The 144179-nt window shown below is 40.9% G+C and overlaps 4 protein-coding genes across 12 annotated transcripts; all 4 read left to right on the forward strand.

The window, feature by feature from the left end:
• Positions 1–811: 811 nt before the first annotated feature.
• Positions 812–29395, forward strand: scn1b.L (sodium channel, voltage gated, type I beta subunit L homeolog). Of its 2 annotated transcripts, none has more exons than XM_018226609.2 (7): positions 812–1052; positions 10733–11124; positions 22647–22813; positions 24234–24471; positions 25094–25235; positions 25689–25788; positions 27327–29395. In XM_018226609.2, the coding sequence occupies exons 2-6, from the start codon at positions 11085–11087 to the stop codon at positions 25753–25755; spliced, it is 654 nt and encodes a 217-aa protein (XP_018082098.1). In that variant the 5' UTR covers positions 812–1052; positions 10733–11084; the 3' UTR covers positions 25756–25788; positions 27327–29395. The 2 variants fall into 2 exon arrangements, with proteins under 2 accessions (XP_018082098.1, XP_018082097.1); XM_018226608.2 differs by having other exon boundaries at positions 812–1029.
• Positions 29396–37052: 7657 nt separating this feature from the next.
• Positions 37053–61886, forward strand: slc35a3.2.L (nucleotide-sugar transporter (2A681)). Of its 8 annotated transcripts, none has more exons than XM_018224653.2 (9): positions 37094–37193; positions 37615–37730; positions 49777–49981; positions 50860–51014; positions 53578–53700; positions 57093–57264; positions 58024–58142; positions 61055–61188; positions 61268–61886. In XM_018224653.2, the coding sequence occupies exons 3-9, from the start codon at positions 49795–49797 to the stop codon at positions 61356–61358; spliced, it is 981 nt and encodes a 326-aa protein (XP_018080142.1). In that variant the 5' UTR covers positions 37094–37193; positions 37615–37730; positions 49777–49794; the 3' UTR covers positions 61359–61886.
• A 19616-nt stretch (positions 61887–81502) lies between these two features.
• Positions 81503–86206, forward strand: LOC108696903 (urokinase plasminogen activator surface receptor). Its single transcript, XM_018226612.2, has 5 exons — positions 81503–81683; positions 81766–81882; positions 83620–83763; positions 84702–84851; positions 85511–86206. The coding sequence occupies exons 1-5, from the start codon at positions 81632–81634 to the stop codon at positions 85621–85623; spliced, it is 576 nt and encodes a 191-aa protein (XP_018082101.1). The 5' UTR covers positions 81503–81631; the 3' UTR covers positions 85624–86206.
• A 9567-nt stretch (positions 86207–95773) lies between these two features.
• Positions 95774–101516, forward strand: LOC108696904 (urokinase plasminogen activator surface receptor). The gene is made up of 5 exons (XM_018226613.2): positions 95774–96360; positions 96769–96885; positions 98984–99127; positions 100386–100535; positions 100851–101516. The coding sequence occupies exons 1-5, from the start codon at positions 96309–96311 to the stop codon at positions 100961–100963; spliced, it is 576 nt and encodes a 191-aa protein (XP_018082102.1). The 5' UTR covers positions 95774–96308; the 3' UTR covers positions 100964–101516.
• Positions 101517–144179: the final 42663 nt, after the last annotated feature.

The raw sequence follows: 144179 nt of genomic DNA on the forward strand, positions 1-144179 counted from the left end.
GGGGTGTCACCCTGCTATAGTTCCAGGGGTACCCAGGGTACAAATAAGCACTCACCCCAAATCTCCCTCTAACTGACCTTCAGACTGGGCCCCCTTAGCTCATAACAAGGTTACAGATATATAGAAACATTGGGGTGTCACCCTGCTATAGTTCTAGGGGTACCCAGGGTACAAATAATCACTCACCCCAAATCTCCCCCCTAACTGACCTTCAGACTGGGCCCCCTTAGCTCATAACAAGGTTACAGATATATAGAAACATTGGGGTGTCACCCTGCTATAGTTCCAGGGGTACCCAGGGTACAAATAAACACTCACCCCAAATCTCCCCCTAAATGACCTTCAGACTGGGCCCCCTTAGCTCATAACAAGGTTACAGATATATAGAAACATTGGGGTAACAGTCACCCTGCTATAGTTCCAGGGGTACCCAGGGTACAAATAAGCACTCACCCCATATCTCCCCCTAACTGACCTTCAGACTGGGCCCCCTTAGCTCATAACAAGGTTACAGATATATAGAAACATTGGACTAGGGGATTGGTCAGTAAAGGTGGAGAAGGTAAGAAGCCCCTCAGTGAGTGTGAGTGTGAGTGAGGTTTATAGCTAGAGCAGCAGCGGATGCCGCCGGTGAGTCTGTCAGACTGGAATGAGGTTCCCGGTTGCTCCGCTGATTGTTACATCCCCTCCCCCCGCTGTGACTAATGAGGCTCCTGCTTCTCCTCCTCCTCATCCTCCTCATCATCATCAGTCCGACCCCTCCTCCCGCTCAGTCAGTGAGAAATAGAAATAAGCGGAGGGAGCGGACTGGGGGGGTCGGGGGATGACGCCGGAGATAGAGAAGAAATAAGGGACAGAGAAAGTGACGGGGGAGGAGGAGGGAAGAGAAAGGGATCGGACTGAACTGGGAGGGAGGAAAGAAAAGGCTGAGAGAGTAAAGAGAACACGACTGATGCGACACAATCGCCCGGAATATACAGAGACCCCCGGAGTCACCGACACCAGGGACAGAGACCTGCAGACACTCAGGTGAGACCCCAGAGCAACATCAGGTGAGACCCCAGTACAGACTGATGGACATTGTTTCCTCTGCAGCATCATCTCATCATGAGGAGGAGGAGGATGAGGCTGAAGCTGCTGATGTTGTTGTTGCTGCAGAGACACAGGAGGGAGAAGGGAAAGAGGAGAAGGTGTTGGGGGCAGAGAGACAGGTCATATTTACTAATATTCAACTACAACTCCCAGCATCCCCTATTATGTGGCCATTGAACTGCAACTGAATTCCAGCATCTCTGGTGCACTTTGCACTACAACTCCCTGCAGCACCTCCATCACCCCAGACTGTGCAGGACTACAGCTCCCAGCATGCTCTAGCCCCCGGCTTATTGTTGCCCAGGAACCTTCAGGGCCCGCTGTACCTTGAGCAGTGGGGAAAGCACTTGTCTTGGCTTTTGATTCCTGCGCTGCTGGAGGATGCTGGGAATTGTAGTCCGACAATACCTGGGGTTCAGCTGAAGCTCCCCCAGGAGATGGTGTGGAACAGGCGAAGGGTGTGACAGCCCAAGGTCACACTATTGGTTTTTCCCACTCTCAGGGGAATGAACCCCATGGGGAGATAAAGTACAACCTATTCAGTAGGGTCGTACAACAAGGAGCAATGGGACTGACTCCCAAGAGCTTACAATCTAGTCATGGGCAGGAGGCTGTTAGAGAAGGTTTAGTGATTAGTGTCACTAAATGAGAGTGAAGGGGCCCCATTAGGGCCCCACTGTGTTTCTTGCTGCTCTCAGCACTCGCTCTGCAGGAAGGAGTCACATCACTGCAGTATTTGCTCCGACATCAGCTGGGCGACTCCACTCTGCACTGCAACATCTCTACAGCGCCGGCGGCTGCCCCAATAATAATAATAATAACAATAATAATAATAAATAGAGGACAGATATATCATTGCTGGAGCAGGTCTCCAAAGCCCACACATAATTCATTGCACAATAAGGTTTCAGCTGGAAATCTGTAGCAGGTGCTGCTGGGAATTGTAGTACAGTGCAAATGATGGAATCTGCAGTTCGACTACATTTCCCAGCATTCCCTGAGAGCTACATGTGTTTTGGAATGATAACCATCATTAGGGCTGCATGTTGGAACTTCCTCATTATGGTATTAATGCATATTCTCAGTCTGTGATACATTATATACTATACCCTGTGTGATACATTATATACTATACCCTGTGATAAATTATATACTATACCCTGTGATACATTATATAATATACCCTGTGATACATTATATAATATACCCTGTGATATATTATATACTATACCCTATGATACGTTATATACTATACCCTGTGATATATTATATATTATACCCTCTGATACATTATATACTATACCCTATGATACATTATATACTGTAACCTGTGATACATTATATACTATACCCTGTGATATATTATATACTATACCCTGTGATACATTATATACTATACCCTGTGATATATTATATACTATACCCTATGATACATTATATACTATACCCTGTGATATATTATATATTATACCCTCTGATACATTATATACTATACCCTATGATACATTATATACTGTACCCTGTGATACATTATATACCATACCCTGTGATATATTATATACTATACCCTGTGATACATTATATACTATACCCTCTGTTACATTATATACTATACCCTGTGATACATTTTATACTATACCCTCTGATACATTATATACTATACCCTATGATATATTATATACTGTACCCTGTGATACATTATATACTATACCCTGTGATATATTATATACTATACCCTGTGATACATTATATACTATACCCTGTGATATATTATATACTATACCCTATGATATATTATATACTATACCCTGTGATATATTATATATTATACCCTCTGATACATTATATACTATACCCTATGATGCATTATATACTGTACCCTGTGATACATTATATACTATACCCTGTGATATATTATATACTATACCCTGTGATACATTATATACTATACCCTGTGATACATTATATACTATACCCTGTGATACATTATATACTATACCCTGTGATACATGACACTATACCCTATGATACATTATATACCATACCCTCTGATACATTATATACTATACCCTATGATACATTATATACTGTACCCTGTGATACATTATATACTGTATGATACATTATATACTATACCCTGTGATACATGATATACTATACCCTGTGAGACATTATATACTATACCCTGTGATACATTATATACTATACCCTGTAAAACATTATATACTATACCCTGTGAGACATTATATACTATACCCTATGATACATTATATACTATACCCTGTGATACATTATATACTACTAGACATTAAGCCTGTTAAATTAACGGGAGCTAGAACATATGTAGAAAATTCGCCAGAGACGGTCCGTGGGGCACATGCGCAGTAGCACAATCCCACGGACACAGGGACTGGACGCAGAGACACTTCAACTTTATTATATAGGATACCCTGTGATACATTATATACTATACCCTAGGATACATTATATACTATACCCTGTGATACATTATATACTATACCCTGTGATACATTATATACTATACCCTAGGATACATTATATAATATACCCTGTGATACATTATATACTATACCCTGTGATACATTATATAATATACCCTGTGATGCATTATATACTATACCCTGTGATATGTTATATACCATACCCTCTGATACATTATATACTATACCCTGTGATACATTATATAATATACCCTGTGATATATTATATATTATACCCTCTGATACATTATATACTATACCCTGCGATACATTATATAATATACCCTGTGATATATTGTATATTATACCCTCTGATACATTATATACTATACCCATGATACATTATATACTGTACCCTGTGATACATTATATACTATACCCTGTGATATATTATATACTATACCCTGTGATACATTATATACTATACCCTGTGATATATTATATATTATACCCTCTGATACATTATATACTATACCCTGCGATACATTATATAATATACCCTGTGATATATTATATATTATACCCTCTGATACATTATATACTATACCCATGATACATTATATACTGTACCCTTTGATACATTATATACTATACCCTGTGATATGTTATATACCATACCCTCTGATACATTATATACTATACCATGTAATACATTATAATACACAAAAGCCATGAATATCCTGTAAATTATATCCTTATAAATGGTGAGTTCTGATGTCATCAGTTATAAACGGTGAGTTCTGATGTCATTTCTGTCACATGACTCACTGAAACTTGTGTATTATAATAAATAAAGTACCCCCAGTTGCAAAATATGAGGATATTAGAAGTTACCTCGGAGTTCCATGACCTGTATAAAAACACTCGGTCTTCAGCTTCGTACTTTTATATGGTCATGAAACTCCTCGGTAACTTATAATATCCTTATATTTTACAATAGGGGGTACTTTATTCACTATATATATACTATACCCTGTGATACATTATATACTATACCCTGTGTGATACATTATATACTATACCCTGTGAGACATTATATACTATACCCTGTGATACATTATATACTATACCCTGTGATACATTATATACTATACCCTATGATACATTATATACTATACCCTGTGATACATTATATACTATACCCTGTGATACATTATATACTATACCCTGTGATACATTATATACTATACCCTGTGATACATTATATACTATACCCTGTGATACATTATATACTATACCCTGTGTGATACATTATATACTATACCCTGTGTGATACATTATATACTATACCCTGTGATACATTATATACTATACCCTGTGATACATTATATACTATACCCTGTGATACATTATATACTATACCCTGTGTGATACATTATATACTATACCCTGTGATACATTATATACTATACCCTGTGTGATACATTATATACTATACCCTGTGTGATACATTATATACTATACCCTGCTTATATTTATTTGCCATTGTCATAGTGTTTCCCATCCAGAGTTCTGATTTCCACTGTTCCCTCTTGATGCTCCACTCTCCTGATGTGCCCACCTGTAACATCTCATGTACTATAAGGGATAATGTACCCCCTACTGTAAATGATAAGGATATTAGAAGTCACTGAGGGGTTGTTCTGTGACCATATAAAGGCACAAGGCTGCAGGCTGAGTTATACAGGGAACTCTGAGTATCACTCATGTATTATAAGGGATAATGTACCCCCTACTGTAAATGATAAGGATAATAGAAGTCACTGAGGGGTTGTTCTGTGACCATATAAAGGCACAAGGCTGCAGGCTGAGTTATACAGGGAACTCTGAGTATCACTCATGTATTATAAGGGATAATGTACCCCCTACTGTAAATGATAAGGATATAAGAAGTCACTGAGGGGTTGTTCTGTGACCATATAAAGACACAAGGCTGCAGGCTGAGTTATACAGGGAACTCTGAGTATCACTCATGTATTATAAGGGATAATGTACCCCCTACTGTAAATGATAAGGATATAAGAAGTCACTGAGGGGTTGTTCTGTGACCATATAAAGACACAAGGCTGCAGGCTGAGTGTACATCTAATACACTCATATTTTGCTGAGAGCTTTTATTTAATGGATATTGAGAATACAGAGAAGACACTGATGCAGCAGATTCTGCATTACAGACACTGCAGCAAATGCTCCTTACAAATGAGGCATAAACACAGTAGATATATATATATATATATAATACACAAAAGCCATGAATATCCTGTAAATTATATCCTTATAAACGGTGAGTAGTGATGTCATCAGTTATAAACGGTGAGTAGTGATGTCATTTCTGTCACATGACTCACTAAAATTTGTGTATTATAATAAATAAAGTACCCCCAGTTGTAAAATATAAGGATATTAGAAGTTACCTCGGAGTTCCATGACCTGTATAAAAACACTCGGCCTTCGGCCTCGTACTTTTATATGGTCATGAAACTCCTCGGTAACTTATAATATCCTTATATTTTACAAGAGGGGGTACTTTATTCACTATATAATAATGAACCCCCTAGTGTAAAATATAGGATATTATAAATCATGACCATATGAAAGTAGAAGACATTTTTTTGGTATGTTAAAGGGGCAGTGTCCCTCTATTTACTATAACAAATATGATTTTGGGGAGATGCTTTTCCGGGCCCCTTATTTATTCCATTCAAACAAATCTACGTTGTTGGCACTTGGTACCATTCTGGCCCACAACAAAGATTCGACAGCACTGGCAGTGAACGTGTTAATGTGCAGAAATATTCTGTCGTTTCTGTTGAAGCAGAAATAACAAAAAGCCAAGACAGGTGCCCGGGGGTCTCTGCCAGTGTCACAGGGGCCAAACTATTTTCGGCTGCGGTCACTTTATAACAAAGTGTCGCCCACAAGTGTCAGCTCATTCATTTTCATTCACTGACAGAGCTCGGTGCCATGTGGGGGCTATTTATAAAGCTGCCGGGTTCATTTTATCCCAGATTCACATATTGGGGTCACTCACTGCTCACTATACCTGTTACTCACAGTTTAGCAGCCTCCCCAATTAATTACTGGCCCCTATTGGGGCCCCTTCAGGGAAAGGAACAAATCCATCACCTTCCTGCAGAACTGTGGGTTTATATCACAGAAACCATCAGATTGTCTCTAAAAATGTATTAATTAATACTCTGATTCATTATGGAGAAGATGATTAACGACTCTGTCATAATTACTCTCACTGCCCCCAGAGAGACAGACAGAGACAATCAGAGATGGGAAAGGAGAGCGTCACACAGGGAGAGAAAGGGTAACTAAAGAACTGTCTAATGGAACGACACGAGAGAACAGACCCATCAGCAGCACCCGGGGGATTAGACTGAAACCACATCATCCAGCACAACTGTGGACTATGCTACTATAGGCACCTACTCTCTCCCTACTATACCTGCTATCCCACAGTCACACTCCCTTCCCAGAGACTATTATCCCACTGTTACTATAGACACCATCTCTCCCTACTATACCTGCTATCCACAGTCACACTCCTTCCCAGAACTATTATCCACTGTTACTATAGGCACCATCTCTCCCTACTATACCTGCTATCCCACAGTCACACTCCCTTCCCAGAGACTATTATCCACTGTTACTATAGGCACCATCTCTCCCTACTATACCTGTTATCCCACAGTCACACTCCCTTCCCAGAGACTATTATCCCACTGTTACTATAGGCACCATCTCTCCCTACTATATCTGCTATCCCACAGTCACACTCCCTTCCCAGAGACTATTATCCACTGTTACTATAGGCACCATCTCTCCCTACTATACCTGCTATCCCACAGTCACACTCCCTTCCCAGAGACTAATTATCCACTGTTACTATAGGCACCATCTCTCCTACTATACCTGCTATCCACAGTTACACTCCCTTCCAGAGACTATTATCCACTGTTACTATAGACACCATCTCTCCCTAATATACCTGCTATCTACAGTCACACTCCCTTCCCAGAGACTATTATCCACTGTTACTATAGGCCCATCTCTTCCCTACATATACCTGCATATCCACAGCACCACCCCTTCCCATGAGACTATTATTCCACTAGTTACTAATAGGCACTCATCTCTCCCTACTATACCTGTTATCCCCAAGTAACACCCATTCCCAGAGACTATATATCCCACTATTACTATACGCACCAATACCTCTCGCTACTATATCTGCTATCCACAGTCACACTCCCTTCAGAGACTAATGTATCCACTGTTTACTATAGGCACCACTCTCCCTACTTATACCTGCTATCCTCACAGTCACACTCCCCTTCCAGAGACTACTTCACTTATCCCCACTGTTACTATAGACACCATCTTCTCCCTACATATACACCTGCCGTATTCCCACAGTCACACTCCCTCTCCAAGACGACTATTAATCCACTGTCTACTAAGACACCATTCTCTCCCTAAGTATCCTGTTATTCCTACATTCACACTCCCTTCCAGAGACTCATTATCCACTCGTTACTATAGGCACCATCTCTCTCTACTATACCTCAATATCCCACAGTCACACTCCTTCCCAAGACTATACCACTGTTTCTCCTCTCGCCCCGCCTCCTCTCCCTCCTCTCCCTGCTCTCACCCCGCTCCCCCTCTTCCCTTCCCCGCGCCTCTTCTCCCTGTTCTCCTCGTCCCTCTCTCCCTCCCTTCTCTTGCTCTCCCTCCCGTGCCCCTCACCTCCCGCGCCTCCTTCTCCCTGTTCTCTCGCCCCCTCTCTCCTCTCTCCGCCTTGCTCTCTACGTCCCCTTCCTTTCCCCGCGCCCTGCTTCGTCCCCTGTTCCTCTCGGGCCCCCTCTCTCCCTCCTCTACTGCTCTGCTCCCCCGTTCGCTCGCCTTCCCCGCGCCTCTTCTCCCCTGTTTCTCTCGGCCTCTCTCCTCCTCTCCCTGCTCTCCCCCCGTCCCCTTCCACCTCCCCGCGCCTCTTCTCTCCCTGTTCCTCTCGCCCTCTCTCCTCCTCTCACCTGCTCTCCCCCCGTCCCCTCCCTTCCACGGCCCTCTTCCCCCTGTTCTCTAGGCCCCTCTCCTCCCTCCTCTCCTGCTATCCCCAGTCACACTCCATTCCCAGAGACTGATTATCCCACTGTACGATAGACAATCTCTCCCTACGTTATACCTTGCCTATCCCACCAGTCACAACTCCCGTCCCCAGAGACTATGGATCCCCATGTTACTATAGACACCATCCTCTCCCTAGTATACCTTGCTATCGCCACAGTTCCACACTCCCTTCCCAGAGACTATTATCCACTGTTACTATAGGCACCATCTCTCCCTACTATACCTGCTATCCCACAGTCACACTCCCTTTTAACTGTATCAGTGATATCCTCTATAGTAAATATCATTAGCCTTTCTACAATATGATATGCCCCCCGTGCAAACTCTAATTACTGGGGTATCATTACAGTGAAATGTATATTAAAGCTGAGCCTATGGGGGGTTATTCAATAGAACAGTAAGTATTTTGCAGTCTCGTTAGGAAATAAGAGGCAGGCGGATCAGCAAAGGCCCATTGAGAGTCGCCTGCTGATTCGTTAAAAGGTTCAGGTGAGTGATAATAAAGGGTTAGAGTGCTGGGGGTGCAACAACGTGTTAGAGAAGGGTTTTCCAATCCGCCACTTCAGGGACCCCCGACGGAAGCGAATGAAAGGATTTCCTTGTATGAATGCAGGTGAAAGTCATTAGCGCTGATGATTGTGACATAACAACTTACTGATTCATTGACTTACTCGTGTGGGGAGACCCTGGGAATTACTATATTAGGCAGGGGGTTCACTTGGGTTATGGAATACTGCATTTAACAGGAGTAGGGAAACTGAATCAAACGACAATTCCCCATGAGAAATCCAAACTTTTTGGGAAAATACTTCACCAACAGGGAATAGAGGAGTGCAATGAATAGGCCTATATTAAACATACTTTTCTCATATTGTTTTAAATAAGAAATATCTATGGTTTTGGTTGTTTCAATTCGCTTCCTGAAAATACTTCCTGGTTCTGCCGAGTCACTGTTTGAGAATTAGTAAAACAAATCTCCTCTCCATGGATAAGCCCCATATATATATATATATATATATATATATATATATATATATATATATATATATATATTTATCCATTGCCTTGGAGTGCGGATACTCATCAAAGAAGTATATATATACATATATATATATATCAAGCTGTTCCTTATCTGAAAGCCTAATAGGCGGCTGCTGCTTATGGAAGGGAGGGGTTTGTTTATATAAAGCTCCTTATTAGGAAAAGGCAGATTACATTGTCAACGTGAGTCCCATTTATTGTGCTTCTCCTTTAAGGACTTGGGCATGGGTGAAGATCTGCGGGTCTGGCCATGGGTCTCAATATAAGCAAATTGAACCCCTTTAAGCCCCTGTTTTTTCCACCTCCCCGGGTTCTGATGATGTCACTTCTGGTTTCATGACAGTCAGTGGGTCGTGAGGTTGCGCATACGGCAGTTGCAGGTGCAATTGGGTAGAGGGTCCATGCAGGTAAAAATGTGGATTGTGGGACTAGGTTGTGGGTTGCAGGTTCGGGTTTCAGAATTTGGACCTACTCCACTCCCAGTTTAACTGTTATAATTAGGGATGCACCAAATACAGGATTCTGCCTTTTTCAGCAGGATTCGGATTATACATATGGAAATTAGGGGCGGGGAGGGAAATCACGTGACTTTTTGTCACAAAACAAGCTTGTTAAAAATGTTTTCCCCTTCCTACCCCTAATTTGAATATGCAAATTAGGATTCGGATTCAGATTGGTATTCAGCCGAATCTTTCACGAAGGGTTCGGCCGAATCCAAAATAATGCATTCGGTGCATCCCTAGTTATAATGGTGGTTGGACTGGAAATGAGCACATAAAAAAGAAAATTGCAACGGTTTGGGGCGACTCTATTGGTGGAAAGAGGACTAGTGTTGCTCTGCAGCCACAAATGTGAGGGACGGTCTATCATTCCCAGTGTGTCCTTTAGTGACATTCATGGGACCTGCCCCCCCCCCATACATCAAAATGACGTCTTTATGTTGTGTGTTTCCCTTGCAGAACCTTGCGGCCCCCGTCTCCTGAGGCACCTGAGGATCAGCAGGGAGATTGTATAACAACTTCTAGGCGGTGGCAGAGAGGAGAAGAAGGAGAAAAGGAGAAGAAGAAGAAGAAGAAGAAGGAGAAGAAGTCGCACCAGGGAAATAGAGAAGAAGATAAATAAGAAGAAGGAAGGAACGTTCTCCTGCTCTAGATCTTCAGCAAAAAGGACATATAATAAGGGGTCGATAGACAATGTAGCACAGCAAGAAAGGTGCAAAAGAATAAAGGGAAAGTATCTCCAGAACCTCGCGCCCCATTGGCCCCGCAGAGACCCCCCGATTGTGTTCCTATACAAAGGGCAAGAGAAGACATGGACTTCTGGGTGCTGATGTTATTATGTCTCACAGCAGGTAAGTCTCCGGCGATACCCCGTTATATTCTACCTGTATTGCTTTATCTCTCATAATTCAGTTGTATTTCATGGCTCAGTCTGAATGTCATTGCATACAGCATTGCAATGGAAGGTTTGAAGGGGAAGTAAGGCCAAACAGAGAATTCCGATACCCACATAAAGGTCTAGTAAAGGTACCTGTTATCCAGAATGCTCCGGATTTGGGGTTTTCCAGAAAACGGGTCTTTCAGTCATTTGGTTCTTCATACCTTAAGTCTACTAGAAAATCACGTAAAACGTAAAGAGATACTGGGGCTCATTTATTAACACTGGGCAATTATGCCCATGGGCAGTTACCTATAGCAACCAATCAGTGATTAGCTTTTTGAAGCCAGCTACAAGCAGGACAGTGAATGCATGGTTGCCATGGGTTACTGCCCATGGGCAAATTTGCCCAGTTTTGATAAATGACCCCCACTGTCATGGGAAAAAATGTTGTTTTTTTTTTAATAGTGCTGCTACCGCAGAATTCTGCACTGAAATCCATTTAATTTTGAAATCTGACATGGAGCTAGACATATTGCTAATTTCCCAGCTGCCCCCAGTCATGTGACTTGTGCTCTGATAAACTTCAGTCACTCTTTACTGCTGTACTGCAAGTTGGAGTGATATCGCCCCCTTCCTACAGGTATGGAACCTGTCAGGGGCATAACTACAGAGGAAGCAGACCCTATGGCTGCAGGGGGCCCCATGAGCCCCTAATTGTGGATAGGGGATCTTTCTGTAATTAAGATCTGCAATACCTTAAGTTTACTAGAAAATCATATAAACATTAAATAAACCAAATAGGCTTCCAATAAGGATTAATTATATTTTAGTTGGGATCAAGTACAAGGTACAGGTATGGGAACCCGTTATACAGAAAGTGCCAAATTACAGAAAGGCTGTCTCCCATACGTTCTCTGGAAAACCCCAGGTCCTGCGCATTCTGGATAACAGGTTCCATATCTGTAGTGTTTTATTATTATTATTATTATTATCACAGAGAAAAAAGAAAATAATTTTTAAAAAATTTGGATTACTTGGATAAAACAGAGTCTATGGGAGACGACCTTCTGGTAATTCGGAACTTTCTGGATAATGGGTTTCCGAATAACAGATTTCATACTTGTATTTTTAAGTAGGGTCGAAAATAATTCCTTTATTGCAGGTAGTTTGATCTTATCAGGCGTTGTGTGCATCTGCAACGTACTGGGGGGAGGGGGAATACTGAATGATCCATTATATCTGCTTGAAGAATTTACTGTCCACTTTACTGACTCGCAATCAATGCGCTGGTGTGTATGATTTTATAGCGTGTGCACTGCAATCATGGCTGCTGCATGGAGCCACCTGGGTCTTTTTTTGACCTGGACAGATCGGTTTATTTAAAGGAAAACTATACCCCCAAAACGAACACTTAAGCAACAGTTTATTATTAAATTAAGTGACATGTTAAAGAATCTTACCAAACTGGTATATATAGTTAAGTAAAAACTGCCCTTTTACATCTCTTTTCTTGAACCACCATTTCATGATGGTCTGTGTGCTGCCTCAGAGATCACCTGACCAGAAATACTGCAGCTCTAACTGTAACAGGAAGAGATCACCTGACCAGAAATACTGCAGCTCTAACTGTAACAGGAAGAGATCATCTGACCAGAAATACTGCAGCTCTAACTGTAACAGGAAGAGATCAGCTGACCAGAAATACTGCAGCTCTAACTGTAACAGGTAGAGATCAGCTGACCAGAAATACTGCAGCTCTAACTGTAACAGGAAGAGATCAGCTGACCAGAAATACTGCAGCTCTAACTGTAACAGGAAGAGATCACCTGACCAGAAATACTGCAGCTCTAACTGTAACAGGAAGAAATCATCTGACCAGAAATACTGCAGCTCTAACTGTAACAGGAAGAAATCATCTGACCAGAAATACTGCAGCTCTAACTGTAACAGGAAGAGATCATCTGACCAGAAATACTGCAGCTCTAACTGTAACAGGAAGAGATCACCTGACCAGAAATACTGCAGCTCTAACTGTAACACGAAGAGATCACCTGACCAGAAATACTGCAGCTCTAACTGTAACAGGCAGAGATCACTTGACCAGAAATACTGCAGCTCTAACTGTAACAGGAAGAGATCACCTTACCAGAAATACTGCAGCTCTAACTGTAACAGGAAGAGATCACCTGACCAGAAATACTGCAGCTCTAACTGTAACAGGAAGAGATCACCTGACCAGAAATAATGCAGCTCTAACTGTAACAGGAAGAGATCACTTGACCAGAAATACTGCAGCTCTAACTGTAACAGGAAGATATCACCTGACCAGAAATAATGCAGCTCTAACTGTAACAGGAAGAGATCACTTGACCAGAAATACTGCAGCTCTAACTGTAACAGGAAGAGATCACCTGACCAGAAATAATGCAGCTCTAACTGTAACAGGAAGAGATCACTTGACCAGAAATACTGCAGCTCTAACTGTAACAGGAAGATATCACCTGACCAGAAATACTGCAGCTCTAACTGTAACTGGAAGAAGTGTTGGAGCAAAAGACACAACTCTGTCTGGTAATTGGCTCATGTGACCTAACAATTATGGTTTGTTGGTATGTTTGTGTGCACTGTGAATTGTACGATCTCAGGGGGAGGCCCTTATTTTTTAAAATGGCAATTTTCTATTTATGATTACCCAATGGCACATACTACTAGAAAAGTATATTATTATGAAAATGGTTTATTTACATGAAGCAGGATTTTACATAAGAGCTGTTTTATGCAATATCTTTTTTATAGACACCTACATTGTTTGAGGGGTATAGTTTTCCTTTAAGGGCTGTCCGGGTCAAAACTGCCTGCCCAGTTTTCCAAATTAGGAAAATCGGACAGGATTCCCTGTGATTGATGTGGTGATCGGCCAATCGGCGAGTCATATTTTTTGTGATTTTTTTTTTTTGCTAGTAATTATCAGAAAAACTTGAATTCTTTCTTTTAATAAATTACATGGCATTTGTGGTTTTAGAGTTTAATTGTGGTTTCAAAAAACTCTTAATACCACTAAAATTCGATCTTTAATAAATTTAATAAATGGGACTCTATAACTTTGCTCCATATGGCACAGGACTCGTGACCCAACCAATGTTCCTTATGACCCCCGCACCAACTGCCCACCAGTCGACCCTCGGATGCTGAAGAAAGGTGGCAGTTAACTATTGCAGGGTGAAATGATCAAGTATTAGAGCCCTAAGGGATCTCTGGAATTATTGACTGAAAAGGAATCTCTGGGATTAAGTGCTAGCCCTTGGCTATTCAATATTTCATAAGTTAACAAAACATGCAAAAAAGTGCATTATAACACCTCTGGGGATTCACTGAGATATTGCTGGCATAGGCAAAGAACACAACTATATATTTCCTCATCCCAGGCACTTTCTACATAGAGCAACATCTTCCCTGGAGTGTGTGGCCATCACTCGGGTCCTATTGGTAACGAGTTCTTGATTGAAAGGCAACAATGCAGTAACAAGAGCATTCTCTGGCTCCTCTCTTCATATAAATAAAGCAAACCAGAGCTTGTTCTTTTTGAGGAATCCCGTTTATACTGTAAATCTTTCTCTGGAGACATCACCATGGCCATGTTCTAGTGATGACGTGGCCAACAGAAACATAGAGGCTTCTCAGAGGAAAGAAATCTTGTCTTTGTTCACAGAAATGTCCAACAAATGTAAAAGATCTCCACGTCTTCGTTTGGCCACCTTTCTGAAGTCCAATTCATGTAGAGCAGCAGGAACTAAATGCACCATGCATTGGGCAACATCAGAAGAAGACTATGAAGATTTTCATTCATCCAGGTCATGGTATATCTAATATAAGTAATTAAAAAATAAATCACAGTAACTACACAGAATCAACACCTCTGTGGATTTCAGATGTCACCTTCCTGAAGAGTTACAATGTGCCATTGTGATTGGATTAGTGGAAGAATCTATATGCCGAGAACTTCCCACACCAGTCAGTTGGACTGAAGAAGCTGCTCGGATGAGTAGTGAGACGTCTTCAATAATTACTCAGCAAGTCCAGTTGTTTTTTTAATTACTTATATTAAATATCAGAAGACATTTTCTAATGCCTGGTCTATGAATCAGTCCGTGGTACCATAACATTTCTCAGGGATTATCCACTCAACATTCACAAATAATCATCTCGGACGTCCAAGTTCCTCCTGAAGTGACGTCAAGAGCAACGGTTACAGTGGCCACCGACCGACTTGAAAGACTGGCTCACGGGCCAGCTGGATGGATGTTTGTGGTTTGATGGATGGATGTTTGTGCTTTGATTCATGGATGTGTGTGGTTTTACCTCCATGGGGTCTACTGTGGAACCTTTGACCTCCAGGGGTCTAATTGAGGAGCAGCTGTGGATGCTTTCACTTCCCTATCTACTGAGAAGCTGAAACCTTCACTTTGTATTGACTAATTGCAGTCCTATATGATCATTGTGGCCTGTCAACTGTGTCCCATCCCCCCCATGTGCCGTAGACGGACAGTTGGAAAGTACAGTCAAAATTGGCTTGCCCAAACCTTTAGATCTAGTGCCTCCAGGCAAAAATGTTTAGGTGCCTCCATCTAAAGCTATGAGTCCACTCTTGTACATAGCACTGACAATGTGTCTCAGTACTACAAGGCAGTAAATAAAAGAAGGGTCCCTTCTGCCTGTCCCCAAAACCAAACATTAATAGTAGATCCCGCAGTCCCACCATCGGCTGACAGTGCTGGGATGTATATAGGCTGCCAGTCTGATGTTCCTGTTGTTACACATCCCACCCAAAGAACCGAAAATCGTAATCATCAGCTGGAAATACTCGTTACTGGATCCCTGTGCTTCACGTTACCAACACGACTATTTCTGGAAGACACATTTAGCTTCATCCCCTTACAAGAACACACATTCCTGTCTGCCATAATGCATCCACTCCTGGTTTACTACTTTATATTTATTTATTACTGCTTTATACTTATATATTACTGATATATATATATATATATATCCATTATCTGGAAACCTGTTATACAGAAAACTCCAAATTACGGATAGACGGATCTCCCATAGACTCCATTTTATCCAAATAATCCAAATTTTTAAAAACGATTTTCTTTTTTTTGTAATAATAAAACAGTAGCTTGTACTGGATTCGGCCGAACTCCCGAATCCTTCGCGAAAAAAATTCAGCAGAATACCCAACCGAATCCTAATTTGCATATACAAATTAAAGGGATACTGTCATGGGACAAAAAACATTTTTCAGAATGAATCAGTTACTAGTGCTACTCCAGCAGAATTCTGCACTGAAATCCATTTCTCAAAAGAGCAAACAGATTTTTTTATATTCAATTTTGAAATCTGACATGGGGCTAGACATATTGTTAATTTCCCAGCTGCCCCTGGTCATGTTACTTGCGCTCAGATAAACTTCAGTCACTCTTTACTGCTGTACTGCAAGTTGGAGTGATATCAGCCCCTCCCTTCCCCCCCAGCAGCCAAACAAAAGAACAATGGGAAGGTGAAATAGGGTGGATTCAACCAGACTGTTCAATAACTGTGCTTCCATCCAATGAAGCCAAGAGCACATAGGATAAGTCGTGATGAAGTCAAACGCAGTGGGTTGCTGCAAAATAAGTGCTTTTATTGAACACTACATGTTTCGAGCTGCAATAAAAGCACTTATTTTGCAGCAACCCACTGCGTTTGACTTCATCACTACTTATCCTATGAACAATGGGAAGGTAACAGATAACAGCTCCCTGTCATGCGATTTCCTTCCCCGCCTCTAATTTGCATATGCAAATTAGGATTTGGTTTGGTCGGGCAGGAGGTTTCCGATGAACCCGAATCCTGGCCGAATCCTGAACCAAATCCTGGATTCAGTGCCAGTAGCGTTCTTTGAGGGGGCGGGCCCTGGTGCGTGACGCGCATTTGGCCGCATTTTCAGCGGCGAACGGACTGCCGGGGGGCCCTGGCCCGCTTGCACCCCCTGCTCCCCCGTCAGTTCCGCCACTGTTCAGTGCATCCCTAATATATATATTATATATACACACAAGATAATCACATTACTGGTGCTAACTGAGGGGTGTGTACGCTTCCAGTTAACTTCCTTGTTTATTTAGTGTTTATATGATTTTCTAGGTATGAAGATCCAAATTACGGAAATATCCCTTATTTGGAAAACCCCAGCTCCGGAGTATTCTGGATAACAGGTCCCATACCTGTCAAATGTAATCTGTGTTCTTGGAACCTTTAAATTGTTGTACAGGTATGGGATCCGTTATCTGGAGACCCGTTATCCAGAAAGATCCAAATTACAGAAAGGCTATCTGCTATAGACTTTATTTTATCCAAATTTATTAAAATGATTTCCTTTTTCTGTGTAATAATAAAACAGTAACTTGTACTTGATCCCAACTAAGATATAATTAATCCTTTTTGGAAGCAGAACCAGCCTATTGAGTTTACTCAATGTTTATATGATTTTCTAGTACAGGTATGGGATCCGTTATCTGGAAACCCGTTATCCAGAAAGATCCAAATTACAGAAAGGCTGTCTGCTATAGACTCCATTTTATCCAAATTTATTAAAAGGATTTCCTTTTTTCTGTATAATAATAAAACAGTCGCTTGTACTTGATCCCAACTAAGATATAATTAATCCTTATTGGAAGCAGAACCAGCCTATTGGGTTTATTTCATGTTTATATGATTTTCTAGTAGACTTAAGGTATGAAGATCAAAATTACGGACATATCCCTTATTTGGAAAACCCCAGCTCCGGAGTATTCTGGATAACAGGTCCGATACCTGTCATTAAGAATCTATTTCGTGTTCTTGGAACCTTCAAATTGTTGTACAGGTATGGGACCTGTTATATGGAAACCCGTTATCCAGAAAGATCCAAATTACTATATCTGCTATAGCCTTTATTTTATCCAAATTTATTAAAATTTATTAAAATGATTTCCTTTTTCTCTGTAATAATAAAACAGTAACTTGTACTTGATCCCAACTAAGATATAATTAATCCTTATTGGAGGCAAAACCAGCCTATCGAGTTTATTTAGCAGACAGAGGGAGACCCCCAGACGCAAGGGGAGAATTCTAAGGGGGTGGACATCTACAAATGCTGTGGACATATTCCTAAATAGAACCATACTAACCCCTACATATTCGTCTAAGAAAAACAATATGGCAACTCCCAAACTTATCTATTAAAGCTCTATACAATTTGAGTATATATACAGGTCATGGAACTCCGTGGTGACTTCTAATATTTTATATCCTCATATTTTCCAACAAGGGGTACTTTATTTATTATAATACACAAGTTTTATTGAGTCATGTGACAAAAATGACATCACTACTCACCGCTTATAACCGATGACATCACTACTCACCGTTTATAAGGATATCATTTACAACATGTTCATGGCTTTTGTGTATTATATATATATATATATATATATATATATATATATATATATATATATATATATATATATCTATATATATATACACACACATGTTGTGAATGGCAAGTTAGACATGAATATTTATTCCGTGGGTGGGGCATTAATGACGTTTCTCGGTATTGCTAACATTGCCCTGACCTTGCAGAGAGCTCGTAGCTTCATGTCTCTCCTTCATAAAAATTCCAGGCCCTTTTGTATCGCTTGTCTCTCCAACACTGGATCCAACACGCTTCCCAGAACATGTTCTTCACAGATGTGATTCGTGGAAGCTTCTGAGCGTTCACCTTGAGTTCTACTGCCTCGAAGGGAAACTGAAACTGTCAGCAATTTTATTTGCTATAAATAATGGTACAATCTGATATATTGTTCGGTGCAAGGTTGACGTGGGACTGCTACTTAAAGGGGACCTAAACCCGCAATGGAAATGAATGAAAATGTGCTCATTGAGTGCAGTTTAGTTTTTAGTATTTCCTGAGATATTAACAGTTTTTAAAGGAGAACTAAAGCCTAACTAAAGAAGTAGCTAGAAATGTTGTACATTATGTTTTGTGCTTCTGTACCAGCCCAAGGCAACCACAGCCCTTTAGCAGTAAAGATCTGTGTCTCCAAAGATGCCCCAGTAGCTCCCCATCTTCTTTTCTGCTGATTCACTGCACATGCTCTGTGCTGCTGTCACTTACTGAGCTTAGGGAGCCACTCACAATATTCAGTACACATAGAATAGAAATGTCACAATATAAGGCTGATTAGTAATTAATACACATAATTACTACATGGCAGCACAGAAACCAGTGTAATTAGCATCAGAATTGAATAATCAGCAAACCTGTAGCATCCGCTTATATTACAGCCAGGGAAGCTCATCTTCTGCTGGATAATTAGTGACGAGCCCTAAGCTTAGCTTCTCAACAGCCAATCAGAGCCCACTGAGCATGTGAGTGTCACAGACACTTTCCAAGATGGTGACCCCCTGTGACAAGTTTGAAGTCCTGGATCATTGCTGCTATTGACAAGCTCAAACTTTAGCCTCGTGCAATAAGTTCACTATATAGAATATTAAATTTTCAGCCACATTCATTTTTAGGGTTCGGTTCTCATTTGAAGGCTTTTGACCCAATAGCCCTGATTTTTGCTGGTGGTAACCTGGCTGTTCATCTCCAAGGCTCACCTGTAGATTATAAAACTGATGACAGTAAAAGTTACGGTTAACACGTGGAAGGTACGGTGCAGTCACCCTTAGTTTTGCACTTTGCACCCTGCTCTCCATGTTAAATAATTGCTGCGGGTCTTGTTTTTGGGTTTAGGTCCCTTTAAATTTTGTCTTTTCTTATCCAGAAGACCATAATAACCAGCCGTTGGCACAATTGCTCCTTGCACGCTTGTCTTATACTATTGTTAGGGCTGTGGAAGCCTACTAGAATATGTGTGGTTTCTTTTGGTCATTCCCAAAAGTGGTCTAATTGTGACTTGTATACAATCCCATGGCAAACCAAAATGACTTTTATGATGGCCTTGGGATGCTAAACCCGGCCACATATGCAAGAGTTTGTTTTCTGCATATGGCGGTGAGCCAGTGATCCCAGTACATGAGGGCAGTGACCCAGTGACGCTCAATAGGCTTGTGAAGTCCTTGTCTTGACCTTGTCTCACATGCTCTCAGTCCTGACCCCGTTATCATACACATGCTCTTATCTATCACTGCTGACCACCCCAACCCCTGCTGGTGTCTCTCATCTTGCCCTACACTGCTGTGTTTGACTTTGGCTTTTATCTGGACCCTGACATTTACCCTAGAAGGAAGCACAATTTTAAGCTTGTAGGGCAGGTGTTCATTCCCAGTAGAGATCTGGTCAGCATTGTGTATAGCCTTTAGGAAACTGCCTCTAAAAAGCAGCAATGTCCCCTGATGGTACATGCACTTGCCCCAAAGGCAACAGCCTGAGCAATCTGAGCCACATCAAAAATCTGGTGCACAATGCATACCACAGTTTAGAGTCTTGCATCGGGTCGGGTACCCACGGAATACCCACAAAGAGGTTGGATTTCAGACATAAATTCCCCGATTCCTTGGCCGTGCGGGCAGTCCGCCGGTAATCTGGATGGGTACCCAACAAAGGTGCGGGCTTGATCCCTTCCACCCACCCACCCTTGTTTTTGTTTGGGAAATCACTTCTGGGCAAATGTGACATCACTTCCGGTTTCACATGTCCCCCGGGACGGAAGGTTAGCTGCCCGAATGTGGGTCGGGTAGCGGGAACACGTGGGTCAAAGTGCAGGTTGTGGGTACCGGTTTAAAAAAATGGACCCGTGCAGGACCCGTACCACAGTGCTGACGGGTGCAAGTCAATCCTGTACTTAACACTAAGCAGGCACCTAATCAACTATTTTTGGATTTGGCTGAATCTTGAACCCTTCATGAAAATGTTGTCTGAATTTCCGAATTCAATCCGAAGGGTGAAAGAGAACAGCCGTGGTTAAACATTTTTTGGCTTCTATGTTTGTGTGATGAAAAGTCGTGTTAATTTATGGATTTGGATTCTGTTTGTTTGGGCACTTGGATCCAGATGAATCTGAATCCTGCTGAAAAAGGCCAAATCCTAAACTAAATCCCAGATTCGGAGCATCCTTACTTAACATTTGCCTTAGGTGCATGAGTTATTGGAGCACAAAGAGCTGTTACCTGGGGCACAATCCCAGGGGCAAGGGGGCAGTTTGGAACCGCTGTGCTTTAGGGGACATTGTGGAATTAGTGCTAGTGATGGGCGAATTTATTCGCCAGCACGAATTCGCAGCGAATTTCTGTGTTTGTCTGCGAAAATTCATAGGCGTCACAGGAATTGACAGCGGGTTTAATTGTCGTCAGCGTCTAAATCACCGTTTTGCTAATTTTACACCCCAGTTTCACGGGAAATTTGTGAAGTTCGTGGCGGAACGAGACAAATTCGCCCATCACTAATTAGTGCCCAATTTTTGCACATTTGTTATTGTTTCTTTTACTTTATCCAGCAATAAATATATGGGTATAATGTATGTAAATGTTTATGAACAAAAGGAGGTACAAGAGATGATTAGGAGATGAGTTTCCTATTGATATGTGTATGTAGAGGGATGTTCCGCACACACTGTCTATTTAAGTGCAAATAAATGCAATTCTCAGTCCTTCTGGGCCGGAGATATTTCCTCCCCTAATGTATAGCTGCGTCATTAATGCAAGACATATATATGATCATTTCCTAGTGCTAAATGCAGCAGCCTCTCTACTGAAGGGAACGGGTAAGAGCAATGAGATGGGATCTGGGCTAAGTGCTTATTTACTCCCCTTACTATCCAATGCTGTGGGCTGGAGACAGCATTGATTCTGCATTGTTACCCAGCAACAGTGTCTCGGAGAAGGATCACAATCTGCTGACGCAGCACCTTAGGCCTCAGTAAGTGCAGCCCATAGAAAAGGCTTTTAGAGTCCGGTTTGCAGCAACATAATTTCCGATTTGATGGTGGTCGGCTGCCTGGTAGATCTAAGAACAGCACTCAATAGTAAAATCCAGGTCCCACTGAGATACACTCAGTTACATTGAGTAGGAGAAACGACAGCCTGCCATAAAGCAGTTCCATCCTAAAGTGCTGGCTCTTTCTGAAATCACATGACCAGGCAAAATGACCTGAGATGCACCTACACACCAATATTACAACTAAAAAATACACTTGTTGGTTCAGGAATGACATTTTATATTGTAGAGTGAATTATTTGCAGTGTAAACAGTGTAATTCAGAAATAAAAACTACATCATAAAAATCATCTTTTAACTTAACGGCTTCTATTAGTAACCCATGGTAACCAATTAGCAGTTAGCTTTCAGCAGTCTGATGCAGATAGAAGGATAAAATAAAGCATCCGATGGTTACTAGATGATTGTATCATAGTATCAATTTTGTTTGGTGTATTTCGGCTCTAACAAACCTCCTTTCCCGCCAGTGTCGTCCTGCTGGGCTGGGTGCGTAGAGGTGGAGTCAGAGACGGAAGCTGTGGTGGGACATGAGTTTAAGATCCGGTGCATCTCATGTAAGAAACGAGGAGAGACCAAAGCCATCACCTTCGTGGAGTGGTTCTTCAGAGCCAAAGATGAAGATGCATTCAGAGTGGTGAGTGTTTTTTTGTTTCTTTATTACGCCTCCCCCCCACCAGGAAATGTCGGAAAGGCTCATTTTAATCAGGAGGGACGAGGGTTAGATAATCTGGTAGATGAAGTCTATTAATGGGAATAAACAGAAACAGAATGGCCAGTTCTGTACTGAATGGCCCACAGAGCAGAAGAATGGATTCATGCTATTGGTCTGGGGACTGAATTTCTCCCTGTGTGAGATCCAGAGCTACTGTCATCATGCACAGTCTCCATCTTTTTCTTCTTACTGTCACCATCTTCTTTTTCTTACTGTCTCCATCTTGTCCTACTGTCTTCATCTTGTCCTACTGTCTCCATCTTGTCTTACTGTCTTCATCTTGTCCTACTGTCTCCATCTTGTCCTACTGTCTCCATCTTGTCCTACTGTCTCCATCTTGTCTTACTGTCTTCATCTTGTCCTTCTGTCTCCATCTTGCCTTACTGTCTCCATCTTGTCCTACTGTCTTCATCTTGTCCTACTGTCTCCATCTTGTCCTACCAATGTCGGACTGGCCCACCGGGATACCAGGAAAACTCCCGGTGGGCCCAGGTGTCAGTGGGCCTCTTGCTTCTAACCATTTGGCCTATTTCACGGTCATTCCCTATTTCTTTATGGGAACAAAGAGGCATAATAATGAAAGAGTAGAGTAGAGAATGTAGAGAAAAGAAGAATAAATAAGTTGAGTGAGGAGAGGAGGTATAGCAGTTTGGAAAGTGGGCCCTCAGCCTACGGTCTTCTGGTGGACCCATGGCATCACAGTCCGACACTATGTCCTACTGTCTACATGTTCTACTGTCTCCATGTTACCCTACTGTCACTAACAAAAATGGAATTATTATTATAAAAAATTCCAATACCACCTGTATAATTATTTCCATGATGGTGACAGCACTTGGGTTGAAACCTGCACTGGCTCAGGAATATTATTGGTACATCAGACTGCCCCCAAGCGGTGTTTGTACTGAACTACACATGTTTGCATTTACACTTGTTAAGAGAATAGTTCCCATTGATTTTGAGCAGATTTAATTTCAGGGGCAAAATTTCACCATTGCAGTTAGCAGTTACAACCAATAAGCAATTAGTGTTGATTTAACGGCTTTGAGTTTAAATTATGTAAGAAAAGGTCTCATTGATTGCTCTGGGTAACTAATATATCGGAAAGCTTCTCTACCTTCTCCCCACTGTGCCCCATCACTCTGTTGAGTGGTGTGTGGGCTCCAGAGTTGAACTTGAAGATAATAGGGGGCCTTTGGGTATGGAAATACAAGTCATGCTAATTGCTGTTTGGTTGCTATGGGTTACTAGATCTGGAGCAAAGATTGGGCCTTTTCTGGCTCTTCTATGCTGCCAATCTCATGTACGTTTGCCTAAAACCCTTCATTTTCTTGTGTTGCAGATCTATTACTACCAGAAAGACGCCCCGGATATCAAAGACGAACGCTATGGCAACCGCATCTTATGGAGCGGGAGCAACCACACGGAAGACCTACAGGACGTGTCCATACAGATCACAAACGTCACAATGGAAGACGCAGGAGAATACATGTGCAAGGTCAACCGAACCCTCGAATTTGAGAACCACTATTACAACGTCAATGTCAGCAAGTTCATCCAGGTCACGGTGGTGCCCAACGGTGAGTAGGAAATGGTTAAAGTGAACCTTATAAATAAGTTAATGTAAAATTGAGCACTTTTGCAATGTACATTCATTATTTATTTACTTTTGATTCCATGATATTAAGGGATACATGTACTGTTATTATGAACATTTTTTGTTATAACAGCGCCACCTGCTGGTCATTTTATGTCCAGTCTGATCACCAAATAGTCTAAGAAGTTGTCAGGAGAAAGAAAAAGGCTGCTCTGATGTTCTTCTGCTTAGGAAAGATTTGAGAAAGGTTTTTGAGAATTTTATTCCTAAGCAGAAGAACATCAGCCTCTTTCTTATTCCTGACAACTTCCTTGACTACTTGCTGGTCAAACTGGTGAGAAACTGACCAGCAGGTGGCGCTGTTATAACAAAATTCATTCATATTAACAGTACATGTATCCTTTAATATCTTGGAATTAAAACTAAATAAATAATGAATGTACATTGTAAAAGTGCTTAGAATAGCCCCCTCGTCAATTTTACATTCATTTATTTTTAAGGTTTATTTATCCTTTAAGGAGCCAAAGAGACATGCTGATCCTGTAACATAGAGATGAGTTGCACTAGCGGACAAATAACTGGACTTTATGTTTCTCCTTCTACAGCCAATCGGGACATCGCTTCCATAGTGTCCGAGATTATGATGTACGTCCTCAATGTGGTCTTAACAATATGGCTGGTGGCAGAGATGATGTACTGTTATAAGAAGATAGCAGCAGCAGGGGAAGAGACGGTGCCGGAGAATGCGTGAGTAGGAAAAGCATGGGGTTTGGGCACAATTCAGCAGGAACAGTCCCTAAATTTGCTCATAGTCTGTACAGAGAGATCCCATAAAACTATGGCAGCATAGGTATTCCCTGTACTAAGCACAATTCAGCAGGAACAGTCCCTAAGTTTGCTCATAGTCTGCACAGTGCAATATGTTGGCGCTATATAAATACATGTTAATAATAATAAAGAGAGATCCCATAAAACTATGGCAGCAAAGGTATTTCCCTGTACTAAGCACAATTCAGCAGGAACAGCCCCTAAGTTTGCTCATAGTCTGTACAGAAAGATCCCATAAAACTATGGCAGCATAAGTATTCCCTGTACTAAGCACAATTCAGCAGGAACAGCCCCTAAGTTTGCTCATAGTCTTTTTACCTTGGTCAGGGAGGCTCACAGTGATTTGCTTGTACCATGTTGTTGTTCCCACAGATCGGACTATTTAGCAATAACCGCTGAAAATAAAGACAACTGCTTGGGCGTGCAGACTCAGGAATAGCCCAAGCTTTGGCTTGTGACTCAGGATAGCCAGGTAAGTGCACTTATTCTTGGAAACTTTATATCGTAAGACAAAAGGAAATAGTGATAAGTGGCAATTTGCTCCTGACAGTTGGTTACAGTCCTGACCTCTCACACTTGGTTCTGTGCTACCCGTTCCAGCAACAGCTCTTAAAGGGCATATTTCCAATAGTTTCAGCCTATGCATTTGGGCTCCTAAGCCAGGGCTGCCCATTTCTAGTCTTTTATGAATCTACAGGCTGATCACAGACTAGCCTCACTTCCAATATCCAGCCTCTAAACCAGGGCTCCCCAATTTTTGTTTACCTGTGAGCCACATTCAAATGTAAAAAGAGTTGGGGAGCAACATAGACATGAAGAAAATCCCTGGGGATATCAAATAAGGGCTGTGATTGGCTGTTGGTAACCCTATATGGACTGGTAGCCTACAGGAGACTCTGTTTGGCAGTAGATATGGTTTTTTTGCAACTAAAACTTGCCTTCAAGCCTGAAATTCAAAAATAAGCTCCTGCTTTGAGGCCACTGGGAGCAACATCCAAGGGGCTGGTGGGCAACATGTTGCTCGTGGGCTACTGGTTGGGGATCACTGTTCTAAACCAACCACAACCCAAACTTCACTGACACTGGCCGCTTATCCTTTCTAACCCAAGGCTCACTCCCCTCCAAGATCTTATACGCTGTGGACTACAAACTCCCTGAGTAATAAGTTAGAGAGTACGACTCATCCCATTCTTTACACACACCACCCAAACACTAGTGAGGCCATTTTAGCTCTCTAATGATTCTATCCCAGCAAAAAACACTCCCCCACTTGTATAACTCCACCCCATCAAGTCCTTCTTGCTCCGCATTTCTATTGTTTACCCCAATGTACCTGCTTGAACTTCCTTACATACACCAGAGGTGGGGTCACCTAACACTACTGAGGTCATCCTAGCGCTCTAATGATTCTATCCCAGCAAAAAACACTCCCCCAATTGGATAACTCCACCCCATCAAGTCCTTCTTGCTCTGCATTTCTATTGTTTACCCCAATGTACCTGCTTGAACTTCGTTATATATACACCAGAGGTGGGGTCACCTAACACTAGTAATGTCATCCTAGCTCTCTAATGATTCAATCCCAGCAAAAACACTCCCCCTATTGGATGCTTTCACCCCATCAAGTCGTTCTAGTTTTGCATTTCTATTGTTTACGTACACCATAGGTGGGGTCACCTAACTAGGGATGCACTGAATCCAGGTTTCGGTTTGACTTTTCATCACAAAACAAGGAAGTAAAAAAATTTTTAGCCGCACATTCTCATTTTCTCTCGCCCTCACTGATTTGCATATGCAATTTAGGGTTCGGATCGGTATTTGGACAAATCTTTCACAAAGGATTCGGCAGAATCCAAAATAGTGGATTCGGTGCATCCCTACACCTAACACTAGTGAGGTCATCACTTCCCCAATTGGATGGCTCCACCCCATCAACTCATTCTCGCTCATCATTTCTATTGTTTACCCCAATGCACCTGCTTGAACTTTGTGTCCCTATTCTCTCTCCAGCTGGGTGAGCGAGTGAAGCGAGTGGAACCTGGCGAGGTCGGCCGAAAAAACTGTAACGGGTCAAAACCTCAAAGATGAGCCGAACCCCTTCCCCTTTCACTCCCAATCCAGGTGCATGTTATTGCTTTCAACATCACTCACCGATTTGTTCACCAAAGCCTCGCCTTGGGGATACTTTATGCTGAGCCTTCTGAACCCCCTTCTTTTCAACATTCCGGCAAGGAAGGGGTTAATGAGGCTTCCAGGCCAAATCAGAACAGGATGTGGCCGCCCATTAGGTTTTCTTTTGCTTTCTACAGTTGCAGTTTTTGTTTGCTGGTTCAGCAAGAATTTGCCCCATTCGTTTCTTCTGGAAGGTCGGGGATGGTGACTCTTTGTGGAACATGGATCCTCCCCCTGGAGGCTTTTTCTTTCTTCCATGAAAACATACGTCAATGTTATTTACTGCACTGCCCAACAACATGTTTCAGACTTGCCTGGCACCAAAGGAGTTAATTCCCCTGCCTGTAGCCACCACCGCAGGGACAGATCTTCTCTGGAACTGGGCTACCGTTGCCTGATAGGATTTGCTTCTCTTTTAATAACCTCCCTCCTGCCCTTTATGGGGGAAGCTCTGGAGGGGGGGAAAAGGGGTTCAACGAGGACATTTTTTTTAAAAAGCATGTTATTTATTTTTTAATACAGAATAATTAAAAAAAAAAGAGGTAATTTAGATTATAATATGTATGATTGAATGAGGAAGATTTGAACCGGCCGTCCCTCTCTAGAAGGCTCTTCATGCCGGCCAGAGGAATGAGACAAGCAAAAGACAATGGGTCTGGCGTTCAAAGGGTTAATCATGACAAGCAGTTCCGCTGTGTAATTAGCCTCGTTAAAGATCGATCCATTGAACTGTATGACAGAATACTACACAAGATTGCTGGGGGGAAGGACTTTTCAGGCGCACTTATCACTTCCTGTTCAGCATGCTGTATTATATTGTGTAAACTATAGAGGAAACTGATGGGTGGCCGGAAAAATTCCTTCCCCCGGTCTCCTGACAATAATTCTGCTCTTTATACAGTCGATCGATCTATGAGTATAAATATTCTGTGCAATTGGGGCTTCCTGGCGGAGATGCAGTCAAGTGTTGTCAGTTTGTAACCAGAGGTGATTCAGTTTAGAATTATTCTATTGATATAATGGATTGGCACAAATATATATATATATGTAAATCCCATTCTAGAAACAGAGTAGTAACGCAGGTCATGTGAAAAATCAATCGTAATACCAAAAAAAAACACGCTTTATTAGCGCAAAGGAAAAATATAAATAAATAAATATAAGCAAGATTCCTTAGATTTGCAATCTATGTTTTTTTCTGGTTTTCAAGACATTAGCACTTTGTACACTGCTCATATAATGAATCTGAAACAACAGTGCAACCTGCTGTTTATTTTGAAAGAAAATGAAGTTAGTGAGAAGTAGGGATGTACCAAATCCACTATTTGGGATTCGGCCAAACCCCAGAATCCTTCATGAAAGATTCAGCCGAATACCGAACCGAGTCCTAATTTGCATATGTAAATTAGGAACGGGAAGGGTAAAAGCGTCCGAAAGCCGGATTTGGTGCATCCCCAGTCTTTACCGCTTCTCAATGACTTAATTTTCCACCAAATGCGTTCAAAATAGGCAGCAGGCTGTTTCAAAAGAAAAGCAATTTTACCTTAATTTTAGTTTGAGGGTTTCCTTTTCAGTAATAGTCAGAAAAACAATGGTCTTCTAGAAAACCAGGGCCCAATCCTGATGAAGGTCGTAGCCTTATTTATATGAAGAATACTGTATCCCCATAAAATATAAGGATATTATTATTATTAATGAGGCGTTCAGTCGTGCTTTCATATGGTCATGGAACCCCTCCGAGGTTTCAGGGTGACCTCATATTTCACAAGAGTTTACATTACTTATATACAATGTATAATATATACGTTCCATTGAGTCATGTGACGTATGACACAGATTATAACTGATGACATCACTAAGCACTGTAAAGCAAAAATTTTTAAGGATATTCATGGCTTCTTGTGTTTGAGATATATATATATATATATATATATATATATATATACAGTATATATATATATATATACATACATACACAGGGCTTGAATATAGTATCCACACCTGCTCATTTATGTATCACTGTGTTATATGAAAGAATGCCTTAAGGTTCGTTAGGCTTAATTTACCTTAAAACACATATGGATCTCTTCTTAATTCATTTTGTTCTGTTAGGTTGGCAGTAGTTGATATATACTGTACATATATAACATTCATGGGATAATGCAGCCCCTATTGTAATTTAGTTTCAGACTGTGAGAATTAACCTATTTTTCTTTATAAATTACAGTAAGGTAGCCATTATCCCACCAATAGCCTCAGGCATTCTTCATAGACTGCATAATAAGAGCAACGTCTATTTTTGGCCACCGAAACAGCTGTTTTGTGTGGTTCTTCGGCCAGTCAGCAAAAAAGTGAGTGAGAAGAGGAAAGTCTTATGATGTCGCTCTTCTCTGAAAATGAAGTTAGTGAGCAGAGAAAAGGCATCTGAAGTTTCGTCGGTCTAAGCACAGCAACGTCACAAGACTTTTCCTCTTCTCACTAACTTAATTTTCTGACTGTGTAAATTGCAAAAGTGCTCCTTTAATTTGCTGCTTCTGAGCGTCTCATTTACTCATGCTACGGACTCAAGGGCGGAGTAGTTGCCCCTTAAGGCTCCATCACTTGTGTTTGTGGCATGAGTAAATTATGTGGGTAAATTGTATTTTATTTGTATGCATGTCTATGCAATATTTGTGTGTATGAACCCAGAGTATATAACATATAGCAACAACCAGTGTTATTAAAGGGGAATTTCACCCATTTTTTTTCATGTAATGAAAGAAAATGTCATTCTAAGTAACTTTCCAATGGCAGCTCTGTATTCCTGAGGGGCGGGCAGAGGGAGGAACATAGGTGTCCCACCTTCCAACCCTGATGTCATTCAGACTAGTGATGTGTGGGCCGGCCCGAAACCCGCGAGTTTACCACCGGGTTGGGTGGGTTTCACAAAAAATATTCAGGTTCAGAGTTGGACTGGAGCCTTGGGGCTCCAACAGGGATGCATAATGTAGGGCCCTCCTGGCAGTCCCCGGGGGGAACCTCCCAACCTCTAGACCCCTGGTGTGTGCAACATGCTGGTCATCCGGGGGGCAGGTCTGGGCCGGCGGGGGCCCATGAGTGCTGGGGCCAATAGTTTTTTCCCGGTGTCCGGCCGGCCCAGTCTGACCTGTTCAGATTGAGCGCTCCCTTCCGCTCTCCCCACCCACAACCTCACAATGACAGCTTCCGGCCCCTGAATTTATAAGCTCGCACCTGCCCCGCCCTTTTCGTGATGTCACCACAAGGGGGACATGGGTCTTTAAATAGAGGGGCAGGTTAGGGTCCCTAACTTGTAGGGTCAGACGCGGGTTGGGGTCGACCTCCCACTGCTCTTCGCGGTTGGCGGGCAGGCCTGCTTCAAATGCCGACTTCCGGCTTTATAGCCGCGCACCTGCTCTCCCCGCCCTTTTTGTGACATCATCGGCGGGTCTATAAAAGAAACCCGGAAGTGTGGGCTGAAGGCCGGCGGGATAGGGTCGGTAAAACCCCGACCCGCACATCACTACCGTCCTCAGTTTACAGGGCTTTAAGTGCAGCGGTGGTCAAACCGACACGGATTGCCAGCTTCTTGTATCGCTTCACATTTTCTGACTACTGATACATGTAGTGCAGCCAGAACCCAAAAGGCTTCATGACTTTTTACCCCCGACTCTATTGCACCCGCCAGTCTGGTTGTAGAGCAGGTTGTAGTACCCACACTGGCCAGCAGGAGGCCTACTAGAGAAGGCGCCATGCTTGAATAAACTTCCTCCGTAGCATATCATTTAGTAGGGCTACTGAGTAGCCGAAATTAAGTACGATGCATGCTGGAATCTACTGTAACAGCTATGGCTGCAGCTTTTACTGTCTAATATTGTGCCTGCCTCTTAACCCTTCCTGAACCAGCGGGCGCTTGTGCAGATTTCATGCTGGGAATGAAGGCGTTAAATATGTCTGTCCGTCTGTTCTCACCCCCCTCCCTTTCAAAACACTTCCTGATAATCTACCCTGTAAAAATGCAATTTTTAAACCTTTCCTGTCTGCTGTGCATTGTATTTTTTTCCCTTTTATATAAGCCAATTTTTTGTTTTTCGGAGGGGACTGTGTGGTTTTATTTTTTTTTTTTTTGGGACAAAATGATTTTGTTTGAATGAAAGACAATAAAAATGTCACACCACTGAAACCTGTCTGATTTTCCCTTTATTTTAACATCTATTTGATTAATAATGGATTCCGGCGGTTATGAGAATGCGCTTCTTCATCACTGGGGAGATCATGGGTATTGCATGGAAAAACTAGGGAAGAATAAATCCTGAGTCAGTTTGGGACTAGGCCAAAGCCAGGGCTGTTACTATAGAGGAAGGAGAACTTGGAGGACATTTACTACAACCCTGGACAGACATGCAAGAGCATTAAAGGAGAAGTCCACCTTTCAGTTAACATTTAGTATGTTATTGAATGGCTACATCTAAGCAACTTTTTAATTGGCCTTCATTCTTCCTTTCTTATAGTTACTATAATTATTTGCCTTTGTCTTCTGACTCTTTCCAGCTTTCGTATAGAGGGTCACTGACCCCATCTAAAAAACAAATGCTCTGTAAGGCAACACATTTATTGCTACTTTTTATTCCTCATCTTTTTATTCAGGCCTCTCCTAGTCATATTCCAGTCTTTTATTCAAATCAATGCATGGTTCCTAGGGGAATTTGGACCCTAGCAACCAGGCAGAAATTGCAAACTGGAGAGCTGCTGAATAAAAAGCTAAATAACTCAAAAACCACAAATAATAAAAAATAAAAACCAATTGCAAATTGTCTCAGAATATCACTCTCTACGTCATACTAACAGTTAATTTAAAGGTGAACAACCCCTTTAAAGGAGAACTAAAGCCTAACTAAAGAAGTAGGTAGAAATGTTGTACATGATGTTTTGTGCTACTGTACCAGCCCAAGGCAACCACAGCCCTTTAGCAGTAAAGATCTGTGTCTCCAAAGATGCCCCAGTAGCTCCCCATCTTCTTTTCTGCTGCTTCACTGCACATGCTCTGTGCTGCTGTCACTTACTGAGCTTAGGGAGCCACTCACAATATACAGTACACATAGAATAGAAATGTCACAATATAAGGCTGATTAGTAATTAATACAGATAATTACTACATGGCAGCACAGAAACCAGTGCAATTAGCATCAGAATTGAATAATCAGCAAACCTGTAGCATCAGCTTATATTACAGCCAGGGAAGCTCATTTTCTGCTGGATAATTAGTGACGAGCCCTAAGCTTAGCTTCTCAACAGCCAATCAGAGCCCACTGAGCATGTGAGTGTCACAGACACTTTCCCAGATGGTGACCCTCGATCATTGCTGCTATTGAGAAGCTGAAGCTTTACACTAGTGCAATAAGTTCAGTATATAAAAAAATTGCATTTTTAGCTACATTCATTTTTAGGGTTTAGTTCTCCTTTAAAAGGCATAAATGGCGGAATGGTGCACTCTGCCCCAGATAAAAATCTAGAATGAGACTCAAGGTGGCCATACATGGAGAGATCCGCTCGTTTGGTGATGTCGCCAAACAAGCGGATCTCCCTCCTATATGCCCACCTCAATATCGGGCTGATCCGATTGTGGGCCCTAGGGTCGTAACGGGCGGTCGGATCGCGGGACCGCATCAACGATTAGATGCGGCTGCGATCCGACGGGATTTTTTGTCCCATCCAATCGAGATCTGGCCGACTTTCGGCCAGATCTCGATCGGTGAAGCCCATCGGGGGGGCCCATACACGGGCCAATAAGCTGCCGACACGGTCTGTCGGCAGCTTTTATCGGCCCGTGTATGGCCACCTTTAGTGAAAATGTGAATTTGACCCCAGGGCAGAATCAGTCAATGATTGGTTGGTTTCTGATTATTGATCCTAATAAGTTAGGGGGAGTTCTGACTGATTAGATGGGATAGAGGGCTGATTGGTGAGATGACAGCTGGAAGAAAGCAATGAGATGAAAGTTACATTTGTGTTTGAGGATAAAGGTTTTGATCACCATCAGCCAACAGAAAGGCCACAGCTAACAGTTGGGCCAGTTTCAGAGACAATAGGGGGTGCTGTTTCCCTTTCCAGTTCAGAGTATTTCCCTGGTACTTCTGTACTTAGCCAGGGTTGTTGTCATGTGCATAGTGTCTTTGGACCCCACTTACTGGAATGAGTGGTTGGTACCACAAAGGTCTGAGGTGGAGGTAGGCTCAGTAGGAGTAGAAAGTGTGAGGAAAGATCTATAGTAGCTCACTCATGGATTCAGAAACAGGATCAGAGTAGTTAGTAGAGCAGACAGAGGCTCCAATGAGGCCAAAAGGATTAGTCCCCTGCGGTGTCACCCATCAGTATAGGGACTCAAGTCAGGAAAAGGAAATTCCTGGAGTAAAGGTGGCCATACACGGGAAGATTAAAGCTGCCGATATCAGTCCTTTAGACCGATTCGGCAGCTTATCTGTCCATGTGTGGGGGCTCCCGACAGGTCGTCTCGATCAATATCAGGTCAAAAATCGGGCAGATATCCATCGGTCAAGTTTGAGTATTTTAATGATCCAGGACTGCCATCGGCTAGTTGATGCGGTCCTGCGACCAATCGGCGCCCATTCGTAGCATTGTGATCCGAACGTTCAGATTCACCCGATATCGCCCAGCCGTTAGTGGGCATAACGGGTTAAGAACCGCTCGTTTGGCAACCATATCTTATAATGTACGGCCACCTTAAGGGACCACTGTAAATATCCCTTAGTGCTGGGGACAAATTCACCCATAAGTACTACCCCTCACTATGCCTTTGTAACATCATGAAGTGGATGAAAGTGTGTGAAGTATCTGTGCAGTACAAACCAAGAGACTGTATGGGGGACTGGTTTGAGGACATCTGAGAGTCCTGTGTAATGCGTGCTCTGCTCAGAGTTGCAACTGGCTAAATTCAAGTGTGAATGTATGTCATATGTGTGTGTACGTCCATTATATATTGTGTCCCTTTTTGATGAAATTGAGAGATGTGTGCCTGTGTTTTTGACTGTGGTTTTGAAACTTAAACTTGGCACCCCTGGTGGTCAGCAGGTTGGGTTGCGGATAAGGCAGTTGCAGGTCTGGGATCAAAGTGGGTAAATAAACTGGTTGTGGTTCGGGTCTTAGAAATTGGTTCCGCGCATGACTCTAGCACAAGCATGAAAAAAGTCCCAGGAGATGCCAAATAAGGGCTGTGATTGGTTATTAGTAGACTCTCTTGTGGATCTCCAGACTACAAGAGACTCTGTTTGGCACTACACCTTGTTTTTATACCAAACCCTGAAAATCAATAATAATCACCTGCTCTGAGGCCACTGGGAGCAACATCCAATGAGTTGGAACTTGGGGCACAGCATGTTCCTCAGGAGCCACTGGTTGGGGATCACTGTTCTATATGAAACACCCTGCTGCCTTCCCCTTTGCTCCCCCTTCCATGTCCTTCTCCATCTCTTGGCAGGATATTTCTCTTCGTAAACCTTCCCTGAGGGTGCCCTTCTCTCGCTCTCGTCAGCCCCAGGGGCCAAGTCTAATTTTCAAAAACAGCCAACAGTAGCCCAAAAATAACACAATACGTGCAGTGAAAAAAAAAAATCTAAAAAATAAATGAATTTGTGAAAATATGCCTTTTTACATTTTTTCATGGTTTCACATATTTTCCCATGAAGAAAAATTGGACAGATTTGCCTGTCACCAGGGGCGTATCTACAAAGGGGGCCCTGGAGGTATAGGGGTCCCATAAGTCCCTATTACATATACTATTTCAATAAATATTGGTAAAACAGCTCAACCTCTAGACATTTTGATGACCAGCAGATCTTTGCCCCCAAAATTGTCTGAAATCGAGGAAAGTCACTGGAAAATGTGAGAATGGGAAAGTCGACTGGGCTACAGAGCCCAACATCTGGTAACTCGCCACTTCTACACAAGTCAGTCCCATTGCATGCTGGGGATTGTAGTTTTATGTTAAAGTTGGCAAATTGCTAAACAAAACGACATTACCCAATAGGGTTGCCACCTGTCCGGTTTTGAACCGGACAGCCCGGTATTTTGAAGGGCTGCCCGGTTCAATGCTTCCTGCCCGGTTTTCCAAATAAGGAAAACCGGGCGGGATTAGCTTGATTGACGCCGCGATCGGCCAATCGGCGATCGCGACGTCATAGCTCCGCCCCGTGACGTCACGGGAACGCCCACTGACGTCACGGGAACGCCACTGACGTCACGGGAACGCCCACTGACGTCACGGGAACGCCCACTGACGTCACGGGACCACCCCCTGTCCGGCTGGAGCCACAGGGAAAGGTGGCAACCCTATTACCCAACATGCATTGGGAAACGCCAACTTGGCACATAATGGCAAGAAAAAACTTTGGCTGGTTTCCACAGTACAAACCAGCCAAAGGCCCAAAAAAGAAACCCAAATCCGGACCTTGGCTAGTTTGTACTTTCAAAACCCGCCTGGGCTTTAATTTAGTAGCCCAAATTGCCTGGAAAACCTCCAACCTGGCAACCCTGGTCTGTCCCTTCCCACCTGCAACTAGTGCATACCTCCCAACTGTCCCTTTTTCGGAGGGACAGTCCCTCTTTTGACAGCTCAACCCGCAGTCCCTCATTTGCACTGGAAAGTCCCTCTTTTCTCTGCACTGAACAGCCAGAAAAAGAAACAAAGTTTCTCACTTAAAGGAAAACTATACCCCCAAAATGAACACTTAAGCAACAGATAGTTTATATCAAATTGAATGACATATTAAAGAATCTTACCAAACTGGAATATATATTTACATAAATATTGCCCTTTTACATCTCTTGCCTTGAACCACCATTTCGTGACTCTATCTGCGCTGCCTCAGAGATCACCTGACCAGAAATACTACAACACTAACTGTAACAGGAAGAAGTGAGGAAGCAAAAGGCAGAACTCTGTGTGTTAATTGGCTCATGTGACCGAACATGTGGTTTGTTTGTGTGCACAGTGAATCGTACGATCTCAGGAGGCGGCCCTTATTTTTTAAAATGGCAATTTTCTATTTATGATTACCCAATGGCACATACTACTAAAAAAGTATATTATTATGATAATGGTTCATTTACATGAAGCAGGGTTTTACACATGAGCTGTTTTACTCAGTATCTTTTAATAGAGACCTACATTGTTTGGGGGGTATAGTTTTCCTTTAATTGGCTTTTAGCAGAGAGCCCAGAACAGCTAACAGGTGCAAATAAGTTAACAATTTTGAGACACAAAAACACAGTTTAGATAAGGAGAAATATTTTCAAACTTTCATAACCTGCCAAATTTTGTAAAACAAACATGGTAATTAGGGGGTGTGGCCACAGAAAGGGGTGTGGTCAAAAAATTGCTGCGCTACATGCGGAAAAAAAAATTTTGTCCCTCTTTTTACTTCCAAAATGTTGGGAGGTATGTAATGTATTTCTATTCTCCCTTTCTCTTTTATTCACATTCCCTGTTGTGTTTCCAAACTCTTCAGTTAATCCTCCAATTTCTACTTTGCTTCAGGCTCTCTGCCTGTTCCCGCCCTGACTCAGCGCCACATGAAAACTGCCCCGCTACTCTTTTAGTCTCGCGAGATGAGACGTGACAACACGCCCAGTCTGTCTAAGCGCAGTGACAAGTTACGCAGCCGCCGGGGGCGTGGCGAGCAGAGACGGAAGGTAACGTACAGGTAGAGCCGCGCGAGTAGCTGTCATCGTATAAACCGGGAGGGGTGTTTGCTGTCACTTTACTTCCCTCTATATAAACAGACTGGTGCCAGGGAGCAGCAATACCCCTCTGTTTACTTGGTACTTACCCCCCCTACCTGCCTCCCACTTTCACTACATAGTCAGTGTGAGTTTTAGTGACAAATTTCTCACAGTTTGAGGAAAAGACAATGGGTAAAATTGAGGAAAACGAATCTTTAGTGTTTCTGTTTATTTGAAGCATAACTGGCCCTGGGGATTTCACCCTCAGTCTGACACAGGAAGGGTTCATCAATTCTGCCGACCAATCAGCTGTTAGCAGAGGTGGAATTGTTTATAATGGAGCTGCCATGCTGCTAGTGACCCACATTGTATTGTTCATGTTGTTCTGCAGTTTCTGTATGAGCCCTGAGGGTGAGGGTCCCTCATTGTGGAACATTAAAGGGGGGCAATGCTCATCCTAAAGAAGACTGGACTGGGGTCGCTGCTGATCTGCTCTTTCTGATCCCAGTGAGTCTCTGTGTTTTTGTTTTCATTACGTCTCGTACCAGTCAGTGAGGAGTGACGTGCCCTGTGACAATGTTTTGTTCTTGTTATTCTTTATAAGGACCCACAACATCCCAGTGTGATGTAAGATCATTCCCATCTGTGTGTAACTGTGCTGCATCCTGGCCCGTAAACATGAAGGCTGATCCCAACGTTATGTAAAGATTAGGGAGCACCAACCTTGAATCCCACAGGAGGGGGCGCAGGGTCAAGTATATATTAAACATGTTACAACAGAGCCGTATCTTTATGTAACCAATAGAACCCACGAAAATTGCCCTTTGTCGAATCGCCTTCCTGCTACTAACCCATATTTGAATCCATATACTGGACATTGTTTTATTGCTTTATTAAAAGTTACGTTTTATTTATCATTCCACTTGAGATTTTGGATGTAATGGATGGGAGGGTGCAGTCAAGTCAAGTCATATGGGTCAATTCTTCCTTTAGGCAAGATCAATATATAGGAAGGCCGGTATGTTTTTCCGGAAAAGGTAGCAACCCTAGTAACAGAGGCACGGGCACAGACTGGGATTCTAAATAGGCCCTGGCATTTCAGCTACTAAACTGCCTCACAGCTGCCCCTCTAGCATTTGCCAGAACCCACAGATTGCCAGTCTGGGCATACATGGGCACATTGGCCGTGGGGGGAAACTGGGGGCAATCATGTACAGACCAAGTAGAGTTTGGAGGGGGGGGTATATATACAAATGATGGGGTTTAGATAGGGTTGCCACCTGGCTGGTATTTTATTGGCCTGGCTGGTAAAAATGAAGGCTGATCCCATAGTTATTATTAAGGAATAACGATAAATATATAGGAAGGCCAGTGATCCCAATGTTATTAATAGGGAATAAAGATAAATATATAGGAAGGTCAGTGATCCCAATGTTATTAATAGGGAATAAAGATAAATATATAGGAAGGTCAGTGATCCCAATGTTATTAATAGGGAATAAAGATAAATATATAGGAAGGTCAGTGATCCCAATGTTATTAATAGGGAATAAAGATAAATATATAGGAAGGTCAGTGATCCCAATGTTATTAATAGGGAATAAAGATAAATATATAGGAAGGTCAGTGATCCCAATGTTATTAATAGGGAATAAAGATAAATATATAGGAAGGTCAGTGATCCCAATGTTATTAATAGGGAATAAAGATAAATATATAGGAAGACCAGTGATCCCAATGTTATTAATAGGGAATAAAGATAAATATATAGGAAGGTCAGTGATCCCAATGTTATTAATAGGGAATAAAGATAAATATATAGGGAGGTCAGTGATCCCAATATTATTAATAGGAAATAAAGATAAATATATAGGAAGACCAGTGATCCCAATGTTATTAATAGGGAATAAAGATAAATATATAGGAAGGCCAGTGATCCCAATGTTATTAATAGGGAATAAAGATAAATATATAGGAAGGTCAGTGATCCCAATGTTATTAATAGGGGATAAAGATAAATATATAGGAAGGTCAGTGATCCCAATGTTATTAATAGGGAATAAAGATAAATATATAGGAAGGTCAGTGATCCCAATGTTATTAATAGGGGATAAAGATAAATATATAGGAAGGTCAGTGATCCCATGTTATTAATAGGGAATAAAGATAAATATATAGGAAGGTCAGTGATCCCAATGTTATTAATAGGGAATAAATGATAATATATAGGAAGGTCAGTGATCCCAATGTTATTAATAGGGAATAAAAGATACAATATATAGGAAAGGTCAGTGCATCCAATGTTATAATAGGGAATAAAAGATAAATATATTAGGAAAGGTTCAGTGATCCCAATTGTTATTAATAAGGGAATTAAAGATTAAATATATAGGAAGGGTCAGTGATCCCAATGTTATTAATAGGGAATAAAGATAAATATATAGGAAGGACCAGTGATCCCAATGTTATTAATAGGAAATAAAGATACCAATTATATAGGAAGGCAGTTGATCCCAATGTTATTAATAGGGAATAAGATAAATATATAGGAAGGTCAGTGATCCCAATGTTATTAATAGGGAATAAAGATAAATATATAGGAAGGTCAGTGATCCCAATGTTATTAATAGGGAAAAAGATAAATATATAGGAAGGCCGGTATTTTTTTCCAGAAAAGGTGGCAACCCTAGGTGAAGACCAGGCCCAGACTGACAATCTGTGGGTTCAGGCAAATGCCATTGGGGCTGCTGTAAGTTGCCATAGACAGTCTTTATGTAGTAGCTAAAATGCCAGGGCCTATCTACATTCTCAGATCAGAGCTGGTGTATTCTAAGCAGTGGGAGTGGTTTTTGTGGACTGAGTGCAGGGATGCAAATCTCGCATTTGTTTGCTGAAATCTGCCCAGTCTGTTTGCACTTGAGCCAACGAAAGGCTTCCGGACGTGAGCAGACTAGAAGATTCAGCTACGAGCAAGTGCTACTAGGCAACATCTAGAGGTTGGGGACAGAAATCAGCCCGCCGATCAGCCTTTTAAGGCCCCATACACGGACCAATAAAAGCTGCCGACAGACCGAGTCTGCAGTTTTGGGGCCCCGATCAATATCTGACCGAAAGTCGGTCAGATCTCAATCGGGCAGGTTAAAAAATCCCGTCAGATCACGGCTGCATCTGTCAGTTGATGCGATCTGGCAAACAGCCCGCCTATAAAGACTGCATTTTGATCTGATCGTTGGGCCCTAGGGCCCACAATTGGATTAGCCTAATATCAGCCACCTCAATGTGGACATACCGGGGAGAGATCCACTCATTTGGCGACAGCTTTAGGTCATGGCCAGATGACGGCAGATCTCTGCCTGAACCCGGAAGCGTTGTTTTCACTTGGGTGCAGGCAGACGCAGCGGATTTCAGCGCAGGAACACAACATTTTGCATTTCTCCGAAATCCGCCCACAGTTCAAAAGGCTAGGGGCACAGCAGGGCAGAAGATTCTGGCCCAAGCCTCAGGGTGCTAGCAGAAATACGATTAATTTTGGCACAAATACTACTTGTCCTGAATCTGTTTGCACATATCCCTGTTTAGCACCATAACACTGATGTCTAGGACATGCCAAAAGTTTACACTCTTTAGGGCTAGTCCACACGAGGAGATTCAGGGAGATTTTGCCGCCTGGCGACTAATCGCCTCGTCTTTTGCGCGACTATCTCCCCGAACTGCCTCAGCGTTTTTCCCCATAGGCTGCAATGCAAAGTCGCATGCGCTAATGCACATGCGGCGATGCGTTTTCAATAGTTGGCCAAAGTTGCCTCAGTGAGGCAACTTTGGGCGACTATAGAAAACGCATCACCGCGTTGTAGCCTATGGGGAAAAATGCCAAGGCAGTTCGGGGAGATAGTCGCGCAAAAGACGAGGCGATTAGTCGCCAGGCGACTAATCTCCCCGAATCTCCTCGTGTGGCCTTACCCTTATTGTTACTTTTACAAGTTGGGGAGGGGCAACATCAAAAACTCCCTGATTTTAACCCCCCTCACCTGGTCACCAGCAGTAACAAGTCTGTCACCCATTATGTGTAACTCCTGAATCCCTAAATCCATTCAATCCCTCATTCTATTGAAAGGCATAGAATCCAAAGCAGGGAGAGTGGGTGGGCTGGGTTGGATCAGGATGTTTCCGGGTCCCTTGGAGTATGGACATCTTTACACCATTCTGACGCAGCTGCTTTGGTTGTGGTTACCCTGAAGGCCCAATTTAGGGATAATGTGAACCAGAACGGCACATCACCTACATAGGGCACTTCCAACACAGGGCTTCAGTGACAGGAACCTTAAATAGCCTACAAGTCACAGCCTGTAACTCTTTCTTTTACTTTACCATGATCCAATAGATTTCTGTCTCCTCTACATACATGTTGTATATGTGTGTTCTTAACGTAAATGGGTTGTTCACCTTTAAATTAACTGTTAGTATGATGTAGAGTGGCATTCTGAGACAATTTGCAATTGGTTTTCATTTTTTATTATTTGTGGTTTTTGAGTTATTTCGCTTTTTATTCAGCAGCTCTCCACTTTGCACTTTCAGCCATCTGGTTGCTAGGGTCTAAATTACCCTAGCAACCTTGCAGTGATTTGAATAAGCGACTGGAATATGAATAGTAGAGGGGCCGAATAAAGATGTGTAATAAAATAACAATACATTTGTAGCCTTACAGAGCCTTTGTTTTTAGATGGGGTCAGTGACCCCCATTTGAAAGGTGAAAAGGGTCAGAAGAAAAAGGCAAATAATTAAAAAAAACTATAAAAAATAAATAATGAAGACCTACTGAAAAGTTGCCTAGACTTTAATATACTAAAAGTTAATTTAAAGGTGAACCACCCCTTTTAAGCAGCCTGGAGGAGATTTGGCACAGCCCATCCCTGGTTTCTCTGGGTTAGAAAACAAATGAACATATCGATATCTCACCTTCTATAAACACTAGTGTGTGTTTTGGCTCAGTACTTCAAGGGATTCTAACATGATTTTTATACTTTACTTTTTATTCCTGAACCAACAAGTGTATTTTTTTAGGGATGCATAGAATTCACTATTTTTGATTTGTGCAAACCCCTGAATACTTCGTGAAAGATTTGGCCGAATACCGAAACCCTAATTTGCATATGCAAATGAGGGTGGGGAGGGGAACATTTTTTTAACTCGTTTTGTGACAAAAAGTCACGTGATTTTGAGGATTCGGTTCGGCCAGGCACAATGATTCAATCGAATCTGGACCCTGCTTAAAAAGGACGAATATTGAACTGGATTCGGTGCATCCCTAATTTTTTTAGCTGTAATACTGCAGTGGAGGCGCCATCTTTGTGCATTGTGCCTTATTCTGAGCTCTGAGAAGGAGCCAGTGCTGCACAGTAGAACTGCTCTGAGGCAGCTATTGATTCTCCCCTTCTCATTGTACTTTAATGCGACCCAAGTCATGTTATAGCAAAGCAGGGTTTCTCCTGTTTGGGTGCTATTCTCCACTAGGTGGGGAGCACTTTTATCTATACAAAGATTTCTGACTTAATTTTGATGTCTGCAATGCTCAAATCTTCTCCAGCCATCAGGGAACCTGTTTTATAGAAGGGTGTAAAGAGGTCTGGGGTGTCATAAATCATTAACCCCAAATACAACAAGAGGCAAAGTCCCCACTGCGTCTCATTGCATTTTGGGTGCCATTACTTCTCTCACCTGCTGGGCACGTTAGAGGTCCTGCTGTGGGCACGTTAGAGGATCTGCTGTGGGCACGTTAAAGATTTCTGCTGTGGGCACACTAGAGGTTGTGCTGTGGGCACATTAAAGGCTGTGCTGTGGGGACGTTAGAGGCCGTGCTGTGGGCACGTTAGAGGCCGTGCTGTGGGCACGTTAGAGGCTGTGCTGTGGGCACGTTAGAGGCCGTGCTGTGGGCACGTTAGAGGCCGTGCTGTGGGCACGTTAGAGGCTGTGCTGTGGGCACGTTAGAGGTCCTGCTGTGGGCACGTTAGAGGTCCTGCTGTGGGCACGTTAAAGGTTCTGCTGTGGGCACGTTAAAGGTTCTGCTGTGGGCATGTTAAAGGCTGTGCTGTAGGCACGTTAAAGGCTGCGCTGTGGGCATGTTAAAGGCTGCGCTGTGGGCACATTAGAGGCTGTGCTGTGGGCACATTAAAGGCTATGCTGTGGGCACATTATAGGCTGTGCTGTGGGCACGTTAAAGGCTTTGCAGTGGGCACGTTAGAGGCCGTGTTGTGGACACGTTAGAGGCCGTGCTGTGGACACGTTAGAGGCCGTGCTGTGGACACGTTAGAGGCCGTGCTGTGGACACGTTAGAGGCCGTGCTGTGGACACGTTAGAGGCCGTGCTGTGGGCATGGTAGAGTCCACGTGAACCTCCTGTAAATGAGAATTTCCTAGACAATGTTCCTTTGTGCCGCAGATTGAGTGCACATTATTAGCACATTCATACCACAAGCATGTGCCCTTTTACGACTACGGAACAGAAATACTCGTGTTACCTGGGAGTGTATGCAGATTAGAATATCCGGAACAAGATCAGATCTGTGAATATCCTGCATGTAAAGGTACTCGCTCACCTCATCAGGCTCTGGGCCCTTCCCTGCTGCTGTCGGTGCTCACAATGACTCACTGTTTGCACTGGCCCCTCCCCTAATTGCACACTCACACACTCACACACGGGCAACTGCAACTACATCCTGGTACTGCGTGGCCTCCCTTGCACCGATCTCTATCTCTCCAGAAGAGTCCACGCTGAGCTGGGGGAGATCTGAATGAGCTGCTTGTCGGCTGAAGACGATTATACTATATATTTATACTAAATAGCCCTCGCTACCTTTCTCCTGATACAGCTGCAATTTCTGACTACATTTAACTGGGAAATAAGGAGCGCAAGTGAATCCACAGACTCCAAGACTGTACAAGCCACACACACCGAGCCTGTATGTATAAAGCCAGGTATAATGATAAATAGTATAATGATAAATAAGAGCAGCGAGAAAGACTTGAATTCAGCTGAAGCTGCCCATACACTGCCCAACCTACTCGTTTGCTGAGGTTACTGATTGAGCAGATGTGGGCCCAATTAGGTAACCTGCAGGCAGATCCTAATTGGACTGATCTGATCATTTAAACATACATTATAATATAATACCGTAATAATAGTTTTTTTGCCCTGGGAGCAACGACAATTAAATCACACACTGGAGCTTATGGGGCCGAGGACTGTATCAATGCACTCCTTGTCTCAAGAGGATTTCTAAACCTATTACTATCTGTCAGATTTTGGGCAGGCCTGTCAGTGGGTCCCATACATGGGCCAATAAGCTGCCGACTTGGTCTGGAGGGACCAAGTTGGCACCTTAAAGGGGTGTTTCACCTTTAACTTTCAGTATGTTATAGAATGACTAATTTTAAGCAGTTGTTTTTCTTTTTTATAGTTTAGAATTATTCGCCTTTTCCTTCAGACTCTTTCCAGCTTTCATACGGGGGTCACCGGCCCTATCTAAGAAACCAGCGCTCTGTAAGTCTACCAATGTGTTGTTACTTTTTATCACTCATCTTTCTAGTCAAGCCCTGTTCTAGTCATACTCCAGTCTCTCATTCAAATGTATGCATGGTTGCTAGGGTGATTTGGACCCTAGCAACCAGACTGCTTAAATTGCAACCTGGAGAGCTGCTGAATAAAAAGCTAAATAACTAAAAAAAAAAACACAAAATGAACACTGATTGCAAATTGCATTAGAATATCACTCTCTACTTCATACATGAGTCATTTAGCTTTTTGTTCAGCAGCTCTCCAGTTTGCAATTTCATCAGTCTTGTTGCTAGGGCCTAAATTACCCTAGCAACTATGCATTGATTTGAGTAAGAGACTGGAATATGAAAGGCCCGAAAAGAGAGATGAGGAATAAAAAGTGGCAATAACAATACACTTGTAGCCTTACAGAGCATTTGTTTTTTTAAAGGGGACCTGTCACCCAGGCACAAAAATCTGTATAATAAGTCCTTTTCAAATGAAACATGAAATCCAATTTCTATTTTTTATTAAATCATTCATATCTGTTGTAAGCTCATTTAAACATCTCAGCTGTCAATCAAATATTGTCTGCCCCTCCTCTATGCCTTAGGCAATTACTTTCACTTTCCATTCAGCACTTCCTACATGTCACTGCTCAAGATTCTGAGATGATACAAGGCTTGTCTTAATAACAGTGTCCACAAAATGGCTCCTGCCTGCTTGTTATAATTATGAATTCCCAGACTGAAGGAAACAAGATTAAAATAATTTATACAGTGTAAGTGAAGTTCATTTTGCTTGACTAATGTGATAAAATAGGATTTGGAATCATTTTTTTGGGTGATGGGTCCCCTTTAAAATGGGGTCAGTGACCCCCATTTGAAAGCTGGAAACAGTCAGAAGAAGAAGGCAAATCATTCAAAAACTATAAAACATAAATGATAAAGACTTAAGGGCATATTTATCAGGGGTCGAATTTTGAATTGAAAAAAACTTCGAAATTCAAATTCAAAAACAAAGAAGTTTTTTTTTTTTTTGGTCGAATAGGTCAGTTTTCAATCAAATAGGTCCATATTCGGCTGAATTCGAATCATACGAATCGAAGAAATATCGCATTCAATCGAATTCGATTCAAAGTTTTTCCCAAAAAAACGTTGATTTTTTCAAAGTCCACCGATTGACTCTAAACAAGTTCTAGGAGGTCCCCCATAGGCTAAAACAGCAATTGGCAGGTTTTAGATGGCGAATGGCCGGTCTAATTTTTAAAGAGACAGTACATGATAAATTTCAATATTCGAATTTTTTTCAAATACAAATCGAATTTGGACTATTCCCTAGTCGAAGTACACAAAAAATAGCTTGATAAATCTGCCCCTTATTGAAAAGTGGTTTATAAATAGCCATTCTATAACATACTAAAAGTTAACTTAACGTTAAACCAGCGCTTTTATCACCATGTTAAAGGAGAATTAAAAGTATCAACCCTTCACAGTCCATAGACCCGTTTTATATTGGCCAAATGTGTAATAGAACTTAGTAATAGCAGATGTAACCAGTACCTCTTTCTGGCCGCTCCCAATTTTTGCTCCTGATGACATCACATCCCCATTGCAGTCAATTGTCAATGTGCAAATGCTTTATTTAAGCTCCTTGACCCCCAATGATCTCCCGATGATCCCCCGATGATCTCTTGCTGGGAGTAGAGTGCATTAGTAGTCAGCTATGGAAAAGCTTTCTGAATGGGCAGATTATTTCAGTAGGCGGAACATTTGGGTCAGCGATGATGTCATTTGCATCATGGTTGTGTTAGTAGAAGGAGCAGACTACTCAAACAGGTGCAGGGGGTGAAACAACAGCAGTAGGTGCCTTAGCCCAGGGCCGGGGTGGAGTTTGGTCTCAAGGAGGAAATAACAGCGTCCAAAACCTACTCCAAGGCATTATCTGTTTGGGCAGTGATGAAAGCACCCAGCGACGCCGTTAGTTATACTGAATTAACACAGACCTTTGTTCTAGGCTGTTTTTCATCAGTACATTTCCAGTCATTTAAAGGACAAGGAAAGTTCAACTAAAGAAGTAGGTAGAAATGTTGTACATGATGTTTTGTGCTTCTGTACCAGCCCAAGGCAACCACAGCCCTTTAGCAGTAAAGATCTGTGTCACCAAAGATGCCCCAGTAGCTCCCCATCTTCTTTTCTGCTGATTCACTGCACATGCTCTGTGCTGCTGTCACTTACTGAGCTTAGGGAGCCACTCACAATATACAGTACACATAGAATAGAAATGTCACAATATAAGGCTGATTAGTAATTAATACACATAATTACTACATGGCAGCACAGAAACCAGTGCAATTAGCATCAGAATTGAATAATCAGCAAACCTGTAGCATCCGCTTATATTACAGCCAGGGAAGCTCATTTTCTGCTGGATAATTAGTGACGAGCCCTAAGCTTAGCTTCTCAACAGCCAATCAGAGCCCACTGAGCATGTGAGTGTCACAGACACTTTCCAAGATGGTGACCCCCTGTGACAAGTTTGAAGTCCTGGATCATTGCTGCTATTGACAAGCTGAGACTTTAGCCTCGTGCAATAAGTTCACTATATAAAATATGCCATTTTTAGCCACATTCTTTTTTAGGGTTTAGTTCTCCTTTTAAAGGGGCTGTTTATTAGTATGATGTAGAGAGGGGTATTCTTAGACAATTTGCAATTGGTTTTAATTTTTTATTATTTGTGGTTTTTGAGTTATTTAGCTTTTTATTCAGCAGCTTTGCTATTTAAGCAATCTGGTAACTAGGGTCCAAATTCCCCTAGCAACCATGCATTGATTTGAATAAGAGACTGGAATATGAATAGGAGAGGCCTGGATAGAAAGATGAATAATTAAAAAAAAGTAGCAATAACAAAACAATTGTAGCTTTACAGAGCAGTTGTTTGTAGTTGGGGTCAGTGACCCCCATTTGAAATCAGAAGAAAAAGGCAAACAGTTAAAAAAAAAACTATAAAAAATAAATGATGAAAACCAACTTAGAATTAGCCATTCTATATAACATACTAAAAGTTATCTGAAAGGTGAACAACCCCTTTAAGCCTCCAGCTACTGTCATTTGCTAAATGGCACCCAGATAGGTTCCAATCTAGTTTCCTGGTATGAGGAAATGTAGTGTAATAAAGGAGACTGGGTGCAGGCGAGGTGAATGACTTCTCAACTGGCATTGCATAACAAGGTCTCAGAGTGCATAGTCTCTGACCAGCAATGAAGCCCCGCCCCCCCAGTATTTCCTCTGTACCCACAGAGCGTCTCTGCATTCACTTCCCATAGTCTCTATATCTTCTGCTGCGCAGCCAGGTGTCCTGGGATTTGGATTCCGCTGATTGTTCAGAAGAGGGTAGAGCTGAGCACTAGTAGTCCAAATGACTATCTAACTGCAGCCCTATAGAAAGTAGTTTGGAACTGTTAAAGGAGAACTAAACCATAAAAATGAATGTGGCTAAAAATGCCATATTTTATATAGTGAACTTATTGCACGAGGCTAAAGTTTCAGCTTGTCAATAGCAGCAATGATCCAGGACTTCAAACTTGTCACAGGGGGTCACCATCTTGGAAAGTGTCTGTGACACTCACATGCTCAGTGGGCTCTGATTGGCTGTTGAGAAGCTAAGCTTAGGGCTCGTCACTAATTATCCAGCAGAAAATGAGCTTCCCTGGCTGTAATATAAGCTGATGCTACAGGTTTGCTGATTATTAAATTCTGATGCTAATTGCACTGGTTTCTGTGCTGCCATGTAGTCAGGGGCGATCCGCCAATGAGGCGAGCTGAGGCGCTCGCCTCAGGCGGCATCGCCAGCTAGGTTTCCAGGGGCGGCAAAAAGCCGCTCCTGGTGCCTTTAAGAGCCGAATTTCCGGTTTTTGAACCGGAAATTCGGCTTTACTAGGGCGAGAGAGCGCAATTGCGCTCTCCGCACTAGCATTGCTGCCTCCCCCCCGGAAATCGAATCGGGCTGGGGGGGCGGCATTCCTGGAGCCGCCTCGGGCGGCAATGCATACAGAAACGGCGCTGCATGTAGTAATTATGTGTATTAATTACTAATCAGCCTTATATTGTGACATTTCTATTCTATGTGTACTGTATATTGTGAGTGGCTCCCTAAGCTCAGTAAGTGACAGCAGCACAGAGCATGTGCAGTGAATCAGCAGAAAAGAAGATGGGGAGCTAATGGGGCATCTTTGGAGACACAGATCTTTACTGCTAAAGGGCTGTGGTTGCCTTGGGCTGGTACAGAAGCACAAAACATCATGTACAACATTTCTACCTACTTCTTTTGTTAAGCTTTAGTTCTCCTTTAATGTGTCTGATCATTATATTTAGGGTGGTAATGAAAATAGGATGGGGTGGGATTGGGTCCCAGGGGTGCAAGTTCTTGGGGTCGGGTTACAAGGATGTGCTCAGCTTTCCCATGTGATAAAAGTTATATGTACGGTGACTCTGGCCTGTTCTATTGTATCTAGGGTTGCCGCCTTTTGTGGAAAAAAATACCGGCCTTCCTATCTATTTATTTTTTTCCCTATTGATAACATTGGGATCAACCATCATTTTTACTCAGGTGATGAGTATGGGACCTGTTATCCAGAATGCTCAGGGCCTGGGGTTTTCTGTATATGGGATCATACCAGAATTTGGATCTCCATACCCTAAAAATGAAAATGGTGTAAAGATTAAATAAACCCAATAGTCTGGTTTTGCTTCCAATAAGGATTAATTATATCTTAGTTGGGATCAAGGACAAGCCACTGTTTTATTATTACACAGAAAGGAAATCATTTGGAAAAAAAATTGAATTAATTGATTAAAATGGAGTCTATGGGAGACGGCCTTTCTGTAATTCAGAGCTGTCTGGATAATGGATCCCATAACTTAATTCTGATGTGCCTGCTTCATTTGAGACAGAATTGCTCCTTTGGTGGGTCCAGACTGGTCTATTGAGTCTTGGTTTTTTTTGTTGTTTTTTTTGCTTCCAGAATCTGCCAGCTCCTGCCATGGCATCCCACCTGAAGTACATATCGTTGGGGGTGCTGGTATTCCAGACCACCACGTTGGTGCTAACAATGCGCTACTCCCGCACACTGAAGGAAGAGGGGCCGCGGTACCTGTCCTCCACAGCTGTAGTGGCCGCAGAGGTGCTGAAGATCGTGGCCTGTGTTCTGCTGGTCTATAAAGACAATAGTAAGTCAATATGGTCTACAGCTTAAAGGAGAAGGAAAAGCTACCAAAGCAGTTTATTGTCAATAGATTAGCCACAATAGTGCAAGCTATAAGACTATATTTATTCTGCAGAATGCTTTACCATACCTGAATAAACAGCTCTAGAAACTCTCTGTTTGTTTAGGATAGAAGCTGCCATATTAGCTTGGTGTGACATCACTTCCTGCCTGAGTCTTTCCCTGCTCACTCATAACCCTGGGTTCAGATTATAGCAGGGAGGGGAGGAGGGAGGGGGTGAAAGGGAATTGAGAGGGGGAAAAGGGAGGAGAGAGAGGGAGAGAGGTACAAACTGAGCATGCTCAAGCCCTAGCCCTGGAGGTTTATGCTGAAAACAGGAAGTCTGATACAGAAGCCCATGAGTACACAATAGAAGGAAAGAAATGTGCTGTTTCTTTTGACAGAGGACTCAGCAGCATTACTTTGAGGGTTTACTGGTGTATTTATATAGACCTTTCTGATAAAGCTTACTTAATTTTGGCCTTTCCTTCTCCTTTAAAGGGGAAGTTCACCATTAACTGCACCATGTTATCCAGCGAGCTATTCTTAGCACCTTTTTAGCTGCTCTTTTTTTTTCAATTAAGTTTGGAATTATTTGACAACTAGGGGCAACTCTAAGGATCTGTTCTCCTCTAAATGTAGCAATCGCCCTGTGTAACTTGTGATCTCTATGGCCAAGCCGTTTCCCTTTCTGTTTTCCCTCCCTGTGAGACTGTGAATGGCTTGATACCTACAGGCTACATTGGTGCTTCAGCGTCAGTTTTATTCTGATCGTCGTCGATCATGAAAGTGTCTCCCTTCTTTCTATTGGCTCTTCACGTTGCCTCTACATTGCCTTTTAGGTTTCAGCGTTAGATCTCTGAGGAGAGTGCTGCACGACGAGATCATCAACAAGCCCATGGAGACCCTGAAGCTGGCCATACCTTCCGGCATTTACACCCTGCAGAATAACCTCCTCTATGTAGCACTGTCCAACCTTGATGCAGCCACTTATCAGGTACTGGGAAGCTTGCAGATGTGAATAGGCCTTGTTTTTTTTTTTTTTTACTATATCCTGTTGCTAGGGTCGAAACCTGCCGGGCAACTACTCCAGTATATGTGTTGTTTTTCCAGTTAGGGGATAAAGAAAGATTATAGGATGAGGGGGAATACAGGAGACTCCCTAATGCTTTACTAAACACCTTTATAAAGTCTCCTGCAAGCCCCTCAGCACAAATACACAGTCTGAAGTGGAGTCTGTCGCTTTCTTTTAAATCCGCAGCCTTCTGTACAGACGATAGGGGCATCATTCTTCATTTTTGACTTTGGGCTATTTAAAGGAGAAGGAAAGGCTAAAATTAAGTAAGCTTTATAAGAAAGGTCTATATAAATACACCTGTAAACCCTCAAAGTAAAGTCCTCTGTCAAAAGAAACACCACATTTCTTTCCTTCTATTGTGTACTCATGGGCTTCTGTATCAGACTTCCTGTTTTCAGCTTAAACCTCCAGGGCTAAGGCTTGAGCATGCTCAGTTTGCTCCTCTCTCCCTCTCCCCCTCCCTGCTGTAATCTGAGCCCAGAGCTATGAGCGAGCAGGGAGAGACTCGGGTAGGAAGTGGTGTCACACCAAGCTAATATGGCAGCTGCTATACTAAACAGAGAGTTTCTAGAGCTTTTTACTCAGGTATGGTAAAGCATTCTGCAGAATAAATATAGTCTTATAGCTTGTACTATTGTGGCTAATCTATTGGCAATAAACTTTCCTTCTCCTTTAAGCCTTAAACTGTTTAAATGGTGTCTGTAACAGTCTTACCAGTTATTCTTGTTTAACATTGGACACATTGCAATCATGGCTACGTCTGAATCAAGTTATTCATTCTGCCAGCCGGTAGCCTTTGCTAAAGGGGCAGTATACCCCCTTTTATTTTATTTTTTTTAAGGGCTAGTTCAACTTTTAACTTTTAGTTAGTAAGTTTTTAATTGTTTTTTTTTAATTATTTACAGCCTCCAGATGACCCAGCAGTGAAAACACTATTGCTGTGTGAGGCTAAATTGTAATTACTTTTTTTTTTCATTTTACTTCCATTTCTATTCTGGCCTCTACTATTGATCTTCCAGTCTCTTATTCATACTACTGTCTGGTTGCTAGGGTAACTTGGACTCCAATGAGCTGCTAAAATCCAAACGGTAGAGCTACTACTGAACAAAATGCTATATGTTAAAAAAGAAAACGCCAAAAGTAACAAATGAGGACGAATTGCAGATTGTCTCGATAATATGGCTTTCTACATCATACTGCAAGTTAATGTAAAGGTGGACTAAGCCTTTAACATTAGTTTAAAAGAACCGTTTGATGGAGAGTTAGGGCTACTACTTTATTTAGTTTGAGCTCCATCTCCTTACAGTGATGTTTTGAGAGTGGGCCGGTGCAGAGTAACTTAATTTGAGTTCATAGTCCAACCTCGGCAGACTGATTTTTGTAGATTTAGTTTAAAGGTAAGTTTTTGCGTTATTGACTATACTGGTTATGCAGAAAAGCCAAAACCCCTGGAAATATTTCTCCTACCAATATAAATACTGCCTCATTTATGTGAGGAAAAATCTGCAAATTAGTAAGTCAACCCCAGAAAACCATATATTTTCTGAAAGTACACATTCTGATGAATCTAGGGATGCACCGAATCAACACTTTTTTATTCGGCCGAACCCCCGAATCCTTTGCGAAAGATTTGGCCGAATACCGAATCCTAATTTGCATATGCAAATTCAGTTCGGCCTGGCAGAAGGATTCGGCCGAATCCTGCTGAAAAATGTCAAATCCTGGCCGAATCCCGAACTGAATCCTGGATTCGGCGCATCCCTAGATGAATCCAAAATGCGTAAATACGTCTTTCTACTGCAAACTACCAAACTGCAAGGCCATGATAAACATAGCATTTTTTTATGAAATTTCTGAAAATCATCACAAAGCTTGCACTTAACCCCATTATAGAGCCCCGACTTTGTAAGGTACAAAAAAAAAAAACATCCTAAATAAGCATGCCAGGGGTCTACTGAACAATTTGATGTCCAATTTGCACAGATTTACCAAACTATGTGGCACACACAGACCCCCAAATGGATATATAGCAGACACAATTCCCATGAGCAAAAACAAGTAACAAAGAAGGTGGAATGCAACAAAAACACTAAAATCCAATAAAACTACTTAATCCAATGCTTTGCTTTCCTTGTCTAGTGTAATCAGCAGTGATTTTTACAGACAGAAACAAGTGAAACTGAAAATGCAATAAAATGGCTAAAAATCACCAATATTGTAATATAATCACCGCAATAACATACCAAAGGTATTGTGCAGTGTGGTTAACGAATACGATATTCGCAATGGCAATAAAACATTATTTTTCAGGCAAAAAAAAGCCAGAAAATTGTGAAAGTGTGTGTTGAAATGCGCATGCACTTGGTACAATACAAAAATACTTGGTACAAATATATCTGAGTGCTGTGAATCGGGCCCCTAGGCTGCAGCAATTCACTTTCGTGTTGTGTATTAACGTGTACTGAATTCTTGCGTTTTTCAGGTGACCTACCAGCTCAAAATCCTCACCACAGCCTTGTTCTCGGTGTCCATGCTTCAGAGGAAACTGACAAAGCACCAGTGGATTTCATTGCTTATCCTGATGGCTGGAGTAGCATTAGTTCAGGTAAATCCCAGGTATACAACAGCACTTTATTTTCATTACACGGATAGCATGTGTCCCATAAGTGCAGTCTGACCACCTACAGTATTCCTTTGTGAAGTTGGATGGACATTAAAGGAGAACTAAACCCTAAAAATAAATGTGGCTAAAAATGCCATATTTTATATAGTGAACTTATTGCACGAGGCTAAAGTTTCATCTTGTCAATAGCAGCAATGATCCAGGACTTCAAACTTGTCACAGGGGGTCACCATCTTGGAAAGTGTCTGTGACACTCACATGCTCAGTGGGCTCTGATTGGCTGTTGAGAAGCTAAGCTTAGGGCTCGTCACTAATTATCCAGCAGAAAATGAGCTTCCCTGGCTGTAATATAAGCTGATGCTACAGGTTTGCTGATTATTAAATTCTGATGCTAATTGCACTGTTTTCTGTGCTGCCATGTAGTAATTATCTGTATTAATTACTAATCAGCCTTATATTGTGACATTTCTATTCTATGTGTACTGTATATTGTGAGTGGGTCCCTAAGCTCAGTAAGTGACAGCAGCACAGAGCATGTGCAGTGAGTCAGCATACTGGGAGATTTTCCCAGTAACAATGACATCTGCAAACAGGACATGTATGCTGTAAAGTTTATGCAATGCAGAATGCAGGTCTACACAGGTCCAGCAATGCTATCTCTTCATTGGCTGTTAGACTGGAGGGTGTGTTTAGTAATCTGAGATGAGAAGAACTAAGCATGTTCATTAGCCAACAGCCAAAGCAAATTCCTGAGGGAGGGGGTTAGAGGAGGAGAAGGATTTCTAAGTGATTAAAGGAGAATTCAACCCGTAATAAAGCTGAGCTGAGCCACTTCGTTTAAGGGCAATGAAAGGTACGATCACTAGGGGTGCCAAGTTTTAGGAGACACCCAGACATAAAGTTAAAGGGGAACTATCGTGAAAATGTAATATAAGCTTCATCATACTGATATAAGAAATTAAATATTCTGCATTGTTTCTAAAATAATCAAGTTTATCTTCACTATCCCCCTCTCAGCATCTGTTTCTCTTCATTCTCTCTTCATGCAGCAGTTGGGTGTCAGATATTCATTGACAGTTAGATCCAAAATATCTTATAGGGGGGCTTTCTTTCCTAGCAGATGTATTAGAGCTAGGGATGCACCAAATACAGGATTCTGCCCTTTTCAGCAGGATTTGGGTTCAGCATATGCAAATTAGGGGCAGGGAGGGAAATTGCGTAACACAAACCAAGGAAGTAAAAAATGTTTCCCCCTTCTCACCCCTAATTTGCATATGCAAATTAGGATTCGGTTCGGTATTCGTCAGAATCTTTTGTGAAGGATTCGGGGGTTCAGGCGAATCCAAAATAGTGGATTCGGTTCATCCCTAATTAGAGCTCACTCAAATATAATCAATACAAACATAATCTAACAAAATTACTGCCTTTTGCACAAATTCTGCATGTAGAGAGACATGATGTCTGGTGATTTAAGAGTGAGCTCTAACACATCTTCTAGGGAGGCAAAAGGAGCCCCCCTATAAGATATATTGGATCTAACTGTTAATGATTATCTGACACCCAACTGTATAATGGAGGAACTCCATGAGCGATTTCAGGGTGATCCAACGCACTGCCCAAAAACACAGGCGTCAAGTCGGATGCGACAGAAAAAAGGTAAGCAACAGGAACATCAGATGGTGTTGCAGCGTTCTTCCGACGCGACATGACTGTCCGATGCAGACGCTGCGACTTCACCTGACATTTCCATCTCTTACCTTATTTCTGTCGCATCCGACTTGACGCCTGCGTTTTTGTGCAGCGCGTCGGATCGCGCCGAAATTGCTCGTGGAGTTCCTCCCTTATACATCATGTCTCTCTACATGCAGCAGTTGGGTGTCAGATAAACAGTTAGATCCAATATATCTTATAGGAGGGCTCCTTTCCTAGCAGATGAATTAGAGCTCACTCAAATAACTGATTCCAGTACAAACAAAATCTAACAAAATAACTGCATTTTGCACAAATTCTGCATGTAGAGAGACATGATGTCTGGTGATTTAATAGAGTGAGCTCTAATACACCTTCTAGGCAAAAGGAGCCCCCCTATAAGATATATTGGATCTAACTGTCAATGAATATCTGACACCCAACTGCTGCATGAAGACAGAATGAAGAGCAACAGATGCTGAGAGAGGAATAGTGAAGAGGAACTTAATTATTTCAGAAACAGTACAGAATATTTAATTGATTGTATTTAGAAAGTTTCTTATTTTAGTATGCTGAAGCTTATATTACATTGTCATGATAGTTACCCTTTAAAAAAAATGTACTGGCCTGAGTATTTTTCCTGTGAATACTGCACTGCCATATTATTCCAGTGTCCCAGTTACTGGTCCTTTAAGAATCTGTAAGGATGGGTATTTGTTATGGAAATCCAGTACAGATATGGGATTTGTTATCCAAAATGCTTAGGACCTGGGGTTTTCCAGATAACTGATCTTCCATAATCTGGATCTCCATATCTTAAGTCTACTTAAAAAAATTTCACCTCCAATAAGGATTATTGGAGGTGAATTTTATTAGCTGAGATCAAGTACAAGGTACAGACAGGCATGGGATCCGTTATCTGGAAACCCACTCCAAACCCACTCCAAATTACAGAAAAGCCATTTCCCATAGACTCCATTTTATCCAAATAATCCAAATGTATTTATTGGAAGCAAAACCAACTTATTGGGTTTATTTCATATTTATATGATTTTCTTGTAGACTTAAAGAGGTTGTTCACCTTTAAATTAACTGTTAGTATAATGTAGAGAATGATATTCTGAGACAATTTGCAATTGGTTTTCATTTTTTATTATTTGTGGTTTTTGACTTATTTAGCTTTTTATTCAGCAGCTCTCCCGTTTGCAGTGTCAGCCATCTGGTTGTTAGGGTCCAAATTCCCCTAGCAACCATGCATTGATTTTGAAGAGAATATGGAATATGAATAAGGGAGGGTCAAACAGAAAGATGAGTAATAGAAATTAACAATAACAATAAATGCGTGGCTTTACAGAGGATTTGTTTTTAGATGGGGTCAGTGACCTCCTTTTGAAAACTAGTAAGAGTCAGGAGAAGAAGGCAAATAATTCATTCACTATAAAAAATAATTAAGACCAATTGAAAAGTTGCTTAGAATTGGCCATTCTATAGCATACCAAAAGTTAACATGAAGGTGAACTACCCCTTTAAGGTATGAAGATCCAAATCACAGAATGATCCATTATCCGGAAAACCCCAGGTCCTGAGGATTCTGGATAACAGGCCCCACACCTGTACTGTTTTATTACTACAGAGAAAAAGGAAATCATTTTTTAAAATTTATTATCATTTATGTTCTTTTCTAGTGGCCTGACGATTCTTCAAATGCCCCAGACAAAGAGGTTTCCATGGGCTCCGGGTTCGTTGGCCTCATGGCCGTCTTTACCGCTTGCTTTTCCAGTGGCTTTGCAGGAGTCTATTTCGAAAAGATTCTCAAAGAAACAAAGCAGTCCGTGTGGATACGGAATATACAGCTTGGTAAGTTGTTAAAGGCTAAGTAAACCTTTAAAATAAGTGAATATACAATTGACTATTGTGTTAGTCTAAGCACTTTTGCAATGTACATTCATTATTGATTTATTTTTAATTTCAGGATATTAAGGGATACATGTACTGTTAATATGAATGAATTTTGTTACAACAGCGCCACCTGCTGGTCATTTTCCCACCAGTCTGACCAGCAAGTAGTCAAGGAAGTTGTCAGGAGAAAGAAAGAGGCTGATGTTCTTCTGCTTAGGAAAGATGTGAGAAAGGTTTCTAATTTTATTCCTAAGCAGAAGAACATCAGCCTCTTTCTTTCTCCTGACAACTTCCTTGACTACTTGCTGGTCAGACTGGTGGGAAAATGACCAGCAGGTGGCACTGTTGTAACAAAATTCATTCATAGTAACAGTACATGTATCCCTTAATATCTTGGAATTAAAAATAAATTAAATAATGAATGTAAATCACAAAAGTGCTTAGAATAAGACCCCTCATCAATTTTACATTCACTTATTTTAAAGGTTTACTTATCCTTTAAAGGGGAAATTATCCCTCTAAACATGGCCGGTCTCTATAAAGAATATAATCGTATAATTTTAAAACACTGTTCCATGTAAACAAAGCCTTTCCACGAGACAAGGAGTTAATTTCAATTTTTATGGTCATTATTGATTGGTCGCTATGTTATGGGACCAGTGCAGATTTGGAATTGTGTATTCGGAGTGTTCTGATGTTCCTGTCTTTTATACACAGGCTTCTTTGGATGGATATTTGGCCTAATAGGAGTCTTTATTTATGACGGAGAGCGCGTCTCTCAGGGGGGATTCTTTCAAGGATACAATAATCTGACGTGGGCTGTCGTGGCTCTGCAGGTAAACTTTATTTTCCAGCGGTTTTAGGGGGTTATTTACTAAAACTTACTAAAAAAAAAAAATAACCTCTAATTTTTCAAGATTTATTATATCCCAATGCTGCAAAAAGGCCCAAATCTTAAAAACCCCCGTCATCTCAAACCTGTCGAGGTCATGTATAAGTTAATGGGAGATATTCCCTATTCCAGTTTGAAGATTTCGTGGTCTGCGCTGGGTTTAGTGCAAGCAATTTCGGGAAAAAATTCAGAAAAGAAATAGTACGATTTGGGTTTTTGCTCGATTTTATTGAGTTTTTGTCTCAATTCCTTATTTTAATGATGAATAAGGCAAAATCTGGGATGAAAATTTGGTTGAGCTTTTTTTTAATTAAAATAATGAGATGAAATCGGATTTTTAGTAAATAAACCCCTTAGTGTATACTAAAAGCTGCAAGACTGTCCCCATAGTAAAACATTGGTAGCTGCTCGCATTGCAGAACATGCCCATCCAATAGGGAGCTCTGAGTAGAGTCCTGGGTGGAACCAATTTCTAAGACCCAAACCCATAACCCGAATTTTTACCCATTTTGATCCGCTACCCGACCCATACCCGCAACTGCCTTATTCCGCAAACCGACCCGAAACACGCCGACCTCCATCAAACAGGAAGTGATGGTGCTGCTAACCAGAAGTTGCGTCATCAAAAGTGGGTTGGGACAGAAACAACTTTTATAAAACGTTAAAAAGAGTAAAATATAGACAATATTCCATAAAATAAGAAATTTAGATGAGACCCGCAGACCCGCGGTTATACCCGCACCTGAAAATCCTGCCTGCAGGCCTCTAGCTCTGAGTGCAGTCGCAACTCAATATTTCATGCAACTTTCAAGGTAGATAATTAGATTTCCTGTATAAAAAGCCCTCCCTTCATCCTTTGTTGTGACTGTTTCGTTAGCAGGAATCCATTATGCTGGGGCTTTATCTGTGTGCTGGGAATCTGGTTATATGAGGGGAGAGACTGAAGGGTCTAGTGGGGAACCAGAAATTCACATTTAAAGGCAGTTATCTACAAGTACAAACTGTCAATTGCGTAATGAAAAGGGATGCACCCAATCCACTATTTGGGATTCGGCCGAATCCTTGATGAAAGATTCGCCAGAATACCGAATCCTAATTTGCATATGCAAATAAGGGTCAGGAAAGGAAAAAGTGGAAAAAATTCTTCTTTTGTGATGAAAAGTCACGTGATTTCCCTACCCGCCCCTAATTTACAAATGCAAATTAAGATTCGGTTCGGCCAGGCACAAGGATTCGCCGAATCTGAATCCTGCTGAAAAAGGTCAAATCCCCGAACCGAATCCTGGATTCTGTGCATCCCTAATAATGAAAGAAAATTAAATTCTAAGCTGCTTTACAATATACAGGTATGGGATCCGTTATCTGGAAACATGTTATCCAGAAAGCTCCGAATTACGGAAATGCCATCTCCTTTTTCTTCCTTTTTAATTCTTTTTTTCTTCCTTTTTAATAATAAAACAGTCGCTTGTACTTGATCCCAACTAAGATATAATTAATCCTTATTGGAGGCAAAACCAGTTATTGAGTTTATTTGATTTTGACATGATTTTCTAGTAGACTTTAAACCCCTGGTCCTGAGTATTGATGGGCGAATAAATTTTGCCATGAATTTGCGGCTAATTTCCACGCTTTGCTGCCGGCAAAGAAATTCGCGAAAATTTGCCGGTGTCAATTTCTGATTTTCACGATTTTTCCGTGAAAATGTTAGAATTCCACAATTTTTTGTGAAAACGTTTGAATTTCACGTTTTTTTAGTGAAACCGTTCAAATTTCACGATTTGTTCGTGAAAACATTCGAATCTCAAGATTTTTGTGAAAATGTTTGAATTTCATGATTTTTTAGTGGAAACGTTCTCATTTCACAAATTTTGTGTGAACTTTCCGATTTCACGTTTTTTCACGAATTTTGCGTGAAATTTTTTACCGAAGCAAAACAGGAGAAATTCACCCATCACTAGTCCTGAGCATTCTGGATAACAGGTCCTATACTTGTAAAACACAGTGGGGGTCATCTATAAACACTGAGCAAATTTGCCCATGGGCAGTAACCCATGGCAACCAATCAGATCACTGCATACATTGTTTTACTTGCAGCTGGCTTTAAAAAGCTAATCACTGATTGGTTGCTATAGGCAAATTTGCTGATATGTTGATAAATGAGCCCCAGTGAAAGTATGAGACTGTTTTATGTCTCTGCTGCCACCTGGTGGGTATCTGTGAGTTTGCAGTTTTATAACTTTATATGAGAACAGAAGTGCTGTGATTGGGTAAAAGTCTATTTGTAGCAGGTGTCATGGCGGGTCCTGTGCTTAAAATGATTGCACAAATATACTGAATTGATCATTTATTTTTTATTTAAAAGCATTTTGTTAGATGTAGACAGTGATCTGCCATCAGCAATCAATACTTTCTCTTTGATTTTGGAGAACGTTTTAACCCATGAATGTCTGTATGAGAGGAGAACTGGCTGAGGATTTTGCATTACCAGTTGTAGCTGGTTCATTTGTCCTTCTGTCCTTTCCCTGCTCATTCCAGGCAACATTCCATCAGTATTCAGCCAAGACTTCATTACCCACAATCCTTTGCGTGTTCTCTACTAAGAGGCCAGAGTTTGCTAGGCATTGTGGGAACTAGAGGAGAGCTGATAACTCTTTCTGTTGTCTGGAATAGCAAAGGACAGACACAGGAATAAAATGGTGTAACTGGAACCTCTGTATAGTGCAGGGGAAATATTACCAGGCTCTGGCAGCACCCCTGCTAATGTGCAGCATAATGTTAGAGATTCTAGGCACATAACCAAGTTATTTATTAATTAACCACTAGGCTGAATTTGTCTTTGTTTTTGTATCTCGGCAGGCTCTGGGCGGTTTGGTGATTGCGGCGGTTATAAAATACGCTGACAACATCCTAAAAGGCTTTGCAACATCCCTGTCCATCATTCTATCCACACTCATCTCCTACTTCTGGCTGCAGGATTTTGTCCCCACCAGGTACCCTTCCATTCTGCACCTCAGTGTAACACGGTGGGTAAAGGCAACGCTTCTAATAAAGTTCTTTTCTTTTCCATAGTGTATTTTTTGTCGGGGCATTGCTAGTGATTGCCGCTACATTTCTGTATGGCTACATCCCGAAACTGTCGGCAAACCCTATTAAAGCCTGAGGACTGGCGGATAGAATGATGGTTTTACTGTAATAGCTGCTGTTTGTCCAGACTCGATGCCCCTGAGCGAGAGGGGGACACTCGGCTAACTCTGCTGCTCATTGGCTAACGGCCGAAGGACATGAAGCTGCTGATGTCTAACAAGATGGACCCTGTTTTCATTTAAAGTAAAAAAAAAAAAAAAAAAAGATATATTTTTTGTTAATACTTGAAGAGAAACGCGTCGGCTTTTAGCGACAGCCGCACAACTTCTCTTATCAGGTCATTTTCTGGGGCTGTTTAATATTTAATCTTAAAACAAAATTTTTTTTTTTGTGTCGGTGACGGGTCTGGGACGCCCAACTGCTTCGGGGTTCCGGGAATATGCGTAAAGCGCGGCCGAAAATGAAAACACAAGGACTTTTTTTTGTTGTTTTGCACAAATTGAGGAAATCTACGGGATGCGTTTTGTGTACGAGCGGTGAAGCATCTCGCTGTGAGATTCTCCTACGGACCAAGACTGGGAAATTAAACGACTTTTTAACAGTGTCGAGTCTCGGGGAGTAATTGAAGTGTTGGGAAATGGTTCAGTGCTGAGTAGATCCCTATAAAGTGTGAATATAGAAAGCAGGATTCTCTGTATACAGTAGGGATGCACCGAATCCACTATTTTGGATTCCGCTGAACCACCGAATCCTTTGTGAAAGATTCGGCGAATACCGAACCAAATACTAGGGATGCACTGTATCCAGGATTGGGTTTGGGATTCGGCTTTTTTCAGCAGGATTCGGATTCGGCCAAATCCTTCTAACCGGCCGAACCAAATTTGCATATGCAAATTAGGGGTGGGAAGGGGAACATTTTTTTACTTCCTTGTTTTGGGACAAAAAGTCACGCGATTTCCCTCCCCACCCCTAATTTGCATATGCAAATTTGGTTCGGCCGGTTAGAAGGATTTGGCCGAATCCGAATCCTGCTGAAAAAAGCCGAATCCCAAACCCAATCCTGGATTCGGTGCATCCCTAGTATACAGGAACTGATAATTCCACAGGCAGCCATGTTGTTTCCTATTATAAAGGAAAGGAAAGCAGGACTGTGCTTTCTGGTTTCCATTCCCTTAAATTCTTTCATGGATGGAAGCAAGGGATTAAGATGCCTGATTAAATAGGTATAAAATCCGTCATCCGGGAATCTGTTATCCAGAAAGCTCCAAATTACAGAAAGGCCGTCTCCTGTAGACTCCATTTAATCCAAATAATCCACATTTTTCAAAACGATTTCCCTTTTTTCTATAATAATAAAACAGCAGCTTGAACTTGTTCCTAACTAAGAAATAATTAATCCTTATTGGAAGCAAAACCAGCCTATTGGGTTTATTTCATGTCTACATGGTTTTCTAGTAGACTTAAAGGGAAAGTAACGTGTAAAATAGAATAAGACTAGAAATGCTGTATTTTGTATACTAAACATAAACTTACAGCACCACAAGCCTAATCAAACAAATGATTTATGCTTTCAAAGTTGGCCACAGGGGGTCACCATCTTGTAACTTTGTTATACATCTTTGCAAGACCAAGACTGTGCACATGCTCAGTGTGATCTGGGCTGCTTAGGGATTGTCGTAAATTATCAAAACAGCACAAGTCAAATAATATCTGCCAGAAGCCGATACAGCAAGACTGATTAATAATCAGAATATACAGACTGCACTGGGTCCTGTGTTGTCATGTAATCTAATGTGGATTTTATAGTTTTTGTATTGTTTAATACAAACTTTCTCCAACTCTGCAGAACCAGTGGCTGCAGCAAAATAATCCTCCAAATAGAATCCCAGTTTATCTGTTTAAATCTGGCTCCATGATTTTTGTCCCTGCAGCTGGAGTTGGAAACAGTAAAGGGGATGTAAAGGCAAAAATAAAATCCAATACAAATCTCTACACAGTCGCCGACTGCTCTACAGGGAAACAAACAAAGCTGCTTGAGTGCTGGATGGCTGGAAAGTAAGGCGTGGGCTCCCCCTGCTGTACATAAGTATGATTGTTTCCCTGCAGAGCAGTTAGGGACCGTCTGACAATTCCTATCCACAGCAGTAAATGAAGGGAGAATTTCACTGCATACAGTGAGGTTTCTTATAAAAACGGTACACATTTTTTAATTAAAGTATATTGGGGACAGGTTTCTTTTTCATTAAAGAAAGTAAAAATGGGATTTTATTTTTTGCCTTTACGTGCCCTTTAAGGTATGTAGATCCAAATTACAGTAGGATCCGTTATCCTGGAAAACCCTAGATCCCGAGCATTTTGGAGAACGGGTCCCATACCTAGATCTTACAAAATGGTAAATACACGGGCTAAGACTTGGCACCATGGGGTCACAGGCTGGAGGTGATAGTAGGGAGAGTGGGAAGGGGGCAGATAAGTTTTTGTAGCTCAAAAAGAAAGTGGAAACATTGACAGCAATATTATCAGGTCCTGCTGTGGGGTTTTTTTACCTCTAAATTAAGTATGATGTTGATATTCTGAGTCAATTTGTAATTGTTTTTTATTATGTGTGGTTATTTAGCTTTTTTTTTCAGCATCTCTCCAGTTTGCAAATTCAGCAATCTGGTTGCTAGGATCCAAATTACCCTAGCAACCATGCATTGATTTGAATAAGAGAGTGGAATATGAATAGGAGAGGTTTGCATAGAAAGATGAGTAATAAATAATAGCAATAACAATACATTTGTAGCCTTACAGAGCATGTGCATCCTAGATTGGGTCGTCGACCCCCATTTGAAAGCTGGAACGAGTCAGGAAAAAGGCAAATAATTCAAAAGCTAAAGGCAATTGAAAAGTTGCCTAGAATTATCCATTCTATAACATACTAAAAGTTAACCATCCCTTTAGATCTCTCCTCTGAAAAGCAAATGACGTGTTCCTAGTGATAATGATGGGAAAGCAATTACAATGTGATTCACTGTCAGGCTCTAATATCCCATTGATACTTGATACTGATCTATAGATGATTAGACAACTGAGTATTGCAGAGAGCAGATTATCCATTAGTGGATAAATAGCTTTGCATAGGGGGGTCTCCCAACACGAGCAGAGAATAAACACATTGTATTGACAAGCCTGTGCCTGTGGGTCAATGTGGGGCCCTGGGATCCTTTAAATCCATTAGGGATGCACCCAATCCAGGATTCGGCCTTTTTCAGCAGGATTTGGCCGAATCCTTGTGCCTGGCCAATCCTAATTTGTAAATTAGTAGGAAGGGAAATCACGTGACTTGTCGTTAAACAAAACAAGGAAGTGTTGTATCCGTATAATGTTATGAGAAATGGTAAATGATGCAACCAAGGTTCCCAGGGATGAAACGATTTATTCAGATTATCCAGCCCAGAGACAACAATTTATATAGAGATCTTCCAAAATGTGCCCACAGGTCATACTTCCTTCTCTCTCTCCCTCTTCTTCCCTTCCTCTTCTCCTCTGCTTCCTAAACTCTCAGCCAAACACCAACTCCATTGTTATACTGTTTCTAGGCCATTGACCCAAATAGGGAATGGTTCTGATTGGCTGATGACACGTTAAACAGGAAAACCAGCTAATTTCTTTAGATGTCCCTTTTACCAAAAACAACTGTACAAACAATTCCTCTTTGAAATGTAAAAGACTCTCTCCAGATGGTCTCTTGGAATGTGTCCCACCTATTTCTTATCTTATTTTTGCATTTTATTACAAGACAGGATGGGCTCCTTTGAAGGAGTCATAAAAACTCAGGATACCTTCTACCTAAGGATTAATTACAATCGGTCTATATATATTACTACAGGAAGTACATTTTTTTTTCCATTCCTGCCCCTAATTTGGATTTGGTTCGGTATTCAGACAAATCTTTCACAAAGGATTTGGGGATTCGGTGCATCCCTTAGGGTAAGGGCAAACGCAAAGATTCGGGGAGATTTAGTCACCCGGCGAGAGATCGCCTCTTCTTCTTCTAATCTCCCCGAACTGCCTCCCACCGGCTATTTACATTCTAGCAGGCGGAGCGCTTCATTTTCTGAAGTCACCCGAAGTTTCCTCATGAGGCAAAAAACAAAGACCGGCCTTTTGCTCTTTACGGCAAAGAAACACAGATTCGGGGAGATTAGTCACCCAGAAACAAGTCTCCTCTTCTTTGAGGCAAATATTCTCTCCAAACTGCCTCCGGACGGCTAGAATGTAAATATCTGGCGGGATGGCACTTGGAGCGCTTCATTTTCCAAAGTCGCCCGAAGTGTCCTCGTGAGGCAAAAACCAAAACGCACCAATTGCCAGAATGTAAATCGTCGGCTGGAGGCAGTTCGGAGAGATTATTCGCTCCGAAGAAGAGGAGACTTGTTTCTGGGTGACTAATCTTCCCGAGTTGGAGTGTTTGTCTCTGCCCTAAAGAGCAAAAGGCCGGTCTTTGTTTTTTGCCTCATGAGGAAACTTCGGGCGACTTCAGAAAACGAAGCGCTCCAAGTGCCATCCCACTGGCTATTTACTTTCCAGCCGGCGGGAGGCAATTCAGAGAGATTTTTTGTCTCAAAGAAGAGGAAATTTGTTTCTGGGCGACTAATCTCCCCGAATCTGAATGAGTGTCTCTGTCTGAAAGAGCAAAAGGTGGTCTTCATTTTTTTTTTTTGGAATCGAAACTATTTGGTTGCTAGGGGTTCTATACCTTAGAAACAGGGTGAAATTGGAAACTAAAACAGACAATGAATAGTAGAACCTGGAAAGATTAATCTTTGCTGCATTGAATACACTATTTTAGGCTATGGGCGAATCCTGAATCCTTTGTGAAAGATTCAGGCGAATAACGAACCGGATCCGAACCCTAATTTGCATATGTAAATTATGGAAACTAGGAGGGAAGAGCATTAAAAAAAAAAAAGTTAATTTTTTACTACTAAGAAAAAAATCACGTAATATTTTGGATTCGGTTCGGCCAGGCACTTGGATTCAGCCAAATCCAACTGAAAAAGGACGAATCCCGAACAATTTTACTATGCTTAGACTATGTTCTTCTCTAATACATAGTGGGGCTCATTTATAAACATTGGGCAAATTTGCACCTGGGAAATAACTTATAGCAACCAATCAGAATTAGATTATTTTCAACCAGCTGCAAGGAGAACAATGAAAGCAAACATCTGATTGGTTGCCATAACTGCACAGGTGGAAATTTAGTTATAAATGAGCCCAACTAATTGTAAAGCTGAACTTCCCCTTTACTGTAAATCATTTCATTATGTCAGATTTTAGGTTTGGGTTTACAGCCCGAGCTACTGTGGATTTATTTGTTACACTGAGGGTTAATCAATCCCTTAAAGGTACAGGCTGCAGGCTGGACGCCTCCAATCTTATCGCTACAAATACAACATTCATTGGCAGGGTTGATACTTGCTAAAATCAGCAATCAAACCAATCCATTTATCAACGGTTCTTTGCTGCCCTCTTGTGGTGACTGTGAGTAAGGCAAGAGGAAACAAAGGTCTTTGTTGCCTGAAGAGTTGCTTTTTCTTTAAATAAACATTATGCCCGTGTCTGTGAGTAGAAACACAAAATAAATGTGTCCAACACAGCTCAGCATTCTCCCAAATATAATGTTTCATTCCCTTTAGATAATAGAAACTTCTTTTCCCTCCCCAAAAACATGTAAATGTGTACAGTGACTGTACACAAAATTGTATCCGGCTGTGAAATTGGTTCCTAGTTATCCATTGGGATGTTAATTAACCCATTTGCTTAAGTTTGCTTAAGAGTAAACTATTATCTTTTTATAAATAGGGAAATATACGTTCTGTGGGTGTTGGTCTGTTTTGGGGTGTCTTACATTAGTCTAACCTTGGGTGTAAGTTGGGTGAGTGACAGTATTTGTAGCCACACCTCCACATTCAGTCACATGTGTCCGAGGTGGTGTGCTCACGACCCTATTGATATAATATTCCAGTATCTTATCCCTTACTACCCCTTCTATAAGCTTTCCTGCCACTGATGTCAGACTTACAGGCCTATAGTTTTCAGGCAGAGTGGGATGGATTATTACATAAAGGCACCACATCAGGAATTTGCCAGTCCCTTAGCACTGTGCCAGACATTAGTGGAGTTACTAGTAGAGTTAGAATTGGGCCTACTTAAAAGGAAACCTTCGTTAGTTGGTTCCTCGAATGAAAAATTACTGCTCTCATCAACCAACCTTCTGCCCTAGTTGTCACACCACTGTGTTTTTCTTCTGATTTGGTAGTCTGCATTCTGGGCAATATTGAGATGAACCGCTTATTTGACCTCAGGGTCAAATATTCCATTGTAATAGTGACCCATTGGGTTGCCCCTATACACAGGCCAATACATTATCCACTCAAGTTTATCTCCCATCCTTTTTAAAATGATGTCGCATTACACTAAAACATTGTGTTTCTTCTAATACAGCAAATAAAGGAAACGTTAGATGGTGAGTCCCAACAGGACCATTGTGGATTCTGTGCCACCCTCGGCCCCTACAGGCTGTGTGGAAGAACGTCCTGCAGTTTATGGAGGAGGGTTGGTTCTTGGGTAACTGTCCTGTTGCTGAAAATTATTTCCTTGCAGAACTCACTCAGAGAAGCTGAGAACTCCCTCACCATTTGTCTCTGTACGATCTCTAAGCTCAGGGCATAACATGGTCGTGTAGAGAATATGAAGATAGTGGCGTATGTTATAATGTGGCAGATGTTGAGTCCCTGAACAGATGCCAAGGTCATGGCTCACACTTCCACCTATAACAGCCGCCTTTCTCTTGCCTGAACATGTTTCCACAATCCTTTTCTGCCTGCCTTTGAACTATTGCCTGGAAATTGACTACGATTACTTATGATCCCTTTTGGTTACCATGAACTTGGACTTTATTCAGAAGCTTCATCCTTGGTCTGGAGCCAACATGCATGCCCCTGATAAACTAACCACACCCAGGAACTATCTGACAATAGACCTACGTTGGGCACAGGAAAACGGATGAGGTGCCTTTATATATTGGAATTTCACGGCAAGGGCAATGATGTCTGCATCGGCTCGTCGAGTATAAATGGACGTACACAAGCTAGGAAGCAGTGTGCAGAGAAGAAGGCAGTTCTCCACCACCTTCGAGCTATTATAACACACAGAGGTCTTTTCTGGAGAGGACAGGAACAAGGGATTAAATGAAGTATCAAGAAGGATAAATAGAGGGGGGGAGGCAGGAGCGGACGGGCTTTGGGTCAGGTTGGGTGCAGGTCAAAAAAACTTGACCTGCACATCACTAATGTACATTCTTTTATTTGGTAGTGCCACACTTAGAAGGAATTATCAAAGTTCAAGTTCATGAAAAAACCAAAAGCAAACAACTTTTTGTCCTGGAACGCTAGCTTCTCTAAGAAGAAACTTGAACCAAAGAGTCGAGGTTGCGACTTTATTATTGGTAAGAGAAAAAGCCGCACGCTGGTGAGAATCACATGATTCCATTTATTGTCAATGGGGCTGAAACATTAGGAAAATAACCAAATATACAGTCATTTCTTGAGACAATTCCCATTGATTTCTATAGAAACTTACTGGCTTTTACCTGTCTTTTTTTTTCCAGGAGAGTTTCTTTACCTTTAAAGGGCATGTAAAGGCAAAAAAATAAAATCCCATTTTTACTATCTCCAATATACTTTAATTAAAAAATGTGTACAATTTTTTTACAAGAAACCTGACTGTATGCAGTGAAATTCTCCCATCATTTACTGCTCTGGATAGGAATTGTCAGACGGTCCCTAACTGCTGAGCAGGGAAACAATCATACTTATGAACAGCAGGGGGAGCCCCCGCCTTACTTCCCAGCCATGCAGAACTCAAGCAGATTTGTTTGTTTCCCTGTAGAGCAGTAGGCGACTGTGTGGAGATTTGTATTGGATTTTATTTTTGCCTTTACATCCCCTTTACTGTTTCCAACTCCAGCTGCAGGGACAAAGATCATGGAGCCAGATTTAAACAGATAAACTGGGATTCTATTTGGAGAATTATTTTGCTGCAGCCACTGGTTCTGCAGAGTTGGAGAAAGATTGTATTAAACAATACAAAAACTATAAAATCCACATTAGATTACATGACAACATAGGACCCAGTGCAGTCTGTATATTCTGATTATTAATCAGTCATGCTGTATCGGCTTCTGGCAGATATTATTTCACTTGTGCTGTTTTGATAATTTATGACGATCCCTAAGCAGCCCAGACCACACTGAGCATGTGCACAGTCTTGGTCTTGCAAAGATGTTTAACAACGTTACAAGATGGTGACCCCCTGTGGCCAACTTTGAAAGCATAAATCATTTGTTTGATTAGGCTTGTGGTGCAGTAAGTTCATGTTTATATTTAGTATACAAAATACAACATTTCTAGCCTTACTCTATTTTAGACTTTACTTCCCCTTTAATACAAGTGTTCAGAAAATACTCGTTTTCGCATTCAAGTTTCTTATGTATTTTTTTCTTGAATTAAGGAAAAAACAAACTTGATTTTCCCAGAGTCTCAATCTCGTAATACAGGGGAACCGCATTACACACCGTTGTATCTGGAGTGACATCATCAAGCCCTGACCAACCATGATTGACTTTAGATAACATAACAGTCTATCCCCCATATGTAAACAAAAAAAAAAACCCTGACGGGGTTATGTAATAAAAAACTACACTTAGGCTTATTTATAAACACATGGCAACTTTGCACTTGAGCAGTTGCATAGCAGCAATAAGTTCTTTTCAGCCAGTCCATTTGCAGGTGAAACAATGAAAACATCTGATTGGTTGACATAGGTTACAGCCCAGGAGCAAATTTGCCCATTGTTATAAGTTACCCCCACTAAGTTTGCCCAGGATCAGTAACCCATAGCAACCAATCAGCAGGAAGCATTTACTGGTCAACTATTTAAAAGCAAACATCTTATTAATTGCTATGGGTTACTGCTCCTGGGCAAAATCTCTTTTATTACATTATATAAGGGTAACTTTGCCCAGGTGCATTAGCCCATAGAAACCAGTTTTAACTGCTACCTGCTGATTGGTTGCTACAGGCGATTACCCTAATAGCAAAGTTTGCCCTTTTTACAGACACAATTTAGAGGGGTATTAAGGTGCTGTGGGTTACAGTTTGTTACACTGTTATATAAGTGCCAGTTCAGGTGTTATCCAGGTGCTCCCAGAGGGAGTCTTTGAGTTTTGTTTTAAAAACATTGAAGGAGGATTCTCTCCTGAGAGATTCAGGAATGGCATTCCAAATATAAGGAGTCGCAAGAGAGAAGGGTTTGATACGGGAAACAGCAGTAGTAGTGGGGGGTACAACCAAGTGGTTGTCTGAGAGGAGCGGAGGTTTCGGGCAGGTACATATAGAGAGACAAGAGATGAGATGTAGTTTAGGTGCAGAGGAATGAAGGGCTTTGAAGGTTATGAGGAGGAGTTTATAAGATATTCTTTGTTTTATAGGAAGCCATGATAAGACTTCAGCAGCAGAGGGGCCTGTACCTTTTGGATGAGAGGAGGATAATTCTGGCAGCAGTGTTTAATACAGACTGTAGAGGGGAGAGATGGGAGTTAGGGAGGACAGTTAGTAGAAGGTTACAGTAATCTAGTCGGGATAGGATGAGAGCATGCATGAGTGTCTTGGATGTATCAGGTGAAAGGAAGGGACAGATTTTGGCAATATTGTGTAAGAAAAAGTGACAGGTTTTGACAGTGGTGTTAATATGATCAGAGAAGGAGAGAGAGGAGTCAAAGATTACCCCCAGACAGCGAACTGAGGTTGAGTTTGAGGTGGCGCTGGTTCATCCAATTTGAGATAGCCTGGAGGCAGTTAGAGATCTGAGCCTCTGTTTCAGCTGTTAATGAAGGGTTGGATAAATATATTTGGGTATCATCAGCATACAGATGATAATTAAAGCCAAATGAATGAATGAGATCTCCCAAAGACAGAGTGTACAGGGAGAACAACAGCAGACCAAGTACAGAGCCTTGCGGCACCCCCACATTAGGCGGAACTGGAGATGAGGTTTTGTTAGCATAGGAGACAGTGAATGATCGGTTAGAGAGGTAAGAAGAGAGCCAAGATGCAGCCTGGTTACGGATGCCAAGCGAATAGAGAATCTGCATCAGGAGAGAGTGATCAACTGTATCAAATGCAGATGATAGGAGGAGAAGTGACAACCTGAAGATCATTTGTAACTCTGCACAAAGCAGTCTCAGTAGAGTGACCAGGCTGGAAACCAGATTGCAGAGGGTCCAACAGATCATGGGTGTGTAGAAAGTTAGTAATACGGGAACACAATACGCTCTAGGAGTTGTACATCAACCAATCACAAAGCAAAAAGCCAATAGGAAAAAATAGTGAAAACCACCAATCGCATAATATGCATAATATTATTATGTAATAATCTCATCTAATAGGAGGAATAGAGAAACCCTGGAGAGAGAATATCCAAACAAAATATTTTAATACATATAGAGAGAGTTGAGAAGCATCATTCGTAGTGTTTGGCTTCAATTGTTTCAATTTTGGATATAATATTATAGAAAATGTTCTGGAATCTTCTCTTTTAGTAACCTGCTATATTAGCCTACTTGTTGTTGACTATAAGGAATAGAGGAGATTAACAAGATCATTTAGTCAATATATTGATTTATTGTGTAAATGTTCCATGCAGGAGAAGCAGTTCCCCATATTGACATACTGACAGGTGACACATCTAGGAGCTCCACATGTATATTTAAGTTTATGGCCCACCCCAATTCATTTTTGCTGGAAGATGGAGGGTTCTCAGTGGCTCTCATTGTGTCAAACAAAATATATTTTAATGTTCAGCTCACAATATAATAATAAATCATGTTTTAACGTTGTCCAAAATGCCCTCTCCTTTGCACCCATTTTGGAGCACCTACACTTGTGGGTGAATTTGTTAATGATTTTATTTACAAAAATAATATAATAATATATGATTTTATAATATATTGCAGTACTGATATTATTATATATGATATATGTGTGTATATATATATATATATATATATATATATATATATATATATATATATATATATATATATATATATATATATATAGACAAATACAAGATTCCTCTGCACTCAACCCATTATCAATATATTTAAGACAGAGACATTTTGTGCATACTGCTACTGAAAAATGCCTTACCCTTTAAACAAAACAGGGATTGTTTGTCCATATATTACAATATATTTAAGCTGAACAACCACATCAAAGTCATCCCATATCTGGCCAGTCCTACACTTAATTTTCATCTGATTCATTAAGAATTCTATGGTTTCATTATACATTTTATAAAAGGGACGAATACGTTTTACCTGCAACTTACTTGCTGCTTTCAAAGTAAAACTCCCAAACTTGGCTGCCCTTTTATTAGACACCAGTGGGATCACCTGACTATAGTTGGAGGGGGTGGGAGCTACAACACCACCCCCTCCAACTATAGTCTGGTGATCCCACTGGTGCCAAGTTTGGGAGTTTTACTTTGAAAGCAGCAAGTAAGTTGCAGGTAAAACGTATTCGTCCCTTTTATAAAATGTATAATTAAACCATAGAATTCTGGACAGATATGGGATGACTTTGACGTAGTTGTTCAGCTTAAATATATTGCAATATATGGACAAACAATCCCTGTTTTGTTTAAAGGGTAAGGCATTTTTCAGTAGCAGTAGCACAAAATGTCTCTGTCTTAAATATATTGATAATGGGTTGAGTGCAGAGGAATCTTGTATTTGTCTATATGGATTTTGTGGTCACAGCCTCATTGCACCCCCGCCTAATGATTTTAAAAACTAGTGGTGAGCACAACCTTCCCTTGTTTGTTATATATATATATATATATATATATATATATATATATATATATATATTTTTAGAACTAGGTCTAATAATAAGAAAAACCTTCATTAGTTGTTTCTTCAAGCAAAAATCACTGCCAATAGCCTGCCGACCAATCTGCTTCCCTGGTGGTAACCCACATGCTGGGTAAAATCAGGCTAATCTGATCATTTCACCTCAGGGCCAACAGTCCTATCATAATGGTGACCTAGTGCGACTGGTTAGACCAACATTTGGCCAGATATTGGCTGGACAAGCTGTTGGATTGCCACAATATACAGACCATTAAATTACCCAAGCTTCCTCTGACAATTCATTTTCATTTCTATTTCCTTTAAAATAATCTAACATGACGCTTAAATCTTTTGCAACACTTGCTTAAAGGGAACATTCTTAGATTAGAAATCAGCATGTTGGGACTAATAGGCAGTAGAAGTCTACAGGGAAATTGATTTTTGCAGTTGGTCTTTGTTTTTATTGCGTGCATGTGTGTGTTTTGTCATTCTATATTATTGTGTTATCATGAATATTTATGAGTCCCTGCACAGGAGCTTGGCTATTTATATGTCAATATGTAAGTCAAACAACAGCCAGGGTGCTAGGTGGCTCATGGATAGCAGCTGAAAGACAAAAGTATAGATAAAGATATGAACAAACTCTAGTGATTACAATTATATAAAGATTACTTCAGATGGTACGAGTGAGTCCGAACAGGACTGGATTTGTGTTCCTCTGTTCTGTGCCACCCTCACCCCCTAGAAGCTTAATGTGAGAGAATTCCAATTTCCCAGAAGCTCCGAATTAAGGAAAGGCCACCTCCCATAGACTTCATTGTATTCAATTTTTTAAAAATTAATTACTTTTAAACTGCAATAATAAAACAGTAACTTGTACTTGATCCCAACTAAGATAAATTAATCCTTATTGGAAGCAAAAACCAATCTATTGTGGTTATCTAGGGGGTTATTTATAAAAACACATTTTTCTGGTCGGACTTATAAAGGGGAAAACTCGAATTTTTCGTGGAAAAAAAACCTATTTTTTTTTTTTAGATTTATTATACACCGATGCTGCTAAAAGTCTGAATCTGAAAAATCCGCCATCTCAAGCCTCAAGGTCATGTAGCAGTCAATGGACTGTGGTCTGTGCTGGTTTTCGTCTGACAATCTGAAAAAAGTTGCACAATTTGAGCATCAAATTGAGAGAGAGTTGCACAAATCTAGCATCAAATTGGAAAAGTTACACAAATCAATTTTACGTACGATCCTTTATTTCTAAAAGACCAGGTCCCGTATGTTCTGGATAACAGGTCCCATACCTGTGCTCTATTATACACAAGGTGTATTTTATAAAGTAGAAGAAGACCCAAAACCATTGCTCTAAGTTTAGGTGATAACACAGTCGTTCAGAGAATATGAAGATGGCACCATATGTTGTAATGAGGCAGATGTTTAGTCCCTTCTATTTATATAAAAGGTGAGGTTCTGAACTCTTGCTGTGATTATCATCTATGTTTGCCAATACAGAGATCACCTTAACACTACTTGTCTCACTTGTTCCATATCAAAGGTTTTATTCCATAGATTATATAGTGAGACTTACACTCAATATATTGATTAAACTTTCCTCGCAGTGTTGAAGGACAAGGGAGTTCCCCTGAGTTGAGATACCGACAGGTGACACAGCTGGAAATTCTGCATTTATTCTTGTCTTTATGACCCGACCAAGAAGGTTTATTGACAAAGCTTCCACTGATCAAGCTGGGACTCTTGCTTCATTTTCTGGTCTTCTGGGTCACAAGCCAAACACAAATCAGGGTCAATAGACCTCAATATTGCTACATTTTACTTAATAATCTTTGATGAGCTGTAATTGGTTATACAGGGGAACCCCTGATCTGATTTTTATCAGGACATAAGTATATGGAGTGCTAATAATCTGTGTACCCCTTAAAAGGACTGTGAAATCAAGAAAACTGATGTGTGATGAATGATCACTGTAGTTTTTAGTTATTCATTAATAGTACAAACGTCAAAAGTGCTGGGCCAAATAGTGACCAGGTCTTCTTCACATCGACTGCAGAACTGCATGTGAAAAGAATTCTTTGTTTCTCTCACCCCATATGGAAGTTGCCAAAAAAAAAAAGAATAAACTTGCCCCCATATCCGTGCCACGTTTCTTTAAGATTTTTTTCAGGATGGCATGGAACAAACAAGGTTCATCATTTGTAAACCAGGAGTAAGGAGTTTTCCATTCCAAATCAGATTAATAAGGTGACCATTATCGTTCACTGAATTGCTTCACTAATTCTTGCAAATGGAAGTCTTCTAGATCTGAAAGAGTTTCCCCCAATACTTGGCACTCTAGGGACAACCGGAGTGTGACCATTGGGTGGTTTCTTCTTGTTTATCTCCTAGTCTTCTTGATTGGGAGGTCTCCTGAGTAAATCCCTTTCTCCCTCTTTGAAGGGTTTATCCTTCTCCTGAATACTTCATTTATTCCCTTGTTCCTGTCCTCTCCAGTAGAGACCTCTATGTCTCATATGTCTCTGAGTTGATCTAAAGCAGGGATCCCCAACCTTTTGAACCCATGAGCAACATTCAGATGTTAAAGGAGTTGGGGAGCAACACAAGCATGATGTTCTTGGGGTGCCAAATAAGGGCTGTGATTGGCCATTTAATATCCCCTATGTGGATTATCAACCTACATCGAGGCTCTGTTTGGCAGTACACCTGTTTTTTATACAACCAAAACTTGCCTCCAAGCCTGGAATTCAAAAATAAGCACCTGCTTTGAGGCCACTGAGAGCAACATCCAAGGGGTTGGAGAGCAACCTGTTGCTCACGAGCTACTGGTTGGGGACCACTGATCTAAAGAGAGAAGAAGACAAGCTGGCGGCAGTTCCCATATCTAAATATCAAGATCGAGTTCTGGGGTGTATTTTTATTATACTGACCATCATGAATCAGGACCAGTTGTAGTAGTGTAAGGAACTTACCCTGGTGGTCTAGCGGCAGCGGGGTCCTCGGCGTGGACGCCCGTCACGTTGCTCGCTGCTCCATGCCGGTTCCTCTAGGGCGCGCGCGCCGTGCGCGTTATTTAAAGGCGCAGTCGCGCTGGCGTCATCATCAATTGGCGCGAAAATTCTAAGGTATATAAAGCCCATTTAGATTACAGGACCTTGCCCATTGTTAGGTTCAATTAGTTTGTTCCTGGGTGTTTGTTCTGTGAGATTCCTGTTTGATCTACTGTGTTTGACCCTTGCCTGCCAGCTTACTACTCTGATCTCTCCAATCCTGACCTTGCCTGCTTTCCGACTATTCTACGATCTCTAATCCTGATTCTGGCCTGTCTGACTATTCTAACTGCTTGTGCTGGCCCGGCCTGCCTGTTCCTGGTGGCTTCCTATCTTCCAGCATCCTTGTAAAACAGTCGTGCCCCATTGCCTGCCAGAACTTATGCCTTGCACCTCTCGTTAAGTCCAGGTAGCATCTGAGTAGCCGAGGGCTCCTCCCGAGGCCAAAGGTGGTCACTTAACTGGTGAAGTACGAGCTGAGATACACAGAAAATCAGGTCTGCACACTCAAAAAAACATTTTTGACTCAGGTGGTAAAATTTGAAATATGCTTTACTAGTAAAAGAACAACATAGCAGCAGCTTAAGTTTCACAGAAAACAAAAAACATTACACATGATAATGATATACATACCACCCTCAAGTACAGAAAAAGGCAGACAAGAAATTACAAGTAGCGGATACACCTGCCAAGATGAGAATAACCCCAACGTTTCGGCAAAATAGCCTTTGTCAAGGGGATTCTGAAGTACGAGCTGAGACCAGGGTGCTTGGCATCTGTTCTGGTGTAGGGTGCCGACCGTGACAAGTAGTGGTCCTCTGTCATGATCACTACTTCCTTGCCTACCACTATTGAGGGGCAAACCTTTGTGGTTCAAAAATGTTAATATACGGTATATTGGTATTGATAATGATTAGAACTGCTGTCTCTCTCACTCACCCAACTCATCCATTACCCAGGTGCCTCAGCTTCTGATTACAGATTCAACCACATCATTGCAGCACTGGACCCTTCCATTCTCAAAAGAAATAAGGACATGCCCCTCATACACCATCAACTTTAGATAAATGGGTGATCTGCTAAAGGTACATTTATAGACACTAGCAGGTTACCCATATAATGGTGCATAAGGGTGGAATTTTGGCAGGGGCACCCATTAATTAATATTATAAATGGCACCCTTTAAAAGTCCATTGTGCAGCAACAGTCGCACCCATTCGCTTATAGAGGAGAAAATAGTGAAATCCACCAACCACAGGACTTAATATTATTATGTAAGAAACTCATCTAATAGGGGTATAGAGAAACCCTGGAGAGGGAATATCCCCAAAAAATATTATAACATATACAGAGCGCAGGGTAACGGAAAAAACAGACAAGGAATTCTGCATGAGTTGAGGAACATTATTCTAAGGGGCAGATTCACTAAAGGGCGAAGTGGCCGCCGCTAGCGACAATTTGCCAGAAATCTCACCCGCAGGGACATCGCCATTTCACTAACAGGCTTAGAGGACAATTCGCTAGTGAATGAGACCGTCACTAGAGTTCATTCGCATCCTATCGCCAGCCAATTTTTAGCTCTGGCGAATGGTTGTTACTCCGCAAATTCACTAAGATGCAAATTTTACAGAATGTTACCTCTTTAGCCAGAGTTTAATTCGCAGCCTCAAACCAGGTGAACTGATATGATATGATATGTCCAGGACATTAGAGGATCTTTTGTCTTTATTTTGCTTCCTTGGACATGTGTAATAATAAGTGGCCACTTCAAGCATTTGCACCAACATCTCTAATAAAGACGTATATATGACCTATATGTACCCGCCCTATTCAAATTGACCTAAGCGTAAGAGTAGTAACAAAGTTTCTCTAGGCAGAAATGAACGCTAGGCAAACTGCGCTATGAAATGCTCGCACTGACCATGTAACGCAGTCAAATTCGCCAGTGTTCGGCTGCAACTTTGCATTTTAGTAAATTAGAGTAATGGTAATGAATTTGCACCTGACGAAGTAGCGCGAAGTGTTACGAAGCCGCCACTGACGAAAATTTGTCCTTTAGTGAATTTGCCCCTTAGTATTTGGCTTCATACGTTTCAATATTGGACATAATATTCTAGAAAATGTTCCGGAATCCTCTCCTTTAGTAACCTGCTCAATCGCCCCATGTCTTGTTGACTATAAGGAATAGAGGAGATTAACAAGATCATTTAGTCGATATATTGATTTATTGTGTAAATGTTCCATGGAGGAGAAGGTGTTCCCCGTGTTGATGTACTGACAGGTGACACATCTAGGAGCCCCACATGTATATTTACCTTTATGGCCCAACCAAATACATTTATCAGAAATACTGATTAATCACTGATCGTGCCGGGAGATGAAGGCTTCTCATTGGATCTCACTGTGGCAAACAAAAGGTATTTTATCCTAATGTACAAGTAATGGGTATTGATACAAACAGGGGCACATTGATTTTATTTCTGAGAGTCAAAGTCCCTATTTCTCTGGCCCGGCCAAAACCCTTTACTAAAGCCCTATCTATTAGAGTCCTGTGCTGAACCAATTTTTGATACCCGGATCCGACCCAAACCCACAGCCCGCGACCCCGACTGCAACCTGCATATTTACCCGCTTGGATCCCTGACGCGCAACTGCCTTATCTGCAAACCCTTTCCGCAACCCGCCAACTACCGCTAAACAAGAAGTGATGTTGTTGCAAATCATCAGAAGTGGGCAAGGACAGAAAAAACTTTTTTAAAAATGTTATGAGTAAAATATACATAATATAACATAATTTTTTTTTTAGACCTACAACCTGACCCGAAACTCACAGACCTGCAACCCGCAGACCTGCATCTATACCTGCACCAGAACCTGCACCCCACAGGGCACCCACTTTTTTTCCCAACCTGATCTGCTGCAGGACTGCTCCAAGTCCAGGCCCCAAACTTTGCCTCCCCTTAGAGGGGTCCTACCTTTCCCCACTTAATGGCAGCCCTGTGTCTCAGCAAAGAAATGGAGAACTACTCACACGAAAGGGACCCACGTCCCGAACTGTTCCCACGTGGCCGGGTGCTCTGTCTGCAGCGTCCCAGCTGCAGAGAATAAAGGACCAATAAAAGACGGCACTCCGGTTAAAAGTTGTACATGGCCTACGTGCAGGATTCTGCAATAAACCTGCCTTTTAACCGGAGTGCCGTCCTTTATTGTTTCTGTAAAGAAATGGAGAACTGTGCGCCGAACACAGATGAGTTAAACATACAGATAGTGATACAGATACAAGGGATCATTTATATGACAACTAGACAAAAAGGCAAAGAGTGAATATTAACTCAAGTACCTTTAATAAATGCAGTTTAATACTCAACTGATCGCAGGAAATCTGCGCTTCAGGACAAAAATGACCCCCTGTAATGTCATATGGAGGGATGTAAGGAAAAATCGTAAGTGATGTTTAAAATGGCGTTTTTGCGAGTGTTTAGTGCTGCTTGCAATGTAAAATCATTTGCTGGTGAATATTATATATATACAGTATAAGCAAAGGCTAATGTTAAAAACTGATCTGGAGATTCATTAAATACTTTGTCGCAAAATACGCTTTGCGATTGCAAAATTTTATTACATACACTGCGAGCGTTCACAAAAGCCATTTTGTCTCAAACTTTGCGAGAAAGTCGTTGAGCTCTGCAAAAAGTACACAAACTTGGTCGCTAATGTTCCCAATGGATTTTGTAAATGTTTTTGGCACTTATGAAACTGATTACATTCCCCCAATTATCTCTAGTCCAGCGTATTATTAGCCACAGAAACCCTTCAGTCAGGGCATGTTTAGCTTCACAAAGCTTTCATTGCTGGGACATGGGCTACTGTATGAAAATGGATTTCATCTTTAAATGCAAATAATTATTATTCCTTCAAAAACAAAATTTGCCGAAGGCAGTGAGTGAGGGGCACCCCAGCATGGGGCACGGGAGTGTGTCTGATGGTCAGCACACGTCTGTATAATTATGATACTGATTCTTCTATATAGACCGGCCTCCAATATGTGGCTTTCCCTACACTGCATTTGTTTTGCTCTAAAACCTGCTGAAGTGTTTTGCCCCTTACCATTGTCTTATTCCTGTCTCCATGACCATTTGGTCTTCATGATGAAGATGATTAATTGCTGCCTGCCCTGACCTTTTGGGTGGAAAGAAACGATTGCTGACTGCCCTGACACTTTGTCTTGCCTACCTTGCTCCATTGGGTGGAAACAGAATATTGCTGCCTGCCCTGACCCTTTGGGTGGAGACATAAGATTGCTGCTTGCCGTAATCCCTTGGGTGGAGATAAATTATTGTTGCCTGCCCTGACCCTTGGGGTGTAGACAGATTATTGCTGCCTTCCATGACTCTTGGGTGGAAACAGATGAATGCTGCCTGTCCTGACCCTTTGGGTGGCGACATAAGATTGATACCTGTCCTGATCCTTTGGGTGGATAAAGATGATTGCTGCCATCCCTGACCCTTTGGGTGGAGACATAACACTGCTGCCTGCCCTGATCCTTTGGGTGGATACAGATGATTGCTGCCATCCCTGACCCTTTGGGTGGAGACATAACACTGCTGCCTGCCCTGATTCTTTGAGTGGAGACAGATGATTGCTGCCATCCCTGACCCTTTGAGGGTAAACAGATAATTGCTTCCATCCCTGACCCTTTGGGCAGAGACAGATGATTGTTGCCTGCTCTGACCCTTGGGGTAGAAACAGATAATTGCTGTCTGCCCTGCCTGAGCCTTTGGGTGGAGACATAATTGCTGCCTGCCCTGACCCTTTGGGTCGAGACAGATGATTGAAAGTTAGTCTCTATGCAGGGTCTTACCAAGCCAGTGAGTTACACAGAATTCCACTGGATCTTATGAAAGCCGTAATAATTTTTAGGTATAAATACAACTGAACATCTATCATGACAGCTCACAAATACAACCAGGGAAAGAATGTTTTGTGTTTTATTACTGTACCACCCTTTGATGAAAATTGAATGGACACTGCATGTCATATGTCTAAATTCATTACCATTTAGCATATTTTGAAATATACTGAATTAGCCAGTGAAATAAAGATGGAAAAAATGGTAGTTACTCATTAATGGCACCAGAATGCGTGGGATATTGATTTATTTACATTGATTTATTATCAGTGTAGGTGAGGTAAAGGCCAAACTTAGATATAATTGATTTCTCATGGTCACGCCCCCATCCCACTAGCAATAAATAGGAAAGTGTCGCCCTGTCAGATACAACTTCAATATCAGTCTCTGCGGCTCCTGTGCAACTACAACTCACAATGAGATCTGCTGTGGGATTCCTGTGCCTGCTCTCAGCTCTTGTATCCACAGGTAAGTGTCCTCCTCATATTATTATATTATAACCTGAGCTGACCCTAATCTCTGATAACTATTGTACTTTGTTCTTTTACAGGTTATTCTCTGTCCTGTATAGAATGTTCTGCTTACAATTCAGCCTCTTGCTCAGGTCCTAGTGTCCCATGTGCATCCGGTCTTTGTGCTTCTTCATTCATCCAAGAATCCAGTCCAGGTATTTTCTATAATTCAACTTTTCTACATTCTGGGCTAGATATATAGATTAATGGTGATTATTATTATTATTATTATTATTATTATAATTTCCCACTGCAAAGTATAAGGAAAATAGAAGTCACTGAGGGGTTGTTCTGTGACCATATAAAGACACAAGGCTGCAGGCTGAGTTATACAGGGAACTCTGAGTATCACTCATGTATTATAAGGGATAATGTACCCCCTACTGTAAATGATAAGGATATTAGAAGTCACTGAGGGGTTGTTCTGTGACCATATAAAGGCACAAGGCTGCAGGCTGAGTTATACAGGGAACTCTGAGTATCACTCATGTATTATAAGGGATAATGTACCCCCTACTGTAAATGATAAGGATATTAGAAGTCACTGAGGGATTGTTCTGTGACCATATAAAGGCACAAGGCTGCAGGCTGAGTTATACAGGGAACTCTGAGTATCACTCATGTATTATAAGGGATAATATACCCCCTACTGTAAATGATAAGGATATTAGAAGTCACTGAGGGATTGTTCTGTGACCATATAAAGGCACAAGGCTGCAGGCTGAGTTATACAGGGAACTCTGAGTATCACTCATGTATTATAAGGGATAATGTACCCCCTACTGTAAATGATAAGGATATTAGAAGTCACTGAGGGATTGTTCTGTGACCATATAAAGGCACAAGGCTGCAGGCTGAGTTATACAGGGAACTCTGAGTATCACTCATGTATTATAAGGGATAATGTACCCCCTACTGTAAATGATAAGGATATTAGAAGTCACTGAGGGGTTGTTCTGTGACCATATAAAGACACAAGGCTGCAGGCTGAGTTATACAGGGAACTCTGAGTATCACTCATGTATTATAAGGGATAATGTACCCCCTACTGTAAATGATAAGGATATTAGAAGTCACTGAGGGGTTGTTCTGTGACCATATAAAGACACAAGGCTGCAGGCTGAGTTATACAGGGAACTCTGAGTATCACTCATGTATTATAAGGGATAATGTACCCCCTACTGTAGATGATAAGGATATTAGAAGTCACTGAGGGGTTGTTCTGTGACCATATAAAGGCACAAGGCTGCAGGCTGAGTTATACAGGGAATTCTGAGTATCACTCATGTATTATAAGGAATAATGTACCCCCTACTATAAATGATAAGGATATTAGAAGTCACTGAGGGGTTGTTCTGTGACCATATAAAGGCACAAGGCTGCAGGCTGAGTTATACAGGAACTCTGAGTATCACTCATGTATTATAAGGGATAATTTGGCTTTAACTTTGTAAGAATATATACAGTATATATATATAATATGTAGCTTAATGTACTCCTAACTGTAATTATAAGAATATTAGAAGTCATCAATGAGTCTTTTGTCCTGATACAGGTATGAGGCTGTAGACTGAGTTGCCCAAATCTTGTAGAACAATAACCCCCCCAATAAATAACATAGGGACCTGATAATGAATTGACCAATACTGAATAATTGTATAAATCTGTAGCTCTTCTATTCGCTTAATGGCTGGACAAACTGATTCATTAGAATAACAGTGATTAAGGGACACAGGTACAGGACGGGAATATTAATATTGACAATAATTTATATAAACATCTGCACTGAGTTTATAAAGGGATTCAATGTCACAAATGATCAGTATGTGGCAGAGAATACTGATAAAGCATGAACAGATATTCCGATATAATAATGTATGTGTTGTTCCTAGTTGGAAGCATTATGCAGATTAAGAGATTTTGTGCGGCTAAAACACAATGCGGTGAGACTGGCAGCGCCACCTATGGGTATGTCCGGAGACACATGATTAACAGCTGCTGCGACACTGACGACTGCACCCCAGAGGTACCCAAATGTAAGTCTCTGTTTGGCCTCACCCCTTATAAACAACTTCCCATTGGCAGACAAAATATTTCTGTACAATATGATTTTATTATATACATATATCCACTTTTATCTATTGTATTAATCGCAGTTGCACCATTCTGCCACTTGGTGGCGTTAGTACTGAACACTGTAGTGATGTGCAGACGGGTCCGATACTCGTAGTTTACCCATGAGTCAGAGAGTTTGGTGTGACTTCCACATGTAATTTACAGGTCGCAGGAGGGTTCAAATGGAGCTCTTCTTCCACTCTCCCCTCTCGCCTCCATTTATAGGTGCACTGCTATCTGCCCCCTTTTGTGATGTCAAAGATGAGCGGATCGGGCGCAGGTCTATAAATGGAGGTTCATGTCGGGCTCAGGTTAGGAATAGGCAGGTTAGGGTCAAATTTTTGTCAACCTGCAAATCACTAGAACACTGATAGATGAAGAACCACAGAGTAACAGGAATAGCAATAGTTTCAAGTTTCACCTTTAATTGTCCATCTTAAAATAATTTCACCATATCAACCTATGGAAAATTCGATCCTGCGCTTTATGCCACAAAACACGAAAAGCGTAGGATGCAATTTTCCATATGTTGATATGCTGGAATTTAAAGTGTAGGTGAGGTATTATACTCCCTTTTTTTTGGCCCGGGGAATATGCCTAGAGACACAGCTTTAGTGCAGCAGTTCTGTAGCCCTAGAGCCTGTAGAAGACTTGTCAACCCCCTGGAGGTGACTGAAAGTGGATTTTGGTCAAGCCCTGGAATTCCCCCCTCATGCCCAATTATACCATGGCTATACCCACCATGGTGACACCATGTAACACCCCAGCCACGAAGATGCGAGGTTTTCAGCCTTAGATTTACATTATGTTCCCCAACTGTCAGTCCAATCTGCCAACTTTCTTTCTATTTCTGTTACAGTCGTGAGAGACTACAAGCCGAATGGATTCCGTTGCACCAACTGTTTCCCTCCAAACTCAGAGGAATGTGACCCGGCGAAGCGTATCGGGTGTAGCGGGGGTGAAGACAAGTGTTTCATCCATTTATTTCAGCATAATGGGATCGATACTGGTAATGTCAATATCCTTCTCTTTTCCCATTAGCTCATCTTCAAGCCATTTCCACTTCACTAAACAATATCTCCAATAATTGTAGGGGAAGTGTTTTTTCATTATTTTGGGGTGAGGGGGGTCATCAATTGAATTTCAGAGAAGGTGAGCAAAGAAATATACTCTTGTTCCATTGTGAAGTGATACATTCTGGGACTTGAAGGCCCTTTCCAGAGAGTCTGTTCACCACCCACCATCTGCTTCTACTTACATTCCTCTCTGCAGGATTTCACCACACCTCTTGCCTGTCCCAGCCCCACCCCCATTTGCCCCTTCCCTGTAGAATGTAATGCAGAAAGTCTTCCCACCAATGGCACCCCTCCCCCTCATGCCTCATTGGCTTAATTGACTGAGTACACCAGTCCTATTGATCTACTATCTCTGGAGAGCAGAGGAATTTCCCAGAATCCTCCAGTTCACATTGGAATAAGATGTGGGAGGAGTTAAATGACACTGCCAGCCTAAAGGGGTGGGAAAATGGTGCCTGTGAGTTCGAGTCATGTTTTCCACTCATTCTGAAGAATTGGTTATGCCTATGTATTTATTTTTGGCTAGATCATATAGTATTTGTGCATCTTTGTTTTAAATAACTGACTGAGGTTCATATTTGTCTCTTTACAGAATTTGCTTTCAGGATTGGAGGTTGTGCCACTGAATCCATGTGCCAGCCTGATAAGTTCAGTGAGTACAGCTATGAAGAGGTCTCTACCACCTGCACCCAGGCAACCCAGTGACTCCCGTAGCCGTATGGAGTTTGGAGGAGCTTTTTCTATGGGGCGTCTAACCTCCCTGCCAAAAATAATCCTTATTGATTCATTGAATTATTATTTCTTTTGCTAAATCTCTAATTGCAGGACACCAGGAAAGGCACCAATCATATCTTATTGTAGTACAAGTAAAGGACATATTATCCACAGAAATTGCTCTAAAATCTGGCAGTGCTATTTACTGTTTGGAAGCACCTGATTGGATGTTATGGGTCATATTAAGGCAGTTGGGAGACAACTCACGATCTCACTATAAAGTTGTCTGATGTCACAGAGACCCGTTGCCTACACGTTGCATAAGGTTCCTACAGCAATTACTTGGTGGGGAATTAGCCAATAAGAATGAAGTTTGAAAATGATCAACTGTCCAGGACTCACATATAAAGTCGTAGCAACAGTCCTAGTCATGTGTATCAGACTGGATATGAAATCTCTAATTGTGCCTTTCCTTGTGTCCCATTTTTCTTTTTTTGTAACCTAATATGTAAAATGCGCTACTACCTAAACATAATAAGCAGAAGTAAAATAAAATTGAAATTTTTAAGCAGAATAGTGTTTCTTATTTTGGAGTTTGTTGCCCAGTACAACTTGAATGAATAAAATGGGAATAAAATGAGGGGTTTATCGCACATTCTTAAGTGGTTCCCTTAAGTTCCCATTTTTGGTTACTAGTGAGTAGATTCATACTAGAAATCCCCCTAATAATGGAAGTTGTACCAGAGGGATAAGATTGCCCTGAAGATAAAGGAAGAGGGGGCAGGTGTAAGGCTGATCTATGGCCATCTTTATTTATGGGCAGTCAGGATAGATTTAGTATGTGGAGCTCATCTAAGATGACCTGAGTTAGAAATAAACCAGCTAGCCGATCAGCTTCACTTCCACTGAGGTAAACACGAGCATACGGGCACTCCAACCAGTATAAGATCAACAGCAACAAGGCCAGAATAGTGAGACCCGTACAAATGGCTTCTGTCAGGCTTTCAGCAACCCTTTAGTGTGTGTTGGATGGGTATGACATCCTTGTAGGTCAGGAGAGCCCTAAAGAAGGGATTGTTTGGACATGATAAGGAGGTAGTCTTTTGGCTATGTAGTCACAATGCTTTAGGTGATATCCTTGCAGCGTTTGTATCAATCAGTATCAGCTCTCAGACAGGGTGCCTGACTCCGCCAAGTCAGGAAATCTCATAGATCAATGAATAAAGCTTACCCTGGAGAACCTTCAAACAATAGTTTTGTTTATTTCAATATACACAACATGTTTCGAGTCCAAGGACTCTTCATCAGGTGCTAAGCACCTGATGAAGAGTCCTTGGACTCGAAACATGTTGTGTATATTGAAATAAACAAAACTATTGTTTGAAGGTTCTCCAGGGTAAGCTTTATTTATTGATCTTTTGGCTATGGAATACCAGGAGGGAGAGCTCCCTGTCCAGTGGCAACAGTGCATGTGAGTCTGGAGTGATCTCTGTGTAACATCTGTAATTGAATTAGTTGGCCCAGTGGTGCCATAAAGGGGACAGAAATAAGTGCAGATCAGGGTGAGGTCAGGAGGTGGCAGTGAAGGGCACAGTGGTTGGTATGGTTTGGGCATAACTGGGTTGGACAGGATGGGTTACAACTGGAATCCTAAATGCGGCCAGTGTTGGCTAGGCTTGTAAAATACCCACCAGGTGGCAATTCTAGAAACCTAATGTGAGTAATAAGGTTCCTGAGCTCATGTTTGTGAAGATTCTCATTCATCCAGGTCTTGGTATCTCTGTACAAATAAGTCAAATCAACTCGACTTGCTGTGTTTTTCTTGAAGAACATTTGACCAGTCATCTCATTGTGTTAAACAAAGAATATTTTTATGTTCAGCTCACATCATGTTTTATTAGGAAAATAAGATGGTGTCAAAATGCACTCTTCTTTGAACCCATTTTGGAGCACCTTCAATTGCAGGTGAATTTGTAAATGACCCCTTTAGTGCTATTATTTTATAATATATTGCAGTACTGATGTGCAATATGATATATATGATATTATATAACCTTATTACCCCTTCCAAAAGCTTTCCTCCCACCGGTGTCAGACTAACCGGCTTATAGTTTTGAGAGCGAGATCCCTTTTTGAATAATGACACTACATTAACAATGTCTAAATTGATTGGCACCATGTCAGATATCCGTTGCTACATTAGAATTATGTATTATTAATAATAAGAAAAACCTTGTTTCCTCAAACAAAAATCACTGCCTATAGTCTGCCAACCAATCTGCATCTGGCACCTGGTGGTAACCCAAATGCTGGGTAAAATCAGCCTAATCTGATCATTTCACCTCAGGACCAACAGTACCAACATAATGGTGACCTACTGAGACTTGTTGGACCAAAATGTGCCCAGATATTGGCTGGACAAGCTGTTGGATTGCCTCCATACACAGGCCATCAAATTACCCAATCTTCCTCTGACAATTCATGTTCATTTCTATTACTTTAAGATGTCACAGGTATCTGAAATCTTTTGACACACTTGCTTAAAGGGAACATTCTTAGATTAGAAATCAGCATGTTGGGACTAATAGGCAGTAGAAGTCTACAGGGAAATTGATTTTTGCAGTTGGTCTTTGTTTTTATTGCGTGCATGTGTGTGTTTTGTCATTCTATATTATTGTGTTATCATGAATATTTATGAGTCCCTGCACAGGAGCTTGGCTATTTATGTGTCAGTATGTAAGTCAAACAACAGCCAGGGTGCTAGGTGGCTCATGGATAGCAGCTGAAAGACAAAAGTATAGATAAAGATATGAACAAACTCTAGTGATTACAATTATATAAAGATTACTTCAGATGGTAAGAGTGAGTCCAAACAGGACTGGTTTTGTGTTCCTCTGTTCTGTGCCACCCTCGCCTCCTTTGGGAAGGCTAAAGTTGCCCGTACACTAGACTTACATCTAATATCAGATGTAGCAGATAAATATAACACCATTACTTCCTTTAGCTCCCTCTAATTTCAGTGGAAACCACACAGAAGTGCAGATAGGAGACATTTTTTAAATTTACAGGGCGTAAAACCATTGACACCTTCACATTGTCTGATGTGAAAAGCAATGGGCATTGACACCGCAGGCACATTACATACACAGAGAGATACATAGGCATATTGCATACAATTGTGACAGTGGGTACTAACATGTCAGGTACGTTATATAATATTAGGGTTAGGATGCATCATTTTTGAATAAACTGGCAGTTACATTTATAAAGACCCCCAAGACAGGATAAATGCAAAACACATACTGTAGCAGACTAAATTAAGTGCTAATTTCACATATAATGCCCTCACACCAAGGTTTTATGTGTGACCGTATGCACATACATGATCACTGCCTTAAAGGATAAGTTAAACTTAAAAATAAGTGAATGTAAAATTGATGAGGGGGCTATTCTAAGCACTTTTGCAATGTACATTCATTATTTATTTATTTTTAATTCCAAGATATTAAGGGATACGTGTACTGTTACTATGAATGAATTTTGTTATAACAGCGCCACCTGCTGGTCATGGGCGGTTTTTCATTAAAGGATAAGTAAACCTTAAAAATAAGTGAATGTAACTTTTGCAATGTACATTCATTATTTATTTTCTTTTTATTCCATGATATTAAGGGATACATGTGCTGTTACTATGAATGAATTTTGTTACAACAGCGCCACCTGCTGGTCATTTTCCCACCAGTCTGACCAGCAAGTAGTCAAGGAAGTTGTCAGGAGAAAGAAAGAGGCTGATGTTCTTCTGCTTAGGAAAGATGTGAGAAATGTTTCTAATTTTATTCCTAAGCAGAAGAACATCAGCCTCTTTCTTTCTACTGACAACTTCCTTGACTACTTGCTGGTCAGACTGGTGGGAAAATAAATAAATAATGAATGTACATTACAAAAGTGCTTAGAATAGCCCCCTCGTCAGTTTTACATTCACTTATTTTTAAGGTTTACTTATCCTTTAATGAAAATCCGCCCATGGTAAGGGGCCTTCCCAGCATCAATGTAATTTGTGCTCTAGCCGTCCCCTCTGTGATATCACTGAAGGGGGCAGACTTGGGTCTAAAAACGTCAGAGGAGGAGCAGGTTGGGTTGAAGCCAGTGTAACGCTAATTTGGGATATCCAGACCCAAAGGAGTTAATGTCCAGCCAGGGCCGGAACTAGGGGTAAAACAGAGTAGGCACGTGCCTAGGGCGTAAAGCTTGGGGGGCGCCAGGCACGCACCTTCTCTGCATCTTCTACCCCCTAATCCGGTCCCTGCTCACAGATGTACCGGCGTGTGTGCGCGCGCTGTTCTTTTGCATCTTTTCTGCTCATGCAGAAAATCGTCTTTTTCACGCATTCACTCATTTGGTTCTTTCCCACATGCACACATTAGGTATTTCGCGCATGCGCACATTTGATTTTTTCACGCATGCGCGCCTGTAGGCATTATGCTCGGCCAGGCTGCCTGATCAGGTTGGCCTGGCATTGTGTCCAGCTGGTTGTTAGAGCATGGGTTACATGTGACTCAAACACTGCAGGCTAGGGTCTTCGCTAAATGGAAGATTTCAGAAATGGTATAGTGAAACTACAACTCACAGGCTACTGTGCAACAAAACAGGAAAAAATGGTCACCAGGAGTTTCTTGCAATATAACAAAACAACTTTTTTTGTCCAAGACAAATGATCCACAGGTTTACTTACAGTGTACAGCGGCATTGGCAGCATATAGACATAGACACAATTCACCCTTTAGTGAATTTGCCCCATAGTATTTGGCTTCAAACGTTTCAATATTGGATATAATATTCTAGAAAATGTTCCGGAATCCTCTCCTTTAGTAACCTGCTCAATCACCCCATGTCTTGTTGACTATAAGGAATAGAGGAGATTAGCAAGATGTGTGAATAAAAGAGATAAATCATTGGTTAGCTCCTGCAAGTTCATCAAAATTATTTTATGAAATCAAAATACAGAACTTGCAATTACAGGTATGGCATCTGCTAATTGGAAACCTGTTATCCAGAAAGCTCCGCATTACACAAAGGCCACCTCTCATAGATTCCATTTTATCCAAATAATCCAATTTTTAAAAAATGATTTCCTTTTTCTGTGTAATAATAAAACAGTAGCTTGTACTTGATCCCAACTAAGATATAATGAATCCATACCCTATGACATTATGACATTGACTCATATTCACTACAATATCTTTATTATGTTTATCACAAACACGCCGGAATGAATGTGCGTTCCAAATGATTACCCAGAGGGCCTCTCTCTGCTCCTTCGATATCGGAGGAAGCAGAATTGACATCAGACGCCCAATACTCACCATCGAGGAAAGGAAGCAACAATGGGTATAAAACCTGTTTGGACACTAAGACTCGTTCTGCCTTTTTTCTTTTGATTTTTTTTTATTATTTGTGCTACATGATTTTCTAGTAGACTTAAGGTATGAAGAACAAGTAGAAGGTGGATTGCAAAACCAATATATTAAAACACCTTTCCCCTATCTGTCACAAGACTTCTATTTGTATTAAGGTATGAAGATCTAAAATATGGAAAGATCCATTATCTGGAAAAGCCCAGGTCCCGTATGTTCTGGATAACAGGTCCCATTCCTTATACACAAGATGTATTTCAGAAAGTAGAAGAACACCCACAACCATCGCTCTAAGTTCAGAGAATATGAAGATGGCACCATATGTTGTAATGAGGCAGATGTTTAGTCCCTTCTATTTATATAAAAGGTGAGGTTCTGAACTCTCGCTGTGATTATCATCTATGTTTGCCAATACAGAGATCACCTTAACACTACTTGTCTCACTTGTTACATATCAAAAGTTTTATTCCATAGATTATATAGTGAGACTTACAGTCAATATATTGATTAAACTTTCCTCGCAGTGTTGAAGGACAAGGGAGTTCCCTGAGTTGAGATACAGACAGGTAATTCATCTGGAAATTCTGTATTTATTCTTGTCTTTATGGCCCGACCAAGAAGGTTTATTGACAATGCTTCCACTGATCAAGCTGGGACTGTTGCTTCATTTTCTGGTCTTCTGGGTCACAAGCCAAACACAAATCAGGGTCAATAGACCTCAATATTGCTACATTTTACTTAATAATCTGTGATAAGATATTTTATGAGTGGTAGTTGGTTATACAGGGGACCCCCTGATTTGATTTTTTTCAGATCAAACAAAGAAAATTAGAAGGCGCACACCCAAAGTATGAATTTGAGGTGCAATACTTACGGGACTCCCCAGGAGAGTCATCAAGGTTTCAGCAATATCCCATTAAAAACAAAGATTGCACCCTCAAGGCCTTTTTTTGTTTATTTATTTTTTTCTTTTTTTTCCCCCTGATGAAGACCTTAATGGTCGAAACACGTAGGGCCTATGCTTTGGGGCTACTTTTGTAACAAATCCAAATTTATATACGGATTAATAAGATGACCACTATCCTTCAGTGAATTGCTTCACTACTTCTTGCAAATGGAAGTCTTCTAGGTCTGAAAGAGTTTCCCCCCCCAATGGAGCAATACTTGGCACTCTAGGGACAATCCGAGTGTGACCATTGGGTGGTTTCTGCTTGTTCATCTCCTAATGTTCTTGATTGGGAGGTCTCCCTTTCTCCCTCTTTGAAGGGTTTATCTTTCTCCTGAATATTTCATTTATTCCCTTGTTCCTGTCCTCTCTAGTAGAGACCTCCATGTCTCATATGTCTCTGAGTTGATCTAAATAGAGAGAAGAAGACAAGCTGGTGGAAGTACCTGTATCTAAACTTCAAGATAAAGTGCTGGGGTATTTTAGTATATTGACCATAATGCAGCATGACCACTTCTATGCTCTGTCGTGATCACTACTTCCTTGTCCACCAGTATTTGGGGGTAAACCTTTGTGATTTGGGATGAAGGGAGTTAGAAAACTAACTGAAGTTCACAGTTACAGAGGGGTATAAATCCTAGGGTAGGAAGAAACGAGGAGCAGCTATAACTGTTTGGTATTACTATGCTGGAAACAGGCTCCTTTTTATTTTATGTTGCCATTAATAATGATTAGAACTGCTGTCCCTCTCACTCACCCAACTCATCCATCACCCAAGTGCATCAGCTTCTGGTTAGAGATTCAACCACATCATTGCAGCACTGGACCCTTCCTTTCTCAGAAGAAATAAGGAGGTGACTGGAGCAGAGAGATGCCCCTCATACACCATCAACTTTAGATAAAGGAGCCCCTAAGATCTGCTAAAGGCACATTATGTAGGTAAAAGAGTCCATCGATAGACACTAGCAGGTTACCCATATAATGGTGCATAAGGGTAATATTTCGGCAGGGGCACCCATTAATTAATATTATAAATGGCACCCATTAAAAGTCCATTGTGCAGCAACAGTCGCACCCATTCCCTTATAGAGGAGACAAGAGTGAAAACCACCAATCACAGGACTTAGTAGTATTATATAAGAAACTCATCTAATAGGGGGTATAGGGAAACCCTGGAGAGGGAATATTATAAAAAAAATATTATATACTGTATACACCGAGCAGGGTAACGGAAATAACAGACAAGGAATTCTGCATGAGTTGAGGAACATTATTCTAAGGGGCAGATTCACTAAAGGGTAAAGTGGCCGACGATAAGTTGCCAGAAATCTCAATTCACTAACAAGTGTAGAGGACAATTTGCTTAATGTAATAGATCAACCGCACACCTGTAATTCACTTCCACTGCATTTGGGGTGCTGGGCCTATGTTGACCCAACCGGGTCCCTTAGCAACAAGGGGAAAACCCTCCTTCAGCAGTGATACTGTTGGAAGCAAAATAAAAGGGATGAGCTCCCCGACTGCAAATAATTGTGTGTGTGTGGATCTGTTCAAAATTGCTTAACATTTTTTTTCCCAACTTTGCATTTTAGTGAATTAATGGCGAAGTAGTGCGAAGTGTGACAAAGCAGTCGCTGGCGAAAAGTCACCCTTTAGTGGATTTGCTCCATGGTATTTGGCTTCAAAAGTTTCAATATTGGACATAATATTCTAGAAAATGTTCCGGAATCCTCTCCTTTAGTAACCTGTAAATCGCCCCATGTCTTGTTGACTATAAGGAATAGAGGAGATTAACAAGATCATTTAGTCGATATATTGATTTATTGTGTAAATGTTCCATGGAGGAGAAGGTGTTCCCCGTGTTGATGTACTGACAGGTGACACATCTAGGAGCCCCACATGTATATTTACCTTTATGGCCCAACCAAATACATTTATCAGAAATACTGATTAATCACTGATCGTGCCGGGAGATGAAGGCTTCTCATTGGATCTCACTGTGTCAAACAAAAGGTATTTTATCCTAATGTACAAGTAATGGGTATTGATACAAACAGGGGCACATTGATTTTATTTCTGAGGGTCAAAGTCCCTATCACTCCGGTCCGGCTAAAACCCTTTACTGAAGCCCTATCTATCCAAGTCCAGGCCCCAATCTTTGCCCAGGGTCGGACTGGAGGGCCCAGGGCTGCAGTTTCACCTCCGCTGCACTGCTCACAATGTAAAATCATTCGCCGGCAAATATTTAGTAAAGACTAATGTTAACACCTGCTCTGGAGTTTCATTAAATATTTTGTTGCAAAATACGCTTTGCGATTGCCAAATATTATTACATACACCACGAACGTTTGCTAAAGACATTTGGTGTCAAATTTTACGAGGAAGTCGTTGAGCTCTGTAATCAGTCAAAAAGGACGCAAAGATGGTCTCTAACCATTACAATGGTCTTCGTGAATGTTTTTTGCGCTAATGAAACATATTACATTCCCCAATAACCTCTAGCCCTGCATTTTATCAGTCGCAGAAAGCCTTCAGTGAGGGAATTTTAAAAGAGTGAACCACCAGTTCCTACTGACGACCTCTTCAATAGCTTCACAAAGCTTTCATTGCTGGGACATGGGCTACTGTATGAATATGGATTTCACCTTTAAATGCAAATAATTATTTTTATTCTTTCAGAAACAAAATTTGCCGAAGGCAGTGAGTGAGGGGCACCACAGCATGGGGCACGGGAGTGGAGATGGTCAGCACACGTCTGTATAATTATGATACTGATTCTTCTATACAGAACTGCCTCCAATATGTGGCTTTCCCTACACTTGAATTTGATTTCCTCTAAAACCTGCTAAAGTGTTTGCCCTTTACCATTGTCTTATTCCTGTCTCCATGACCATTTGGCCCTAATGAAGATGATTAATTGCTGTTTTGCAATTAATCGCAATTGTTTCGGTGGAGAGAGATAATTGCTGCCAGCTCTTAACCTTGGTGTATAAACAGATGTTTGTTGTCTGCCCTGACCCATTGGGTGGAGATAGATGATTGCTGCCTGTCCTGACCATTTGAGTGGAGACAGATGTTTGTTGCCTGCCCTGACCCTTTAAGTGGAGACATAAGATTGCAGCCTGCCCTGACCCTTTAGGCGGAAACAGATGATTGCTGTCTGCCCTAATAGATTAGCTCCCTACCCTTCTTCATTCGGTGGAAACAGATGATTGCTGCCTGCCCTGACATTTGGGTGGAGACAGATGATTGCTGCCTGCCCTGACCCTTTAGGCGAAAACAGATGATTGCTGCCTGCTCTGACCCTTGGGGTTGAAACAGAAGATTGCTGCCTGCCCTGACCTTTTAGGTGGAAACAGATGATTGCTGCCTGCCCTGACCGTTGAGGTGGAAACAGATGATTGCTGCCTGCCCTGACCTTTTAGGTGGAAACAGATTATTGCTGCCTGCCCTGACCCTTGGGGTGGAGACAGACGATTGTTGCCTGCCCTGACCCTTTAGGCGAAAACAGATGATTGCTGCCTGCCCTGACCTTTTAGGTGGAAACAGATTATTGCTGCCTGCCCTGACCCTTTTGTTGGAGACAGATGATTGCTGCCTGCCCTGACACTTTGGGTGGAGATGGATTGTTGCTGCCGGAGCTGACCCTTTGGTTGGAGACAGATGATTGCTGCCTTTCCACATCTTTGATATGGTATTTGCTTCTTGTCTGGCCACTTGCATCACTGATTTCTTGGCTCTTCTTCACCTCCCCATTATTCTTGCCTGAGAGTTGTAGGCAACTGGCACCCATGGAACTGTTATCTTTCCTCATGAAGGTTAGTCTCTATGAAGGGTCCTACTATACCAGTGAGTTAGAAGGCGTTCCACTTGACCTTATGAAAGCCTTTTAGCTATTTATACAACTGTTTGGGGAACAACTACCATGGCAGCTTCCATCAGAATGTAGCAATAAATACATCCAGGGAAAGAATGTTTTGTGTTTTTATACTGTACCACCCATTGCTGAAAATTTAATGGACATTGCACGCCATATGTCTAAATTCATAACTATTTAACATATTTTGCATATACTGCAACAGCCAGAGACATAAAGTTGGAGAAAACCGCAGTTAATAATTATTGGCACCAGAATGCGTGGGATATTGATTTATTTATATTTATTATCAGTGTAGGTGAGGTAAAGGCCAAACTTAGATATAATTGATTTCTCATGGTCACGCCCCCATCCCACTAGCAATAAATAGGAAAGTGTCGCCCTGTCAGATACAACTTCAATATCAGTCTCTGCGGCTCCTGTGCAACTACAACTCACAATGAGATCTGCTGTGGGATTCCTGTGCCTGCTCTCAGCTCTTGTATCCACAGGTAAGTGCCCTCCTCATATTATTATATTATAACCCCTATTCTCTGACCCTGCTTTAAGCTCTATGGGAGAAGCTTCTAACACAACAACAAGTCCTGAATTCTCCCATGAACAACACCCACCTCATCATAGTTGTTCCTGCACTTGCCCAATTTAGACTGTCAGCTCAAAAGGCCAGAGAGTCTCTTTCTAATGTTTTATTGTGACTTCACCCTGCCGGCACCAGCGCATGCTCTGAACATCTCATAGGATTCAGCTCTGCAGCTCCGATCTGTAGCCAAACCCACCAGAACATCTAACGTTCTACAGCTACAAGATCATTCCAGTGAAATTTGCTTTATTTCCAGATTCTTAACTAAATAAATGTATCTGCTCAATATCAGTAACTATTGTACTTTGTTCTTTTACAGGTTATTCTCTGTCCTGTATAGAATGTTCTGCTTACAATTCAGCCTCTTGCTCAGGTCCTAGTGTCCCATGTGCATCCGGTCTTTGTGCTTCTTCATTCATCCAAGAATCCAGTCCAGGTATTTTCTATAGTTCAACTTCTCTACATTCTGGGCTAGATATATAGATTAATGGTGATTATTATTATTATTATGCTTATAATTTCCCACTGCAAAGTATAAGGAAAATAGAAGTCTCTGAGTGGTTGTTCTGTGACCATATAAAGGCACAAGGCTGCAGGCTGAGTTATACAGGGAACTCTGAGTATCACTCATGTATTATAAGGGATAATGTACCCCCTACTGTAAATGATAAGGATATTAGAAGTCACTGAGGGGTGGTTCTGTGACCATATAAAGGCACAAGGCTGCAGGCTGAGTTATACAGGGAACTCTGAGTATCACTCATGTATTATAAGGATAATGCACCCCCTACTGTAAATGATAAGGATATTAGAAGTCACTGAGGGGTTGTTCTGTGACCATATAAAGCACAAGGCTGCAGGCTGAGTTATACAGGGAACTCTGAGTATCACTCATGTATTATAAGGGATAATGTACCCCCTATTGTAAATGATAAGGATATTAGAAGTCACTGAGGGGTTGTTCTGTGACCATATAAAGGCACAAGGCTGCAGGCTGAGTTATACAGGGAACTCTGAGTATCACTCATGTATTATAAGGGATAATGTACCCCCTACTGTAAATGATAAGGATATTAGAAGTCACTGAGGGGTTGTTCTGTGACCATATAAAGACACAGGCTGCAGGCTGAGTTATACAGGGAACTCTGAGTATCACTCATGTATTATAAGGGATAATGTACCCCCTACTGTAAATGATAAGGATATTAGAAGTCACTGAGGGGTTGTTCTGTGACCATATAAAGGCACAAGGCTGCAGGCTGAGTTATACAGGGAACTCTGAGTATCACTCATGTATTATAAGGGATAATGTACCCCCTACTGTAAATGATAAGGATATTAGAAGTCACTGAGGGTTGTTCTGTGACCATATAAAGGCACAAGGCTACAGGCTGAGTTATACAGGGAACTCTGAGTATCACTCATGTATTATAAGGGATAATGTACCCCTACTGTAAATGATAAGGATATTAGAAGTCACTGAGAGGTTGTTCTGTGACCATATAAAGGCACAAGGCTGCAGGCTGAGTTATACAGGGAACTCTGAGTATCACTCATGTATTATAAGGGATAATGTACCCCCTACTGTAAATGATAAGGATATTAGAAGTCACTGAGAGGTTGTTCTGTGACCATATAAAGGCACAAGGCTGCAGGCTGAGTTATACAGGGAACTCTGAGTATCACTCATGTATTATAAGGGATAATGTACCCCCTACTGTAAATGATAAGGATATTAGAAGTCACTGAGGGGTTGTTCTGTGACCATATAAAGACACAAGGCTGCAGGCTGAGTTATACAGGGAACTCTGAGTATCACTCATGTATTATAAGGGATAATGTACCCCCTACTGTAAATGATAAGGATATTAGAAGTCACTGAGGGGTTGTTCTGTGACCATATAAAGGCACAAGGCTGCAGGCTGAGTTATACAGGGAACTCTGAGTATCACTCATGTATTATAAGGGATAATGTACCCCCTACTGTAAATGATAAGGATATTAGAAGTCACTGAGGGGTTGTTCTGTGACCATATAAAGGCACAAGGCTGCAGGCTGAGTTATACAGGGAACTCTGAGTATCACTCATGTATTATAAGGGATAATGTACCCCCTACTGTAAATGATAAGGATATTAGAAGTCACTGAGGGGTTGTTCTGTGACCATATAAAGGCACAAGGCTGCAGGCTGAGTTATACAGGGAACTCTGAGTATCACTCATGTATTATAAGGGATAATTTGGCTTTAACTTTGTATGAATATCTACAGTATATATATATTTAATATGTAGCTTAATGTACTCCTAACTGTAATTATAAGAATATTAGAAGTCATCAATGAGTCATTTGTCCTGATACAGGTATGAAACTGTAGACTGAGTTGCCCAAATCTTGTAGAACAATAACCCCCCCAATAAATAACTTAGGGACGTGATAATGAATTGACCAATACAGAATAATTGTATAAAGCTGTAGCTCTTCTATTCACTTAATGGCTGGACAAACCGATATAATAATGTATGTGTTGTTCCTAGTTGGAAGCATTATGCAGATTAAGAGATTTTGTGCGGCTAAAGCACAATGCGGTGAGACTGGCAGCGCCACCTATGGGTATGTCCGGAGACACATGATTAACAGCTGCTGCGACACTGACGACTGCACCCCAGAGGTACCCAAATGTAAGTCTCTGTTTGGCCTCACCCTTATAAACAACTTCCCATTGGCAGACAAAATATTTCTGTACAATATGATTTTATTATATACATATATCCACTTTTATCTATTGTATTAATCGCAGTTCTGCCACTTGGTGGCGTTAGTACTGAACACTGTAGTGATGTGCAGGCGGGTCCGACACTCGTAGTTTACCCATGAGTCAGTTGGTTTGGGCACGACTTCCACATGCAGTATACAGGTCGCAGGATAGTCAGGGGCGTAACTACCGGGGGAGCAGGGGGTGCAACTGGGCCAGGGCCTGCACCCCCACAGGCCCCCCCCCGGCAGATTGCGCAAGCTGCAGCCAGCTGGAGTCCGAGGGGGCCGGCTGGCACCAGGGCCCGCCCCCACCTAGTTCTGTTACTGAGGATAGGGATGTGCAGGTCGAGAATTTCTCTACCCACACTCGACCCTAACCCATCCCCTCCCGAACCGCACCCGGCCCGATGCCGCCCTTTTTTTATAGACCCGCGCTCAACCTGCCCTGCAGTGAAGTCACAAAAGGGGCGGGGGCAGGCGGAAGTCTATATTCTGGCGCCGGAAGCCGACAGTACTAGGGTGCAGCCGGGGAGAGCAGGAGAAGAGTTTCGACCCGCGACCCTAAGATTTTGTGGAGGAGTCGGCCTGAACCTGCTCGACCCTCGGTTAAACCTTCTTCCTCTCTCTCCTCCTGCAACCTTACTCTGCCGACTTGTGACGCCAGCAGCCTCCATTTATAGGTGCGCGGCTGCCTGTTCCTTTTTTGTGATGTCAGAGATGGGCGGGTTTGGTGCAGGACTATAAATGGCAGTGCCGGGCAGGTTTGAGGTGGGAGTGGGCAGGTTAGGGTCGAATTTTTGTCACTGATAGCAGAACATTCCCTGCTAAAATCTAAAAAAATGTTACTGCCTCCAAATCAAGTAGGTATTTACATAAATATATATAGGCATCCGGGGGACGTGCTTAAGACACAGCTTTAGGGGAGCAGCTCTAATCTAGAGCCTGTAGAAGACTTGTCAATCCCCTGGAGTTGACTGGAGGTGGATTTTGGCAATATCCTGGAATTCCCCCGTCATGCTCTGGAATGCCCCCCCCATGTCTGAATATACCATGGCTATCCCCACCATGGTGAAACCTTGTAACACCCCAGATGCAAAGATGTCCGTTTTTCAGCCTCAGATTTACATTATGTTCCCCAACTGTCAGTCCAATCTGCCAACTTTCTTTCTGCTTCTGTTACAGTCGTGAGAGACTATAAGCCGAATGGATTCCGTTGCACCAGCTGTTTCCCTCCAAACTCGGAGGAATGTGACCCGGCGAAGCGTATCGGGTGTAGCGGGGGTGAAGACAAGTGTTTCATCCATTTATTTCAGCATAATGGGATCGATACTGGTAATGTCAATATCCTTCCCCTCATACCTCATTGGCTTAATTGACTGAATACACCAGTCCTATTGGTCTACTATGTCTGGAGAGCAGAGGAATTTCCCAGAATCCTCCAGTTCACTTTGGAACAAGGTTTGGGAGGAGTTAAATGACACTGTCAGCCTAAGGGGTGGGAAAATGGTTCCTGTGAGTCAGAGTCTTGCTTTCCACTCATTCTGAGGAATCGGTTATGTCTATGTATTTATTATTAGGCAGATCATATAGTATTTGTGCATCTTTGTTTTAAATAACTGACTGAGCTTCATATTTGTCTCTTTACAGAATTTGCTTTCAGGATTGGAGGTTGTGCCACTGAATCCATGTGCCAGCCTGATAAGTTCAGTGAGTACAGCTATGAAGAGGTCTCTACCACCTGCACCCAGGCAACCCAGTGACTCCCGTAGCCGTATGGAGTTTGGAGGAGCTTTTTCTATGGGGCGTCTAACCTCCCTGCCAAAAATAATCCTTATTGATTCATTTCTTTTGCTAAATCTCTAATTGCAGGACACCAGGAAAGGCATCAATTATACCTTATAGTAGTACATTATCCACCAACCATAGTTGGTCAAAAGTCTGGCAATGCCATTTACTGTTTGGAAGCACCTGATTGGTTGCTATGGGGTGGTATTAAGGCAGGGGCAGACAACTCATGATCTCACTATAAAATTGTCTGATGTCACAGTGACCTGTTGCCTACTGATTGGATTAGGTTCCTACAGCAATGTTGGGGAGAAGAATGAAGCCTGAAAACAATCAACAGCCCAGGACCCCATGTGAAATAAAGTCGTAGCAACAGTCCTAGTCACTATGTATCAGACTGGATATGAAATCTCTAATTGTGCCTTTCCTTGTGTCCCATTTTTCTTTTTCTGTACCCTAATGTGTAAAATGCGCTACCACCTTAAAATAGTATTGAAAAAGTAGCAGAAGTTGAAATAAAATATTTTTAAGCACAATAGTGACACTTTTTTTGGAGTTTGTTGCCCAGTACAACTTGAATGGCAGCTGGGTAGCGATTCCATTGGTCGGGGCTCAGTATGACTCATACAACAGGTGGCCTATAAATAGGAATGCTCAGGTGAGGAGTTTACCTGCTGGAAAACAGCTGCAAGGAGAGAACTCAGAAAAAACCCTACGACCCACCAAAAAAACATGGATAAGAAATAAATAAATATAGGTTCCTGCAAGTGCTAGTGAGCAGATTCATTTGGTTTGGTTATATCAAAAAGAATATGTTTATATACGGCTGATTTATTGGCAATATTCTGAGACAATTTGCAATTGGTTTTCATTTTTTATTATTTGTGGTTTTTGAGTTATTTAGCTTTTTATTCAACAGCTCTCCAGTTTGTAATTTCAGCCAAATGGTTGCTAGGGTTCAAATTCCCCTAGCAACCAGGCATTGAATGAATAAGAGATTGGAATATGAATAGGAGAGGCCTGAATAGAAAGAGGAGTGATAAAAAGTAGCAATAACAATACATTTGTAGCCTTACAGAGCATTTGTTTTTTAGACGGGGTCAGAAAGCTGGAAAGATTCAGAAGAAGAATTCAAAAAACTATAAGAAATAAATAATGAAGGCCAATTAAAAACTTGCTTAGAATTGACCATTCTATAACATAGGGGCAGATTTATCAAGGTTCCAGTTTTTTTTATGGTCAAAACTGTCTAATTGGACTAGGGAGTTATTCAAATTCGATTTGAGTTTTTAAACAAAAATTGGAATTAGATTTTTGAGATTTATCATACTCTGGCCCTTTAACTACTCAAATTCAACTATTCGCCACCTAAAACCTGCCGAATTGCTGTTTAAGTCATCCAGGGATCAATTTTGAGTTGTTTGCAGTCTTTCCGACATTCAAAAATTTTTTTAAATTCAAATCGAATTTGATTTAAATTAGATTCAAGTTTTTTGGGGCGATTCTGTTTACCCGAGTTTGAAAAATTAAAATTTCTTAAATAAATTTTGTCTTGTCGAATTTTGAGTTCATGGGAGTTTTAAAAAAAAAACTCCTATGAATTTGAAATTCTACCCTAAATGTGCCTCTAAATGTTAACTTAAAGGTAAACCACCCCTTTAAAACCACACCCATCCCTAGTAGTGATGGGCGAATTTGGGTCATTTCGCTTCACCGAAAAATTAGCAAATTTCCAGCGAAATTCACAAAACGGCGAAAAATTTGACGCCGGCAACCGTTTTTGACGCTGGCGAATTTTCGCATCCATTTCCCAAATTTATTTTTCGCAAATAAATTTTGCAGGAATTTGCAGCGAATTCGCGCCTGGCGAATAAATTTGCCTATCACTAATCCCTAGTAACACCCAACCACACCCTGACTCCACCCCATATGTAAATCTGGTTACTCCTGGTTAAAGGAGAAGTAAACTTTTAAAATACATGAATGTAAAATTGACTATTGTGTTATTCTAAGCACTTTTGCAATGTACATTCATTATTTATTTAGCTTTTATTCCGAGATGTACATGTACTGTTAATATGAATGAATTGTGTTACAACAGCGCCACCTGCTGGTCATTTTCCCACCAGTCTGACCAGCAAGTAGTCAAGGAAGTTGTCAGGAGAAAGAAAGAGGCTGATGTTCTTCTGCTTAGGAATAAAATTAGAAACCTTTCTCACATCTTTCCTAAGCAGAAGAACATCAGTCTCTTTCTTTCTCCTGACAACTTCCTTGACTACTTGCTGGTCAGACTGGTGGGAAATGACCAGCAGGTGGCGCTGTTGTAACAAAATTCATTCATAGTAACAGTACATGTATCCCTTAATATCTTGGAATTAAAAATAAATAAATAATGAATATACATTGCAAAAGTGCTTAGAATAGCCCCCTCATCAGTTTTACATTCGCTTATTTTAAAGGTTTATTTATCCTTTATTAATCAGTGAGGGTAACAGCTTTGTTATAAATTCAAACACTAATCAGATTGTGGGGGTTGGTGGGGGTTCTGGGGAAATATCTAAAACTGCTGACTAGACGGTCATAAATATGTAGATCCACACATTTGTAGGCAAATTTACTAAAGGGCGAAGTGACCAACGCTAGCGAAAATTCGCCAGCGTGACGTCATTTCGGGTCTTCGCTAGAGAAGGAGATAGACTTCGCACTCTTATGACAGACGAAGTTTTGGTTTGGCGCAAGAATGATACTTCGCAAATTCACTAAGATGTGCCTTTTACTCAACGTTACCTGTTCCGCCAGACTTGGCTTCACCAGCTCAGACCAGGCGAAGAGCAATGGAATCTATAACTTACCGCCGTAGGCAAATTAGCCAACGCTGTCGCAACTTTGCTTCGATTGGCGCAGTAACGATACCGCAACTTCACCTGAGTTCGGCGCCCTGGACGCCACTTCGGATTTTAGTGAATTAGCGTTGTCCTGGCGAAGTGTTGCGCAGTGAGCGAAGCCAGTACTGTCGAATTTTCGAAGGTTAGTAAATTTGCCCCATATCTATGCACATGAATTTAAAAGTAGGCAGTCTGTGTCCCAATGTTAGAAAGTGATTTCCCAAAGGTCTGATTTACCGGTCTCAAATGTTTTCCTAATTGAAGACCATTCGTTCACGTATTATGTGTTCTGAGCCTTACCCACATACATCAGGCCACATAGACATGTGATCATATAAATCACGCGTGTGGATGTACATGTAATGCGTTGTTTGATGGTAATAATCCTACCAGAATGGGGATGATGAAAGGTGGTCGCTATCAGCATGTGGCGACATGTAAATAGAGGTGGAGATTGGGATCGTTTACTGATGCAGAGAGAAACCTATTGGATCAGATAACTTGATACAGAAGCCGCACGGGGATTAAATGAACAATGTTCTTTTGTGCCATTTTTAGAACCGAGATGAAACTATGTTTTTTTTAATTTTTGTATTTTTGTAATTTTATAATTATGGTTCTACAAAATGAATGGGATATTGTCAAAAATGTTCTTGTCACTGTTTTGTAATTAGTTTTTCATTCCCCACCCCCAGAATGTCCTGTGTGAGGCAAGAGAGGGGCGGACTGTGGGGGTGGTTCACAGTGTTTAAATGTTTGATAAATCTTATGGTGTTTTATCTTGATAAAGGTCCCGGAGGTGGATCGAAACGTTGATTAAATAAAAACAGACTCTGAAGAGTCTCAAAATATATGAGAGCGCCGAAGCCGTACAGCCATCCCGAACAGCCGAAATGCCGAACAGCCAAAGGACCCGAAGCCACGAAAACAACCGAACTCCCGAAGCAGCGAAAACACTCGAAGTCACAAAAACAGCCGAAATTTAAATTGGAGCTCCGTGCTTAAAAGTTTAGCGTTGGAGCGGGTTAAAAGGCGCTGCATCGCTAGTGCAACGAGCGCGTACTGCACTTTCTGCACTAGCAGAGCCAAATTTGCAACGAAAAGACCCAAAGTCATGAAAACAGCCGAAACTTAAGTCCTGAAGCGGCAAAAAGACACGAAGTCACAAAAACAGACGAAATCGAACTCCCGAAGCAGCGAAAACACCCGAAGTCACGAAAATAGCTGAGATTGAAATCGGCGCTCCGCGCTTAAAAGTTTAGCGTCAGAGTGGGTTAAATGGGGCTGCATCGCTAGTGCAACGAGCGCGTACTGAGCTTTCTGCACTAGCAGAGCCGAATTTCTGGTTTAAAAAACGGAAATTCGGCTCTTAAAGTTACAGGAGGCGGCTTTTTGCCGCCTCTTGTAACAGGCCGTTCACTGATGCGAGGTGCTCACCTTGTCTCATGGTAGGAACTGCCCTGCCCAAAGCAGTCAAAAGACCCAAAGTCATGAAAACAGCTGAAATTTAAGTCCTGAAGCGGTGAAAAGACCCAAAGTCATGAAAGGAGGCAAAGTTGAAGTCCTGAAGCCACAAATTCAATTCCTCTGAACACCAATTTGTGTTTTTTTTTTAATCCCCTGGCCACCAATGTATTTTAATATTCTATAGGCCCCTGCCACCTATGTTTTTTTAAAAAACATTTTTGGGGCCCCAATTTTTTTAACTTGTAAGGGGGGCCCTGGCACCAATGTTTTTGTTTTTTTAATTCATAAGGGGGCCCTGACCATCAATAGCTTTTTATAACTTGTGTGTGGGGGGGTTACTTTTTTAGCGCTGATGTCTGTGTGGTCTTCAGGCGGATGGAGTGGGGCTTGGGTGGAGTGGGCGGGATCTGGGGTGGGGCTTGGGCACCAGTGTTGTACGGGGCCCCATGATTTTTTATGGCGGCCCTTTATATATATATATATATATATATATATATATATATATATATATATATATATATATATATATATATATATATATAAAATGGTTGCTGGTGTCCGCACTCTTTTCTTATTAGAGCAGGGGTGCACGATCAATATTGTAGATAGTGGTGTGAAGGATCAGCACTCTCCCATTAGCTTAGTGAATGAAGTGTTGTTTTATTGAATATGCAACAGTAGATCTAATAGGAATACAGGATCTAATGTTGTGTATTCAATAAAACAACACTTCATTCACTAAGCTAATGGGAGATATATATATATATATGTATTTATATATATATAGTGAGTTTGGTGCACATCTGAGTATATCAGTAGGATAAATGTTATTTCTAGTGATGGGCGAATCTCTCCAGTTTCGATTCACCAAAAAATCGTGAAATCAGAAAGTTCACGGAAAAATTGTGAAATTCTACTGGTTTCACGAAAAAAACGTGAAGTTCTACCATTGTCACGAAAAAAATAGAGCAATTCGAACATTTTCACAAAAAAATCTAGCAATGCGTAAGTTTTCACTATAAAATCCAGCAATTCGAACCTTTTTACGACAAAATCGAGCAATTCGAACGGTTTCACGGAAAAAACGTGAAAACCGGAAATTGGCGCTGGCGAAACGTGGGAATGTATTCGCCCATCACTAGTTATTTCTCAGAGTGGTTTAGCAATCCCTTATATAGGGTTGCCACTTGTCCCCGTCAGGAAAGCCAGGCAGGGAGTTCTGACCCAAAAAAACCTTCAGGGCCAAAAATGGACAGGGGGCAACCCTACCCTTAAATTCAAACCCACACACTGGCCTGAAGCAGGGGGTGAGTGTTAAATGGACATTGGATTTTTTTATCTAGATCGATGTTGCTTGTTGTATCTTAATATCCATGTATTGAATGTAAAGCACAGAATAAAATATGCAAATGCAGCTTGATATAAACAGCACCATTATCATATTTATTGGAAAACAACATCAACGATGAAATGGAAAGGAGCCAAACACAAGGAATGAGTATTTGTCAGTGAACATCACCTACACAGAACAAATGCCTTTACTTGAATAATAATATTCTATTTTTTTAGCTTTAAACATGAAGTCTAACAGGATTTCAATAGGAACTCTCTCTTCCCACATGATACATTTTTCACATCATAAAGTGCACAGCACTGTGTATCCAAGAAGCAATTTATAAATTCAGTTATACGTACTAGGGATGCACCAAATCCAGGATTCAGTTCGGGATTTGGTCAGGATTTGGCCTTTTACAGTAGGAAACTTGTGCCTGGCCATACTGAATCCGAGCCCTAATTTGCATATGCAAATGTACAGTCATTTCAATTTGCATATGCAAATTAGGGACGGAAAGCGAAATCACATAACTTTTTGTCACAAAACAAGTAAGTAAAACAGTTTTTTTCCACTTTTTCCCTACCTGTATGCAAATTAGGATTTGGTTCGGTATTTGGCCGAATCTTTAATGAGGGATTCGGGGATTCAGCTGGATTCAGTGCATTCGTAATACATACATTCAGCAACATCTTACTGAATCAGACTCACACACTGTAGCGTTTCCACTAATCAAAAAACGAATCACTGCCCTCTCCTTCACTCCCCTCCCTCCTCCCCTCCTTCCTCCTTCACTCCCCTCCCTCCTCCCCTCCTTCCTCTTCCTTCCCTCCCTCCTCCTCCTTCCCCTTCCTCCTCCCCCTACCTACTCCTCATTCCTCTTCCCTTCCCTCCCATTCCTCCTCCCCCTCCTTCCTCCTCCTTCCTCTTCCCTTCCCTCCTCTTTCCTTCCCCTTCCTTCTCCCCCTCCTTCCCCTTCCCCTCCCTCCTCTTCCTTCCTTGTCCCCCTCTTTCCCCTACCTCCCTCCTCTTCCTTCCTTCCCCTTCCTTCTTCCCCTTCCCCTCCTTCCTCTTCCTTCCTCGTCCCCCTCTTTCCCCTACCTCCCTCCTCTTCCTTCATTCCCCTTCCCCACCCTCCTCCTTGCCCTCCCTTGGTCAGGCATGAGTATGCAGGCAATTTTGGGCAAACGCACAGTGGGTAGCGGGCTGGTCAGCCGGGTTGCCTAGGAGGGAGGGGTTTTAGGAACCCAAAGGTTCAAGCATTAATAAATCAACTCCTTATTGTCAAAACTAAGGCAATGCATGTTTTGCTAACAGCAGCTTTAATCTATAACCCCCCCCCCCCGGTTTAGCACCAAATTTAGCTTTGAATACTTAGCTTCACATATTACTGAGTGGTCATTTTAAACTTTTTGAAAAAGCATTTGGTCCCTTTCAACTTTACATAATACTGAACAAATTCCTAATAGAACCACCTCTTCCCTTCCCTTTAGCACATTGTATGGACATTAACTTTGGTTTTCATCTCAAAACACACATGTTGTTGCCTAGGCAAAGTCCTGGAGCCCTAATTTAAGCAACAAGGGTAACAACCTCTCCTTCAAGATTTCTTGCAGAAGGTCCAATGCTTGTGGTCAAGGTGCTTGTTCCTCTGCTCGGCAGATCAACAAGTTCTAATGGGGCTAGTGAGAACTTGAAATTATCCAACACGTAAACATGTAAACGCTACGCAGCTTCCTATACTTTTATACATAAAGACCTTCCTCAGATGATGACGTCTTAAGAAAGAAAAAATGGCTTTAGGATTCCTATGTGTGAACAATGTTTGGTTCAAAGAGACTATTGTACTGGTACCGTTATCCTTATACTAATAACCTGCTGTTTGTGGAAGATGCTCTACAGATTCTTAGGGAAGGGAAGTGCAATAGAAAGGACAATTAAAGAACTTAAAACCCAAAAAGAATTAGTCCAGAAGTAATGTGCCTTATGCAAGGGACTGCTTGGGCCAACCAAAACGTACAGCACCCAATGCTAATAATGATACATGCCTCTGAAATTGTATCCAGTACACCCCTGCCCTTCTTTTCTGGGCTGACCCATCTGAGATATATGCATGCTGGGTCTGCTTTAGGGTGATACTCAGCTTAGTTATGTTTATTATGAAGTTCATTCAAGGTCAACATGACCCTGAAATGCACAGGCTGCATACATGTAGGAATTTATTCCCAGCATACAAGCATTTATTTATGTATTTGAGCCTTGCCCTTGGGATCTGTAGCCATGGGGAATAGACCATGTTCTCTTTTTTCTTTGTTCAGCATTGCTGTCTATTCCCATGGCTACCTACCTGCAATTCAATAATTCTGGGGTTGCTGTGAGATGAAGCACAATAACCCTCTAGGTATGCAGCCTGAGCTTTAGCTTGAGGTGCTTTGCAACTTGCAACCCCTTGGATGTTGCTCCCAGTGGCCTCAAAACAGGAGCTTATTTTTGAATTTCAGGCTTGGAGGCAAGTTTTGGTTGTATAAAAACCAGGCTTATCACTGAAGAGACAATCTACAAAGATCTACCAAATAGCCAACCATATCCTTTATTTGGCACCCTCAGGAACTTGTTTCGTGCTCCCCAACTCTTTTTATATTTGAATATCGCTCACGGGTAATAAAGTTGGGGACCCCTGCCCTTAGCTCAGCTCAGTAGCCGGAGCTGATGCTGTGCCTCAGAAGAGAAGAAAGATGGGGTGCTAGTGGGGACATTTCCAGAAGCATGGATCTTCATTTCTATAGGTGTCCCTGTGCTGTTACAGTAAGTTAAATGGTACAATCGTACACCGTACACTATATTTCCAGCTTAATTCTTTTTGGGCTTTGGTTTTCAATGTGCAAAATCAGTTCTAGTAAATTTGTTCGTACCTCCCAGTGGTCCTAAATGACTTGGGACAGTCCTGATTTTCAGACCCTAAAAAGGACGGACAAAGTTTCCATTCTTAAAGGGATACTGTCATGGGAAAACATGTTTTTTTTCAAAAGGCATCAGTTAATAGTGCTGCTCCAGCAGAATTCTGCACTGGAATCCATTTCTCAAAAGAGCAAAACATTTTTTTTATATTCAATTTTGAAATTTGACATGGGGCTAGACATTTTGTCAGTTTGCCAGCTGCCCCCAGTCATGTGACTTGTACTCTGATAAACTTCAGTCACTCTTTACTGCTGTACTGCAAGTTGGAGTGATATCACACCTCCCTTCCCCCCCCAGCAGCCTAACAACAGAATAATGGGAGGTTATGAGATAGCAGTTTACTAACACAAGATAACAACTCCCTGGAAGATCTAAGAACAACATTCAATAGTAAAAGACAAGTCCCACTGAGACTGATTCAGTTACATTAAGTAGGAGAAATAAAAGCCTGCCAGAAAGCCTGTCCTAAAGTGCAGGCAAAAGTCACATGACTGGGGCAGCTGGGAAACTGACAATATGTCTAGCCCCATGTCAAATTTCAAAACTGAATATATAAAAATCTGTTTGCTCTTTTGAGAAATGGATTTCAGTGCAGAATTCTGCTGGAGCAGCAATATTAACTGATGCGTTTTGAAAAAAACATGTTTTCCCATGACAGTATCCCTTTAACATGGCCTGATAGATATGGGGCGTTGCCTAAATGACCCCACCTAGTAACACTGAGATGTAGGGAGGTATATTGGTTTACTAGCATATGGAAAAAAAATAAAAATAATCAATATATAAAGAATAACAAAAACAATAATTAAAATAAAAAAACCCCGCTATACCCATAATCCACAATCCTTCTAATTGGAGATTTAGGTATTTTCCTTCTGGCGACTGTATTGTACAACTTCTGTGGTACCCCCAGCATTGGGAGATTCCTTTTATACAGCGCACTTAGCAATCGCCATGACAGTACCTATTGATTTGATCCTGTCTCAGTGGTCCGAAATTCAAGTAAAAAGTAACAATAGTGGAAGCACTATAAGACTTTAAGACTAAAAATAAGCAATAGAGTAGATCTGGAATAACAGAACAAAGAAGTATAAGATTAACATCACACAACTAACAGTTACAACAATATCTACACTAAAAGGCACTAACAAATACTGGCTTCGCCTTCCCTGGGTTCCTGTGGAAAAGAGAGAAAAATTAAGCTTAAAAAGAGAAACTATAAAGGGTCACAATTGCAAAAAGAAGGGAACAAGGAGATTTCAAGTTAGAGGAGAATCTACAAGGCCCAGGCATATACATATACACAGTGTTCTGCTTGTCTTTTCTTACAAGCACAGGTATAGCACATGTTACCCAGAATGCTCTAGACCTAGGGTTTTCTGAATATGGGATCTTTTCCATAATTTGGATCTTCATACTCTTAGGGGCAGATTTATCAAAGGTCGAGGTGAATTTTCGAATGAAAAAAATTCGAAGTTCGGGCTATTTTTCGTAGGGATGCACCGAATCCACTATTTTGGATTCGGCCGAATCCCCGAATCCTTCTTGGAAGATTCGGCCGAATACCAAACCGAATCCTAATTTGCATATGCAAATTAGGGGCGGGAAAGGAAAAAGTTGAAAAAATTGGTTTACTTCCTTGTTTTGTGACAAAAAGTTCCGCCCTGCCCAAAATTTGCATATGAAAATTAGGATTCGGATTCAGTTTCGCCAGGCACAAGGATTCGGCCGAATCCTGCTGAAAAAGGCAGAATCCTGGCTGAATCCTGAACCGAATCCTGGATTCGGTGCATCCCTAATTTTTTGTGTACTTTGACTAGGAAATAGTCCAAATTCGATTTGAATTTGAAAAAAATTTGAATATTGAAAGTTATCATGTACTGTCTCTTTAAAAATTCAACGTCGCCCATTCGCCATCTAATACCTGCTGAATTGCTGTTTCAGCCTATGGAGGACCTCCTAGAACCCATTTGGAGTCAATTGGTGGACTTTGAAAAATCAAAGTTTTTTTGGGGGGAAATTCTATCGAATGCACTATTACTTCGATTCGTACGATTCAAATTTTGTCTGAATACAGAACTATTTGAAAAAACCTTTGACTTCATTTTGGTTGGTCTTTTTGAATTCGAATTTTGAAGTTTTTTCAAATCAAAATTCAACCCTTGATAAATATGTCCCTTAGGGACAGATTTATTTTGGCTTGAATAGTAAATTCGAATTTTCGAAATTGTTTTTTGGAGTCAAAACTCACACATTCAAATTTTAATCCCCCAATTTGAATGTAAATTCGAATGTGATATTTATCACACCTTGACCATGGAATCAGTTCTAATTCGAATATTCGCAACCTAAAACCTGCTGAGTTAATTTACAAGTCAGTGGCAGAGGTCTGACCATTTCAATATGTTAATTGTTTTCCTGACATTCAAGTTTTTTTTCGGAGGAAAATTAGATTCAAATTTGATCCGAATTTTCAGGGCTGAACTATTCGATCGAATATTAGACACGTAGTGGGTTATTTATCAAAATCCGATTTTCTCAACACTTTTTGCTACAAGCACTAATCAAATTCGCTTGGGTTTTTTACACTTATTTATTTTTACATTTTCGCAAAAACTTGCTTTGCATGAAAAAAATCCAATTTTCACTATTTTGTCAGATTTTTCATTCAAAAACTCAGGTTTCTTATGCTATTTTTGCCCTAAAACTCCAAAAACTTCGGGGTATTGCACAAAACCCGGCGCACATCAAAATATCATTGGCATCTACCTTGGCTAGACAAGAGGCATCGTCGTCTTAGGCATAGAGACCACCCGTTGATAGGACATACCCTTTCATTATGGGATAAATACAGGACTAAATTTAAACTTACTCAATTCCCATCTCCTCTCACTCCTGTGATTAATAACCCGGCCTTCCCGGCTGGTCAGCAGTCAAATTATTTTTCTAAATGGCTCATAGAAGGGAATCTCCAAATTTTACATTTCATTTCTAATAATGATCTTGTCTCTAAATCTGATCTGCAACAGGTCACACCTTTTACCCAGTTGGACCATCTTAAATATGCTCAGATAAAACACTTTTTCTCCAGCTTAGGGGGCCAGGCGACGATGGGTAGACCTCTTTTTCCATTTGAGACCCTATGTGCAGCTAGTTCCTCACCTAGGCATGCCATATCGCAAATTTACAACCTGTTACGTAAACACCAGAAATTTAACAGACCTTCCTTTTTAGATTCTTGGGCAGCTGATTTACATACATGTTTTGATGATGACCAATTCAACAAATTTATGCTAAAACTTTTCAAAAGCAGCAGATGCTGCCGAATACAGGAGACTAATTATAAATTAGCCACCAGATGGTATCTTACCCCTACACGATTACAGTTGATATATAAAAATACTAATGGCGTGTGCTGGAGATGTGGACTGGAAGCTGGTTCTCTATTGCACATTTTTTGGACATGCCCACTCATAAAAGTGTTTTGGAAAGATATTAGACACGCCATAAAACTTATACTAACTTACGATATACCTGACGATCCTGCGTATGTGCTTCTTTTTCATTCTGATAAAACTCTCAAGATCTTTATGTCCACCATAGAACCACATCTTTTAAATGCTGCAAAACTCTTAATCCCGTTAAAATGGAAACAAACCACGACCCCGACGTTAAGGGAATGGTATAAAAAAGTGGATGAACTCCACAGGTTCGAAGAACTTTCTTTGTTCAGGACTGAACGTTCACAGGAATATATTTCTAAGTGGTTTAGGTGGGTTTCATTTAAAGAAACTGACTTTTATAACAATACTGCCCTGTAGTATAACTCCAATACCTCCATCCAGGGGTCTCTCTGCTTCTCTCCCCCCCCCACCTTCTTCTACCCAGGGGCTCATTTTGTTCTGATTGTATCTTTGGACAATTTATATTTTGTTTATGAATATGTACAGATAAAATGTTGCTCACTGTATCCCCTTTCTTTTTTCTGTACCCCTTATACTATTTTTGGAAATAATAAACAGCTATTTGAAAAAAAAAAAAAAAAATATCATTGGGACTTCTCCCATTGACTTATATGTAATCTCAACAGGTCTGAGATGCCAGATTTTCTAATTCAGACTTTTCCATCCTCGGGGTTTAATAAATTCGGAAAAATTCATGATTTTTTAAAAGTCAGATTTTATAAAAAAAAATCACAAATTTTTCAGGATTTTTGCATTCAATGTTTAGTAAATAACCCCATACATTTTTTTCTTAAATAATCTCCTATTCGAGTTGTGAGTATATTCGAATTTAAAAAAATTCACATGAATTCGAAATTGCACCTTTACTAAATCTGCCCATAAGTCTGCTAAATAATTATTTAAAGATTAATTAAACCCAATAGGCTGGTTTTGCTTCCAATAAGGATTAATTATATCTTAGTTGGGATCAAGTACAAGCTACCGTTTTATTATTACACAGAAAAAGGACATCATTTTTAAAGGAAGCCATGTTTTAAAATTTGAATTATTTGATTAATATGGAGTCTACGGGAGATGGTCTTCTGGTATTTGTGAGATTTCTGGATCAGGTTTCTGGATAACAGAGTTCATTAAGCCTTACCTGATACATGATCTGAAACCACCATAAATTATGGCCATACAAGGAGTTTCATGTAGAAATCCTCAATCCCTTCCCAAAGGTCCCACCAGCCCTATTCACATGTTGGGTACATATGGGACTTTGGGTAGATCTGTTTGTACTCACCTTATTCACAGTGTGGGTACCGTCTAGTCCAGTTCTGATTCCTTGTTGGAATTGTCTTGGAACATCTGGAATCTCAGAAATGACATAATCCAAGACCTCAGATGAAGAACTTGCTGCCACAATGAAGACCTGCAAAGGAGGAACATCATTAGCTGAGCTTCTATTAGAGTATTTCTCTTGAGCAAACCCAGTCTTTCATCACCTGTCTTTACGGACGCTACATCTGATGCCCTGAGGATTTTCCTGCTCACCAAAGTTTTGAGATAGTTTTTGAGATATATATATATATATAACCCATTGAACGTTCTTCTCAATGTTTTGCATAGCTATGAAACCCCTAGATTCCAAGCTGTGCCATAGTACAAGAAGAAGTACAATGTCTTTAACAATTCCCTGCAGGAATGTCCTTTCAAGTTGAAAGTTATGGAGCCGTGCAAATGGCAAATACACAGTTTAGTAGTTAAGTTGAGCACACCCTGAGAATATTCCAAGGTAGGCTACCCACTTGCTCATCTGTCATTTCCTGCTCCTCATGGGAGGAGCTGTGCATTGTAGTCACTCCCATGAATTCATTTTTACAGGAATGATCAACTAAAAGCTTTATGTGCCTCTTCACTTACTCTCCTTCCTGGCGTTCATTTTGAACTGGGCGCAGGTTCCTGTAAAGGTTCCTGTAAATAAAAACAAAACAATTCAGACTTTCCCACATTGTGTGTCAGTGATTTGAGTACATAGAGCCGACCTCTTGTAGGCTTACTTTTGTTTTACTCACAAAAAGTTAACAGATTAGAGCTGTTTACTAAAGATGGGATTGTTAAATAGGAGAAAATAAATAAAATTAAAAGGGCTCCCCCCCCAAAAATGAAAAGGCAATCCACAGATTACCCAAAGCCATATTTATATAAATATCATTCTCTGGAATGTGGTATAACTTATCCAATGATGTATAGGACCCTGCTCTCCCTTAGTAATGGTTGGTTGGGACCCTAAAAACTGTCACTTACACTTCTTCCTGTATGGGAGGGTGATCTGGAATAGATGGAATGCTCCTGGGGTTCCTGTTGAGAGAAAATTAGACTGACCAACTAAACAAGAATATTGTTGGGTTGAGGGACATCAGTTAGTCCATGATTTGGAGTAGTGACCCCAACTGCTAAACAGAATGACTTCTTTGTAGCAGGGCAAAAATGTTAGGCTGAGGAAGCCCCTTTTATTAGTGAGTTACACCTGCCCATCACACCAAGCCGAGACATTGCACCTTTCAGTTTAACACCTTAGAACATTGTGGCCCCTTTAATTAGTAATGAATAATGAAACTGTACTGTCTTGCTGGAAATATTTTGTATTCCTTTGTTGTCGCTCACTTCCATTCTGTTTTAAACCGAAGAAATTATCCTTTGCATCAAAATTTGACTCTGAGGGGCAGATTTATCATGGTTCGAATTTCGAAGTGAAAAAAACATCGAAATTCTACCATCGAATAGGGTAGTCCGACATTCGAAGTCGAAGTATTTTACAAAAAAATCATTCGACTTCTCAAAACGTAGCCAAATACTGGCTATGGGTTCTAGGAGGTCCCCATAGGCTAACATAGCAATTCGGCAGGTTTAAGGTGGCGAAGTGTCGATGTCGAAGTTTTTTAAAGAGACAATACTTTGATTTTCGAATGGTCGAATTTGTGAAGTATTATCAATTCGAATCAAAGGCAAAGTCGAACTTGGCCTATTCGATGTTGGAAGTTTTTTAATTCGAAAATTGACTTCGACCTTTGATACTGTAAATCTGCCCCTGAGTGTCACTTATGTACTATAAGGAATAATGTACCCCCTACTTTATATGATAAATGAATGTAAATATATGTAAATGATTTAGAAGTCAGTGAGGGGTTGTACTGTGACCATATAAAGGCACAAGGCTGCAGGCTGAGTTATACAGGGAACTCTGAGTATCACTCATATATTATAAGGGATAATGTACCCCCTACTGTAAATGATAAGGATATTAGAAGTCACTGAGGGGTTTTTCTGTGACCATATAAAGGCACAAGACTGCAGGCTGAGTTATACAGGGAACTCTGAGTATCACTCATGTATTATAAGGGATACTGTACCCCCTACTGTAAATGCTAAGGATATTAGAAGTCACTGAGGGGTTGTTCTGTGACCATACCCAAAACCATATCTATACTGTATACTGCACTATGGGGCATTAAATCATTCTCTGGAATGTGGTATAACTTATCCAATGATGTATACGGCCCTGCTCTCCCTTAGTAATGGTTGGTTGGGACCCTACAAACTGTCACTTACACTTCTTCCTGTATGGGAGTGTGATCTCGGATAGATGAAATGCTCCTGGGGTTCCTGTTGAGAGAAAATAGAGAAAATTAGACTGACCAACTAAACAAAAACATTGTTGGATTGACAGACAAGAGTCAGTCCATGATTTGGAGTAGTGACCCCAAATGCTAAACAGAATGACTGAGTACTTTGTAGCAGAGCAAACATATTAGGCTGAGAGAACCACTTTTATTAGTGAGTTACACCTGCCCATCACACCAAGCCGAGACATTGCACCTTTCAGTTTAACAACTTACAATACTGTGGCCCCTTTAATTAGATAATGAAAATGTACTGTCTTGTTGGGTATATTTTGTATTCCTTTGTTTTCATTCACTTAGATCATTTTATTCTGTATTAAACCAGAGAAATTATCCTTTGCATCAAAATTTGAGTATAAACTCTGAGAATCACTCATGTATTATAAGGGTTAATGTAACCCCTACTGTAAATGATAAGGATATTAGAAGTCACTGAGGGGTTGTTCTGTGACCATATAAAGGCACAAGGCTGCAGGCTGAGTTATACAGGGAACTCTGAGTATCACTCATGTATTATAAGGGATAATGTACCCCCTACTGTAAATGATAAGGATATTAGAAGTCACTGAGGGGTTGTTCTGTGACCATATAAAGGCACAAGGCTGCAGGCTGAGTTATACAGGGAACTCTGAGTATCACTCATGTATTATAAGGGATAATGTACCCCCTACTGTAAATGATAAGGATATTAGAAGTCACTGAGGGGTTGTTCTGTGACCATATAAAGGCACAAGGCTGCAGGCTGAGTTATACAGGGAACTCTGAGTATCACTCATGTATTATAAGGGATAATGTACCCCCTACTGTAAATGATAAGGATATTAGAAGCCACTGAGGGGTTGTTCTGTGACCATATAAAGGCACAAGGCTGCAGGCTGAGTTATACAGGGAACTCTGAGTATCACTCATGTATTATAAGGGATAATGTACCCCCTACTGTAAATGATAAGGATATTAGAAGTCACTGAGGGGTTGTTCTGTGACCATATAAAGGCACAAGGCTGCAGGCTGAGTTATACAGGGAACTCTGAGTATCACTCATGTATTATAAGGGATAATGTACCCCCTACTGTAACTGATAAGGATATTAGAAGTCACTGAGGGGTTGTTCTGTGACCATATAAAGGCACAAGGCTGCAGGCTGAGTTATACAGGAACTCTGAGTATCACTCATTTATTATCAAGGAAGGTACAATCCCTACTAAAGCTTTATGTGTACTGTTCACTTACTCTCCTTCCTGTGCAATATACGGGTGTTCATTTTGGCCTGGGCGCAGGATTCCCCTGTAAATAAAAACAACACAATTCAGACCTTCCCACATTCTGTGTCAGTGATTTGTGTACATAGAGCCATTCCTTTGTATCTTTACTTTTGCTTTACTCAAAGTCATCATTTAAAAAACTAATTGTACCGGCGTCCACAAACCCTGGTGGTCTAGCGGTGCAAGGGGGTCGGCCGAGGACACCCGCCACGCTGTTGCTCCTCTGCAGTTCTGGGGCCTTAGGGCGCACGCGCCGCACGTCTCCTATTTTTATAGGCGCTACCGCACATAGGTTCATCTGTATTGAGTTCCTGGTGCTTCTGTTCTGCGATTTTGTCTGTTTCATGATTCTTGTTTTTGACGATTCTGATCTCTACAATCCTGACCCAGCCTGGTAACCGACTCTTCTTATCTGTATCCCTCCTGATTGATCTTCTGGTTTGACTCCGCTTGTATTCTGCCTGCCCCGCCCCGCCCTGATTTGACTCCACTTTCTGCCTACACCTTGTACTGTGACTTACTGCTCTAAAGACTTTGCTTTTCCTTCGTGCCCCTTTGCTCATCCAGAACCCTTCGCTTGGCACCTCTCTTATTAAGACCTGGCAGCATCCGATTAACCGAGAGCTCCTCCCGAGGTGAAAGGCGACTGTTAAAGGCAGAAGCAAGAGCCGAGAACAGGGTGCTTAGCATTGGTTCTGGATTTAGGGTGCCGACCGTGACACTAATGCTGTTTACTTAAGTAGGAGAAAATAAATACAACAAGGACTTCAACCCAAAAATGAAGAGGAGATCCACAGATTACCCAAAACCATCTTTATATACTGTGCCATGAGGCATTAAATCATTCACTGGAATGTATAACTTATCCAATGATGTATATGGCCCTGCTCTCACTTAGTAATGGTTGCTTGGGATCCTCCAAACTGTCACTTACCCTTCTTCCTGTATGGGAGGGTGATCTCGAATAGATGGAATGCTCCTGGTGTTCCTATTGAGAGAAAATAATGAAGATTAGACTGACCAACTAATTAAGAACATTGTTGGGTTGTGGGACATGGGTCAGTCCATGATTTGGACTAGTGACCCCAACTGGTGAACAGAATGACTGAGTTATTTGTAGCAGGGCAAAAATATTAGGCTGATGGAGCCCCTTTTATTAGTGAGTTGCCCATCACACCAAGCCGAGCCAATGCACCTTTCAGTTTGGTCACTTAGAACATTGTGGCCCCTTTAATTAGTTAATGAAAGCTGCACTGTCTTGCTGGGAATACATTTCCTGACAATGACAAATACCTGTCCTGATACGCCAGTGTGAGTATAGGTAAGTCTGGGTATCACTCATGTGTTATAAAGGAAGGTGCAATTCCTGCTATAAAGGTATGATGCTTTTTAAAATGTTTTCGTATTATATTCTAAAAGTGCTAGAAGCTGTACCCTGAAGATTAAAGCAAGTTTCATGTGCTCAGCTTGGATAGCTTGGGAGCCTGGTCTGAGCAGTTGAGATGCTGTGGATTTCCTATTCGGCCTGTGTCCCCTGTGTGAGGACAGGTATTGTCTGTGTGTCTGCTATGTGGGAGCTACTTCCTCCATCCTAAGGAGAAGTTTTTAGGCAAGTAGCGCTCTCTGGGGAAGGTTAAGAACTCTTGGGGGAGAAGGGACTGCAACTCTGTTTTTCCACCCGGAGTGTGGGACTCTTCTAGGGTTGGGACTTACCACATGGAATCCCCAGGACAGGGGTGTTATTGATTATTATTGTAATTTTAATTTTACATTACTACCAGGTTATATAAAAGTTATATCTGTTTGCCACATTTGTGTGTTTTATTATTTGTTCCTAGTGGGACCACCCATAGGTGCAACCCCAGATCTAGGTGGAGACACGGAGTCAGAGAAATTCCCAGTATCTTTCATATAGCAAAGGGGATTCAGGCTCTGTATCAAAAAGAAGCATTATTTTTTATTTAAGGTGTACATCCTATAATACTAAAGATAATGATAACTCATGCTACATAGATATATTGACATTTTACCAACTCATTGGTAAATGGCTGATTCTGTTAATGCCTTTAAGAGGAGCTTGGATGATTTCTTGGACAGACATAATATCAAAGGCTATTGTGATACTAAACTCTATATAGATATGGGTATATATCAATTATGTGAGGGTATGGAGGGGTGTGTGTAAAGATGCTGGGTTTTCATTTGGAGGGGTTGAACTTGATGGACTTTGTCTTTATTCAACCCGATTTAACTATGTAACTATGTAACAATGTCATTGATACAGATAAACTTTCCATTGAATCACTCAAAGAACTTACACTCCGTCCTGTACAACAAGGTTGTAGGCAACACTGACCCGGGTTTTGATGTCTCTGAAACAGGAAAATAGCAGAGGTTTGGTAAGTAATTCTGGGCTTCACGTTGACTTTATTTGGCAATAGAAAGAGCTTATTTAAAGGGCTAGTCTTTGCTTCTGACCTCAAATAGATCATTACTGAAGTTTTCATTGGAATAGTGAGTTCAAAAATTGTTAGTCAAAAATATCAGAGTGTATGCAATATCTGCACAAAACTGATATTCTTATAAAGACATTAGAGTTAATATAATGCCCTACACATGAGCCCACTGTATATGTTCCATATGTTAGAAAATGTATGGGGGAAACCGGTTACCAAAAAATTTTTTCAAGGACTTTGCAGCCTATCACTCTGAAAAAAGGAAACAACGCCAGTGTCTTTTGAACTTTGATGCTTTTTCCACTAAAAAATATAATGTAAGTTACAGAAGATTGAGGAAGATCTATGCACTCCAATGCACTTCGCTTGGCCTGAGCTGGAGAAGGCAAGTCTGGCAAAAAAAGGTAACGTTCAGGAAAATCCGCATCTTAGTGAATTTGCATAATTGCATAATTTGCATAATTACGTCCATTCGCTAGAGCAAATTGTCACCTGGCAATAGAGTGCGAATCACCACTAGCGTCTGTCTCTTTCGCTAGCGAATTGGCGCCTGCGTCCGTTAGTAAATCAACGCTGTCCTTGCTGGCGGTAACGCTGGTGAATCGTCGCCAGCATTTGCCACTTTGCCCTTTAGTAAATCTGCCCCTAGGAGTGAAATATAGATTAATGAGAAAGGACAGTCGGTTGTCCTAACGGTGCAGAGCCCCTGAGGTGATTGTGCGTCAGGTAGGGGAATTAAGCGTTTAGTAGTAGGGGCGGGGCGTGCAGACGCGAGACTATAAAACCGGAACCCGGAAGTCAGAAACCGGCATTTGAAGGTGGCGGGCGGGGAGAGCAGGAGAAGAGCTCAACCCGCCGGCCACCGCGAGGAGCAGTGTGAGGTCGAACACGCCCGACCCATCCTGCGGGTATTGGGTCGGCCCGCACATCACTATTTCTCATATATCAGACACAGACAGCCTTAAAACAATAACAAAATCTGTATTTACCCTTCTTCCTCCTCAGGAGGTCGGTCTCTAGGTGTGACTGCGTGTGGAGATGAACTGTTGAACAGAAAATGTCTCTGGTTTAACTGATAAAACTCTTAATAAAGATACTAAAGTTATTGTAAAGTCTTGACCCCCCCCACACATTGATTTGCTTGTAGAGTTTATTTAAAGCTGTGGATCACCTTTAAAGGAACAGCAACATGAAAAAATGAAATTGTTTTAAAGAAATACAAATATAATGCAGTGTTGCCCTGCACTGGTACAACTGGTGGGTTTGCTTCAGAAACACTTCTATAGTTTATATAAACAAGCTGCTGTGTAGCCATGGGGGCAGCCATTCAAGCACAGGATACACAGTAGATAACAGATAAGTACTACTATAGTTTATATAAACAAGCTGCTGTGTAGCCATGGGGGCAGCCATTCAAGCACAGGATACACAGTAGATAACAGATAAGTACTACTATAGTTTATATAAACAAGCTGCTGTGTAGCCATGGGGGCAGCCATTCAAAGTAGAAAAGGCTCAGAACATAATAGTGTTATCTGTTATCCGCTATTTAATCTGTGCCATATAGACTTTTTTCAATTTCCTACATTGTTACACAGCAGCTTGTTTATATAAACTATAGTAGTACTTATCTGTTATCTACTGTGTATCCTGTGCTTGAATGGCTGCCCCCATGGCTACACAGCAGCTTGTTTATATAAACTATAGTAGTACTTATCTGTTATCTACTGTGTATCCTGTGCTTGAATGGCTGCCCCCATGGCTACACAGCAGCTTGTTTATATAAACTATAGTAGTACTTATCTGTTATCTACTGTGTATCCTGTGCTTGAATGGCTGCCCCCATGGCTACACAGCAGCTTGTTTATATAAACTATAGTAGAGTTTCTGAAGCAAACACACCAGTTTTACCAGTGCAGGGCAACACTACATGATATTTTCATTTTTCTATTCAGGCCTCTCCTATTTATATTCCAGTCTCTTATTCGAGTCAGTGCATGGTTTCTGGGGTAATTTGGACCCTAGCAACCATATTTCTAAAACTGCAAACTGGAGAGCTGCTGAATAAAAAGCTAAATAAGTAAAAAAACACAAATAAGTAAAAAATAAAAATCAGTTGAAAATGGTCTCAGAATATCTCTCTCTACTTAATACTAAAAGTTCAGCAAGAGGTGAACAACCCCTTTAACCAGATGTAAAGCTGCCATCTTAACCATAGTGCATCGGATACTATCTGGACTACTACAGATGGTGCCCTCTAGTGTCAGCAGCGCTCAATTTGTTCAATTAAACATTAAACAAATATTACAACATTACAAACATTTCCCGTAAAGGGGTGGTTCACCTTTAAGTTAACTTTTAATAAGTTATAGAATTGCTAATTCTAAGCAAGGTTTCAATTTTTTTTAATGTTTTTTTTAATTATTTGCCATCGTCTTCTGACTCTTTCCAGCTTTCAAATGGGGGTCACTGACCCCATCTAAAAAACAAATGCGCTGTAAGGCTACAAATGTATTGTTATTGCTACTTTTTATTACTCATCTTTCTATTCAGGCATCTCCTAATTATATTTCAGTCTCTTATTCAAATCAGTGCATGGTTGCTAGGGGAATTTGGACCCTAGCAACCACACGGCTGAAATTGCAAACTGGAGAGCTGCTGAATAAAAAGCTAAATAACTCAAAAACCACAAATAATAAAAAATGAAAACCAATTGCTAATTGTCTCACTGTCATACATATCATAATCACTTTCTACATCATACTAAAAGTTAATTTAAAGGTGAACAACCCCTTTTAAGTGGTATCTTGATGCATAGCGTGTCACGTTGGGTAATCAAAACAACATCAATGAGATGAGAATTTTGTGTACATTCTTGGGAGTCCAAGAATGTGTGTCATGAATAGTTTCCAAAAGGCAATTCACATGTTACTTTCCCTTTATGCTGAAATGACAACAGTATGGGCTATTAGCAAACATTTGGACTTTCAAGTAAAGGAGGCCTCTTAAATATTAGTACCCCCTCCTACCCTTCTCCACCCAAGGAGGAGGCAAGGAAAAATCTGGTGGATTGCACATAATATTTTCCTTCATGGTAAAGAAATAATATACAATGAGTTGGACATGAGACCAGTAAGGTTTTCTACTTCATAACATTGTGCCCATGGCTTTATATCAGAAAAATTCTGTTTTTTTTGCACTTTGCGCCCTGCCCTACATGCAGAAAAATTGCCACCATTCTCTGATGATAAGTGGGCTCTCACTGTTGTTCAGAGGCTAAGGGGTCGAGTAGAAAATGAGATTTACGGTATTTACCTCTCTTAAAGGAAAACTTTACCCACAAAGCGAATATTTATGCAACAGATAGTTTACATCAAATTGAGTGACATATTAAAGAATCTTACCAAACTGGAATATATATTTAAGTAAATATTGCCCTTATACATCTCTTGCCTTAAACCACCATTTTGCGATGGTCTGTGTGCTGCCTCAGAGATCACCTGACCAGAAATACTGCAGCTCTAACTGTAACAGGAAGAGATCACCTGACCAGAAATACTACAGCTCTAACTGTAACAGGAAGAGATCACCTGACTAGAAATACTATAGCTCTAACTGTAACAGGAAGAGATCACCTGACCAGAAATATCGCAGCTCTAACTGTAACAGGAAGAGATTACCTGACCAGAAATACTGCAGCTCTAACTGTAACAGGAAGAGATTACCTGACCAGAAATACTGCAGCTCTAACTGTAACAGGAAGAGATCACCTGACCAGAAATATCGCAGCTCTAACTGTAACAGGAAGAGATTACCTGACCAGAAATACTGCAGCTCTAACTGTAACAGGAAGAGATTACCTGACCAGAAATACTGCAGCTCTAACTGTAACAGGAAGAGATCACCTGACCAGAAATACTACAGCTCTAACTGTAACAGGAAGAAATCACCTGACCAGAAATACTGCAGCTCTAACTGTAACAGGAAGAGATCACCTGACCAGAAATACTGCAGCTCTAACTGTAACAGGAAGAGATCACCTGACCAGAAATACTGCAGCTTTAACTGTAACAGGAAGAGATCACCTGACCAGAAATACTACAGCTCTAACTGTAACAGGAAAAAGTGTGGAAGCAAAAGAGAGAACTTTGGGGTCCGTTTACTAAAGTGCACAATTTATAGACAGAATTTTCGCCAAATATGTTATCGCCAGTTTACTAACCTGCCGTAAATATAAATTTGCGAATTTTCTTGCGCAAGAATAATTGTTCGCCAGTTATCGCATTCACTGAAAATAACGCTACGTACACATTAACGCTTGGTTTACTAAACAGCGAAATGTGCTATAGACAAAATTAACGCCAGAATATTCGCAAACTTTTAGCGCCACCTATGTAGTGGCGTAAAAGTATTTTTTTCACCAGAAAATTCTCAAGGGGCAGGAAATATCCCATAATACTGTTTTTTTTACCCATCATTCTTTGCTGACAGGAGAGAGTTCTGTAGCTATTGCTGACAGGATGTTTTGGCTTCTGCTTCTTTCTGCAACAGCAGCAGTTTCAGCTCAGAGTCGTATTATTGGCAGCCGCATCACAGTCCAAGGATTCGTCAGCCTCTACGCTTTTTTGGTTTCATTGTGATTGGCTACATTACACTGTGCATTTCTATGAAGCAAAGAGATTTGATTGGTATGATTTCTTGTTCATATGATTCTATTGGCAGAAGGGTTTATATGATGCAGACATGTTTGATTGGTGTTACTCTGGTGATGTTGTTGGATGGTATAATCAACAGTCAATAAAGTTTATGAGTTTTGAAGATGCATTTCTGGCCATAAATGTCACAGTAAAAATTGCCATAATAACCGCCATAAAACAAGACTATTTTATAGCATAAATATTCGCAAAAACTTAATTTTTCGCCAGAAAATTCGCAACTCGCTAAAATTACCGCTAACGTAAGCTGGTTCCTTAACGTAGTTACCGCAAGTGATCGCAATGACTTCTGAGCGTTTCGCTGTTTAGTAAACTTAGTCGCTGCGAATATTCTGGCGTAAAAATATTCTCAGCGATAACATGCGGAAACTTAAAGTCAGATTTACCGCACTTTAGTAAACGGACCCCTTTGTCTTTTAATTGGCTCATGTGACCTAATATGTTTAGTATGTTTGTGTGCACGGGGAATCCTAGGATCCCAGGGGGCGGCCCTTATTTTTCAAAATGGCAATTTTCTATTTATGATTACCTAATGACACATACTACTAAAAAGTATATTATTATGAAAATGGTTTATTTACATGAAGTAGGGTTTTACATATGAGCTGTTTTATGCAATATCTTTTTATAGAGACCTACATTGTTCGGGGTATAGTTTTCCTTTAAATACTCATAATGATATTCTATATATATGGTATATTGTGAAATTTCTATTCTATGTGTACTGTATATTGTGAGTGGGTCCCTAAGCTCAGTAAGTGACAGCAGCACAGAGCATGTGCAGTGAATCAGCAGAAAAGAAGATGGGGAGCTACTGGGGCATCTTTGGAGGCACAGACCCTCCCTACTAGAGGGCTATGGGGGACTTGGTTTATAAATGAAGGCCAAAACATAAATAAGCCTCACTTATGACTGCAGGTGCAAGTGCAATTCAGCAAAAATGGCCTCAAATGTTGCACTTATTGATGTCATTCAGTAAAGCACTTGCATCTTACATAGTTACATAGTTAAGTTGGGTTGAAAAGAGACCAAAGTCCATCAAGGTCAACCCCTCCAAATGAAACCCAGCATCTATACACACTCACACTGACCCCTGCATACACTCACATAAATTATATATACCAATATCTATACTAATTGTAGATTTTAATATAGTCATGGCTGTTCTGCTTGTCCAAGAAATCATCCGAGCCCCTCTTAAAGGCATCTAAACTCGCTCGTTGCATGATTGTTCTCAGGCCCGGACTGGCAATCTGTAGGTTCTGGCAAATGCCAGAGGGGCTGCCATAAGATGCCATAGAAAGTCACTATTTAGTGGGCTGCTGAGTCGCTGATTGGGCCTCTCTGTATTGGATTGCCAGGGCCTATTTTGACTCCCAGTCCAGACCTGATTTTGTTCTCATCCAGTCTGATGAAACATGTGCCATTGCGCCACTGATGCTGGGGAACCCTGGAATTACTGACGCCCTGCACTTGATTATTATTCCGGGGGGTTCCACGTCGGAGGAAGGCACCAGACTTGCAACTTGGAGCACCTACAGACACAGGAATTCCTCCAGAAATATCAATGGCATTGGGATTTATTTAAAAAAAACATAGCAATTGGCATCCAACATGTGCACATTGCATGCAGCACTGATTTCATAGATACACCTTGTAACCACATGCAAGTACTAATCTCACGGCGCGGAGATGAGGCCTAGTCAGATCCCGTGAGTCTAGTCTAGACACGCTGACTACTCCTGCCCTTCGTTTCAGCTTCACTCTCAGTCTGTGGGAATGTGCAATGTGCAAGCTGGAAGCCAGATGTTTTTCTATCTTACTATGATCTATCTCAGAATCCTTGCACAGAACAACATAACTGACTGGAACGAGTGCCGATCCCGTGAGGCCCTGCAGCGTTTGGAGTTGGCCCAGCTTGTAAAGTTCTAGTTCAGCTGCGCACGACTTTATAACTACAACTCACACACACCCCATAAATCACTAACAGTGGAGCAGCCTTTACCTGTGGCTCATGTTTGGAGGTAGCATCATGGCTGTATATCACAATCTCTTCCGCTGTTTTTGAGCCCCGCCTCTTCCGTCCCACAAAGTACCACACTACAAATGACTTAGCAATGTTTCCTGCCGCCAAAACATGCCAGATAAATTCATTGATCTAATTCCACAGATATTTATGGTGTCGCTGTTTATACTACATAGAAGCACTTGGGAAACAGTAACTCCGCAGCTTCTTCTATTTACATTCCTGAGTAATAACTTTTAGGGATTGGAAGGCTGTTGCACGTCTCTCAGAGGTACAATTGAGGGTCATGCGCGAGGATGTGCTTGTCACCCAGTCGAAATACTCTTATATATTCCATCCACCGCATTTTAATATCGACTGATATCCCCAGGAAAAGATGAAAAAGAATATATGGGTTCGGCATGGGGGACCTTTGTAATAAAAATCTGAAAAATCTTAGTTTCTTTAAAGGAACAGTAACACCAAAAAATTTAAGTGTTTTAAAGTAATGAAAATATCATGTACTATTGCCCTGCACTGGTAAAACTGATCTGTTTGCTTCAGAAACACTACTATAGTTTATTTAAACAAGCTGCTGGGGAGCAATGGCGGAAATTGAAAAACGGCTATATGGCACAGGTTAACTAATGGATAACAGATAACACCATTAGACAGACAGAGCTTATCTGTTATCTGCAGTGTAACCTGAGCCTTTGAATGGCTGCCCCCATGGCTACACAGCAGCTTGTTTATACAAACTATAGTAGTACTTATCTGTTATCTACTGTGTATCCTGTGCTTGAATGGCTGCCCCCATGGCTACACAGCAGCTTGTTTATATAAACTATAGTAGTACTTATCTGTTATCTACTGTGTATCCTGTGCTTGAATGGCTGCCCCCGTGGCTACACAGCAGCTTGTTTATATAAGCTATACTAGTACTTATCTGTTATCTACTGTGTACCCTGTGCTTGAATGGCTGCCCCCATGGCTACACAGCAGCTTGTTTATATAAACTATAGTAGTACTTATCTGTTATCTACTGTGTATCCTGTGCTTGAATGGCTGCCCCCATGGCTACACAGCAGCTTGTTTATATAAACTATAGTAGTACTTATCTGTTATCTACTGTGTATCCTGTGCTTGAATGGCTGCCCCCATGGCTACACAGCAGTTTGTTTATATAAACAATAGTAGTTTTTCTTAAGCAAACACACCAGTTTTACAAGTGCAGGGCAACACTGCATTATATTTTCATTACTTTAAAACACTTTTATTTTTTAATGTTACTGTTCCTTTAACCTGAAAATTCAAGTTTTGACTGCAACTAGCCTCGGAAAACTCAAATTTTTCGGGAAAAGACAACTCGACCTTTGATAAATAACCCCCTTAGAGATTTTTTTCCTTGAAAACAAGTGGCTTCTTCAGTTTAACTGAAGAAAAAAATAACTCCAAGGGGCCCATTCACTAAGTTCGAGTGAAGGAATAGAGGAAAAATAGTTCGAATTTGGAATGGTTTTTTTGGCTACTTCAACCATCGATTTGACTAATTCGACCTTCGACTACGACCTTTGACTTCGAATCGAACGATTCAAACTAAACATCTTTCGAATATTCTACCATTCGATAATTGAAGAACTGTCTCTTTAAAAATTTCTTCGACCCCCTAGTTCGCCACCTAAAACCTACCGAGGCCAATGTTAGCCTATGGGGAAGGTCCCCATAGGCTCGCTAACAATTTTCTGATCGAAGGATAATCCTTCGATCGATGGATTAAAATCCTTCGAATTGTTTGTTTCGAAGGATTTAATCGTTCGATCGAATGATTATTCCTTTGATCGTTCGATCGAACGAATTGCGCAAAATCCTTTTTAATTCGGCAGTCGAATATCGAGGGTTAATTAACCCTCGATATTCGACCCTTGATACATCTGCCCCTAAATGTCCAGCTGCCCGTGACTTAATTCAACTAGATACTGTATATCATGACCTGGGTAAATAAAAACCTTCATAGACATTTACTCAAATCTTCTCTTTAGGCTCCGTATGATTGATGTGGAGGCCTTAGTGGAATTTTTGCTTCCCGATCTTCATTGATAACAGAATGGAGATCCGATAGATTTTATTTTGTAACTTATATCTGGAATGCTCGGGACCTGGGGTTTTCCGGATAAGAGATCTTTCTGTAATTTGGGTCACCATACTTCTATTCCACTAAAAAACTTTAAAACATTAAATAACCCCAGTAGGATTGTTTTACCACCAATATGGATTCTTGCAGCTTAGTTGCCAACAAGTACAATGAAACTTATTACAGAGCAAAAGGAAATCATCTTGAAAAAAATTTGAATTCAGGCTCTGTGGGCTTGACTTTCCTGTAGTTTGGACCTTTCTGGATATTGGGTTTCCTGATAAATGATCTCATACCTGGTTTCAGATTATTAAAGGAAAGCTACAAATGCAGTTTATTGCCAATAGATTTGCCACAATAGTACAAGCTATAAGACTATATTTATTCTGCAGAATGCTTTACTATACCTGAGTAATCGGCTCTAGAAGCTCTCTGTTTGTTTAGGATAGAAGCCGCCATATTAGCTTGGTGTGACATCACTTCCTGCCCGAGTCTTTCCCTGCTCACTCATAGCTCTGGGCTCAGATTACAGCAGGGAGGGGAGGAGAGAGGTGAGCAAACTGAGCATGCTCAAGCCCAAGCCCTGGAGGTTTAAGCTGAAAACAGGAAGTCTGATACAGAAGCCCATGAGTACACAATAGAAGGAAAGAAATGCTAAATGCCAAGCCTCCACATGACATACAAAAAGAAATACTCCCACACAGCTTGATAAACAGGTTTATTTGAAAATGACAAGGAATGAAATGTAGCAGACTGGTACAAAAGGAGTGAAGATTCACTGCCATTGTATAAAACCCCAATAAGGCACATACACAAAGAGAATTTTAGTTTAGGCATCAGCAATAGGCAACACAATCATAAAAGGGGAATGCTAATGAGTATCTGCAGAGATTATGAAATGGGGTTTACAACAAGATTTTTCTATGCATTTCCTCTTATGAGGCTTACGAATTTTAAATTCTATGATTTTTTGATGGTTCCAAACAATTAAAAAAATACAAATTTCCAGTTTTGATTGTGCACTCTTAGGGGCAGATTTATCAAGTTTTTTTTGTCTGAATAGGTCTGTTTTCGATCGAATTCGAATTGTACAGCATTCGATTCAAAGTTTTTCCAAAAAAACCTTCTTTTTTTCAAAGTCCACCAATTGACTCCAAGTAGGTTCTAGGAGGGCCACCATAGGCTAAACAGCAATTCGCCAACAATATTTTTCTATCCCCTTTAATTTTTTGATGGTTCTAAACAATTAAAAAAATACAAATTTCCAGTTTTCAATGTGCACTCTTAGGGGCAGAATTATCAAGGGTCGAATTTCAAAGTAATGTGAGTTTTTTTGAACTCCCATAACTTCGAATTAAAAAAGACCAATCGAAATTTTAAAAAAAATCTAAGTTTTTTTTTGTCTGAATAGGTCCGTTTTCGATCGAATTCGAATTGTACGAATCGAAGTGACAGCACATTCGATCGAATTCGATTTGAAGTTTTTCCAAAAAAAAAAAACCACTTCGATATTTCAAAGTCCACCAATGGAATCCAAATAGGTTCTACGAGGTCCCCCATAGGCTAAACAGCAATTCACCAACAATATTTTTCTATCCTTTGTCTCTTATGGGGCTTACAAATTTTAAGTTCTATGATCAATTAAAAAATACAAATTTCCAGTTTTGATTGTGCACTCTTAGAGGCAGATTTATCAGACACAGTACATGATAAATTTCGATATTCAAATTTTTTTCAAATTCAAATCGAATTTGGACTATTCAAATTAAAAAAATTGAATTACGAGCTAATTTTTGTGTACTTCAACTAGGGAGTTGAAGTACACAAAAATTAGCTCGTAATTCAAATTTTTTAATTTGAATTTTCACTTCGACCTTTGATAAATCTGCCCCTTAGATTTCAGTAGTTATTCCTGTTTCACCATGACATAAAATAATACATCGAAATAAAAAAAGCATATTACTATCTGTAACTTGAAATAAATAGAATTATCTGCCGGGGAATTTCCCTGAGGTAATAAATAACATTTATATTTTATGTGTATGCAGCAATAAAAAAAAAAGTTTCTTGTAAAGAGGCAATATAACCATTTTTAATGTAAAGTTTGATTTTCACTTCTTTAGTAAACAGGCCCCTATATCATGATAAGTATAAGTCACACACAATAATATCTGTGATCTTATAGCAACAGCTTTCTCTCTGCTGCTTCTCTTGCCTTCCTTCTAGGGATATCGCGGACTGTTCGCCCGCGAACTAATTCGCGCGAACATCAACCGTTCGCGTCCGCCGAATGTTCGCGACGTTCGCCAATTCGGGTTCGCCTTAGCTGGCGCTTATTTTTGCCCTCTCACCCCAGACCAGCAGATACATGGCAGCCAATCAGGAAGCTCTCCCTCCTGGACCACCCCCACACCCCCTGGACCACTCCCCTTCCATATATAAACTGAAGCCCTGCAGCATTTTTTCATTCTGCCTGTGTGTGCTTGGAAGAGCTAGTGTAGGGAGAGAGCTGTTAGTGATTTGAGGGACAGTTGATAGTAACTTTGCTGGCTAGTAATCTACTTGATACTGCTCTGTATTGTAGGGACAGAACTCTGCAGGGATTTGAGGGACAGTGAGTTTAGGTTAGGTAGCTTTGCTGACTAGTAATCTACCTTCTACTGCAGTGCTCTGTATGTAGCTGCTGTGGGCACTGATCTCTTCTGATCTCATCTGCTGACTGCTGTAATAACCCAATAGTCCTTGTAAGGACTGCTTTTATTTTCTTTTTTCTTTTTTTACTTTGCTACTATAAGAGCCCAGTGCTATTAGTCTAGCTGTTTTGGGGAGTGGGACTAGTGTGCTGCTCCTCCTAGTAGTTCACCACTACCAGCACCAACCGGAGTCAAAATTGTTACAAAGTATCTTATTTGCACCTGTTAGCTGTTCTGAGCTCTCTGCCAAAAGCTAATTAAGTTAGAAACTGTTTTTTTTCTGGCTGTTCAGTTCAGAGAAAAGAGGGACTGGTGTGCTGCTCCTAGTAGTTCACCACCACCAGCACCAACCAGAGTCAAAATTGTTACAAAGTATCTTATTTGCACCTGTTAGCTGTTCTGAGCTCTCTGCCAAAAGCTAATTAAGTTAGAAACTGTTTTTTTTCTGGCTGTTCAGTGCAGAGAAAAGAGGGACTTTCCAGTACAAAAGAGGGACAGGGGGTTGAGTGGTCAAAAGAGGGACAGTTGGGAGGTATACAAGTGCCACCTAGCTGTGTGAGCTTTTTCACATTCTGTCTAAATAACAATAATAATTCCGTGTCCATAAACATCACCTGAGTGATGTTTTTACAGCAGCAATAATATATTCCGTATCCACTACTGTATACGTTGCCCTTGCAGGCATGGTTTGCCCAGTCTTTAACCAAGTGCCACCTAGCTGTGTGAGCTTTTTCACATTCCGTGTCCAGAAACATCACCTGAGTGACGTAGTGTGATTTCTGCCCTTTAAAGCACAAAACGCAGCGCTGTGTCAACAATGTATTTTTCAGATACATTTTTGCCCTTGATCCCCCTCTGGCATGCCACTGTCCAGGTCGTTGCACCCTTTAAACAACTTTAAAATCATTTTTCTGGCCAGAAATGTCTTTTCTAGCTTTTAAAATTCGCCTTCCCATTGAAGTCTATGGGGTTCGCGACGTTCGCGAACCGTTCGCATTTTTAGACGCATGTTCGCGAATATGTTCGCGAACATTTTTTCCGCCGTTCGCTACATCCCTACTTTCTTCCTATCAGCTTCTCTCCCAGCACTTCCTGTGCAGCCCTTCCTTCCTGTCAACTTGTCTCCTAGCACTTCCTGTGCAGGTCTAGTTCCTTCCTGTAGTGTTGCTACCTTTTTTTTGGACGAAAATGGGCAGGGGGCATGCAGGTGATATTTGGGGGATGGGCTAGTGATGTAAGGGGCAGGGCAGTTGCTGTGGGGACAGGACTGATGATGTGGCTATCAGCGATTGGCTGATCACCATGTCATTCACTTTACTATCCTGTCCTGATTTCCTAATTTCCCTTCCAAAAACCGGGCTGTCCGGTTGAAATCCAGACAGGTGGCAACCGTACCTTACTGTCAGCTTCTCTCCCAGCACTTCCTGTGCAGGCCTTCCTTCCTGTCAACTTGTCTCTGAGAACTTCCACTGCAGGTCTAGTTCCTTCCTGTCTGCTTCTGTCCCCGCACTTCCTGTGCAGGCCTTCCTTCCTGTCAACCTTTCTCCTAGCAGTTCCTGTGCAGGTCTAGTTCCTTCATGTCAGTTCACAGGGTGGAGACTCCTCCCCCTCCCTGCACAGAAACAAATCAGAGGATATTCCCAGCCTCCCTACATACATCATTTATATGTATCACTAACCAGTCTGGATAGTATAGTTCCAATGGACCTTATGAGAGTCTAAACAGCATGCAAACAAATATATTGGTCACATAATATGAAAAATAATGTACACAGAAGCCCTTCCTTATATCAAGATGGATTTAGAACAAGAAATAACTTGTATGACTCCTTATCTGAGAAACTTGCTCAATAGGTATAGTGACCTGCTGTCTTAAGGATGCCAGGAAGGATGTCTGCTTAGTAGAAAAATGCACAAGATGGTGAATTATTTGTCAAACTCAATGAAGTCAATGGGAATTTTTTCTGCAGAGGTTTTTTTTTCTGTACGAAATGTATTGAAGCCAATGCATGTTTTTTTTTTCTACGCATGTGTATACGCATGCCTGGTGAAAAATATTGCTCATCGCTACTGCTCAGAGGGGTGCTGTAGAATAAACATTCTACAAGAACCAAAAAGAATTAGATGTACTGTACCTTATGTACAACAACCTGTTCTGACATTTAAACCTCCTGTTATACCTACAAATTAGTAAATAAGTGCCATAATGCCCATACTTGTGCTGTGCTTGATCAGAGAAGGAAGATTTCAAAAAAGGGAGATGATGCCATTGGAGGCATGGTTCTTTAAGCTTATAGGCCTGGTGCACCTCTAACTATAAGGTGCAATCTTAAAATATAATGTACTTTCCAGCTCAATTGTTTGGCAGGCTTTGGTTTTCTTTAAAGTGCAAAATCAGTTCTTTTGAACTTGTCTATACCCCCCCATGGTCTACAGTGTCTAGGTAAGTCAAACGTAACTGGACTTTGAGTATTCTTGAAAATTTTTCACCAAGTGGCTTCCCACAGTGAAAGTCCTCCAGATTTTGTTGGAAAAAGTCCTGCTTTACAGATCCCAAAAAGTTGGCTCATTGAATTGTTACTGGGGTTTCAGGCAGATTACGCCATCTCTGGGCATAAATTACAAAATTACTCCAGTATTTAATATTCAAGTTGTAAGAGGAGTGAAAAATAGAAAATACATTCAACAAAAATAACATTCAACAGACAGCTGGAGGACTGGCAAGATTCCTTGTACAGATGGCAGTTTGACATGAGGTATTCGTTTGTTACAGTCGCAAAGTTGCGTAGCTTAAGCAAGTGTAGAAGGTTTAACAACAGGGGGAGCATTCAACAAAATACTATAGAGCCAAGAATGTTTGAAAAAGAAATTTCAAAGTGAAAATTAAATAAGAATACAACACTGTATAACATAAAGCTAAAATGTAGGCACCACCTTGAACTTTCATGGGACAATTTCCCTGTAGAAAAGAAAGAGAGAGATTAAAATTAGAGTATCAAAACACAACAGAAAGGGGCACAATCATAAAAGAATGAGGGTGGTGGAGAACTCAGAGATGGTGCATCATCATCTATAATACTTTTATGAACTTAGCATTATCTGCTTCTATTTTTGGGGAGAGTATGCCCTTTGATGTCAGGTTTTCTGGTGAGTCCTAGATAGCCCGTGTGACAATGATACAGTGTCCCTGTTGCCTTAGAAGATATAATATCGAGTTGATTTTGCCTTTTCTTATCTGATAAATAATCTGATACTACCGTAACACTGTCAGGGGCCTTGCGGCTCCAGTATCGGAGAAGTCCGGACCAAGGAGGAAGCACTAGGCCAAAAATCCAGTACTCTTTAGTCAAGGTTCCTGGTGTTATTTGACTGCTTGTTTATTGATTCTGGCCTTGCTTCACCCTGTCTACGATCCTTGCTGTCTGCCTTGTGAACTTCTGCCTGTTTCCTACCACGTACTGGACTTTTGGCCTAGTGCTTCCTCCTTGGTCCGGACTTCTCAGGTCCGATACTGGAGCCACAAGGCCCATGCCCATGTCAGAAGGTTCACGTGAATAAAGGGTCTTAGATTACCATAACCCCTTTCCAAATACTACACCAGTCCTACTGATACAATTTTGCATTTTCCATGTTACTCACCTTATTCACAGTGTGGGTGCCGCTAACTCTTCTTCTTGCTCCTTGGAATTCTTCTTCTTCTGACTCTTGTTCTTGTAATTTGGACCTGTTGGAACCCCTTGGATGCGGTGGATGCGGTGATTCAGATTGTTGCAAGAAGAGCTTGCTGTCTCCCTGGTCTCAGTTGAAATATTAAAGAACACACTACAAACGAGATGAAAAATTTGTAGATCTCTACTAAACAATGCCAGTATTTTGATTATCTTGAGGAATAGCACTGTATGGCTTTATGAGCCCGGGAGCAGGAATTAGTAACAGTCAATTTTGAAGTTTTCTGGTTCAGACTAACCCTCAACCTAATCCTGCTTGGCCACAATACATGATAACAAATTACTTGGCCAAGGACAATGACCTTAGGAATTTTCTGTTGTCCCAACATGAGTTTAAGGCTTAATGGCTTTGCTAAGTGTATGACACAGATATGTTGCTTATGGAGCACATGGGAACACTAAACAGAAGTTACCATTCTCACGTCTTCATTTACTATCTATGGCTGAAAGCTAGAAATGTAACTATAAATATGCGGATTGGGATACTTCACTAATGGGCCTCAAAAATGGCAAAATTCGTCTGTAATTGGAATCTGATCCACACTTTCCTTGGTTGTATTCTAAGACTCATTGGGTGGATTTCAATCTATAGGGATTTCATAAAAATAAGCATTTCAGGAGTGAAACTTTTTTTTTCTAAGGAGTCCTTTTGCTTGGGGGGAAGATAGACATATTGTGGGAAAAATGCATTAGATATAAGGATTTCAACTGGAAATGTTAAGAATGTTCTTCTCAAAGGGGGACTATCACAAAAATAAAAATGTAATATAAGCTTCATCATACTGAAAAAAATAAACTTTCTAAATATAATCCATTAAAACTCATTTCAGAAATAACCAAGTTCCCCCTTCTTATCAAATGTTTCTCTTCATTCTCTGTTCATGCCGGAGTTGGGTGTCAGATTTCGTTTGACCATTAGATCCAATATATATTTTGGGGGTCTCCCTTTCCTAGCAAATGTATTAGAGAGCCCTCGAATAACTGATTCCGGCACAAGCAAAATCTATCAAAGTAACTGACTTTGGCACAAATCCTTCATGTAGAGAGACAGGATTTCTGGTGGTTTTAAAAGAGTGATCTCTAATACATGCTGGTGGCAAAAGGATTGGATAAATTGGATGTAACCATCATTCAAAATCAGACTCTAAACTCCTGCTTGAAGAGAGAATGAAGAGAAACAGATGCTGAGAGAGGAATAGTGATTATAAACTTGATTTAAGAAATGGCTGAGAACTTTTAGGAGTATTATTAAAGGTCTAGTGACAGAGTTTTTTTTAAACTCACAACTCGATTGGTATCTTATTTAAGAGTCTAAAACTCGAACGAATATTACCAATGCAAAAACTCAAATCGAATTCAAATTGAATTAGAATGGAAAAAAAATCTTGAATCTTAGGAAGGCTATTAACATTTTCCAATGGGTCACTGGACCTCTGCCTTTAACTTCTACATGAACTCGGCAGGTTTTAAGTGGTGACCTATTGAATTCGAGTTACTTCCAAGATCGAGGTATGATAAATCTTGAATTCAAATTTGAGTTTGAATTTTTTACAACTCCTATTTGTGAGTTTTTACCAAAAAATTCAACTTTGAATTTACCCTTCGAACCTTAATAAATCTGCCCCTTAATTGGTTATATTTCGAAAATTTCTTATTCCAGTATAATGAAGTTTATATAAAATTGTCATTTCCGTTACAGTTCCCCTTCAGTGTTTCTGTACTCATTTTAAACAATGCCCCTGTATCAGTAAACAGAATTTTCATTTGAGTGTTACATGACGAATACCCCTGGTTTATATGTTTCCAATGAACTCCATCTTGAACTTACCCCTCTTCCTGTATTGGAAGGTGGTAAGAATGTCTTTCAACCATATTTCCATTGAATCTGTTAACACAAAAACACACAATTAAAGTTTCCCCTGTTAGACACAGACCAATATAATTTGAGGATTTGATGGTGCAAGTATGTATGTGAAAAACCTGAATTATTCAGAGATGAGGAATCATGAAGCCTCTGATCAAGAAGACAGGGTTAGGAGTAGACCAGTGAATGCTGGTGATAATTAATAATAGGAATGTAGGTGCTATAGATGGAGCAAACTTTGTGCACTCAGGGCATAATGCAACACCATGGTATAAGATGCCACCTTAGTCATTTCAAGAAAAAGATGAGTGGGAAAAACGTTTGATATAGCTTAGAAACCCAATGTTTTGGTCACTGATTGTCACCTTTCTCAATGGATTAAAGACTATAAACATATCACTGTTTTAATACAGAAAAATGGAAAACAAGGCTGACGGTCATACTTTTAAACCAGTTCCAAGTGTGAGACCAAATAGGTGTTCTGGAATGATATATAAATATACTTTCTAGATAAGAAATGTGTCATTGGTCATTTTAACCACCGAAGACCTAGAAGAACTGTACAAAAAACAAAAGCCTAGGTTCATTCGTGTTTCAATAATAACAATAAACCATTGATACACAGTTATTCTTTATATATCTATGCCTAGAACTTTCAACTTCATTTTATAAGGTATCAGCCTGAAGAAGGAATCTCACAGTCCATCAATCTTGTTTGGGATATGTAAAGGCATCACACTTGTGCCAAGCTGTTTTTCCTGGGAGTTATTGTAAAAACCTCGTTTATCAAACCAGTGTTACATAAAGTGGCTCCATCTGTAGATCAGATGCATAAAACAGATCATTAAGAAATATCCTGCTTCAGATCTACAGTCTGCCGAGCATTAGAACAGCTTCAAAGTTTATGACTTTCCCCAGGGAGAAAAGGCACCAACATGGATTTTGGACTCCAGGCCTAAATACTGGTGTGAATAAACCCATGTACAGCCAGAGGTTGAAGACATCCCCCTACAAGCAAATTATTCCTGTTTTGTAATAATTAAATATATCATATTATTGCAGGGCTTTAAAGGGGTGGTTCACCTTTAAATTAACTTTTAGCATGTTATAGAATGACAATTCTAAGCAACTTTTTAATTAGCCTTCATTTTTTCTTTTTTTTTAATATTTTTTCTAAAATTGCCTTCTGTTGACTCTTTGAAGCTTTCAGAAGGGGGTCCCTGACCCCATCTAAAAAAATATGCTCTGTTAAGGCTACACATTTATAGTTATTACTAGAATTACTCATCTTTAGTGATGAGCGAATTTGTCCCGTTTCGCCAAAAAATGTGGGAATTTCCCGTGAAATTCGCAAAACACCAAAAAATTTGTGAAATGCAGCTGGCGTCTCGTTTTTGACGCTGGCGTCCGTTTCTGACACCAGCATCCATTGGTGGACGTCAGCACACATTCGCCACCGAAAATTTGCCAGCGTCCAGAAAAGCGGACGCCGGCGTCCATTTTATTTGGACACGTGCAAATTTTCGAATTTATTCGAAGTTGGCAATACGCGGGAATTTGTTGTGAATTTGATCACTACTCATCTTTCTATTCAGGCCTCTCCTATTCATATTCCAGTCTCTTATTCACATCAATTCATGGTTGCTAGGGGAATTTGGACTCTAGCAACCGGATTGCTGACTTTGCAAACTGCAGAGCGGCTGAATAAAAATTTAAATAAGTCAAAAACCACAAAAAATAAAAAAGTAAGACCAAATGCAAATTGTCTCAGAAGATCACTCTTTTCGTCATACTAAAAGTAACATTCAAAGTGAACAACCCAACTTGGAAGAGAATAATGGATTTCTAGTACAAAGCAGAAGCGGCAGCACAAATTGTAGAAAATAGGTAAAATGAAGCAACAAGTCTGTAATTATAACTTACCTCTGTATTACAATAATGCAAACATAAAGAGAAAATGCAATTAGTTTCAGCGGCCATTTAAGACATTGCCCCATACTTAGTTTTAGGACAAGCTATTCCTACTCTGAAGGTCAGCCTCAGTCATCTACAGTGATGTGACAGACAGGTAATATGTTCTGTGAATGACTGGGTCAGCCAGGATCGTGATATTCAGAGTTTTATCAGACCCTTCATGCACAGGGAACCATGTCTCTTGTATGATAGTTATTGAGCCATGCAAACTGCAAATGCAAAGTTTAGTAGTTAAAGTGGACCTGACACCCAGACACAAAAAGCTGTATAATAAAAGTCCTTTTCAAATTAAACATGAAATCCAATTTCTGTTTTTTATTAAAGCTTTCATAGCTGTTGTAAAATCATTTAAACATCTCAGCTGTCAATCAAATATAGTCTGCCCCTCCTCTATGCCTTAGGCAATTACTTTCACTTTCCATTCAGCACTTCCTACATGTCACTGCTCTCCCCACATTCCCCCTCTCTCTTCACCATTTAATTGTGTAACCAGGACATGGGGATGGACATCAGGTCCCCCATTCTGGTGCACAAACAAGATTCTGAGATGATACAAGACTTGTCTTAATAACAGTGTCCGCAAAATGGCTCCTGCCTGCTTGCTATAATTATGAATTCCCAGACTGAAGGAAACAAGATTCAAATAATTTATACAGTGTAATTAAAGTTCATTTTGCTTGACTAAAGTGATAATATAGGATTATGAATAGTTTTTTTGGGTGATGGGTCCCCTTTAAAGTGCCCCCTCCCAATTATGACCACACCATTGCAATACAAAACACCTAAGCACACCCCTATAATAACATTTATAGCGTCTACAAAGGTCAACTGGTAGTTTTGAAGCCATGCAACTAAAAAGGCACAGTTTAGTAGTTAAACTACCCCCCCCCAGAAAAGAGATTACACCCATGCATTATCAGCCAGCCCTTTAATAACAAGAGCTATAATTGTACTGTATTAAGTAGGGACCACTCACTTGCTCCTTGTTGATCTCTTATTGTCTGCTCCTCGTGGGAGTGACAGTGCATCTAAGACACTCCCATAGTTTAATCTTTATCAGTATAGATACAATAAAAATTGAATGCCCTCTCTTCACTTACACTCCTTCCTGTGCAACTGAGTGACCTGTAGTTTGGCCTGGGTATGGGTTTCCTCTGAAAAGAAAGAAAAAATAGTCAGGCTTTCCTATAGATTTAAACTGGCAATAGCACAGTGACTTGTACCTATACAAACATATACTGTACAATATTATTGTATTGCTGTATTTAAGTAGGAAATATAATACACACAATTGGTCTCCCAAAAAGTCATGCCAAAAGTAGACTTCCCAACCCATGTGTATCATTCCCCTTATGTATATCCCTCTGTTATCCCTTATCATAATCGCTGCTGAGTGTCTCCGACAAATTTGAATTTACCCTTCCTCCTGTGTGGGAAGGTGATCTGGAATAGATGGGATGTTCCTGGTGTTTCTGTTGAAAGAAAACAACACTTGTTGGACCGACAAACTGCAACTTAGTGTAACTTTAATTTGCTAAAACCCAGCTGAGTGGCATTAATTAATTAATAAGGATATTAGAAGTCACTAAGCGGTAGTTCTGTGACCATATAAAGGCACAAGGCTACAGGCTGAGTTATACAGGGAACTCTGAGTATCACTCATGTATTATAAGGGATAATGTACCCCCTACTGTAAATGATAAGGATATTAGAAGTCACTGAGGGATTGTTCTGTGACCATATAAAGACACAAGGCTGCAGGCTGAGTTATACAGGGAACTCTGAGTATCACTCATATATTATAAGGGATAATGTACCCCCTACTGTAAATGATAAGGATATTAGAAGTCACTGAGGGGTTGTTCTGTGACCATATAAAGGCACAAGGCTGCAGGCTGAGTTATACAGGGAACTCTGAGTATCACTCATGTATTATAAGGGATAATGTACCCCCTACTGTAAATGATAAGGATATTAGAAGTCACTGAGGGGTTGTTCTGTGACCATATAAAGGCACAAGGCTGCAGGATAACTGCTTTAATACAAGTTATGGAAATCTGATGTGACTTCCATTATTCTCCTGCTTAAAAACAGGTTTTATACACAAATTTCAAGGCATGTGATTAAAAGGTGTGACCAGTAACTTTAAATTGCACTAAACACTTATTTAACTCATAACCTCATAGAGTACAGTATGTAAAGATCTATTTTACATGTTATTTGTGTCTCTTATCTATTATGAACTTATTAAGTACAGGGAGTTATGGCAATACAATTACTGTATATATTATTTTACATTATATTACTATTCTACATTATATAATAATGTGTACTGAAACATTACCCACTTGCCCACCCCTATCAGTTACTGATACAGAGAAACCCTCCTTTAACTTACACTCCATCATGTACAAGAAGGTAATAGGCAACACCGACCCGGGATGTGACGTCTCTGAAATAGAAAAGTAGCCGAGGTAAGTACTTCGTATATTCTCAATGGCAGAAACAACAGTGAGGTTAGCACATCTGCCTTTTGGAATTCTTGTTGCCTTTGCATGACGACAGATTGTTCAAAACAAAAGAATTTTCTAAGCTATAATATTGCATTTTATTGTTTATCTTTATATTATTATTATTAACGCATTTTTATTGCGCAGCACTGTAAAATGAATCACATGAATTACATACATATACATTGCATACATAACAACCAGTACTGGTACAAAAGGTGAAATAGGACCTGTGCAAAAGAGCTTACAATCTAAAAGGGAAGAGAATGAGGCACAAGGTGTGGGAGTGGGCAAGATCAGAAATAATTTCAATTATACTCGTATTTCAATAGAGGCAATGTTAAATTGTATACAGGTATGGGATCCTTTATCCTGAAACCCATTATTCAAATAATTCAAATGTTTAAAAATGATTTCCTTTTTCTCTGTAATAATAAAACAGTCGCTTGTACTTGATCCCAACTAAGATATAATTAATCCTTATTGGAAGCAAAACCAGCCTATTGGGTTTATTTAATGTTTACATGATTTTCTAGTAGACTTAAGGTATGAAGATCCAAATTACGGAAAGATCCATTATCTGAAAAAACCCCAGGTCCAGAGCATTCTGGATAACAGGTCCCATACCTGTACAGGGTATAGCAGTACTATCTGCAGATAACTACTCCTTGGCAAGGATGTGAGGTTATAATAAACACATGTGGATATAGGGAAAAACACATTTGAGTGCCAGTGGATTAAACTGCTGATCTTTTTGCCTTCTCCTTTTATAGCATATTTATTCATTTCCATAAACAGACCAAATACAGAGGCAAAACATTAAAGGGATTTTGTCATGATTTTTATGTTGCAGTTTTTATTTCTAAATGACACTGTTTACACTGCAAATAATTCACTCTACAATATAAAATGTCATTCCTGAACCAGCAAGTGTATTTAGTTGTAATTTTGGTGTGTAGGTGCATCTCAGGTCATTTTGCCTGGTCATGTGATTTCAGAAAGAGCCAGCACTTTGGGATGGAACTGCTTTCTGGCAGGCTGTTGTTTCTCCTACTCAATGTAACTGAATGTGTCTCAGTGGGACCTGGATTTTACTATTGAGTGTTGTTCTTAGATCTACCAGGCAGCTGTTATCTTGTGTTAGGGAGCTGTTATCTGGTTACCTTCCCATTGTTCTGATGATGAGCTGCTGGGGGGGGAAGGGATGGGGCGATGTCACTCCAATTTGCAGTACAGCAGTAAAGAGTGACTGTGTAAGAAGGTGAGCAAGTTAATGTTACTGAGTGATGAGCAAAAGTCAGTTAATTAATGTATGTTAAAAAAATGCAATACTCTCCCCCACCACCAGAGGGAGATGAGTGAGTTTTAGAGGTATAAAAAGGGGCCACATCCTGGTTTTCATGTCTTTGATGGGAGGAAGAAGTCAGGAATGGAAGACTGGAAGAAAAGAGACCTGAAAGGAGGAAATAGAGCAAGCTGAGAGTAGGTAAGGGGAAGTAGAGCAGGCACTTGGTGTCTGAGTTAGGACAGAAAGCATGGGCCGCCTAATGCCCCAACGAGAAGGGTAGTGGGTATAGTACCTCAGTGGATATTCCACAAGATAAGGACCCCAGAGTAAGGGTTTAGGTCAGAACAGGGTATGATGGGCTTCAGGGCCTGAAGTCTGCCAATAGTAAAAGGCCTGGTTGGAATAGTAAAGGGGTCCGGCAGGGAGTACCGGATTACTGAGACAGGTGGGAAACAGGTTTCATGGTAACTGGAGACCAGCGTGAGTACCCATTTGAGCCGTCCAATTGTAACCCTCTGGGATAAAAGAGTAAACCTGAGATGCCTTTGTGGATTTACAGAAAGTTGGATGTATGCTCCTGCGAAATTCGGATCTGAATGGAAAAGTGAAGAAATATAAATTCCTGATTGTTTTCCTATTCTCTTGGACTCTGTGTCTATGTGGGATAAAGAGTGTCCAACAACTGGTTACCCTCCACACAACTGAAGTTTATGAGAGCACAAGTCACATAACTGGGAGCCCCTGGAAGACTGACAATATGTCTAACTCCATTCAAAATTAAATATAAAAAAAT

This window comes from Xenopus laevis, chromosome 7L, assembly GCF_017654675.1.
Source record: "Xenopus laevis strain J_2021 chromosome 7L, Xenopus_laevis_v10.1, whole genome shotgun sequence".
NCBI classification, from domain to species: domain Eukaryota; kingdom Metazoa; phylum Chordata; class Amphibia; order Anura; family Pipidae; genus Xenopus; species Xenopus laevis.

Bases quoted from the DNA above. Each gene is read 5' to 3' on its own strand.
- scn1b.L (XM_018226609.2), top strand. From the start codon at position 11,085: ATGGACTTCTGGGTGCTGATGTTATTATGTCTCACAGCAG. The intron at 11,125-22,646 runs GTAAGTCTCCGG...CTTTCCCGCCAG, and splicing joins GTTATTATGTCTCACAGCAG to TGTCGTCCTGCTGGGCTGGG. The intron at 25,236-25,688 runs GTGAGTAGGAAA...TTGTTCCCACAG, and splicing joins GAGACGGTGCCGGAGAATGC to ATCGGACTATTTAGCAATAA.
- slc35a3.2.L (XM_018224651.1), top strand. From the start codon at position 37,110: ATGAGACGTGACAACACGCCCAGTCTGTCTAAGCGCAGTGACAAGTTA. The intron at 51,015-53,577 runs GTACTGGGAAGC...TGCGTTTTTCAG, and splicing joins TTGATGCAGCCACTTATCAG to GTGACCTACCAGCTCAAAAT. The intron at 58,143-61,054 runs GTAAACTTTATT...GTATCTCGGCAG, and splicing joins GGGCTGTCGTGGCTCTGCAG to GCTCTGGGCGGTTTGGTGAT.
- LOC108696903 (XM_018226612.2), top strand. From the start codon at position 81,632: ATGAGATCTGCTGTGGGATTCCTGTGCCTGCTCTCAGCTCTTGTATCC. The intron at 81,883-83,619 runs GTATTTTCTATA...TGTTGTTCCTAG, and splicing joins CATCCAAGAATCCAGTCCAG to TTGGAAGCATTATGCAGATT. The intron at 83,764-84,701 runs GTAAGTCTCTGT...TTTCTGTTACAG, and splicing joins CACCCCAGAGGTACCCAAAT to TCGTGAGAGACTACAAGCCG.
- LOC108696904 (XM_018226613.2), top strand. From the start codon at position 96,309: ATGAGATCTGCTGTGGGATTCCTGTGCCTGCTCTCAGCTCTTGTATCC. The intron at 96,886-98,983 runs GTATTTTCTATA...TGTTGTTCCTAG, and splicing joins CATCCAAGAATCCAGTCCAG to TTGGAAGCATTATGCAGATT. The intron at 100,536-100,850 runs GTAATGTCAATA...GTCTCTTTACAG, and splicing joins GCATAATGGGATCGATACTG to AATTTGCTTTCAGGATTGGA.